This window comes from Populus nigra, chromosome 7, assembly GCF_951802175.1.
Source record: "Populus nigra chromosome 7, ddPopNigr1.1, whole genome shotgun sequence".
Taxonomy (NCBI): Eukaryota; Viridiplantae; Streptophyta; class Magnoliopsida; order Malpighiales; family Salicaceae; genus Populus; species Populus nigra.
In genome coordinates this window covers 3623151-3754881 of record NC_084858.1, presented here as the reverse complement: position 1 = coordinate 3754881, position 131731 = coordinate 3623151, and the positions used below count along the sequence as shown (strand labels likewise).

The window sequence follows — 131731 nt, the reverse complement described above, 5'->3', positions numbered from 1 at the left end:
ATCAGATTTATTGACTAATAACAAAATTAAAATATGATGGACCAAAGTAGAAAAGATTATCATAAATGAATGGTGGTTTAAAGCTCTCATAAAAAGTTTATTTTAGTCCTCAAACTTTGTATATTATACCTATTTGGTTCCTTAGTATTTATGCAATTCAATTTTAGTATAAAAATTTATTTTGATTATTTTTTAGTTCCTGATTTGAGAGAAGAAAAAGATTGTCATATTCTACTAGTAAAAAGAAAAAATTATCATTTGCACTAATTTTAGACATAAAAAATGATAATTTTGGTATCAATGAGTTCTTTTCGATTGAAAAAGTTTATACTAAGTTTTTTTTTTTCTTTAAACTTACCTTTCATAGTGGACTTAGCCCAAAAATAATTTTGGCTTAAGGTTTAGTGTGGGTTTTCGAGTCAATTTTTGGATTGTTTGAGGTCATAAATATATTTTACAATGTGTCTATAGTGTTTTTTTATGTTGAAAATATTTTTTTTTCATCTAAAACATCACAATATGATTTTCTAACTACCATAGGTCACTAGAATCTAGTAGGGCAAGCAACACGTCGCCTCCTTTTTTTCCAAAGGATTAAGGATCAATTATCCCATAATTTTTTCTTAAAAAAATTATAACATCTAGAAGCGTGGGTTGTTCCAGACTCGCGTACTTAAGCTTTTTTCTTACAGCCCATGCACTTTGGGTCATCTACGCCTAAGCGTTTGGACATTTTTTCTTTTTCTTTCCCTCAAATTTTACCTATCACAATTGATCTTTATTAATTTTTATTTCTTTTTTTTTAATTTTATCATTTAATATTTTGTTGATTATTAATTGGCCAACGTAAATTGTTTTGGTTTGGTTTTTTTTCAATTACCTCAATATTTGTTGGTTCTCAATTTTATAGGTGTTTATTTTAAATAAAAAAATATTTAGTCCAATTAAATGCATGATTCGAGTCACGAGTTTGGCTAACTAATTTTAATTGATTAGAAATCGATCTTTATAATTTTATTTTGATTGCATAAATAGTTTTTTATTAATTTAATTAAATGCATACATGAACTTTTTTATTTGCAATTGAATTTTTTTTATGTTAAAAAACACAAAAAATATTGTCATATTGAAAAGAAAAAATAAATCTAACTTGCGGTCAAATAACTAATTAAGTATAAATCTAAAAGGTGTGGGTTTTTCACTATGTAGGTGTGCAATGTTCATCCTCTCACATATTATTATGGATGGACTGTGCAAAAAATTTTATTATTTCAATTTGGTCCTTAAAGTTTTGTTTTTAGTTATTTAGTCTGATTGAGGATTAATTGATTTTGATTTCTTATGAAAATATATGATTGAAAGACGAGGGATCAAAATGAAAAGGACACCAAAAATAGGTGGCGTGCTATAAGTTTTGAAAAAAATACATTTGGGTCCTCCAACTTCAAAAATAATGCAAATTATACAATTTTAGTACCTCAATATTTTTCAAATTCATTTTAGTTATTTTTTAGTCGTTGAAAAAAAAGAAAGAAACATGTCGTTTACACCGATCTAGACTACCAAAATAGATGATATTTGTGTCAAATGATTTCATTTAATGGAAGGAGTTTATATTAAATGTTTTTTTACCTTTAAAGTTCGTGAAAAAACAGATCTGAGATTGGGTTAATTCTTGGTTTCGGGTTGATTTGGGTTTTTGGGATGGTTTTAGGGTTTCTTAAGGTCATGAAAAAGTTTATCATGGTTTCTAAGCTATTTTATAGGTGTTTTGGTTCAAAAATGGGTTTAAAAAGGAGTTTTTGAGTAAAAAAAACTAAATCCCTGATTTTTTAGGCACTAGTGGATGGAATTTGGGAATCAAACAACGTGTTATTTGATTATTTTTTTCAAAAATTTTTGAGGTGGACTCGTCAACACCAGTAACAGCAAAAAAAATAATAAGATTCCAGCCGCATGATAAAATAGGCCAAGTGAGCTAGCCAGACCCAATTACGCCTGGCCTTTGCTTTTTTTTTAATTATTTTTTTAAGTTAATGATATTTTTTTTAATTTTTTTAATTTATATTTAAATTAGTTTTCGTTATGTCTTTCATTTTGTTTAGAGTGTCTATTTTAAATGACAATTTTTTTTTGTTATGCATTTAAATTTGAAGAGTTTTTATGATTCATCTATAATTTTTTTTTTATCTTTTGTATGGATGAAATTTATTTTTTAAAATAAAATAAAAATTCAGATAATATTTCTAATATGTGCAGCCTTGCAGTTTTTTACCCTTTTATTTTATTGAATCAATTTAAGTTGTGTTTTTATTTCTATTATTGTTTTCTTAATTAAAAAATTATTTTAATAAATAAATTTAACAAATATAATTGGATAAATATCTTATCTTTTGAGATTAAATATTTTAATCTATGTTTATCTCATGATTTTTCAAGTTTTATTTTTAAATATTAATTGATGACTTTTTTTTAAAATTGATTTTTTACTGCATGGTGATTTTTTATACTCCAGCACTGCAAGGAAGTCAAAACCAGTAGAGAGACAATCACCATGACGTGCTTTCATTTAATTTTTTAAAATAACTTAAATATTTGAATTGAGGTGTTTCGTTAACAAAATATATAAATTTTAAAGTCTAAAATATTATAATTTTAAATCTCACTATTTCTATTATGATACTTATACAAGTTTTAAACTAAAAAAAACTTTAATTAAAGTGTATTAAAGAGTAAAATAAAATCGTTATTGGAACTGGCCTTAGCAACTTCTTTGTTTCAATGACCAAAATCTTCACCATTCTCCAACTATCAGCAGTTGCTGTGGTATGAACATCTCCTTTCTGTTCCTCAATTTGCAATACACGTTGCTTAAAATACATGGTATGCCACAGGTTTGCTTGCAGCCTACAAATGGAGTGCTCGAGAACACCCTTGCAGATCCGACGCAAAAAAGAATTTGCTGCTCGAAATGTAATCCTGAGGGCATTCTCAAGGTCATCGTCAGTCATCATAGCAACTACAATGACAGCAATGCCTCCATTTTTTGGAGATATCAATTCATTGATTGGAGCTTTTGGTTTCATCCCTCCAGAGTCCAGACTTTATCTTGCCTGTAGTGTTCTTCAAGCCATCGAAGAGGAGCATTATTTTCTGGTTAAATGTTACTATTGCAATGGTCTTCTCAGCAATAGGGATTATAGCAGCAGTTGCAGCAGTCAGACAAATAGTTCTTGATGCCAAAACATATAGGTTATTCGCTAATGTTTGACTAGATTAAATGGCATAATGGCTAATTGGCTCACAGTATCAGTAGCCAAATGTATACCCGTGTTTTACTCTTCTTTAGTGATTGAATATGTAGAGTGCTCAATTCCTAAAAGCATCAGAAACAACTGACAATTGACAGCAAGAGTAGTTTCTGTCTTAAGCTGATATAAAAAGGTACAAGATTTTGACGCCTTTGAGCTAGCAGAATAAAGGAAGAAATATCAAACTAACACCACGTTTTAATGTTATTTATGAAGAAATGCTGTCACGGATGCAAATCTAGAGATTTTCATAACCGGGGGACACCAACAGTATTTGCTTTTGGGACTGCAGGACATTTTGACCACTACTGTTTTGGGAATCAGTATTTGCTTGTTGGTTTGAAATGACTGTGTTACCTGCTTCTTCATTTCTTGGTTCTGAAAGTGCAGATGTTGGTGTAGTGCAATTATCTTCCCCATCTGTGGTTCCAGCGATTTTTACAGGAACCCTTCCTACATCAGAATTGGCAGGCAGACCGGGAGCAGCAGGAGGGTCAGCAGATTGCCTCCTTTTAATCCCCCTGCCGATATTTTGCTTGAAACTGGCAATAACAAGCTGGTAAATCAAAACAAACCTAGCGTGAGATTTGCAAACAAGCTGATAAGTCAGTTTAATTGACAGGAGACACGGCCATCTAGTGAACGCTTTCTAAGAAAAATGAGTAAGCAGAACATACTTGAATAGGGCCAGCTGCTATTAAAGAACCTGCAACACCACCACCAAAAACTCTTCCATCAGGTTTAGCCAGTGAAACACTTAGCATGCCATTTTTGCGATTTGAACCTCCTGTTTCGCCGAAAGTGAATGATCCAGATAAAGATAGAATTTCAAAGCGGCCCTAGATCAAATGGAAAATTAACCAGAAGCTACATCAGAAAAAGGAAAAGAAACAAGATAAAAGAGTTTCGTTTTTTTCAGGTACGATCATATCATACATCATATCTCAAAATTCCACCAGAAGGACCAGGCTGACGCATGATAACACTTGAGACAACACCAGTAGCAGAAAGAATGCAAACTGCTCGAGCACCCTTTTGAGATAATTCTACTATCTTACTAACAATATCCTGCAGGTCATAAAACAGAATTAGAACATCTTGACACAGGACAAGCAATGGGAAGCAGTGCAAAAATACAAATATACAAAAAGAACAATTAAGAAACCTTAATTAATTCTCACATATTTTACAGTACCTCTCCAGTATACACAGGCACTACATGAGGGGTGAAGCTCCCCCCTGCTGTTTCTGCTGCAAAACCACCTTTACAGAGAATTTCAACAAAAGTCAAAGGAGGGATGGAAAATAAAATGTAATACACAATATATCACACATTTTGATTTGAATCAGACTATATATATATCCCTTTTTAAAAAAATTAAAAAAAAGAAGAAGAAGAAGATAGTTTTAAGCTTCCTCTTTCAACAGGAAATTAAACTTGAATTTTTTTCATGTGTATTCAATTTCAAAATAATAATTTTCTTCGAAATTGGAATTGCAATCATGTTTTTGTTCATCCAACCAAATATTAATTGTTTAATCCACTTAACACCAAATCAAAATTTCCATTACAATTCTACCATGCATTGATACTAAACATCAATCAAGATTTAATAGAAAGAAACGAAACAAATACTAATAAAAATACAGAAATTTTGCATATAATAAATATGAAAAAAAATTCAAACAATTAATCCAACCAAACAGGAAAGGAAGGAAGGAAGCAATATAACGTTAACTACTGCTTATAAAAGCATTTGCAGATTTTGAGTACTCACCAAGGGAAGCCAAGAGTTGCAGTTTACCAGAACCACGGGGCCTCCCTCTACCCCGCTTCTCGTAACTCGAGAGAGAAGAAGAGAGGCCCTGTGGCGGAGGCGGTGATGATACTAGGTTTGCATCCACATCATACTTCCTAGGCCTTCCTCTCTTTCTTTTCACGGTGCTTTCAACAACACCTTCTGAGCCTGACCCTCCGGAGCCGCCCACTACACCACCACCTGGGTTGTTTGGCTCTAGGGAAGGATCACTACCACCTGTTGCCACCTGGCTCCCTGGCGGGGCATGATCCTTTGTTGTAACTATAGGAGTCTCATCAGAAACTATGATGTTCTTCTCTTCCATGTAATCCATAGCAACTAAAAAAGAACAAACTATACTAAACTCACGTGAGGAGAAAAAAGAATATATATTTTTTTTTTCTGCTGAAGAAATTAGGAGATTATGGAAGAAAAATGGTTTTGAAGGTGTGGAAAAGGCGCCATGAAAGAAACCTATATATTGGAGAAATTTCTTGCTTGTGAGCTTAGTGGGATTGCTATGCAATAATATAGGGAAGAAAAAAGAGAAGGGCCTTTTCTTCCTTTTCTTTTGAGAGAGAGAGAGAGAGAGAGAGAGAGAGAGAATTAATTCCTTAAAATATTTATTTTCTATAATAAAAGGACAAATATTGGAGTTACAATATTAATTACTGGTTTTTAACTCTTTAAGGGGAAGGGAATCTGCCTTAATTAATAATATAAAAAAGAAATATCTTTGATTTATTTAGCAATAAAATAATCATTTTGCTTAAGACTAAAACTGATTTTTTTATTATGTTTAAGAGATTTTATTTCCAGATATAGCTGGAAAATCTGTAATATTTATAACGCTGCTATTTATTTTTTGAAATTTGATTTTTTGAATTTCAAACAAATTGTTTTATTGGATCAAAACTCTTTATAATGCACCATATTAGACACTAAATACAATAAATTTGATGTTCTCAACTAGTGAAATAGGTATACATGAAAAAGATAGGGCAAATACATGAGATGAGGGAAATATTTTGCATTATTGTTTCTGTTAAATTAGCAATTATTTTATTTGTTTTGCAGTTTTAGCTTTTTTTTAAGGAAAAAAAAGAGTAATCATTTCTAAATATCAATATTAGTATTTGTTTGGGCTAAATTTTAATTTTTTTACTATAAATTAATTTTTTTATAGTTTTAGATTGTTTCAGTGTGATAATATCAAAATTAAATTTTAAAAATTAAAAAATTATATTATTTTAATATATTTTTAAATAAAGCATTTTAGTTGTAAGTTGTTTTCCATTATTTTAAACTTTTTTTCCCTTTTTCTAAATAAACCAAATATGGAAAATGAGGGAAATATTTTAAGTGCAGTAAACGTAACCTTTCTTTTTCTTTTTTCATATCAGAAGCTCTTTCTTTGAAAACACATTCTCTGAAAATACTAAAAAAAAAAAAAAAAAGACGTATCCTATAAATAATCCATGCACAGCTAGGCAACTAACAACAAAGAAAACATCAACAACAACAATAATGAATCAACACAAAACATTTTTGGTATCTAATAATTCGACCCTGCCTGCATGCATGCAAAAGTGGAGCAGTAAAATCTCTGCACCAACAATAAATGCTCACAGGATATGCCAGATTCAATATTAATAGGAGGCTCAGATGCTTTCTCTCCATCGGAATCAGCATTCATCAACACAACAAGTAACTGAAACCAGTCTTACATTAGGGGTTGCAGGGAGCACTCTACAAAGGTTATTGAATTGAACTGCCATGAAAGAGAATACCCGGTAGAGCAGCAGTCTGATCACTAGAGTTTCATCATGAACACCAGCAATTTAATTAAGTTCAGGCCGATGGAGAAGAAACAAACGGATCGGATTTAAGATAATATGGCTACCATTACTTCCAGGACCTAGCTAACTCAAACGGTTTAATTGGCCATTTCTATTAACTATAAAACAACATGAAATAAGCTCAAACAAAATCATGTTTCCCCTACCTGTATCGATCAATGGATTTGTTCTGCATACTCTGTCTCAGTAATTTCTATTCTATTATTTTGGTAACCATAGGGGACAGTGCAAACAAAGAAAAAAACAAAATACAGCCATCTGCTTCAGAAAGAAAGCTGTGATTTAGGGTTTTCATTCCACTTCATCATCCAAGTGTCCAAACAGCTGTCTCCAGTGCACTGATGCTTCTTCTGGTGTCCGCAGCTTCCAAAGGTGGGGCTTGGCTTTCTCACGAGCCTCTAGAATTTCCTGCATTTCAAAGTCCACTCTGGCAGGTTACTTTCAGGGGCAGAGTGAAAATAAACTAAGCAGAATGGTTGGAAGAAAAGGAGTAATCTGTGCACATAGTTGTTCCATGAATGACACCTGTGAATCAAAACTATGTTGCGAACTCATGAACTTTATTTCATCAATCAATGGTTAAGACTAACATTGTTGCACTGAGTCACTCAAACCTTCAGAAGATCTAAAATGCAAAGCTTATCCAGATTCCAAAAACACCATCTTGCAAGAGACTCAAACAGGAGTTTGAAAACCTAAAAAGTCTATTGAAACTCTTTCTCCCTCTCTATGTACAGTTACATTATCTAAGCTCTAGGCACTATATATGCAAACATCAGATCCATTGAAGCTCTCTCTCCCTCGCTGCACAGGTGTAGCTATCCTAAGCTCTATGTATCAAATATGCATATGCAAGCTCCAATAAAGTTTTCTGTCCCTCTCTGTACAGTCACAGCATCTATTCTAGGTGCTACATACCATAATAACTAACAAACGCTTCAGAACCATTTATTTTGCGATAACTAATGCCAACTCTGAACCATTATTTTTAACCCCTGATCCTGGAACAACAAAAAAGGTGTTTTACGTTCAAGAATGTTGAACAAATTCAGACACTACAAGCTTGAAACTTTCAAACTAAGACCTAAAGCACCATAGAAGGTAGTTGTGCTCTGCACATTGCAAGCTACTTGATCTAAATTCCACAGAAACAAAACCCCCTATTCACATCCAAGAGAGAGAACATTGGCAACAATAATCAGACAAAGGGGCTAAGTGTATAAACTAAAGTCAGAACTCAAGGAAGCACAGCAAAGATGTCTGCAAACAAAAAAATACTGAGCAAACATAATACAAATTAAAAAAAAAAAAAAGCTATTTGACCCAATCCTCATCAGCTGACACTTGACAGCACATGAGATGCAGACCCATTCACATCAATATCATACAACAAATGCACAAAATTACAGTCAAGACAGAAAACTTAAACACGGGAATGATCCAGAAAGATGACTATGGCTTCCAATATGAAAACAAAGTGATGAAGATTGACGCCTTCATGCATGAGTAATCATATTCAAACATTGGAATTTGGCGGTTGGAACCCATTTTTTGCAGTAAAAGGATCAAGAATGCTCAAAGGATATTTCCTCAGAATTATAGTAAGAACTTTGTAATGACTTCTACCATAGAGTTTTGATCCTTACAGTCAAATTTCTAAGCTTTTATGAGTAATAAAAGAAGAAATACATAGAAAAAAAGAACCCAATAATTATACTACCAGGACAAGAAATCATTAACAGAGAGTGATAAGAATAAATGCTAAAGAACCCTTAATTTTATGCGTATAAATATGCTTTAAAAAGGAAATAAAACAAAGCTTTGCAGTAATTGAAAGAGAGAGAGAGACCTGGACTTGAGAAGATCTTTTAGTCTTGAGAGTCAAACAGTCGACCAAATCACTCCATTTCTGAGAACAGTTATCAAAAAGTCCAAGCCTGTAATATTGCTGCATTTGATGCACTGGAGCTGCCCCAAAATTATTAATTAATGATGAATAATTCCCATGATTTTCGTTATTTAATCAAATATTTATTCAAGAAATAACTATACTGTGATTTTGCAGCAAGTACTTACAGTAGCAGAACCAGAGCGCGTCGAAGCAGGTAGTGCAAGATAAGCGCCGTTTGGCTGTTGAAGACAAGGAAGAGGCTGCTTCCCGCTCTGGATCCGTTTCCATCTCTAAATATATGGATCCGCCACCCAAAGTCCACAGCTTCTTTCCTGTATTTTGAGGGGAGAGAGTGATTCTGAATTTCTGATAATTTTTCTGGTCGGGTTCGGGTTGAGAAGCTCGTTAACAAGAACCCGCGCCGTTAATAATCCTGTCGGGTTTTATTTTATTTTTGGAACCAAAAGCCCATTTGTTTTAATTTTTTTTTGTTACAAAAGCCCACTAATGAGCATGCCTCACTCTATCAGGCCCAATTTCCTTTCTCTTGATGCCTAGGAAGATACAAATGTACCTTCCCCTTAATTCCTTTGCCCTAAAAATAGGAGGAATCAATCTTCTTTTATGATCTTAAAGTCTTTATCATAATTTTTAAATTTGAATAGGCAGGGTATAATTTTGGGATTTGCAAACTCACGAACACCTTCAAATCTAACAAGAGAGACGGCATGAAAAACAAACTTGCTTACCACCCAAACCAAATTGCCAAAGGCTTTACCATAATTCTAACATTAGAATACAATTTTTTGCATTTTCTAGGAGACATGATAATACAGTCGCTGATGCAGGATAGTGCAGAGTTAAACCTATCAACTAACAAGAAGTTACATTTGGGGGGGTGATCTTTTCCCTCTACATCCCACCTGTCCAAAATCGTCCTCCTATATACAACGGGCTGTGTTTGAGAATCTGCCCTTGAATGTAAATGGATTCCAAATCCACAAGTTCAGTTTTGGACTTTGATAAATAATTTAAAAAAAAATGATCAGAAATATTGGCCCTGTCTCCCTTCCATGTCCAGCAGCTCTATTTCATTTCAGCCTCGAAAGGACCACCCTTTTACTAGATGAGCAAGCTTCAAGTAAGACAAGATTGCAACCCATACGGAATTTTGCCTCAGAGATCAAATCTTGTTGCCTTAAGCAAAGGTATACCCGGCCCCCTTCAAAGTCCTGGTTGCTATATGAAAGGCATATAACTTTGTTGGGCTCTAATCATCTTGGTATTGGAAGCTCATGATCACCTGAGAGTAATGGTGCCAAGATAAGCGCAGAAGAGCTCCATATACATCACTAATCTATGTAAACAGCATCTTCAGCTCTTCAATACGCGCAGTTCGAACTTCTTGATCAGTTAAGGCACCTGAAATCATTAGCTGCTTGCGCGCTTGCACTGCTTCCATTCTTTCCTCAACTGTTCCCTGCCATCCAGATATATTCAAAAGAGTGCAAACAGTCATGTTATTGAAAGGTCAGAAACAGATCAGTGCCCCTGGGTGACTCAAATAGTGGAAAACAATGACGCTGATCAAGTGACCTTCAAACTTAAAATTCCCAGAACAGGTACAAAACAAGCTACTAGTGTCTGTCTTTATTTTCTTTCATGGAAAAAAAAAGTTAAGTGGTTGAGCCATTCAGGTACTTGAAAAGGCTTTACTGCCAGAGTCAATAACATAGCAGACAAAAAAATTGATAAGCTCCAATTGCATGGGTTACAAAACAAAGAAAAAATGTACCTTCACAATGAACCGCCTGATCATCACTCTTTTAGTTTGTCCAATGCGATGAATACGCATGACAGCTTGCTCCTCTACAGCTGGATTCCACCATGGATCCTATGAAAAAACTTGAACATTAATGTTTCTTGCATAACGTCCCAGTTACATAACCAAAAGCATAGTGAAGATGGAAGAGTAACAACCGGAGGGAAGTTCATGTGGTGCAGGTTGAACCAAATAAACAAACAGCCAGAAGAAAAAAGGTAGTCTGAACCTGAACAAAGAATTTTGGTGTGGCAAATAAAGAAATCTACCTAACAGAATACACCTTGTAAATGCAGTTATCCACAGCTACTAGTTAGCTTAGTTAACAAAGTCACTTCTCCTAATGCATAGACGAGTGGGATGACAGGATCTAATCCCCAGGAATCAAGGGAGAAGTGGGTTGACCCATTGTGTAAACCATTGGAACGAAAAAATACAGGTGGTTATATAAAATGTTCAGGTAAATAATCAGCAAAAGATCACTCAGCAAACCAACAAAACATAAAGTGTTGGGCAAATGTTTATCAAACAAACATTGCGCGCACCAAAAAAAAATCATATCACAAGTGACCTAGAGTCATTTTACAAGCCCCTAATCAAAATAAAAGCATTAATGTAACAATATGCTGCTTCTTTTAACTCTAATCCAAGACATAATGGTAAGGTTTTCAGTTATAAGTAAGGTTGTACATGGGCATATGAAAATGCAAATTTAAGGAAAAATCTTGCCACAATTTAGATAACAGGAAGTTCAACATTGTGCATACCATAACAAAGGCATTGGACGCTGCTGTTAAATTTATCCCTACCCCTCCAGCCTTCAGTGACATCAGCAATACCTAATTGCACAAATGCACAAAATAATCAAGTCCAAGCTGTCTACAAAACTACCAAATACAATACCCAGCTTCCATCACAAAAGGGAAAAGGAAAGAGAACAAAACAAAAGAAAGCTTCACAAACCAGGATGCTGTCATCTTCTGAAAACTGCTTTAGAACTCTTTCACGCTGCTGCTGGTTTAGAGTCCCATCAAGACGAACAAATGAAATGTTACTCCTGGCAAGAATTACAATGATAACTCCATTAGTACTGAATGCATGAAATACAGTGACTCAAGGCACCATTTCATAAAGAACAATATACACATGACAGGACAAAATTATTGAAATTTTCATGAGCATAATAAAATAGATGCACAAGATAAGAAGGTCCCTCTAAAATAGTGAAGCCAGTCCCAGCAGGATCCCATGTACACCATGTTAGTCTCTTTCCCCAGTGTAAACACCAACCGACACACACACAGTGGAAATGTCCATCACTGAAATGCTCACAACTAAAAACATCCTATGAGTTCTTCAAGCAGCTCAGAACTGGTACCTGGAAAGAGGGATTTGTAAAAGATCCAGAAATGCAGTCCACTGACTGAAGAGAATGCTTTTAGATCCTGACAAACGAAGAATTTCTAGTTCTTGCAAGAGAGCCACAATTTTGGAAGATTCAACCCAATTTTTCTCAATATCTATCTGGAATCTACTGTCAGTCGGAGCCGTAATAAGCTCTTGCCTTGTGATGGCTTTCCTGTAAAAGGACAAATGAACAACTCTTAAATTCTAGGACCAGCAAATATAGGACTTCAAGACCAGTAAATTTAAAACTTAAAAAACAACTGTGGTTGCAAAACAAAAATTGAAAAATACCTACAAACAGGACATAAACCGGAACTAGCATTTCGCCAACTTGCCAGGAGACACTCTCGACACAATCGATGAGCACAAGGAGTCAATACTGCATCTTCACATGCCTCGAGACAGATTGGACACTCTCCCTGCTCTCCCTTACTTAGCTCCTCCACAACCTCTTTAATGTATGCCCTTGAAGGCACATTTATTGCTTCTCCTTCAAGGACAATCTGGTCACCTTTAAGGAAACGTTTAGCTAGCTTGTTCAGATCAGAATATTCTTGCGTATCACCTCGACTGGACACACAAAGCCATCCATTACAAAGAATTTAACAAATTCTCTCACATCAAAAAAAAAGAGCAATATCAAAACTAATGTACAGAATATTCAGTGTAAGAAAAACTCTGCACCAGTTGGTTTCCAACCACGCAGTGGCAAGTCTACAAACATGCACAATACTTAATCTACAAGCCACCAATCTCCTTCGCGGAGAGTTTTTTCCACAATGTAATAACAACAGGGAAGTGATTGCAAAAGGAAAAAAAATCAAATTGATAATGGCATACATTTAAAAAAAAAACCATCAAGAGAAATGAGATAGGATTATGGAAGAAAATTATCAAGTTTCACTGATTACTAATTCATTTATGTGAAAACAATAAAATATTCATTCAGAGATAGCAGTACAACTGTGATCCTTTCTCTTAATACAAATAAAAAAATTGTGGAAAAGTTTTTTTTCCTGTATCAGATATGTTCAATGAACATTGATTGATGCATACGCCAATATATAAACCAGAACCCTCGAATTCTGTTGAACCACCATTCTATCATTCAAAATGAATTCATTAGTATGCAGGGAAGATAGTTGGGAGTAAGCTAAGGACAGTACAGTCCACACCTCATCACAAGAAACGGATGATCACAGCATTGACGAAGACGTAAAAGTAATTCCAAAATAGAAGCATAATTATGAAGAACCCGCCCTTGCTCAACAAATTGATCAAACTTAACCTGGAAAGATGCCCAACAGTATGTTATATAAAAGACATGAAAGAAAAGCTATAATCAAATAATCACATGAAACACAATAATCGAAATTCAGTAAAATATGTATACCTTGGATTTTTTAAACAAAGCCTCATAGAAATCTTTTTCAGCTTCTGTTAGTTGGCAGTAAATCACCTGAACATCAGCTGGAGGGAGAACTAGAATTGGCCTGTGACAGTCAAAAAGTTTAAGAGAAGAACTATAGAAGGCAGAGAAGGGACAAAGTAATATGCCATTAGCTGCACCTGCCCTCTCGATCTCGACTGGTCTTTGTTCTCCTTAACATAATAGGTTTTAAGATGGACTTGACCAACTTTAGCCCTCTCTCATCACCCTCCTCAAATGGTTTTTGGACAAGTTTATTCCACCTACATTACACATAGGAACAATTTAATGAACATAATTGTCCTGCCACAAAACTCTAAAAGATAATAACAGAAAGAATGCTACATCCCCAGAACTTTAACAAATGATTAACCTACCAAGAGAAGTGCATGTATAATCCATGCACATGTTTAACAATGATGAGATTAAACACATGCATGCATATGATCGGGGTGACATTTTCTAGAAATTAAATGCATAGACATCAAGTTCATAAGACATGAGTTTCCTATCTTCTTTATGCAAGAATGCTTCAAGCAACAAAAAAAATATATTCTTTCATATGCCTCAGCAGTTGTCTACATGAATATTATAAAACTGTAAAAGTGATGTTCCTAATGAAAGAAGCAAGTATTTCTGGAGAAGAAATTAGAATTTAAACCTCAACCAGTGATCTGGTTGAGATTCTCCTTAAGTTTTACGCCATAGCAGTACATGTCCATGGGACTATTTGGATAAAAAGTCACCTTTGAATTCAAAACTATTATCCAATTAACTGTAACCAATTCTATAGTTTTTGCAACCAAAAACAGATAAATGACCTACCATGCCCAATTTCCCCAAGGTTCCACCTTCAAAAACCGAAGAAGGCTGTAAATGTCCTCCACATTGTTCTGAGATGACAAAATTACATGTCAGGATGCATAAAAATTACAAGTTAAAGACCCTACCCAAAAAAAAGATGGAATGGAAATTAAATTTTTCATCTATAGGAAAAGAAAAGTCCTATCAGCTGCAGATAGCTGAAAAAATCAAACTACACAAATTTTCAAAGTGCATTGACATCATATTGATGCTTATGAGTCCAAAAACTGCTCCACGCACCAGCTCGAGGTATCGCCTATCTAACCAATTTAGTAAAGGAGCGTTCATATGTAACTCCAAATTAAAACAAAGTGATTGAGAGGGCATTGCTCATAGATAATGCATGACACGTGTCAAAAAGCTACACTCACAATATAACCTTGTGGCTCAAACATTAAAAACTGAACATATGCAATATCTAGCAGTTGGCACACCATCAAGTATTTGAGCTCATCCACCAATCCAGAATTCAGAACTTCAAAGACTCCAAATAAGAGAAGTTAACAAAGATATGCACCATCTAATAAAAAAATGTAACAAAGGCATTTTGACCCCGTAGTTACAGATACATCACAATAAAATAATCAGAATTAAGTTTATTGTACTTTGGCTGATTAACATGATGTCTATGGTAGTGGTTCATCCCATAGAATACCTTATGGATGAACTCAAGCAATCAAATTTCTCTATAATATAAAATGCTACTCCTATTAGAAAAGATCTAACATTTTATCATTTTTTTTATAATGAGACAAACACCCTTAACCTGCTGACTATTTGAAAAAGGGAGGGGATGTTGGGATCCATTAAATCAGGGTTGGGATTTACAAAATAAGAGCATACCTGAATGGGAGTCCCAGTAAGACACCAACGACGATCAGCAACCAGAGCAGCAGCAGCCATCGAAATTTGACTTTTTGAGGATTTTATGGTATGGGCCTCATCAAGAACCACTCTAAACCAATGGACTGAATAGAGTCCCCCATTCCCTACAGCATCCTGCAAAGCAAACAGTTAAGCAGAAGGTTCTCCACACAATATGTCAAGAAAAAAATCCCATTAACACAATGAGCCTTTAAAACTACCTCTGCTGAAAAATCTGAGGCTAACACTCCATATGTAGTTATTACAACATTACTCTGGGCAAGAAAATTTGCATCCTTCACTCTGCTTTGTCCGTAATGAACATAAACAGACAAAGAACCAGGTTGGGCATGAATTTCTAACTCCGCCTGACAAAGCACTCAAATGATCATTTTCATAAACAAAAGAGTGCATAACAAGATAACCCGGACATGTGAAAAGGAGTACCAAAATGCTACAATGCAAGTGAAAAAGGAAAAGGCTATGTACCAAAATGCAATACAAATACCTTCCACTGGCCCAGAAGAGTCACTGGACATATTATTAGATTGCCACCGTTTACAAGCATCTTCTTTTGCTTCAACTTATCAAAGCCTGAAAATTTTGTTGCCTTGTTCAATTGATTTGGATGTAGGTCTAAGTTATCACTTGAACCACCTCCAGTGCAAAGCTGATTCCCAGATTGACTATTTGATAACCCGTCCTTGTATGAATGAGTGAGTAGGAGGGATATGGTCATGATGGTCTTCCCAAGTCCCATAGCATCTGCCAGAATCTTCAAAATCATAATCTGGTCAAGACACTGCACACAGCAAAATAGGTACATATTCAAGTTTCAATAGAAGCTGATGTACAGATACATACTCCTCCTCTGGCCATTTGAAGTGTGCTTGGAAACTCTATTGTAGCATCACCTGAAAAAACATTCAGATAGACAACAAGCTCCCTCCTGTTTAAAACAGATACCTTATTAATACCCATCTCAGAGTGATTGTAACATATTGAATGCTACAAGAATCTGACGTACTTGTCTGCTAAATGATAAGCCTCCCAACATGGATGAAGAGTTGTTGCTGCCTCATTCATGCATTTTCCCTTCTCCAGCTGAATCATCCAATGTAGGGCCTGCTTTTGGTAGGGACGAAGCTCACATTGGAGTGTACTTGGAGGATCCATTTCCTAAATCAGAACCATTTTCAAGTAAGTCACCTGTTATGTGCATTCAGAAGCTCCACACACACAATATTCTCATGCACATGAGTACCTCTAACTCAGAGCTGTCTCCACCACCAACAATATTCTCAAGATCTGCATCTGAAATGGACTCCTCATTCTCAATTTCATTTCCATTTCCAGATTGATTCTTAGACTTGTTGGCGTTTAACAATGACACGGGAAGACCAGAACCATCCTGTTCATTTAAAAAGTGGTGACAAAAAAATCCAATGACAGGAGAAAGGTGTTTGGAAAGGACAAGTCCTTGCGTTTTTACCTTTGAGTTCAGAGGTCGCTTCCTTGTGTTCAAATCAGCAGGCGTAAATTCTGCCTAATTATGAAAAAAAATCATTATCATATTTGAGAGACAAAACCCTTATCTTATTTGTAAAAAGAAAAAACCATCCTGTAGCAAAATTCACAAGTTCCACATTCAGCTTTAAAGAAACAATAACAGAGCGGAGTCAAGTGACAGACTATCAACCTTCTTAAAAGGGGTCAGGCCAAGCAAGCAGAAAAGGATTGAAAGAGGATGACCGATTGTTTCTTCAGTGGAATTGGCAGCTGCTTTAAGTGAGGTCTGGTGGTGCTTGTGGAACATTACACTATTCAAGTATACACTGGGACAAGGTTCGGATTTATCAGAAACTGTAAGTGAACAAAGTATCATAGCATAAAAAAGCAACCAACCATCATTGATATTTTGTAATTTCACAAATATGATGAAGCAGACTATGAATTGTTAAATTTAACTTGCACACTCAGTGATAAAAGATGACAAAAACAAAAGGCACAACTTCGTGAAATAAATTAAACCCCGACATTTGCAAGTTTACCTCACCTTATTGATAATTGAATTGTATCCATTATGCCTAGCACGTTAGGAGCAGATTTACAACATCCCATAATCCTGACCTTTCCATCTCTAACAAGCGGCAAAAGACACCGTGCCCAATCATTAGGTATTCGACCAAGCTGCCAAAAAATCACAACACAGCACATAAAACTCACGTTTATGCATCATCTAAACACCACCCCCAGCATTACTCACATTTCTTTACAGTGCATTAAACAGTGTGAAGTATCACATAATTTTCATTCTAAAAGTAATTACTTTTGGATTAACCATAAATCACCCAATTGAGTCAAAACAAATGATGAACATACCTCTCCACTATCTTTCGTAGAAAACCTAACAATCTCTGAGCACGCTGTCGCAGTCTGCCTTCTCCTCCCAGAACCCTTACCCGGCGAAGGCGAAGGCGAAATCGAACTTTTACTCTTCAAAGGAAATGTGAAATCCACTTCATCACCAGCCTTCACTCTCCTCCCTTTACACGTCGACAACCCCGCCACTTCACCGCAACCAACAAACCACCATTCACTCCCGACCAAACCCGAAACACTCCCATTATCACCAACAGTGCTGTCACTCGCGTCGTTTTCAACGCAATTGACTTCTAAATTCTGGCTCGAGTTACGGTTTCCGTTATCTTTAACGACAAAATTTGGTGGCTTGTAGGGTACGGTTTTAGATTTTGGATTTGGGGTTTCGGGGGTTAGGTTTTTTTGTTTGGAAATAAAATTCGGGGTATCAAGGATGATGTTGATTGCAGCGGTGGGGTCGTTTTTTGCCAAGTGGAGAGCTCTGATTAAGTCCATATCGGAGAAATCACAGCCTACGATTGATCGGACGGTGGAGACTAGCTCTTCGGTTACCTTGGTTCCCATCTTCTGTTTCTTCTAATTATACTGACCCTGATTCTTGGAATTGAGCGTTTATGGAGGAATTGTGCGAAACCAGGAGAGAGATGAGTGTCCTGGCGCTAAAATGCGCTTGCGGTGCAAGTTAGGAGAAGTTTGAGAATAATGGAGTGATTGTCTGGGTAGAAAAGGCGGGGGCGGTGTGTGTATATTATTGGGGAGAAGGCGGACGAAAGACGCTTTACACGTCATGTTTCCCGCCCCGCCGCTTTTATAAGAACTAGTTTTCTTTAAGGGGGGGTGCGTGCTTTCCTCTTTCAGGGCTTAGGACCCATATTCGCCCCCTCGCTTCTACAAAATGTTCAATTAAGTCCCTTTACCAGATAAAAGGCCGATCCAATCCCTGTCTGAGATTATGTTAGTTTTTTGGTTGATGTTAACCGTCCTTCAAACCAAGTTCTGGCGACTCCAACTTCTTTTCGTTGACCAAGAAACTCGTAATTTTGACTTCTTGTATATTCAGCATTATTTTTGTATTTCCAAAAAAAAAACCATTACACGCATCATAACAAATAAAGTAAAAAAAACAAAAGTGAATTGATCGCATTGATCTCATTTTAACTTGAAATTAATAATTATTCTAAAAGTTACTGTAAACTAAAATTTTCTCAGCAAAAAAGTTTCCACCTCTCGCCGGCTTCTTGAGATTATAGTTTTCTCATTAAATTATGTGTTTTTCATTTTTTTTATATTATAAATTAGAGGTTTTAATGAGAGCTAGTCACCTTTGCATGGTACCTTTTTGAAAAAGGAAATTTAATCAAGTGAGAGCATCAAAATTGTTTTGATGTTGTAATGTATAATACTTTTTAAAAATATTTCACTTTAAAATATATTAAAATAATTTATATTTTATCATTACATCAACTTATTAAAATCATTAAAAAATACAAACAAAACACAGATTTAATATCTTTTAAGCCATGAACATTTTTAAAAATGCACTGCAAGTATAAAAACAAAAGGTGACTAGCTCTTGCTGAGCTAAAAATAGATTCAAAAACACTATCTTTTAGTAGATTTCAAACCACCTCGTGTTTCAAGTCAGACTTGTCGGTTAGGTCCATGCTGAAGGATTGGGTTTAAAGCTGGTGATGGGTTAGGTCTGGTAGTATCAAGGTCGGATCACTAACAGAGCTCCTGTAGCGGTAAGGAACCACAACTAGATTCTCTGTCTGCTGGACATTCTTCTTCAAGTTGAAATGAAAATGATTGCGCCGAGCTACAAGATATGTCAAAACTTTTATTGGTATGGTTGGATGATCCAGGCTTTAAAGTATCATCAGTTCATTATTTCACAAGCTTTCTCTCGAACTCCCCAGTGCTCCTTGAAATAGTAATATTAGGTTTTCAGCCGTATCATCGAAGAAAAATTAATTATCCTTGACATTATGTTATTATGATTCATAACACTATTCATTATAACAATATAATTATAAAATTGTCATTAAACAAAAAAATTATTAAATTTTTTTCACTGTAACATGATTGTCTTAAATAAATTATACAAAACTAGACTGGTCGTTTCCTTTTTATTGCATGGTAGAGTTCTATTTTAACCTCGGGGTAAGAAAAATACAATTCCTTTTACTTAATGGTAAATGCAATTACTTTGACGGTCTTTGAGATAAAATCAACATAACTTTCTTACAATGATTTTTTGGTAATTTTACGATAATTTTATTATAATTTTTTATGTTGCTTGAGGGCATTATTATAATTGATATATATTAAACATTATTGAAAAAACTTTCAAGCATGTGCGTAACATGCGCCAGTGCGTGGACAACCCTCACCCTGTTCGAGCAACGTGTGTGGAGTTGTCCAGCCTCTAGACACCACGTTTGAATGGTCTCTGTGCCCTTGACATGATGGGGTGACACATGCCCTCAACACTTTCGAGCATTGGGTTGATGGTCGTTTCAGTTTCCTTTTCTTTTTCTTTTTTTTTTCTCCACCTTAAATTTTTCACCCGTTCCTTAAAAAATTAGACCAACCCTTGCAATTTATTTCTCATTCATGTTCGGTCCCATTATTTTGATTATTATTTTTTAATTTTAAATTATCGATAACATAAAAAAAATTAATTTCACCCTTTACTACTATTTAAACCATAAACAATCTATCACATTGTAAATGTTTTTTCAATCCCACTCCTTGTAATTTTTATTCTTTTAAATTTGGTATTTGTTCTCTTGATTGCTATATTTTTGTTTAGGATCATTTTTTTTTAAATCGTCCTCTCTAGTTTTTTTATATTAAACTTTATCTTCATTCCTTTTTTTGCTATTTTTGTGCATTTGTAATTTTTTTATTAATATTCTTTCACGAGCTCACCTCTCAATGTTAAATTGATCAGGAGTTGAAGTTTTTTTTATTGAACCCGAGTCCAGGGCTTCACGAGTTGCGAGTTTTAGATGATAGATCATGTTTGGTAGGTTCGCTCCGGTTTGCTTGGAGCATTAAAAAAATTGTTGTTTTCTTGTTTTTTATCATTGTTTTTTTTTTAGTCTTGTTTTGTAATTTTTCACAGCTTGCCTTTTATGAGTTTAGCCTCATATTCATGATCAAGATCGTCGATTTCAAAAGTTAATACGGGTTCATTCTTTTTTGTTATTTTTTAAATTGGTTTATTTCAACTTTATCCTTCGAACTTTTTTGTTTTGTTTTTCTTTTTATGAGATTAAATCAATTTTATGCTCATAGTCGTGGGGTCTATAAGCTCACTTAGTTTAATAGGGTTTTTTTAATTGTTTTTTTTATAGTCTCACCCTTTAACACCGAGTTATTTGGTGAACCAGATTGACTAAGGTCTTGTTCTTTTTTTTATATTTTTTATCAGTTTATTTGTTGATGTTATACATATATATATATATATATATGTTCATATTTAGATTACTAATTGAACCAGTGACTCGAGTATTGGAATTTTTTTACCCTATCATTTTCTTTCATGTAAAAAAAAATTGTTTGGTCAGCGATTGAGTGTGTGCAACAAATTTAGTTAGAGTCTAAAGTCACGGTGATCCTGATTCAACCTTTATATTTAACATTTACTATTTATTAATGGTTGTTTGGTGGTACATTAAGATGCGATTGAAATTGCATTCTATTCAAAACATAATTTTAAAAGTGTTTGATTAATTAATACACGTCATGATTTTATATAAGCCCCGTTGAAAACTCTCTCTTTAAATATTGATAACTTTTTTTAAATCAACTTTTTGAAACTGCAATCATAACAATTATTACAATACCAAACAAACACCAAGTGCCAACTTGGAGTTGCAGTTCAACCTGATTTTTCATAAAAATTTAATTTTTTTGTTTTAAATTATTTTTTTAGTGTTTTTATATCTTTTTTGAAGTGTTGATGTCGAAAATAAATTAAAAAATATATAAAAATATTATTTGAATACATTTCTAAATAAAAAATAATTTTAAAAAATAATATCCATCACAATTCCAGCTCATAAATTTTTCATCCAACCGGTATATCCGACTTTCATAATTTTGTTTTTGCTGTGCCCATTACGTTAATTATCAAGGCAGGAGAAACGCAACTTGAAAAAAAAAATTTATGTTTTTGCTAGCTTGAATATTGGAAAGTTATTTATACTACACAAAAAACTTGTTCCGTAAAAGCTTGTGAACTATTAATCAATCTTTTAAATAATCAACTGGGAAAGGTCCACGAAATCTCTTAAACTTATTTCATGCTCAAGAAAATGGTAATTCTCATATCATACATTTCCTATCCTCAATTGGTATGATTCTTTTTATTATATGATAATTTGATTCTATTCTCCTAGTCTGAAAGGTCAAATCCAAAACCTAAGATAAGATTGTTCATCTACTAATTCTAATAATTTTATCAATTTTTTTTAATAAAATAGCTGATGAATAATATTTGATACTTGCAAAAAAAAAATTAAATCTAGAAATTCTCTAATTACAATATGAGAGAAAGAACAATCCCTTTTTAAAAAAAAGCCTTTTATACACATATTTATAATAGAGAAATAGAGAATTACCAAACCTCGCTCGCTAATAAAAGTTATATTAGTTCTTTTTATAGCTCATGAGATGACCCATACATGTCTTAGACTTAGTATTTTACATGATTTTTAAAAAAATGGGTTCGACATCCACTTATTTTCCAATTACACGCACATCCACTTATTTTCCAGTTATATTTGAAAATCTTGGCGGGTAATTCCGTTAAGTGGAAGTTGTTCCCGCCAATTCGCCCAATTTTATGTCCCGTTTGAGCCCTTTAAAGTGGTGAATAGAAACAAAAACGTGTCTACACCAACTTTTTGACTCGATTGGTGCGCACGTAACCGGAAACGGGCTAAACTCCGAGTCAACTCGTTGTCTGGCGGGTTTTAATTCTCCCATATTTGTAATTTACGAGAAAATATTTATAAAATGATGTAACAATTGTTTGAATTTTGACGGAGGCGCTGGCCCAGGGTAACTCGGAGGCGAGATTATGCTGTCTGCGGGCACGCATACGCATTTCTGTTCTTGCTATGTTGCAATGGGCCCCCACTCGTGGTGAGAAAGCTATTGCCTGGCAAGGATTGGGTCAAACGTGGAGTGGGTAGTTTAGATTTAACTGAGGTAATTTAAACTAATATTATTTTAATATTTTTTTAAAAATAATAATAAAATAATGTTATTTTGAATTTTTAAAAAAATTAAATTAAATTTTGATCGGATCTCGAATTGACTTGCTAAATCAGTTGATTATGATCAAGTCAACCCTCATCCATTTTAATTTGAAACTTGACTTGAGTTAGATCTTAATTCAATGAGTTACTTAATTAACTCGTTATATCGGTTTAATAATAATGATAAAGAGTTATTCAATATCAATAATCATTGATTGAGAAATAATCATTGATCGATAAATGATTATGAAGAGGATGAAAGAAATCAACACTTCATAAATAAGATCATGCCATGACAACAATGATTGTGTGGTAAAATGTTGTGCAATGTCTATATTGTTACTGGATACTTGACTCGTACTTCGTTGCGGGTTATATATTTTGTTCAACCAAAAAATTTATATGCAAGGTTTTTCATTATGTTTTCGTAATTAAAACAATTTCAAGTGAAAATTAAAAAATTTATGCATATATATAATCAAATAAATCGAGGATCGTGTGTGCTAATGTATGAAAAAAAGATAAATGATAACTAAAGATAAAAATAAAAAAATCAAGAGATACTGGATTAAGATATTTAATATCGCAAGACGAGATATTTATCCTGTTATGTTTGCTACATTTGTTTATTGAAATAATTTTTTTATTTAATCAAGTGGTAATAGAAACAGACACCTGTTAATTGATTGAATAAAATGAAATGCAAAAAAATATCATGCAAGCCTACACATATTATAAATATTATCTGCAAATAATTTTTTTTTCCTTTCCAAAACAAATTTCTTATGTACAAAAAATAAAAAAATATATATGAACAAGAAAAACCTTTTTTTAAATTAAATACATTAGCAAGAAATAATCATCATTTAGAAGAGGTTTCATGAACAAATTAAAAAAGAGAAAGGGTATTACTTTAAATACAAATAAAGTAAAAATTTGTTTAAAGTAAAAAAAAAAAAAAAGGTGATGTGCCACCGGACCTGGTCTGTTTGACCCATTTCTTTAAGGCCCGCGTGACCGAGTCTTTTTTTTTGTTGCATCTGGGGCATGTCACCCCAAATGTTTCGAGAAAAAAGTTTTAGAGAACGCCTCGTTTGATGCTGTTCAAATTCCAACCATAATCAATGACCTCAAAAAACCAAATAAAAACACCATGAAAATCAAAATCAAACTGAGCTCAAATTTGTTTTTTCAAAGACTTTCAAGGAAAAAAACACTTAATATTAACTCTTTTTGTCAAATAAAACAATTTTTCATTCCAGTCCCACTTCTTTAAACCTCATATTTTTCTAAGAAATCACAATCAATTGACTTACAATTACAACTAGAACACTAAAAAAGAAATCAAGGATTAAAATGAATTTTTGACAAATACACAATGCAATACAGTGGCATCCGCATTGATTTGTGTGCGCGTAAATAGCACTTGCCTCTGTAATAATAATAATAATAAAAACCCATGGGTTTTAAGTTACAGAATAATAATCTTCACGTAAGAAATGCGCCTCGTTAACCCAGTTGATGTTTATACTTCGTGACTGGTGTGTGTAAATAAAACATTTGGAAAACTTGAAAATAACGTATACTGGTAACCTGGATGGTGACAGTCAACTAAATTGAATGGTATTTTTTTTTTCCAGAGGGTCAATCAGACTTTCCATCAACGCCTGGATCCGAACATTTTTTTTAAAAAAACTCTCATCTGACATTTTTCTGGTATGATTTATTTTTATATTTTAAATATATTTTTACAAAGTTTTAATTTTTTAATTTTTTTGTTTTTAATTAATATTTTTTAGTGTTTTCAAATCATTTTAATACACTATTATTAAAAATAATTTTTAATAAATAAAAAATAAAAAATATATATTATTTTAATATATTTTCAAATAAAAAAACACTTTAAAAAATAATTATAACTATACTTTTAAATATGCCTGAAGTATCCAAACTCAAGGTGCGGCACTTCGAGAACCTGTTTGTCTGCGCGGGTAAAACTACATTTCAAGCTAAAAAGCATAAAAAGATAATTTTTTTTTACTTAAAACACAGCAAGATGCATGGACAAGCGAGCACTTGATGTTAACATTAATTCTCCTGGATGTTTTATTGTGCTCTGAGATACAGGTGATTATTCATTGTAACAGTGAGGGTACGAAATTAACCTTGCAATAAAAACCCATTGGCTTGGGCATTGGGGGCAAAAATATATTTTCACCTTGATACGGTTGTTTTTAACATATTATGTGGGGCTAAATTTGTCATTTTTCTTTTCTATGCATAATAAAATCACTACTATAGCCTTTGATTAGAAAATCCTTATACTTTAGGCTCAGAGGTGTTTAGGTACTTTCCTGTCTTGTGTATAATTATTGTAAATACTTTGACGCCCTCGAAGATAGAAAAAATAAAACTCTCTTGTAAGGGTGTTTTTATAATTTTTATATTAGTTAAATTTCTTGGTTGAACCAAAGTTCGGGATTTTATAAATTGGAGGTTTTAGAAATTATACCTGATTTGATAGGTTTGTTTGAGTTTACTTGGTTTTTTTAAAAAAAATTGATATTTTTTTATTTTTTTATTATTTTTTTTGTGTTGTTTGATTTTATTAAGTTGGTCATTTATAGTTTTTTTTTAAAATTTCATTTCTTGTCTTTTTTTAATCTATAAACAATATATCAAATTATAAATATTTTTTTAATTTCACCTCCTATAATTGTTTCATGTTATGAATTTTGTCACAATTTTTTAAATTGGTATTTTTTTTTTGTGAAATCATTTTAAAAATTGTTCATTTTTAAAATTTTTATCCTCATTGGGTTTTTTTCTCTCTCAAACTTTATCCTTATTCTTTTTTTCTGCTATTTGTTTTTGCTTTCTGAAGTTATTTTTTTAATATTTTCAATGATTTCATCGTTGGAGATTAAATTGATCAAGAGTTAAACCTCTTGATTAAAATCATGCATAGGATTTAACGAGTTATAAGTTTTTAAGATGACATCGGGTTTAAGAGGTTCATATGAGTTTGCTTGGTTGTTTTTCTTCTTTCTTTAAAAGTTTATGTTTTTTTTCTTTTTTAAATTTGCTTTGTTATTTTTTACGGTTGCCTTTTTATTGTACTAACATTAAGTTGTTTGATAATCCAAATAGACTCGGGTTTGTTACTTTCACCTTTTTTTTATTTGTTGTTATTTTATTTATTATTATTGTTGTTTTTTTTCACATTGTTTAGATTACCACTTAAACCAATGACTCTGAAATTGGTTTTTTTTTTGTAACATTTTTTTACGTTAAAAAATAAAACATGCTCCGTCTGCGGTGAAGCGGGGGTAACAAGTCTAGTTTCAAGCTAAAAAGCATTAGTTTTTTTTTCTTTTTTACTTAAAACACAACAAAATTGTATGGACAAGCGACCACTAAATGTTATTGATGTAATAAAATAATATAAATAATATATTATAATTTTATTTAGCAATTTAAATTTTTAAAAATGATATAATATTATAATCTTGTTGATCAAAATGTTACATGCTTGAATCACACCATTCACATTATATTTGATAAAATTAAGTATAAAGTAATAATAAACTCGTGTAAGTTTCAAGTTTAAAAAATTTTAATATAATAAAATATATGTTAAAAAATAAAATAAATCATATATTTAAATTTTACATAACAACTTAAATTTATAGATTAAGATAAGTTGGATCAAATTTGTCACCATTAGTACAAGAAGCATTAAAGTTCTTAAAATCAATCCTCGAATCCAAGATATATTTTGCTGGGAACATGCATATCGCATCGAGGTAAAATTATTAATTGTTATACACCCATCATTAGTTTATTTTGATTACAAACACGTCTTACCATTATTTTTCTTATTCTTGAAATTCTAAATTCATCCCTGGCGATAACATGAAAAGCAAGTGCTGTTGTCGTAAATTAGAGATATAGAATAAAATATAATATTTGCAAAGGTGTAACCTCGGAGGGGCCAAGGGAGACCTAATTTTACTCGCAATAAAATTGTCTGGCATGATAACCAACATTTCTTTATCATGTTCGATGCGGTGTTTGCCGAGTAAAATGTCTGTCAAGGCAAGTAAAAAATCACACAATACACGAAGCTCAATACCACCTCCCTCCGCATGCATGCAAGCATCTTACACGTCTTGTCTGGAAAACGAGACGAAAAAACATACAGTACAAGGAAATCGATCGAACACTCACTGGTTGCCCAGCAATTGCGACATATCCATTTGAACAATTTTCATACCACATCGATCCATGAGTTTCCATAAAAACACTCGAGGATAGAAATATAAACAGTAAACTGATCATGGAACACACATTCAGGAGTAATATGAGATAATACTCAGGTAACGAGTTAAGATGATCAGTTCCAAACTTTTTTAATAAATAAATCAAAATAATATTATTTTAAAATAAATTTAAAAAAATTCGAAGGGTTAGTTGATGAGGTTGATAATCATTCGAGTTTTTTTTTTTTTTAACTTGAATTCATCCAAATCTCAAGTTATGCAGAGCTGATACAAGTTTTATAAAAAAAATATTTTTACAAGAGAAAATTTATATCATTAACAATTTATGAAATAAAACCACGTTGTCAACCTCTAGAAATAGTTTAACTGGTCAGATTTTAAATTTGTTTGTTGATGACCATGAGTTTGAGTCCTCTTAAGACTATCAAAAGCTTATATAATCATTAATTTCAGGATTTATAGAATTAATTAAAGACGCACAAGCTCTTTTGAACACCCGAGTTAATCTAAAAAATACCACATTGTCATGGATGGTATACACACCCTGCTTTTTGGATGTTGATTGAAGATTATTTATTTATTTATTATTTTTAACAGTTAAATTTTAATTAATCGAGAGACCATGAAAACAAAAACTGTCACATAACATCTGCTCAGATGCATCTGACTTGCCTGGAATTCAATAAAAAAGGGGCTCAATTTAAATCCAAAAAATATGATTCAGTAATCCTTACCGATTACCATAAAAATTGTGTATTGGGCAGGTTAATTTAAATTTCATTGCTTGAATAATATTGCCAGTAACTTTAACACTACACTAACATAATCACATTTACTGTGTGTATAGCAAGTGATTAATACACTGTCAAATAAAAATTCTGACCATGTTCACGATTTTCATCATTAGCTATGACAATCAAAGTTTTCAAGTGTTTTGTGTTGTTAAAGGGTTTGAGATCTATATAATAAATTTTGAGTTCAAGTTCGAGTTAGGATGTATATTTTTTATAAGAATCTAGAACAACCAGGATTTTATTCACTCACCTGAACTTACAAAATATATTTTTCAGGGATGGTGTTTTCTAGAATCCAAAAAATAAATAAATATGACACTCAAAGTTATAAAACCTGGCAAGGTTAAATGGTCTATTAAATTTATTTTTTATTAAAATATTTTTTTTAATTATAATATCAATTTGTAAATCAATCTTATATGATTTATCATCTAAGAATTAGATCAGATTAATCTTCAATTGAGTATCATATATATATATATATATATGTTAAATAGTATGATAATACTTATTTTTTAAAGATTTTTTTATTTAAAAATATATCAAAATAATATATTTTTTATGTTTTTAAAATTTTTTATTACTAATATATTAAAATAATCTAAAAATATATATTTTTAAATTCAATTTGTTTTTTGAAAAATCGTTTGGATGGCATCCTCGGTACCACCATTTTTTCCAATCATATTTAAAAATCCTGGCGGTAGTGTCATTACGTGGAAGATGTTCCCGCCAACCCACGCAATTTTTATGTCTCGTTCGAGCCTTTTGAGGTAAGTGAATAAAAACACAAGTGCTTGTACCTTAATTTGATCTTTTAAGTAACTGAATCGGACAAAACTCCGCGTCAACTCATCTTAACGAGTGGATTCTAAAATTCTCGCTTGTTTTAAATTTACAATTCACAAGCAAATATTCAGATGGATGGTGGCTTGAGCATTTTAACTGGCAGGACAGTATTGTCTACAGGTGCGCGTACAAAGTTCTCGTGTGATTGTTTTGACCTTTGTTGCGAGTCATGGTATGATTCAACTAATGGGCCCGCTCAGTCATGATATACGAAAACCCATATGAAAATACCTTATAACATGAATTGCTAAAAAATCTTTTAAAGTTAAGAATAAATACTTGATATGATTATTTATTTATCATTTATTTTATTATAAAGGATAAGAAGTCATGGTTTTAATAAATATTTTATGATGGTTAATTGTAAAATAATAAAATTACTTATTTTATTCATATAAATTCAACAATAATATTTAAAAAATATATACAAAATTATTGAAGTTCTCAGACATGCAAGATTGCAATTTTACATGATTAGATATCTTATAAACATAAATACTAAATCACTAATTATTATTTTGTTAAATTTACACATCATTGAGTATCATTGATCCAATAATTTAAAGAAAATTAATTATATATCACCACTTACGTTTTCTTCGATATTATCCTTTAGTCAACTAGTAGAAATTCCCATGGTATCATTACAAAAAAAAGTCAAACTATAAAAACGTACCAGAAAAACAAGAGCGAGGGTGTACACTTTTTCCAGAAGGCCACCTACACCATACCAATCCCTTTCCCTCAAATTCTCTAATTTACAAAAAGGAAAACAAATCCACGTCAACACGTAAACAATATAAAAGGAAAACCCGAGTGCAAAACAACTCAGACGAGTTACACTCAGATTTGAGTCACACACGTAACCCGATATGGGCCTTTTTTATTAGTCACTATTTCGTAGCAGAGGGATGCCGTCCTTCTCTCTTATTAGGGCACCCCTCTCTCTCTCTCTCGAAAATTCCTCGGAATCGCCTTCAATGGTGACCACCAAAACCTAAAAAGGTAAACCTCACTCTCTCCGCAGATGCAAAGACACACACACGAGCATCAAATTTATCTTCTAATTCTTGATTTCTGATTTTTTTTGCAGGGATCTGGATGAAATTTAGATCCACGAGGAGACAGAGTCGAGTATTATATTGAAGGTTTTTCTTTTCTTTCAAATCTGTGATCCAGTGATATTTACTTTGAATTTTCAGGGATTTTGAAGTGGATTTAGGGTTTGGTTAGATCCGACTTTGATTCTATAATGGAGTCTATGGAGGTGAAGAAAAGGGGTAGAGGTAGACCGAGAAAGCGGAAGCCAAACGAGGAAGAAAGTGAAGAGATGAAATCAATAGCTAATGCTTTGAAAAAGCAAGCTTTGGATTTTAGATGGAAGCCATTAGTGGGTAGGTATGTGTTGAAAGAGTTTGACAGTGGGATTTTTTTGGGGAAGATAGTGAATTATGATACTGGGTTGTATAGGGTGGATTATGAGGATGGGGACTGTGAGGATTTGGAGAGTGGTGAGTTGCGTCAGATATTGTTAGGGGATGATGATTTTGATGATGAATTGTTTTTTAGGAGGGTCAAGCTAGATGAATTTGTTTTGCAAAAGAGTGAGAAGAGGAAGAAGGAAGCGGAGAAGGATGTGGTGGATTTGAAAACGGAGGTGATTAAGGTTGAACCATTGGTGAGTGTTGCGTTGATGGTTGAGAATGGTGGGGTTCAAGTTGAGGATGATGCAGACTCCTCGAGTGATTCATGTGAGTGTGTGCGGGATGGGGATTTGGGAATGGAAGTGGAGACTCCAGTTATTCCACCACCTCAGTTGCCTTCATCGTCAGGGAGTATAGGTGTGCCAGACGAGTATGTCTCACATCTCTTTTCAGTGTACACGTTTTTGAGGTCATTTAATATCCGTCTTTTCTTGAGCCCATTCACACTGGATGATTTAGTGGGGGCGGTAAATTGCCCTGCTCAGAACACGTTGTTGGATGCCATTCATGTTGCTTTGATGCGGGCATTGAGACGTCATCTTGAAGCACTCTCTTCAGATGGTTCTGAGCTTGCATCGAAATGCTTGAGGTATATATAGAAATATTGATACTTAATTTGCATATTAGAGAACTTAAATGACTGGGGATTTTATGGCAATTTTGTAATATTTCCTAGATTCCACAATCTCTGAAAGATTTTAATCACTCAGGGGGACAACTAAATTACTAGATAATAAATTTGGTATTCTTCCAGTGGAACGGGAGTTTGCTTTCTTTCTGTCATTAAAAGAGATGTTTTGATGGGGTATTGCTCTTGCATGTATTCTTAGGCAATTCTGTCATGTATTCTTAATTCCCCTTCCTGTGTATGACCGTTTTTGTAAGTGATGTCGTCTTTGGTTTTCTACTCAACATTGATTTATAGAATTATGTTTCACTTCTGGTATGCAGGAGCGTGGATTGGCGCTTTCTTGATTCACTTACTTGGACTGTTTATTTGGTCCATTACTTTACAATAATGGGATATGTGAAGGGATCTGAGTGGAAAGGATTTTATGATAATCTTTGGAAAAGGGAGTATTATTCCTTGCCAGTGGGTAGGAAGCTGATGATTCTGCAAATCCTATGTGATGATGTTTTGGACTCTGCAGATGTAAGAGCTGAAGTTGATGTACGTGAAGAGTCAGAATTTGGTATAGATCCAGATACTGTTACAACCAATCTTCCTGATAATGGACATGGACCAAGAAGGGTTCATCCCAGATATTCCAAGACTTCAGCTTGCAAGGATAGGGAGGCCATGAATATCATTGCTGAAAGCCAAGGCAGCAAGTCTTTCAGTAATTCAATGTACCTGGCCTCCAAAGGTGCTGAAAGGGATGGGAATGTATCTGATGCTGATGTAGATGGGAATGGGGATGAATGCCGCCTTTGTGGCTTGGATGGAACCTTACTTTGCTGTGATGGGTGCCCTTCATCATATCATTCAAGATGTATAGGCGTCGTCAAAATGTATATACCTGATGGCCCATGGTATTGTCCGGAGTGCACCATCAACAAGCTGGGACCTACTATTACAATGGGAACATCACTTAGAGGAGCAGAAGTATTTGGAATTGATTTGTATGAGCAAGTCTTCTTGGGTACTTGTGATCACTTACTTGTGTATGTATTAGCTGCCTCTGTTTATTTCTTTCCAATTATATGGAATGCACCATGAAGCTTCACTTTGTTTGCAAAACAAGTGTCTTTTAAGTGGTCGAAATTGTTCTTAGGTTCTGTTTTATTACTGTGAGTATCTGTCTTTTAAAATGCTTCTCAAGTTTATTGATTTCCTGTTCATATCTTTCCTCTTGTTTTTTTTTCCCCAGGCTGAAAGAGTCTACAAGTGGAGAACCGTGTTTCAGATACTACAATCAGATGGACATCCACAAGGTCCTGCAAGCACTTTCTGAATCCATGCAACATAGATCACTATACTTAGAGATTTGCAAGGCAATTGCACAACACTGGAACATGCCACAAAGTGCATTCTCACTGTTGGAAACAACAGGAAGAGGTTTCAATATTGCATCTGTTGAGGAAGATGCAAAACTTTCTGCTCTATCTCTTCCTCGTGAGGAAAGCTGTAAAGTTGTAGACAATGTTGTGGCTGAGAATGCAGTTAGTGTAAATGGAAGCAATACAGATATTGTAGCAATTCCAAGTCTTGAAACCTCTCTTGATGCAGCAATTCAAGCTGGTCCTCAGTACATTGTGAGCGATGGTGATGTGTCGAGAACAGGATATTTCCATCTTATGAGAATGAAGCCGCATGAGCAGATTAAACTGGAGTCTACTGAATCAGTTAACCAGTTAGCTGATCCATCTGATGTAACCCAGCAAAGCCTGGTTCACAGATCAAGTGCAATGGAACTTGCCACTTGCACATCAGCAAACAGTGTTGGCAGTCGTATTGAGAATGGAAATGGTACTTGTTTACCAGCTTCTGTGTTTTCTCAAAACAAGGAAGGGAATCATCAAGGCATTCAAAGGGTTCGAAATTCAACAAACAATTGTTCTTATGTGGGAACTTTTTTCAAACCACATGCATACATAAATCACTACATGCATGGAGATTTTGCAGCCTCCGCTGCTGTTAATCTCAATCTTCTTTCATCTGAGGAAAGCCGCACAGAGACTCATAAATCAGGCAATGGAAGGAAAGTTGTTACTGACATTTTATTGCAAGCAAAAGCTTTTTCAACAGCAGCCTCTCGTTTTTTCTGGCCAAGTTCTGAAAGAAAGCTTGTGGAAGTGCCAAGAGAGAGGTGTGGTTGGTGTTATTCTTGCAAGCTGCCCTCCAGCAATCGAAGGGGATGCATGTTAAACTCAGCTGCCTTGACTGCTACTAAAGGTGCCTTGAAGGTGATCAGTGGACTTCGCCCAATTTTGAATGGAGAGGGAAGTCTTTCTAGCATATCAACATACATTCTATACATGGGGGAGGTTTTATGTGGTCTTACAACTGGTCCCTTTCTGAGTGCAAGTCACCGAAAACTGTGGCGTAGACAAGTAGAAGATGCTTCAACTTATAGCGCAATAAAACAGCCTTTGCTTGAAGTAAGTCTTCAATTGATGTGTGGTCACTAAGCCGTCCCTGTTTTCAGCCTAGTTAAGCATGGGACAGCTGTTCATTTCTTGAGTCCCCCTTTATGTGTGCAAAATGCCTTTTTTATTTATCATAATGTATGTCAGACTCACCTTGGTTTATGTTATCCCCTGGTGTTTATTTTCAGCTTGAGGAAAACACCCGTCTTGTTGCTCTTTCTGGGGACTGGGTCAAGGCAATGGATGATTGGTTGGTTGAATCTCTGATGACCCAAAGTTCTGCAATCAGTATTGGAACTGCTCACCGACGAAGAGTGAATGGGAAACGACATAAGAAACATTCTGGGGTGACTGATGCTACAGCAGATGGTTGCCATGACAAAAGTTTTGTCTGGTGGCGAGGAGGGAAGCTATTAAAACTTGTTTTTAATAAAGCAATCTTGCCTCAGTCAATGGTTAGAAGGGCAGCTAGGCAAGGTATTCTTTTCATCATTATGTGTTCCCCTTTACTAATAAATAAATAAATAATTCAACCATACTTGTTTTCCTGTTTGCATATACATATTATTGAAATATCCAGCTGTACGCTAGTTGCATTTAGTAATTGTTTTAAACGGAGTTAATAGTAATTTTGTAATTTTTTTTGGTCATAGGTGGCTCGAGAAAGATTTCTGGGATCCATTACACTGATGATTTGGAGATTCCTAATAGAAGCAGACAGTTGGTTTGGAGAGCTGCAGTTGAAAGGAGTAATAATGCATCACAACTTGCACTTCAGGTTTGATATGATATTCTGTTTCTTGCTTCTTCTTTTGTTTGGTATGATCTGTCTATAAGCCTAACATCAATTTGTCTGTGATAGTTTGTGGTTGTCTAACTTGTGAAAATGCTATTGGAATTTTCATCAGGTCAGATACCTAGACTTTCATGTTAGATGGAGTGATCTTGTTCGTCCAGAGCAGAACCTCCAGGATGGAAAAGGTTCGGAGACCGAGTCATCTGTTTTTAGAAATGCTGTCATCTGTGATAAGAAAATTGAAGAAAAGAAGACTAGGTATGGAATTGCTTTTGGGAACCAAAAGCATCTTCCTTCCCGCATCATGAAGAATATAATTGAAATCGAGCAAAGTGAAAATGGAAAGGACAAGTACTGGTTTTCTGAAATGCACGTTCCTTTATATTTGATCAAAGAGTTTGAAGAAAGCTTAGATAAAGTCGTTCCACCTTCAGCCAAGAAGCCTTCAAATGAGTTATCTGTGTTGCAAAGAAGACAATTGAAAGATTCTCGCAGGAATATATTTTCATATCTTGCCTCTAAGAGAGATAAGTTGGACAGTTGCTCTTGTGCTTCATGTCAATATGATGTTTTAATTAGGTAATATTCTGTACTTAATTCTGATTTTGTTTTTAAATTCACTGCAATTGTCATACTGGGAGAAAAAGCTCACTGCTTATTATTCTTTTTGATGGTGTGATTTTCAGGGATACGGTCACATGCAGTTCTTGCCAAGGTATGATTATAACTAAGTTGATATTCTTAACTGACAAAACAAAACATGAACTTATTTTTTTTTTTGAAATTTTTCTTGTATAGTTTATAAACTGACAAACATGCTGTGCGTTGTTGGGGACTTTAAGCTGCCTTTTAGCTCTTTTGTTTTTCCTTTATATAAGCAGTTGAAAGAGTATGATTGTTTTGAATATCACACTAACGATTCCATTTTTGGGTTATATTGTGGTTAGGTTACTGTCATCAAGCCTGTACTGTAAGTTCAAGAATTTATACAAACGAGGAAGCTCAGTTTTCAATCATTTGCAAGCGATGCTACAGTGCCAGAGCTGTTATTTATGATGAAAAGAGGAATGAATCTCTAACCAGCCCCTTGCCCTTGCAATGGCAAGAACATCATAATGCAGTGACAGTCATGAAAAGCACCAGGATTAAAGTTCATAATCAACCATTTATGTCTGTCAGAACCCAGGAGAGTTGTTCTGAAGTGAAACAAGCTACCTCTACTTCTAGTAAGGCAACAAAAACCAAAAGTAGGACCCAGGTTAGTGGCTCTGAAGTGAAAGAAGCTATTTCCTCATCCAGGAAGGCAACAAAAACTGAAAGTAGATCACGTAATTGGGGCATCATATGGAGGAAGAAGAACAATGAGGATACAGGCATTGATTTCAGGTATAAAAACATTCTATCAAGGGGCAGTCCAAATGGAAAACGGTTAATGCCAGAGTGTAATCTATGCAGAAAGGAATATAACTGTGATCTGATGTATATCCACTGCGAGACTTGTGCAAGTAAGCCTTATGCTCATTATAGGTGCCATTCCTCTTAAGTAGAAAATGTAGCTCGTTTCTGTTATATGAAACATGTTTGTTTTGTTCTTTTGCAGATTGGTTTCATGCCGAAGCTGTTGAACTTGAAGAGTCAAAACTCTCTGATGTTATAGGCTTCAAGTGTTGCAAATGTCGGAGGATAAAATCACCAAATTGTCCTTACAGGGATGGTTATGGAGATGAGAAGCCAGAGGTTCTGAAGCTGCGAAAGAGAGCATGGGAGCAAGGAATAGGAGCTGACTCTGGAACTATTGTTGAATCCAGAGACTGTGAGCCAACTACTCCAATGTTTCCTGTGGAGAATGTTTACGTACAGGATGATGATCCTCTTCTTTTCTCTCTTTCAAGAGTTGAGCAAATTACAGAGCAGAATTCTAGAGTGGATTTTGAATGGAACATTGCTGGACAAGGGCCGCAGAAGCTTCCAGTCAGAAGACAAGGGAAGCGTCAAGGAGATGCTGAAGATATTTCTGTGTCTAATCTTTACCCTACTGATTCATCCATGTTTCTTGAAACAAACAACAATGTGAACAAAGAGATGTCTTGTGCTGAATGGGATGTTTCCGGCAATGGCCTTGACGGTGATATGGTGTTTGATTATGAAGATGTAAACTATGAGGATATGGCGTTTGAGCCACAGACATATTTCTCGTTTACAGAGTTGCTGGCAACTGATGATGGTGGCCAATTGGATGGGTTTGATGCCACTGGGAATGTTTTGGGAAACAATGAAAATCAGTTTCATGCAGCTTCAGAGGACGAGTTCCAGAAGCAACATACACCGGGTACTTCATGCGATGTGTCTTTGGAATCTGCTCCTAACACAAAGCCATGTAAGATGTGTTTGGACTCGGTACCATCTCCTGATCTTTCTTGTGATGTATGTGGCTTAATGTTACACCGCTATTGTTCTCCTTGGGTGGAGTCTTCACCTGTTGAAGGCAGCAGCAGCTGGAGGTGTGGCAATTGCCGAAAGTGGCGGTAGCTGGCTTTTGTTTCATGAAGTTTTGTTTTTTGTTATGCGGGGATTCTTCAGTGTTCTGTTGGATGGGGTTGTAAATTGAACCGCAGTTGAAAAATCTCCCATGAAGCAGGCTTGCCCTGAGGTTGTGCACTATTAAGTAAAGATGATGATGAACCAGTTTATGCTTCATCATTGTCAAAGCCAGGGAAGGTTTTGTAAAATGCCATGGTGATATCCCTTTCTAGCAATGGATGTTTTGGCACTTGGCACACATGATGCGTCATTGCAAGTTCCCTCCCATTTAATCATTCGGGTTCGGAAGCTTAGAAAATCACATATATATTTTTTTATTTTTCAAGAATTAGCTGGGTTAATTTGCTAATGTAGGGCTCTCCATTTGGCACTCTTAAAATCATACTTGCGGAGTGAATTACTTCACAAGCTTAAAATATTTTCCCTGATTAGAGGAGATAAGCAAGCCTTTTTTCTTGTGCTTATCCGATTGCATTGCTTGTATAAATCAAACTTCAACCACAAGTTTTCTTGAGATCGGTTTGGATTTGATAATTTTTACGTGTTTTCTTCTTGAAGATTCATCAAGAAGTGTGCCTTCCCAGCTTCCCGTAGGATGGAATTTTATTCTTTTTTATTATGGGTACAGAACTTTAACTCTCTGAGTCTAGTGTGATCCACACACTGAAAATTTCAAGCCTGTCTCAGCTCTTATAAAATTGTTGTACATCTTTTTTTTTTGTTAGGGTTTGGTCATGTACAGTACAATATATGGTGGTCTGCAAGCATAGTTTTACTGGAATACTTCACATGACATTACTGGGGGCGACAAGTTGACTGATGACTAGCAAACTTTTTCTACAGAAAACGAGCTGTAAATAACTACTTACTAATAATGAAGTGCATTCTATGATTCTGCCTCGTAACCCTATCACGCTAAAAAGTATCACTCATCATCTCCATAAAACATTGGCCTATTCAATAAGTTTTCCTTCAAGTGAGCTGCTCTTCGACATACCAGCTAGTGGCGGAGGAAATATTTCAGCCAGCGGAAGTCCATGATCAAACCATCCCGCCTCCTCATCAGCTATGCTCAAGAACTCTTCAAGTGAACCGAACCTGTTACAACCTCTTCTATCTCATGCATTAAATCAGAAAAACTCACCGATACCACTCTGTGATAGTGTTATTATTGCTATAACTTTGTCAATCACGTGCTGCTCCTTACAATTGATCCGCCGTCTGGTCTCCTCGCAGTCAGTACCTGGTACGACTGGCAGCAGTGACTGCTTACCTATTTTAAGCAGTCAGCAAACTCATCAACACCAGAGAAGTCATCACCTGCATAAGAGAGAATTCCATCCTTTTCAGTCATGGTTGCCTTGTTAGATCCCTCCAAGCACCCCAAAATCTCATCAGCCACATCATCTCTAGTCAATTTTATAATAGGAGGATCTGAAACTAGTAATTCAGAGTTGGCCCAATGAGATTTTGCAACCTCAAATTCAGGGGCGTCATCGGAACAAGGTTCAGGCTTCTTTAATCTTGAATTTTTTTCCACTAGCAATTGCTTCTGATTCTCTTCTCATTGTTCTGTTTTGTTAGAACAGCTACTGGCTCAGATTCTGACGATTTCTTATCCCTGTCCTTCACTCTTAATGTCTCAAAGCATAATCTGTTGAATGTCCAAGAAGACTAAACTCATACATCATCCACTTCCCACAGTGAGGGGATTTCTTGTTCTCCAACCCAATTGGCAATTCCGTATCAGCGCTTTTAATCAGGTCACCAGCCCCCTCTCCGTGTCAAGTTCCACCACCTAGAAATTCTACAATCCTTACCACTCCTCTTCTTCAGTCGTGTAAAGAAAACTTATCTAATTCAGAAACCACACTGTTTCCACCAAACTACATGGGCCAGATCTCCTAGGGATGTTTATTATAAAGATTAAAATCTTTGACAGCATAAGTGAAGTGAAGTGCAGGAGACTAGTTCATCCCTGACTTTCTTGTCAAGATAATGAATGGTGAGTTCCTGATCAGAGGAGAAAAACCCCTGTAACCCCGTAGAAAACTAACTACAAACATTCCAAATCCTCTTCATACAAAACAATCAACTTATTCATGGAAATACAGAGTACTATAATTATTATGAGAAAAACAAATCAAATAACCTTCACATTTTTATTAATTTTTTTTTTAAAAAAAACAGAGACAAACATTGCAAATTCCCATTATAGTATAAGCATTAGCATAACATCTCCCGCATCTCTTTTCGCTCATTGTTCCCGACGAAAATTATTGGCTTCCAGTTGAGTACCGTTCCTGAATGATTGAGCAAGATGCCAACTCTTTCGGCTCATTTTTTAAGAAACAGTATCCTGTTGCTCTTCTTGCATGACTTCTAAATGAGCCCTCCGAAATCCCAACCAATTTCTCAAATCTCGAAAACACTATTTATTAGAATTTAATTATGGTATTGAAATGTAAATTAGACCCACCCCATTTTGTGTATAGGTCTGGCAAATTTTGGATATTGTAGGGAGAAAGGGAGGGAGGTTTTTTTTCTTTTTCTTTTTTTACTAAAAGAACAAAGAGGTTACAAAAGGGCGGGAATACTGTTTTTTTTTTTCCTTCCAAAATGAATGATCCAATCAATACAGGCCCACGGACCATGGCCCACACTAGTTGAACTAAAAACTACAGGCCTAGATGGATGAAAGCCCATACCAAAGAAATGAATAGACCAATCCGAACATCTAATTTTGTGCTAGCAGGCTGCGGTTAAAATTTCGTGAAATCTCACATTTTCAGGAGCGCCGCCGCCGCCTTCTAGTTACATGTCCGTTGGTGAACGTAGAAAGAACCCTTAGAAGGTAAGATCAAGTAGTAAAGGTTACTATGTATGTATGCCATGGATGGATATATACAGCAGATTTATAATTTTCACGCAGGAGTTCAAGGAAATGGTGAACTTGGGTTCCAAATTCTTTAACCCATTTCAGCTTTCGAGGACAACAGTAAAAATACTCAAGTCTTGACATTAGTAATGTATTTGGTTCAGTGTTAAAGGGGTTAGCATTTAACCCTCTTTAATCTTGTTCGGAAGATTTTTTAGAACAGAGAAAAAGTTTAATACTTGTGGTATGATGGGAATCAAATCATGTGTTATTTGAATTTAATTGATGATCTATTATAATTTTTATATTTAAAATAAAATATTATGTCAAAAAACTGAATTCGTGTTTAGAATACCTATGAAATTAAAAGAAATTTTCCTTTTAATTCAGAATCCCACCCTCCAGTAAACCAAGAAGGGTTGGTTCTTGAATTACCTGGTTATTTAGATTCAAATTTTGTAGCAAAAATGTTTGAAGTTTTGTTCTTTAAATCCTGTGTGAAGCTGGATTCCAACTGCCATCATCATGGCATCAACAAGGAGCTTAGACAAATGGAGTGTTCATCGTCATCTTCAAAAAAGGGAATGACAATCCAGATTTATTTGCGGCAGACTAAACTGATATGTTTGTCTCTTGCTTGAGCATTAATTTTTATAAACAAATTTGAAGATTATTTTTTAATATAGCAAATTAGAAAGTCTTCCTATTTGCTTTTGCTTGTTTTTTTTTTTTTTTTTTATAATTTAAATTTCATTTAGAATTCAAATCAAAATTCCAACCACAAATTAATTTAACCATTAAAATTAAATTCAATTAGCCTGACAAGGGAGAGGGGGGAACACTAAATTTTAGGACAGAGAAATTTGAAGTTTGTGCTTTTTTTTTTTCAAATTCTATTATTTTTTATTATATTTATTTTAATATCATTATAAAAATTGTAAAATTGTCACTCCAAATAATTCTTACACGCCACTAAACAACATAATTAATCATTTTCTTACACCCTTAACCTCAACATTTAACCTTCAATAACCCCCAGCCAGACTATAAACAGTACAAGAACGAGTTTTCTTCAGAATGGAACGCAGCCATAAAAGCTCACAATCCGAATAATAATTTTTTTAAAAAAATGGTACGAACCAAAATATGAATAAATAACATTACTCCCAGTTTATAACTCTTGTTGAATAAATATAATTAGGCATTGACAATTAGATACAAACTATTACAACTGTTTCTACTTCATGTAAAATATCTTACAATGCTCTCAAATTTTTGTGCTCCAGAAACCAATCCAGTAAAACTGGGAAGAGAAAGGAGTGTAAAACTTTTTCAAGTGAAAAAAGAAATCAAAGAAACCCTCGCCCCAAAATATATTTAGAAATGAAAGGAAGAAAGAAAAACCTCACTAAGCACATTACAATAGTGCAAGAGAATCTCAAAATCCCGACCATCCCATGGAAATTCAATTTGAATACTTGAGCTGCTCGCAGATTGGCTCACCCTTGGTTCCGCCAGCCCCAGCTCCTGGAATTTCTGATCCGCCTCTTGAGAACAGATGGGTGGACCCACCGTATAAATCAAGTTTACAAGTGTATATTGAACAAGTCTTCACAAATCAATCGCCTCAATGTTACAGCAAACCAGCCAGCAGAGCCCCGGGATCTGTCAAAGCTGCCGGATTGGTTGGCTGAGCTGCTGGTGGTGCCGGTGCAGGTGGACGTGATGCTGTAGGAATACTAACTAATTGTTCTTTGATAAACTCCTTGAGCCTGCACAAGGAAAAGTTTGAGAAATGTAAACGGTTTCAAGTGTGGGTTGACAGACTTGTAGGCTTGGACATCAAATACATACTCAAATGTCAGTGTTGGGTCCCCTGAGGCAACCGTCATCCGCAACTGCGTTAGATCTGCCGGGTCTGTTTCGATTCTTATCTGAAATATTGCATACAAAGAGGCTGTCAAAGAGCAGTTCAAACTAACAAGAAGGAACCGATTGTGAAGAGGGAAAGAGTTAACAAATGTTTATATCAAGCAGCCTAGGAAAGCTTTCATTTGAATTTATTTTCAACTCTTAGGCCATGTTTGTTTCCCGGAATTCACTTTCCAGAAAACCTCTTTCCAAACTTTCCTGTGTTCGTTTGCCATTAAAAAAATTGACCAGCAGAAAATACTTTCTAGTCAAAGAAAAATTTGGCTTGGGAAAAATTTGAACGGAAAACATTTTCTGGAAGTTTTGAAAAATTTAGAAATGTCATATTATTTGCTGCTTATATCAAATTTGATCCTCAAACTTTTAATTGCTATATATATTTTGTTTTGAATATTTATTTTTCAATTTCATCTCGTAAAATTTAATTTTTATATTAACTTTGATCCTTATTTTTATAATTGTTATTTGCTTTTCCCTTATCATTTTTTTATTGAAATTTTTTATATATCAAATTTAGTTCTCATTCTTTTGATTGTTACTTATTTTATTTGAAATAATTTATGAAATATTAATTATTATTATTATTTTAATTTCTTCATCTTCTATTTTTTCTATTTAATCTCTATTATTTTGATTATTATTTATTTTATTTGAGATAATTTATGAAATTATATTTTTTTTCAATTTCTTTCTCATTCAACCTTTTAATTTGTAAGATTTGTTCCTTATTATTTTAATAAACTTGAAAAAAATAAAACATTAATAAGTTATTTTTCAGCTTATTTTACATGACATAACCAAACACTGGAAAGTGTTTTCCAACTTATTTTTCATTACACTGCCAAACATCAGAAAATAATTCACTTTCCTGGAATTCACTTTCCAAAAGAAAACTACTTTCCAGCAAACAAACGGGGTATTATGAATACATACTAGAACTATACACCAGGTAAGATAATGAGACCCACTAACAAATCCACCATACAAAATGCTCATTCTATGACAGCAAATAGAACTACAAAACCATTTATTAACCCAAATAAACAAAGACAATAAAAGATATACTCACCAAGCAAAGCATGGGCCGTGTACTCTCCGAGTAAAAAGTTGTACTTGCAACCAGGTTGTTGGGGTTTGGATCCTAAAACAGAAAACAGAGCAGTGAACAACTCTTTATATAACTCAAAATGACAATAGTGGACAGAAAAAAGAAGAAAGAATCACTTACAAGCCCCGGACAAACTGTCAACCTCAAACTGTTAAATAGATTTGTCATTTCAATGAGAGGCATTGGCCTAACGCCTCTAACCTGTACAATTAATAAGATAATAATACAAAATGATTATGTTAGTCAATGCAAGGGGATCAGAAATAGCAACATAATAAATGGCGATTGTGCTTGCAACTAACAATATTGACGAGTTTCAGCACCAAAGATTGGCTGTTTAGATTTTAAACATCCTTGAAACCATGACTGATAAGATCCCTACATCCTCTACAAGCAAGATCGACCATTTCATATTGATCAACCAAGAAGTATTTATAGATTATTTTAATTTAATTTTATATTTTGATATTTCTTGTAAACCCAGTTCATCTAGGAATTCATCTTACTTTGTAATGTGAACATTACACTATTTAGAAATCGCTTATTTAGGAAGTTACTATTGGCTAGGAGCTTCAGTCATTTATGGTTCTTCCTTTTCTTTTTCTGCTTCTTCTTCTTGAGAATGACACCTACTGATGTAATAGGTAGACTTGATTATTTTCAAGTACTCTAAGTTGTCAGTGGACTTGAAATTCATTCAGTAACTTCAGGTGCTTCTATTTCTTTCCTGTGAGACCCTTTCCACAGCTACAGTAAAAACCCTAATTTAGGCCTAAAATTATCGATTTTCAAAATCCAGCTCACTGTGAAATCTTTGTGGGCACACATCCAAAGTTCTCCTACATGACACATCCTTGCTAACGAATGAGAAAGCAAGATATACCACTCTAAAGGCAGCTGTAACAGTTAATGCTGGAACAGTGTAACAAACTTGTGCAAGAATACACACACACAAATCATTTGTGTGAAAGCCTATAATATTTATCAACTGGTGCCAAGACTTGATACATCACTCTACCAATCAGGTTGTATAAAGGCAGCGACACTCAGCAGCATGAATCAAATCAGAATCATAACATGGAACAAACAGGGAAAGAACTTTTCAGCCCAACAAAAAAAAACTGACGTGTTTTGAACAGGAGCAAAATATACATACTACTTCTTGAAGCTTCAGTGGTGGTCCTGAAAGTGATCTCCATTGTGGGAAAAACTCTTCAGCAGATACTGAAATAGGCTGTAGAAATTTGTTTAGAACAGCTGGAAGCCGAAGCTTGACATTGACCTACAAAAAGTCCAAAATTAGATAATTGTAAATGATAAACATAGCAGGCTATTTAACAAATTAGCAATGTGGAACACATTTCCTATATTATGTACCATGTTTGTACCAAACTTGTAAGAGAAGTCAAGAACACCAACATCCCTGCTTGGGTGGAGATTCATTAATTCAAGCGGGCATTGCACCTATACAACCAAGAGGAAACATTTAAGAATAATTGATGATTAAGGAACAATAATGATGAAACGGTGACACACGGTGATCAACAGTCAGTTATCAATTCCAAGCATTTTACCTGTGCCCGTGGAGGAATAGTTTCAGGTACTAAGGAGAGCTCTATTTTTAAATGGACAGGAGGTAGTATCAGAGCCTGAACAGAAACAAGTGGAGAAGTGTTTTTGTTTCCCAAGAAAAGGACAAGACGCCCTTGATGCGCTCGCCACTCTGCTTTAATACCAATCTGCAAGATATTTGATGCTAAAATCAGGGAAATTATTGTAGAAGCTTTGAAAGAACTGTGTGGCCAACTTTAAATGCTATGAAGGGAAGTGGCTTGGACATCTAACAAAGAGAAGTAATTGTTTGGAAACAACAACTCATACCTGAATGTTTGGATCCTCATATAAAACACCACTATCCTTCAAGCACAAAGCATAAAATCTTTCGTTGATATTTCCAATTGGCTGCAATCATCATGAACAAACTCAGCTTGTCAAATGCAAGAATCAAAATGGTATACAAGTCATGTTTGATCTGCCAATGCACTACAGCTGAGTTATGCTAAACCTGCTTGAATGGCATTGCATTATACATAAAAACATGCTCAAGCAAATCCATCAGCCTACACAATTAATGGCACAAACAAATCTGAAAGGGAAAAGACTTCCAAGTTTTTACATGTTATAAATTTCCTATAAACTAAACATGCCATAGCAGAACTACATACCTGAACAGTATTGGTTTGCTCTCCTACAGGAACAATGGCTGCATAGTCCGCTGAACTTGGAACCCCTTCCAGTCCAGAAACTGCATTTGGCTCAGATTGGACAGCTCCAGGAGGTCCTTCAATAGCCAGTGGACCCAGGAGATCACCTAGGAGATCTCCTGAAGCAGGTTGAGGATCTACTGTAGTCAAAGTCCCATTTTCCTGGGACAATCCTTGGTCTGCCGAAGTATGCTGCTATCAAGTTAAACAAAAAACAGATTCCCAAATGCAACTCAGAAATCATGTATACATTCTTCCAAGTAAAAACTAGGATTCATGAATAATAGACAAGAACCACCCACATCGTCACTCATGCTGGGAATTTTTACTAGACTAAGCTCGCCAACAATTTGAGGTGCCCCATTAGCAGGCTGTTGGTCTGTTACAACCAATGCATTAGACATTTGCTGCTGTGCTCGCAACTTAATAGCACTTTGATCTGCAGAATCTACTTCAGCATCCTCAGCTTTTTTTAACAATGCAGACTGAATTTCCAAGTGAAAAGACCAAAATTAGTTCCAATAGCACGCAATTGAATCCCTTAATCAGAGTCAGAGATGAGTTTGCACGTGGTAACCTAGAATAATTTCTTTATTTGGATCTATTATTGTAAGTAAATGCATATACCTGACGCTCAGGGAATTTAGGCATTTCAGCCAAAATGTCCATTAGAGCTGCACCCTTCCTACTTAATGCAAAATACTCAACTGCTCGTTGTTGTATCTCAACATCAATGCAACTCTCATATCTATGAAAACACACAAAATTATTGAGGTCCGCAGAATAACCAACACATAACAACCTAACAGAGGATGAGAGGAGCAAAGTAAAACTCACTTGCTAAATATTGCCCAGACAAATTTTTGTAGTTCTGGGTCCGCAGGTTGAGTGTGCATTAAGATCTTAGCATATGTGGAAAGAAGAATTGGAATGGTTGTAGTTCTGCAGACACATTCATTTGTCTAACATATCAATGACTAAGTGAAAATAAAATATAGATATGACAGAAAAGATAGGCAAAGGTTAGGTGTTCTTACGATACAGTAGGGAGCTTCTCGTGTATGACACTAAATATTTCCTTTGGACTACAACCAGGCCTTCTGGCCAAAAGGTGGCTGTATTCTCCAAGGAGATATGCACTGACCTGTTACACCCACATACCAATACCAAAACGAGTCAGACATCTATATCTAACACACACACACCCCTCTCTTTTCATATCAGAGTAATTTACAAACTAGTAACAGTGCCAAAAGGTATCAGTACAAAACAACACACCTTGACCATGGTCTCATGTATGGCAGGCTTGTCAAGATACTCTCTGGCTTTTGCTGCTGCATAAGGCTGATCAAATGTTTCAAGTTTCAGTAGAAAAGTCTCTAGATCGAGGTCTCTATTATCAACAAGATTTATTATGCTTAAACCAAGGATATTTTGATTACCTGTAGGTCTTCATTGTTTGTAACAAACTGCACAACACGAAACCATATATCATCACTGACAAAATCCCCTGCCTTGTCAATCAATTGAAGTATCACATCCACATACCTGTGCTCAAGATAAATAGTATACACAGATAAACAAGTGCAAGCAACAATTGGTATTTGGTTGCTTCTGATCAATAACAAACAACTTGGAATCTAGCAATGTTAAACTAGCAGTGAAAAATGGTTGAGTGATGAGCTCAAGCTACTGATTTCAGTTTCACAGGGATGGAAATCTTCTTTTACTAATATAAAGTAGAAAAGATAGTATATTGTCTTGCAGAAAGTAGATTATTAGTTCAGCACAGATATGGGGAGGAAATATGAGAAAAGCCATGCAAGAAGGATGGAAATTACTCAGCATTGCAAGAAATTTCAGATTTTTAAGACAGTTGCTTGCCAGGGAGACGTGTCTTTCCAAGTTTGAATTTTTAATGCCAGAATTCATATCAACATTTCATTTTAGAGCCAAAAGCCAATGATGTTTATGACTTAAAAATCAAAAGCCAGTCCATTCATGTTTCCTTCAATGTATATCCAAATGATAAGGAAATTTTGCTTTCACAACTACTATGCCCAGCATTTCCCTATAGCTTGTAATGGCAAAAGATCCTTACCAAGACAAATCAGGAGCAAACTTTTCGGCAAGAATGGCAGCTTTAAGAGACAGCTCCTCACGCATTGCAAAATCTGCTGAGCTAAGATACTGAACATCAGATAAAAATCAGTGCACTCTCATCTTTCTTGGTAGACCAATAACGAATGCCAATAGAATTGTGAACTACATTCATATCAAACCACATATTCAATGCATATATTTATACCTGCAACAGTTCTTCCACTATGTCCTTTGCATTTGAAACATCACACATACCATAGAGTAAATCAAGAGCACGCCGACGGATACTGTAGGGAAAACTTGAAGTCAGCTAAATAAATCTGAGAATATAATTGATCTAAAACCTCAAAAACTATCCATTGGCATTTAGGGGTATGCAATCAGTTTTATCCTCATAAACACGAGATATCCAAAACACTGCGCATACATCTGAGCCATGTTTAGTGGATAAGATGCCCTCTTTTTATAATCATATGAAAATCTCAAAAGGAAACAAAGTAAAAAACACAGAAGTCATATGCATCAGAAACCACATCAAGAAATATAAAATTTTCATAAAATGCAACACACTCAAAGTTAACCTGATGTCAGGATCTTTCAACGAGGTAATGATCTGTGCCTGATGTCTTTTAATGATATCTTGCACATCTGTAACCATCAACATCCGACTCATATTCTCCTGCAGCAAAGCAACATAAATATTGTAATGTTCAATCATGCAGTTATACAACAGCAAATAGATTCACCCATCAAAGTTTAGACATATATCCACTTTAGTAAGTTTACTGAGTTACTAAAATGATAAAACTACAACTCACCAAGCCAAGATATCGGATATTTGGTTCACGTACAGCAATAAACTTGCCAAGAAGGGCAACACACTGAGACATCATCTCCTTTTCAGCATCAAGATGCATTACCTGCAAAAAGGAAATTAAGATCTAGAAACCACAATCTGCAGGCTTCTAACACATTGGCACGCTTGCAAAGTAGGGGGGGACTTGAATTCAAGTCCCATCTTTGCCAGCATATCATTTGTCTCCATAAATAAAGCACAACACCAGGACCCTTAGAATGCTCATTAACTATAAATTTACTTCATTAAGCATTTATGTAGTTAAATTGTGAAAAAGAGGGCAGAAACCCTATCACATGCATTTCCAACCACAGTAGAGAAATTAAGAAGGATAGTCTCGTAATGCCACCAAAGGCTGAGAGCTCATATGGTAATGTAAAACCACAACTAATCAACTTGTTGGGGGGGGGGGGGATTCTGCTCCTTCAAAATCAAATCCTTTCTTTAATCACATGCACATGCTTGTCAATAACAACACAGTATATTATATCAACAAACAATACATAAGCTGTTATATATATAACATGTTGATGTACCAACATGCTTAGTTGAGCAGTCAACTTACAAGAGCAAGGGCTTCAAAGAGAACAGCATGTGATGCATTGTTCTTATTTACATTTTTTACAACATCAGTTCCCATTAGTATCCGCTGTAAGACCTGAGATCACAAATTAGGTTTTATTAGAAACACAAATCCTAACGAGGATGTCAAATTAAATTCTTTGAAAACAGTCAGACCTCAAACAAGGATCTTCTAACATTAGGATCTTCAATAGTTGGAAAGTACTGAAGCGCCCTCATTGCCTTAACCTGTACAATTGAATCAGCATGAACTTGTAAGCTATGAATGGAGAAACTTCTGACTGCTAACATTCACGAGATTTAGGAGGAAAACTGGGTAGATTGGATCATATGTAATCAACCTTGCTATGAATCCTTCTCCCTCCCTCTCTCTTCTTTTTTTCCAAAAGACAACAATAAAAAAAAATATATATATACTGACCTGAAGCCAAGGAGATGGGATACCATAATAAGTGTATTCTTGTGGGATATCTTGGTTCCTCGCAAGTCGCTCCAATATCTTAACACACTTTGGTAGACAACTCCAGTATGCCTCATGGTTATTTGACACTAAAGCAACAAGAAGGCTCGTAGAAGACGTCAGAACACCAAGATCACGTTCATCTAGCAGTTGTGCCATCCGATCCGCCCTAAGGCATTTGAAAAAAGAGACCATTAAAATCGACAAAGATAAAAGGTATTTTTGGATAATAGCCTAGAAGGTAACCTTCAAAAACATACCAGCCATCTATATTGACGACATCTGGATTTTTTCTGTACAAGCGCAGCAAACATAATGCAGCCTTCTTTCTCACAAGCGGCCTGCAGCTACTAGAAATCTAAAACCAAAAACGAGGGAGACGTTCACATCAATCATTTTCAAAATATGCCAGTGAAAAAAACTCAAAATTATTGCCATCTCTTACGAGTAACTTTTGAACATCTGGTGCCAAAGATTCAGCAAATTCTCTTCCACCAATATTCCCAACCTGCAATAATTAAAGCAAAATAGTCTCAAAGGTAAGATTTCAAATAAATGTTGTAGGGTGTGTCAGAGAAAGGAAAAGAGGAGAGACACTATAGAATAAAAAGGAACAGACAAAGGTACTTTTCTGAAACATCTTAACATCATCTGAAAATAAAAATACACAAGTCTAGAAACTAAAACACATCTTCTGTTACCATACCATAGTCAAAGCCAGGCACTGAAAAGTTTCATTCCGACCAATAATATCATTGCGCACTGTATTTATTGCTAATCTCAGAAAATCATGGTTCTCATTTAGCAAAGATGATGTCACTATGTACCCAACCTGCAGGCATTTGCAGAAAAGCAAAAGTTAATTGAACAGCAAAGTCAATTCTGAACATAAAGGAAACAGAAATGCATAAGTTCACATCATGGGAGGTGTAGCTTTTGAGGAACACATTATATTTATCTTAGGAAATACTACAAACACGTCGTTTCCAATGATCTTGAAGGCTTCCATTCCTATACAAAATTTAATTGGTATAGATATTGCTTTCCTTACCATTTTAATGGTTCCTATTGACCACATGTAGAAGAGCTCTTCAGGATTGTTAGTACATCCACTGACTATGGCAAACAAACCAGTATAACCAATGTTTTCAATGATTCACTTAGACAAGCCAATTACCAGCCAGCCACATGACTATCAATCATTAGAAATCATGAAAAGCATAGACAAAATTTACCTGCTTTTCAGGGTACTTCGGCGCAGATATTAAGGAAACAGCTTCCATGTGACCAAAATCTACATCATAGCCTAGCATGTGAATGTAAAGCATTTTCCAAACATATTTCTTCTTTTCATAATGAGTCAAACCCTGTCAAAGAAACAAAAAAATCCATATAACAGCTCTCTCGATTTAATAGAATATTGCAAGTGTTGTCTGATACATGGGAGAATTAACAATACATAAACTTTTACATAAGCTATTTAAAAGCATTTACATCATTCCCTGACGTTGTATTGTTCTGATTGAGCAGCAATTCAATAAATTGCATACAACTTTCAGGTAGATATTAAGGACGAACAACAAGGTGATGCAGACAGGAACAAGATGCAGCAGCAAACCAGTAATTAAGAATGTGAGAAACCAAACTTCAAAAACTGTTTTTAATGCCTAAGAGGTTCCCCTGCAATTCTAAATTTCTCCAACTGGGCCTTTTTTAAAGTTCTGAATCAAAACATGATCAGTCAAACTATATCACGAGATCGAATTATCACCACCTGAAAAAATCTTTGAACCTCAAAGACCCAGAGCAATCTTGAGCTTTTAACAAAACACAGATCTAACACAAGTATGGGATCTAATATATGTAAACTTAACTTGAGCAAATTCTTTCTTCCACTATAAGAAAAAATAAGCCTTTTCCCAAATACACAAAGCCTTTACGTGGGTTGAAAGCAACTCTTTAGCTTCCCACCGACAACAAACAAATTTAAAGGCATGAGTGCAATCTCCAAAACATTAACCCGCAGATTTGAACTGGGATTTCTGTTTCGAACTAAAGCACTTCCTCATCTTCAAATTATATGCAGTCAAATAATAGACGATAGCTACTAACTTGGAACAATACTGAAAACCAACACGATTCTTAAATATGAATAGGCAATAGCTACTAACTTATTTCCTTTACTCGATGTCACAACCATTCCATCCCAAAAGGCTACATCTTAGAAACTAAGATACATTTCCCTTCTTACATACCAAAGTTTTCCACACAAGCCTTTCCCATTCGAGGTCCAATCAAACTCAACATCATTCAGCCATATGTATTTCAATGCAGTGAAAAAGGAATGTCCACTCAGTGCCATCATCAGTTCACATCTGCAGCACAAGTAAATATCCAAACACACTAACTAAAAGGGCTCTAACCTGATTGCTATTCCTATTACTTCTTTCCTTTTTGTTCCATCGACATTTCAAACTCTTCGATCAAGTAAACCACAGTGAAAATATGTTCTATATGCCCAACCTGACCCTTCATCGAGCTGCTGAGAATTACTCATTCTGACCTAAATCAGCGTCAACGCACTTCTACTCCTAATCTTTAAACCATATATCTCCACGCCTGACAGTTCACTAAAAAGAACTAACACCAAGAAAAAAATTCCAAATTTACCGCCATTCACTGCCACGAGCTCGCACAACAAGAACTCTCCATTTCCACAGGCACTAAACATTTATGCTATAAGCTATGCTAATCTAAATGAAATTTTTTTCTCCGAATTCACTTCCCGAAAAATCCCAGCCATTGGATTTACCAGACCCACCGCTGTGGTCAACACAATCAACTGATACAGCTCTTCCAGAAGTGAGTAACTTTATGTAAGATTAACACTATTACTCTTATGCCATATATACTTGCATTAGCTCAGCTCCATTTCAAACTTCACTGAGAAATTTCTCGGTGATTAAAGTAATCAGATATAAATTAACGTTATCTAAATAGACAAAAAATGATTAAATTGTAAAAATAAAAAAGAATTGAAAAAATAAAAACCCTAACCTTTTCGCTTTTGAAACGAGTACGGATATTGCCAAGCTCTTTATCAACGCGAAGCCTTTCTTGCTCTTTGTTTTGACAATTTCGAATATCGCTTATAAAGACAGAGAGACCTCTCATGCCTGATAACGCCATTTCCCTCTCAGATCCAACAATTAGAGAGGGTTCCTCTTTTTAGTTGTCAGTTTTCTTCGAAATCGTCTCTCTTTGATAGAACGATGACGGTTAGATCTAAAAGAAAACGATGGAGATCTGAGTGTGAATTTGGAGCAGGAATGGCGAGGGAGGGAAACGGAGACTTGACGGGATGATCGAGAGAGAGATGGGAATTTATTTTGTTTTGCGTTTTCCTTTCTTTTTTTCTAGAGAGAGAAAGGGTGGACTGAGGAGAGGAGGGACGACTTTTATTTACCTTAATTTAATTTAGTTTAACCTAACCTCCTGCGAGTCCCGTCTGTAATTTAATTCTTCCTCTTTTTTCTAGAGAGAGAAAGGGTGGCCTGAGGAGAAGAGGAGGGACGTTGAAAATTTTTAAATTTTGTTTTTAGTTTAAATTAATTTTTTTAATATTTTATAATTTTGTATATATTAATATTAAAAATAAATTTAAAAAAATAAAAATTATTATTCTAATATATTCTAAAATAAAAATTATTTTAAAAAATAATCTTTCCCATGTTTTCAAACATACTCTTTCTTTAATTTAATTTAACCTAGTTCCATCCTTAATTTAATTCTTTTTATTTGCTTTTATTTTCCTCTCATCCGCCACATATTTCAATTTTTTTGTCAAAAATTAAGTATTTTTTAAGCATGGAAAATAATAATAATTTTTATTCAATATTTTTCAAGTTATCTCTAATCAAGCCTATATAATAATGGAAATCTTTTTTTATCTTGTGCTGTATCATTGATTATGATTCGTGCAAAACAAATTATTTTATGATATTGATCCTCAAGTTATGTACCTTAATTCATTTATTCTCTTACTTTCTTTATTTTTTTTTGATAAGGTCATGTTATTTTCTTGATTTATAGGCTTGAGGTGTATTTGTTTTTGGGGTTCATTTTATTTTAAAATTGTTTTTAAAATTATTTTTAATTAAAAACACTGAATTAATATTTTTAAAAGTTTTTTTTATGATTTTAATATATTAAAAATAAAAATAAAAAATCTAAAAAATATTATTTTAATATATTTTCAGTTAAAAATCTCTTTTAAAAAATATTATACACCAAATTATCAAATACACACTTGACATTTATCTAATTAAAAGGTTCATTTGATTTCAAATTATTAAGTATTAAGTATAAAGTTAGAAGGTGTGGAAAAAACATTATTTCCTCACTTTTTTTGTATTTTTGTATTTTTTTATTTGATTATTAACTTTTTTAAAATAATTTTTAATATGTTTACGGAGATTTAGAGTTTAAAATTTATTTTAATTTTTTATATATGGTTATAGTGATATCAAACAAATATCTTAGTATCGGGTTAATGTCAAAAAAATATCTCAGCATTGTGGTATGGTTAATTTTTTTTAAAAAAATAGTTAACTAAAAAATGATTTTTTAAAAAAATTAAGTTATTAAATTTTGTGGAGTTAATGACTTGATTTGCGAGTTTAACGAGATAATTATGGTTGTACCAGTTCGCGGGTTTAGCAAATTATTTTTTTTATTTTTTCTAGTTGAACTTAATTAATTATCATCTATTTTTCTTTTTTTTATTATATAGCTAAAAAAATAGTTAAAAAAAAACATGTTAATAAATTTTAGAAAATTTGTCTGTCTATTGACGGGTTTAACGAATTTAACTTTTTTAAAAAAAAATTAATTTTTTGATTTTATCATTTAATATTAAGTTGATTAAGAATTAAGTTCCATATATTTTTTTTCATTTTACTTTCTATAATGTTATTATAATCTTAAAAAAAATATCTCAGTATTTGCTTGACACTTGATTTTATAATTGTCTATTTTTTTATCATATAGTTAAATAAACAATATTAAAAAAACAAGTTATTAATCCTAATAGAGCTCATTATCCGGTTTGCAAGTTTATTGTATTGACTCGAGTTACCTGATTCATAGGTTTTGTGGGTTTGCTCGTAAAATATGATTTGTTTTTTTTTAAAAAAAAATTGTTCTTTAATTTTTTTAGTAGTTTTTTCTTTGCTTCACTCTTTTCTAATGTTAGACTGGTTGGGTAAAATTCGTTGTTTATTTTTATTTATTTTATATAGAGTTATTATAATATCAAAAAATAATTTTTTTTAAAGTTGATACTTGATTTTGCAAGTATATAATTTTATCATAAAATTAAATAAAAATAATTTTAAAAACAACAATGTTATCAAATTTATTGAAATCCATAACTCAGGTCACCGAGTAATCGAAGTCGATCTAATCTGGCATTATCTCAATATTAAAAAAATTATTATCTTAAAGTTATTTTAAAAACTATATTATATATTTACTGGCCATTAAAGTTGTCTTTAAACTTGATAAATTGAACAATTTATTTTTGATAAGCTCCCATATAATTTAATTAGAAAATCTAACTAGATAAAAACTCGAGTCATTCAATCTAATAATATTATTAAAAAATATTTATATTCTTAATATTTTTAAATTTTTTTAAAATATAGCTGGATATGCAACGAAGCACCCACGAATGTACTAGTTTAGTATCATAAACGAAAACAATTGCACTGGTCGAATAAATCAGTTACTTCACACTTATTCGGAGCCGTCCGTTTTTTTTTCTAGCTAGAGTACAATTATGCTGACGAGCTTAATTTAAGTTTTGTTTGGCTTTATGTTCAATTATGTTTTTAAAAGTTTTTGAAAATCTTATTTTTTTATATTTAAATTATTATTATTTTTTTTATATTTTTAAATCGTTTTGATGTAAGAATATTAAAAATATTTTTTTAAAAAAATATTTTTTAATATATTTTTAAATAAAAATCATTTTTAAAAACAATATCTATTACATGCCCTAAAAGAATTTTATCTAAATTCTAATGTACATTGAGTGTTTGTTTAGATATTTTTGGTGGTTTTAATTTAAAATGACATGTTTAGAAAATTATAAATTATAGTTTTTTTTACAATTAAAATTTTAAAAAGAGTTTTCATTAAAATCCATATAAAAGTATCGTGTATATTAATTAGTAGAATATTTTTAAAATTAATAATTATAATCAGGATAAAACTTAGTTTCATTCACACCTTATTATATTACTAAACAGACGCGAGTTGCATGACGAGTCCATAATTGCAGGTTCTATTTTATTTATTTATTTGTTTTAACCGCTGGGTTCTACTTGAACTTTCACCATTTTGGGTTTGAATTGAACTTTAAATGAAGTCATGGAGCCAATAATATTTGAGTTTTAATAAACATGACATGATACTGTGTCAAGAACCTGAAGCTGTCATTGACACACGAGTCAAAATACATGAAAAGGGAAAAGGTTTCTGCGGGTCTATGGGAGGCATCATTTCTTTGCTTAAAGTGATGAATGGAAGCATGGGGTCCGTTGATGAGCTGGGGACGGCAAAACCTGCAACAGGGAGTGCCTTTTTGGCTAGCAATAGAAAATCGACAATAATCAGATTCTTTTCATGCCTGTCATTCTGTCAAGGTGTGTCACCTTAAGGATTCGGGACCTTCCATGTTCGAGAAAGCCTATGGGTGATGATGGACTGGGTTTCTAAAGAAGCTCGCGAAATATCATCTGTCAGAGGCCATGGTTGAAGATATGACTGAGCTTTGGCACAGTTTCTTGAGCACCAAGGACACCTGACTCACCTTCAAATGTGCTCTCCCAGGTCCATCATTTTCGCCTTGTTTTCGTTTTACTGCTTAAAGATTTTATCACAGCAAATAGTCGAAAGCAAGAAAGGGAATCCACTCCAGATGTGGCTGTGTAGAACAATTAATATCAAACAGTCAATAATAATCAGGGCTGAAGAGGTTGTAGTGCTCGACGGAAGCAGATCATATCAGGATCTCAGATGAACTGGCTCCCAGAAAAAAACTAACCCTTGATCTGTACTTTCAACTGAATCTTTGAGCCAAGCAATTAGCTCGCAGTGATGAAGCCAGACAAAAAAAGAGAAGGCGTTTTCATAGGAAACTAAAGCCAGGTTTAATCACAAGTATAACCCTACCCTCTCTGTCCATGGAGGGAGGGAACAATATTCAGTAGCTAGGAAAACAATATCAGACATGACTCATGCTATCACAGTACCCCACTCAGTTTTGTCTACAAACTGCATGCCACCATAAATATTGTTGGCAAAGCGCACACCAGCAATTAATGAAAGCCACCGCAACAGGCGGACCTGTTTTGCTGGAGGTGATGCTTCAGCCAGACGCTCCATTGATAACTTGGTAATTAACTAGTACTGGAAGACACAACAAGAAACACGCCTGACCAACAAAGCATAATATCGGATGAGTATATTATTTAAAAATAAATTTAAATCAAATTTTATGGGTTGAAAATGAAAAAAAATTCAAAACATGATTAAAAGATTAAGGATTGAATTTGATATAATAAATTAAAAATAAGATATTTTTTTTATTTTGCTGGCTGCTTGGTTTCTGCCGAATAGAATGAAAGTAAAATGAAAATGTGATCTTCAATAAAGAATTTGGATGCTATTAATATATTAAACCTTTATTTTGTGAATCATGAAACTCGAATAAACAATGGATGATAGTAATTTATAAAGCATAGCTTTTTTATAGAAGGTAATTTTCTTTCGTTTTTTACTCTGTGACGTCTTGTTAAAGCACATAATGGAATATAATGTACTTTTAAGTGTTGTTTGGGACGGGGCTCAGGCAATATTTTATAAATTTTTTATTTATTTTTAATGTTTTTAAATGGTTTTAATGTCAAAAATATATTTTAAAATAAAAAAATCTTAGAAAACAACATAAAAATTTAATTAAATTTTTTTAAATATCTAATCGAAATAAAAAGATATCCGAAGTCAATCGAGACAGGATCCAAAGGTGCAGGAGTCTTTTGGGGCTGGCTCGAAAACATTGCTAAAATATAAACGTCGCCTGAGAGATTCGAACTCTCGCGGGGAAACCCCATGTACTTAGCAGGCACACGCCTTAACCACTCGGCCAAAGCGACTGTTGATGGAGACCCTATATATCAATATTTAAATAATTACTTTATTTTCTTCTTTGACTTTTGCAGACTACCCTACTTCGGACGTACAAAGTAATATCTCGAACACCACATTGGGACCCTGGAAGCAAATCCAGAGTGCTGCTTGATTTGCATTGTTATCACCTAATCTATTCCCAAGGAGGCAGAGGCTCTAAAACTGCCTTGGGTTGCAGGAAGAAAAATGCAGCCCGCTCATCGTCAAAACCTATTCAATGCGTGTACTTGAGAACATACAAATATGAACATCAAACCACAAAGAAAATAGAAACTAGGCAGGATCGAAGTTCGAACGTGCAACATGAATTTTCTGATATATTTCCAGTGCTTGACAATCTCACAAAACAATTCACAGAGCTGTACATGTATATGCCATAAAAGGGTGGCAAAAAAAACCACAAACGAAAAATGACTACACCTTTTCTCTATGATAAATACATGATGTATGACAGCTCCATTCTAAATCTGGTGTAACATTTCTCTACAAGTCCAGATTTGGATTGGAGCATATGGCTTTTTGAAGGCGCTGTAAGACTGTCCATAATGCACTGTAAGACTTTCCATAACCCTGCGGCTTGAGAATTCCAAAAGGTTCCTCCTTGAAATGGTCAAAACAACTTTCAAAAGATGAATACTTCCATAGGGCTGAGAAGACATTGCATTCTGTTTTCCATACGATTTGAAACCAATTATGTGACACAAAACTGTGATCCTCTTTGCACTGCCTTCTATGCATCAAATTACTATCAAAACATAGAGAAACTCTTCCAGTGTCTCGAATGGTGGGGGCGGTGTGCTTGTTCAACTGATGCTCTATGTGTTGGTCCAGTAATATCAACAGTATCAGGTTGTGCATCTGAGGATCGTGGAACAAGCTTGCACCCAATCTTCCTGGCAACCAAGCGAGGGGAACTAAGAGAGCTATGTGATTTAGTCACTCTCTTCATCTCTTGTTTTATTTTACTAAATTCTTCTTCAAGTTCCCCAACTCTAGACCTCATATTGTCCATATCTACCTTTAAAACCTGGTTCACTTGCACAACTGTTCTCCACCCATCCCTCTGTACAATCTGGCCCAGCATATCACTAGGAATGGGACCTGCAGGGGCACTTTCAGTGTCCATGACATGTAGACAGCCAGCAAGAGCAGTTCTCAATTGTATCTGCTCAAAGAACAACACTTGAAGAGCAACTCTAAGTGGTAACCTTGCATTCTGGGAAGCATGGGCACAGGCATCAATGGAGAGCTTCTGGTAGTCAATGGTGTTGCAAAGTTCTTCCTTCTCTTTCTCTGATAGCCAAGGGTGTGCCTGGAAAATGCCACAAGTGATCAGAAAAAATTTGAAACAAACAAGAAGGTTGTGTTACAGAAGAAAATCCAATAATTTCAGACCTTGAAATATATATCCAGTGCTCTGTATAGCCCGTCATGCAATGGTCTTGAAGATTCTGGAAGGGCCTCTGCAAGAGATCGTATCTTTCTAGGTTTCAAATGTATGTCTGAAGCAACCTCTGCAATGTAGTTATCTATCAGTTTTGCAACCTTTCTTAAAGGTTCAGATGATGGAGATGTTTCTGGGTCCAATGATGATGGAGAAAATAACGTAATCCTTGATTCTGAAGCCATGAAATGATGAATGATCCTTTCCACACAGTCAACATTGTACAAAGTATCAGAATCTGAATAGGCAGGAATAAGAAGACTATCTAGGGTCGCCACTTCCAGCTGCATCCCTACTCTCCTCTCTAAAGAGTCCTTGCACATTTGATTGACACCCAGTATTAGAGCAACTCGAAGAAGTCCCAATAAAAAACGGCAAAAGGATTTCCCCTTTTTTTCTGGGATAAGTTTTTCAATGGTTTCTATCAAAACCTTTTGATCAACAACAGCAGGTGTCAAGCTAAAACTGGCAAATGTTCTTGTTTTCCGACTTTGTCCACTCTGCCACCTGCCCAGGCCCGGTAGGTACTTCCTGGCATAATACATAATTGCACCCACAAGAATTTCAGGCCTTAGGCCTCTGGTTTCCATTGTATTTATCAATCTTTCAAACAAACCTACACTAAGGTATGATATATCCTCAAACCACCAGTCAGATTCTACGCTTTGGATTCTAGCCCCAGTGTTTATACCATTCCACAGGATGCTTCCACCAGGGCTCTGTAAGCTACCATACATCATCATGGGCCATCCAAACAAACCAGGATCTGTGCATACCATCATGGATAGAGCACTCAGACATTTGCTTATAATCTGGAGCTTTTCAGCCCTTGCAATAACAGGATTGGAACTTTGAAGAGCCAATATACAGTCTTTCCAGTTGTGAAGTACATTGTTGTGGAAGAAATTTTCAGACTTGGAAAGCAAGTTATCTTCTCCGTACTCATCTGTCATCTGAAGATAGTCTGCTGCACAATACACGATTACTATGTTTCTTGGTGTCAGTTCCACCCTTAATCCATAGCAAAACTTTACTGCAATCAAGAAAGTGTCTGGGCCACCAGGGAATTCCTCAAATGCTGCGATGAATGCCTTTTCAGAGGATTCTTCACATATTCGTGCTATCTTCCCACATTTTGACACCAGTGGAAACTGGACAAAAATATATTGTTACCAATATTTCTAAAATCCAACTTGACTAATATCATAAGCTCAACATTAAGAAAATCTTTGCACAAATAGGAAATACAGTGCAATATGATCACATCAAGCATAGATGGCACTGGATGATTTGATAAGATATTAAAATTCATACCAGACATGGTGATTTTTTAATTTTTTTTTATTTAGAAATCTAACCAGATGGTTAAAAAGACGTAAACTAAAACTCCCAAGTTTTTTTTGTGCCACAATAGGCACTCTGTTCACAGGCTAAAGCATTATCTACCACATTTTATCCATCCTGTGGCAATATAAATGGTTAGGGATTTTTATGATAGGTATTTTGTGTCATGAACATAAAGCATATTGGAGTAAGGTCTCAAGGAAAAAGAAGGCCCCACTAAAAGCAAATGATCCTAAGAGCAAGCTATTTACAATATCAAGTAATACCAAAAAACTGCATTGCACTCCTGACCAAACACAATAATTCATTCCAAGCACTCTAATCATGATGACAATAAAAACTCACTCTTGCAAGCAATTACAATCTCCTCATGCTGCAGATGTGTCAAGTCCATATCAAGAACAAGATAACCAGACAAAAATAAAATTAATAATAGCAGAGGATAGAGAGACGTTTGACACTAAGAGCTCATCCGACTCGTATCCATCTTTATGTTATATTCTTATCTGCCATTTACTCTCCTGGATACACTCGGTATATTCTCTTCTCTTGAAAGAATCTCAGTCTCTGTTTTCTACACAGGTGGTTCTAAGATAGATTTTAGCTTCAAATCAAAATTGAGTTAAATCGATTTTAGGAAAAATGTTACTAAAGGAGGAATGATGGCAGAGCAGGAAGATAGGCAAAGGGGGAGCGGCAAGAACTTCTCCTCCAAAGTGGCTGGAACTATTGAGAAAGCTAGTGTAATACGTTATCTTATTGAACAACACCGTGCTCCTTCTTGCCCTACTCTAATCTTAGAGCTAGGAACTGGAATGCATTTCCTGGCCAATGCCTACCCTTCACTAGTTGGTGCTCATCAAAGAATGTGATATATTTAGTCTTATGATTGCTGACTTACAGAACAGACCATTCTGTCAAACAAAACCCCTTAAACATCTTGATCACCGACCAACCTATAATAGAAGCAATTTTGCTGAATTCAAAGAAAGAGAGGCCAAAAATTTGCTAACTGCAGCTGGTTAATTTGAAAGGCATCTAGGAAAGGGCCAGAGATTGACTACTTCTAAAATAGTTCCCCAGAAGTCCTGCCATTTTTCTTCCCTGGACTAATTGTAGGAATACATTTTAAGTCTACTATCTTCCATTAAAAAAAAATTACAGATACAACTACTTCAATGCACTCCATACTCATTACAGAACGCCCCAGAGACCACTTAAAGAGTTTTTAAACCAACGGAAAATGTGAAAAGTTGAAAACTTTAGGATTTACTATCAAAACTCCAAGTATATAGGAGATGTGCAAAGAAATGGGACTTCGGTGAAGGATTCGATACACACATTGCACACGACACATAAAACTGAATTTACTACAGCATTTCATTACAAGAAAAAAAATCTCTCAGCACTAGGAATCTACCAGCATTAAGTTTCATAGTTAAAAGAGTAAGTACAATTAAGTGATCAGCATCAAACATATTTAGGTCAAAAACTCTAGCAGGAAAAGAGTAGACTACCACAATTTTACATAAAACATATATTAAGAATTTAAAATTATTAAAAGACGGGTTCGCAAAACAACAAAACGAAGATGAATCAGTTACGGGTGTTCTTAAACCCTACAAGAAGGTAAATATCAGCCTACCTTATGAAGATGGAACTTTATATCATCCACAACAACAGTGATATCACTTGGCAACCCTGCATTGCAGAACCTGCCAGACCCACCAAGAAATCATATTATCGGGCAACCACACACACACTTGACACTCTTCTCTAACTCTGGAAATCAACCAACCATCACCACCACGATCATTTTTTTTTTAAAAAAACTTCTTTTTTCTTCAAAAGCCCATGAATTACAATAGAAGGCATGATTAAAACAAAGAAAAAGAACCCATAATTCAAATTTCAATGCAGAATTCTGGCAGCTACACACCATAACAGCTTTAAAACAAAACAGGTGACAAATGAACTAAAGACTGAACACAACCAACAAAGAAAACTGTAAAATCTCAAACCACCCCCCCTCCCCTCCCAAAAAAAAAAATTAAAATCTGGGTTTGAGAGATTATAAGAAATATAGTGAAGAAACATACCAGTCACTACCCTCTTTGTGAAAACCAGTAACTTTCCCTGCAGGGGCCATAACCAAGATAAAAGTGAAACAGCACGCCTCCTTTTTTTCCCTCTGTTCTTCCTTTTCAAACAAGCAAAAATCTCAATAGGGTAAAAAAGGAAAGGAATTTAAGGCAAAAAACCACAAAAACAGAAACATGCTTAATTACTTCACCTTCACGGTGTTAAAAAGGGAAAGAAAAAGAAAAGGGCAAAACAAAAACACAAGGGGGGGCATGGAGGGCAAGAGAGGTCTAAGGTTAGTCAAATGTGGTCGTGTTGGCAACATGAAAAACACTGGGCCTCTTTACAGCTAAGAAAAACACATGCAAGTTGAAGTTTCAAGAGATTAAAGTAGGTGTTGATGTGTTTTAAAAGGTGGAGAATTTTGCATGCCAAGTTAACAAGAAAACCACTAACAGCATGGACCATATAATAGAAAAAAAATGGAATTTTCAAGTTATGCGGTATTATTTGGGTGATAAATGAGTTTGTTTTCAAGTTGCTATCTGCATGTCAAATAGCAGAAGAAACCAAGGGAGATTTTTTTTTTTAAGAGGTTCATTGAACTTACTTGTAGTATTTCTTAAGATTGTGTTTGATTATAAAGTAGTTAAAATATAAAATAAATTTGTTTTACAAATTAATTTTATTATTTGGATAAAAATGTATTCAATTAAAGAAACATAAATAAAAATATAAAAATAAATAGATTTCCTTAACAATTTTGATCAAAACAATATTATTTTAATTTTTTTTAATTCGGGGTTAACTCATTTTGATTTTTGATACATTGGGTTGACTTTTATATCAAGTTTTAAAATTAAAATAATAATTATTTTTATTATTATACATTTCAATTAAATAGATTTGAAATTGAGAATATTTTATAAATAAAAATAATACATATTATTTTTGAAAATATATTCCCTCTATACCTTCAGTTTTAAAAATGCAAATATTTACTCATAAATTATATCAGTGATGGATTTATTTACCTAATATTTTTAATTAAATATATTTTTACTTTTATTATCTTTATATCTTTTCTTCTAAAACAATAACTAAATATTATCTAAAAATAAAAATAAAAAACGTGTGAAACGTATCTTTTCTATCTTCTCAAACTCTATTTTTTCTTTCTAGATACAGTAATGAAATGTTTAACTTGAAGAATCACAACGAAAGAAAATGAAATCACCAGAATTAGAATCTTGATTTACACGTTTGTTAGACTAAATCTATATGTAATTGTGCATGAAGAGAAGTTTTTTTTAAAATACATTATATATAACATGTATAGTTTATCTAAAATGTAAGTTGTGAAAATCTTGAGGTGGGACTAGGAGGAGGGATGCTAGAAAGATAGTCTGACCGTGAAAAGGGCAAAAATAAATGGCATGTGGCGACATATTAAAGGAATGCACAGATCACGACATGGTATAAAGAGTGGCAAGGTGAAAATGAAAACTTTTGTGATGGAAAATGTTCGAGTAAGATTTGATGTGGGCAAAGGAAATAAAACAAGGCACGAGATTCTTGGGGTAAGGGGGCAAGGACCGGGAGAGAAACAGAGAGACAAGCGTAATGATAAGAGGGAATTTATGGTAAAACAAAAAGATGATGATTGTCTCGCGCTTTTTGTCGAACATTTTGCCTGCAATCATCTAATTTACATATAATTTGATTAAATTATTGATACCACAATCTTCAATCTTTTCACTTGATCATGATGATGATTAATTCTTGACTCTACACTTAGCTCTATAATTAAGGATTTAAAACCCCGTATAGCACTATAATCTACACACAAGGGAGTACTTAAACATGAAATGCTATATCACATGCACGCGTGACACAACTGGATCTCAAATTCTCACCCTGGAGAGGAAGTACGTAGATGGCTTCCTGTGCTTTGCAAGGTTTGGTGAAGGGAATAAGTGAGGTAAACATGGATCATTCGTCGACCAATGTAGTGGTTAGGCTATTATTGCTAGCCAGGTTGTCCGAGACCAAACATGCACTACAGGATAAGGAAGCTTTTTGCTGTGAACATAATCATAATCTCATGGAGTTGCGCACAGGCAAGGCACCTAATTCACCCAGTCATGCCTTCCTCCCCTATCGAAGTATCGACTGCTTAGCCCCGAGCATTATAATTAACTCCATGTGGAGACTAATTGGTTCGCATTTTCGTGTTTTATTTTCTTTTTCTCTCGAAGAAAGAAAAAAGGAGAATTTCACACGCTAATACTGCCCATTTGAAGAAAAATAATTATATTTCGGATAAAAATAATGATTTTGTTTATTAACAATCATCTTCAGATTGGACCCACATCAATAAAAAAACATTATTTTGTTTTTTAAAATAACAATTAAATTCAATTTTGATTATGCTGAATCGGATCATGAGCATAAGTTAATTCATTAGGTCTTAGTTAAATCAATTAACTCTAAGTTGACTTTTCTTTGATACTGCCCTGTGTTTTTAGAAATGATTTTTCTAATAACTAGTTATTTCACATAAAGTCATAATTTTATTAATGCAAACAAAAGGAACAACAATTGATTGTTTTGACCATATATTATGTACATGTCTCGGATTACCCTACTAGTACTCCATTATTCGAGATTGTTTATGTCACAGGCCCGATCCTAACTTTCGTCCCAAGCAACCTTCAACATGCCAGGAGGAGTGATTATTTCAAGAGCAGGAGTTGATCATACGATCTCGAGTGCCACGGCCTTTTGAATTACCATCTCACCTATACTATTCTCAAGTTACACTCTGAGTTAACTTTGTTTGCGCATAGGCGTCTTGCCCGAATTCAGATTTTCAGTGCATGTGAGAAAAAGGACAAGGGATTAATTCCTTAACGAAATTTCGGCCCAGTTAGCAATCGATTTTTGTCGAGTAGGCAGTCAAAGTTATATATATTCGGAATGGTTCCTGTGCCTCGAAACTTCCAAAAACATGCAGAATTGTCACGATGTTGATGTCTTCAGAAAAAAATGTTCACGATATTGAGCTATCCTGAGACCGGATCGACTTGAAATAGTTTTCTAATTACTTGCCTTCTTGGTGTCCTTATCTTCGTCGGAGCAAAAAGATTCCGTGGCAACACTTTCCAGCTCTTGAAAGTTCTGTATACTCATCTCCTTTTCTTGGACTGGGCTATCATATGCTTGCCTGTCTTTTTCACGCCAACTAGGTATACAAGGTACTCAAATTTACTGGTGGTGGAACCCCACTAATTTGATTCTTAGGTCTTGGCAAACCAAACCGAAGAGGGTGCATGAAGATACAAAGTTGTTACAAGTCATTTTTCAGAAGGCAAAAATAAGAAAATGTGCTTCAGACTCGCCCAGTGGTTTTTCAGGGGACATGCCGACAGAGAGAACCTGCACAAAAGGTTATCAGATGCTTGGCAAAAGCGTGCCGATAAAAGGAATCTTCGAGCAGTCTCACCTGTGTGGCAGGAAAGGAAGTGCTTTATACGACGTTTTTGTTTCCTTTTGGACAAGTGACTAAATAAAGCCAAACCCCTCCGTCTCTAATAATGGTAAAACCATCAAATCAGTCAAATTAAGGACCCTAATCCTCCCTTTAGAAATTGAAAAGAGAAGGAAGGGAGAGAGAGACCCTAATGTTAATAATACCGCAGACACCAGAAGTGGCCAGGATAGAGACCACTGGTGAATGTATCGAAGACCTAATAATTAGATTATACTATATTATATTATGTTGCTTTTCTTTTAAAAGATAAAATTGACAGGTGATAGGACGTAGGAAAAAGCAGGAAACCGCCTTCACAAGTCAATCCAACAGCTCGAAAGGCTTGGCCAGTCCGTGGAGCAGGTTCAAGCCCGAGTCCTGTAAGTCAACATTTTTAAGATTATTTTTTTAAAATATATTTGGGTAGAAAAGACATTAAATTACTCTCTCTCTCTCTCTCTCTCTCTCTCTCTCTCTAATAATTATGAGCGGTAGTAATATGTAACAGTTTTTGAATCAGAATAAAACTGGCCCATAGAAACACAAACTAGCCAATATACCGAACTGGTGCTACACAAGCCTATCAACACTCACGGATAAGAATAGTATCCGTGGGCTTGCCAAAGAACTAACAAGTCTTAAGCCTACATTAACAGGCTTCAGATCTCTGGTCTCCCCAAAGGCATACCACCTCCACCCATATTACAGCCCGTTTGTAACCAATTCCATGCTGAAATTGAATTCCTTCTTAAATTTTTGATTTTTTTATTGAATTTGTCTATCCTCTACTTGGAATTAGAGGTGAGAAAAAAACATAAACAACCGATTAAATTGAAATAACTAAAAAAAATAATAAAAAATCAAACCGAATTAACCAATTAAACAATCATAAAAAAATTCTAGTTCGGTTCGATTTTGGTTTTCAAAATTTAAAACCAATTAAACCGAACTAAACTGGTTCAACCAAGTCAGCACTTAAAAAAACAAGTATAAATAGGATGTTTTTCTAACTCTAAACCTAAATTAGCTTTTCTCTAAAAACAAAACTAGCCACCCCCTCCCTTACTCTCTACATCTCTCCTCTCCTTTTGATCTCTCCATCTTTATTTTTTGATTCTCCTTCATACTCTTGTTATTTGTTAAGCTCCTGCTCCCCTTATCAAAGGCACGCTGCCCCTTTCACTTTTGCAGTTTTATTTTTAATAGTTTTATTACTCCTATAAAAGATATACTCTCTTTTATTTTTGTTTTTAATTTTTTTATCCTTCTTCTTTTTATTTCTCACATAATCATGTAATTATTGTGTAATTTTCAATGCACATGTAACCAAAAAAAATTATTATGTTAAACTAGTAAAAAGCTTTTATATGCTCTCTTTGATGTTGGTATTGCAAGGACAACAATTCAGAATCAAATTTGACACTCGATGGATGATGGATGATGGATGATGAGCAGATGAAAATGCATGAAAACTATCTTTTGATCTTCCCTTTGTTTTTTGTTTCAAAACAAATGATCTCTGTACTTTTGTTTTATCATGCATGCTCAACCATTTTAAGAAAAAGTTATGTTGAAAAAGCCAAGATTTTTCAAAAAATAAGCATAAATTTGTAAAATTAAAAACAAGTGAAAAAACTCAAAATACAAACTTAATTGAAATAATTTCGGTTTAAATTGGTTTTGAAGGAAAAAAATTGAACCAAACATGATTGGTTCAAACCGGTTTTTGATTTAATTTGGTTCAAAAACTTGAAAAAATAAAATTAGTTTGATTAATTATTTTGATTCAAAACCAGGCCGAACCGGAAATGCTCAATCATACTTGGAACAAGCCAATTTCCCTCGTAAATACACAATAGAATAAATAAAACAGATTGCTCTCGAAGACATCCCATCTCATGTAAAGAAACAGAGGGAAACATGATTCGGATGGAAGCTTCTTTTACTAGTTTGCTCATCTTCTACAACACCACATGCTCTCTCTCCTGTCAACAAGATATTTTGCGTAGACATATCCATGTCTAGAGTTGTGGGCAGCTTCCATGAATCCATTTTCTTACTCTCTTTTATTCAACAAGATATTTGCATCGAAAATAAGCATGTCATCGAATCATTCTACAGACGCAAAGCTCTGACAGGTCAGGATTTTGCAAACACGAAGGTAAAGAAGCTTACAAGATTGAATTAATAAATAATAATTTAAGAAACATAAGCTTGATCGGGTCAACAAATTAACACAACACTTCCCTAGACCATGCTCAAAGTGACAAATTATAATGACACGGGCATAATTGCCCATCAGAATCTTCTCGAGGTTTGACATTTTTAAAACACATTCCTGAGCTACACTGAGCCACCGACTACCGACACCAGAAAGACAAAAATTGTAATGTATATCGAACCAACCATTATGATATACTTAAGATTGCCTTAAAAAGAATTGGAACACTTCGCTAATTACCAGCCCATCCAGGAATATCCTCTTCATCGTGTCTCATTTACTTCTTCAGCTGGTTGTGGGTTGTGACATGACCTTCTTGATTGCCTCGGCATACGTCTTGTGTTGATAAGTGAGGGTTGAATCGAGCAAGTCCCACAGAGACGTCTTGGGGTTCCAACCTGGTGTCCACCAAACAAATGTCAAGATGACATTAAACATCAGAAAGTAGAGTTAACGAAAAATGAAAATGCAGCTAAGAAAGAAGGCAATACCAAGTTGTCTATTGATTATGGTCATGTCTGGAATTCTCTTGTCACTATCGTCATATCCCTCACCGTAGAACTCTTTGGAGCTGACATCAACTGTCGGTTCCTCAAGAGCAGGTTCTCCACTTACATTTGCGTAGACCTGTTGCAAGAAAAGTTTGAGCATCAATTTCAGGATGCAGAGAATAGATTAATAATGTAGTCGCCTAACATAAGCCAAAAGGTATCATCGGAAAAATTCCACACCGCTGTCATCATTTCAGCAAGCTGCCTCACAGTGACTTCATTGTTAGGGTTGCCAACGTTAAAAATATGACCATTGGCCCTGGAAGGATTTTCCTATATGAAATATAACACTATTAGATACTCCTTTACCATTAAAATATAAATAAAAAAAGGAAAGAAAGAGGATATAGCTTAGCACGTACAATCATCAAGAGAACAGCCTCGATGGCATCCTTAATATAAACAAATGTTCTCTGGGATTCACCACCATCCACAAGCTTGAGCGGCTCCCGGCGAAGAAGAGCCTGGGGCAATGAAAGATGGAGACATCACAATCAAAGAACCCAAAGAAAACAAATGAGCTCAAGACCCATGCAGGAAAAATTAGACTAACATTGCTAAAGCAAGCAAGAACCCGGGGAACGCCCTCACTTGGGCCATCAACACCGGGAATAAAATCCATTCTGGGTCCAATCCAGTTGAAAGGCCTCACGATGGTGAACTCAAGTCCATTCTCTGCACCCTCAGCTGTCATCATTATGAAAAGAAATCAGAACCAAAGGTCCTAAATAGCTCAAAATTGCCAGATCATAGGTCCAGATTGATTACCATAAACCAGCCTCTCAATCAATTGCTTTGCACACGCATAAGACCATCTCTGCTTCTCAATGGAACCGAAAATGCAGGGAGAGGCATCTTCTTTAAGCACATAATATGCAGGATCCTATCACATCGTGCCAAGTAAAATCACTCATCTCTAACTACAACCATATCATAAAAAATTAAATCACAGAACAAATCAAAAGGTCAAAGCAACTCAAAATAACAACTTCCGCAACTCCCAACAGTCAATAATAGAATGACAATAAAACAAGTTCACAATTATATCAGTTTCTAACCTTCAACACTCTCCAGCCAAAAAAAAAGAAGACTGATGACACCTGACACCATTATACAAGTTTGACACGAACAAACTTATGAAACAGAAACTTCTAATCCTCAATCACACCTTCCATTAAGCTAAATATGATCATATTACCTATATAAAACATTGACACAGAACCAAACCCCTCTACCTACAAATGCAAGCATGTCACTAATGCAGCTTGATCCAAAAGGATCTGCTAATTCAAACATTAAAATGTTAATGCATTTCAAAGACTTTTCAAAATCAACCCACCGACAAATGCTTCTTCGATTACGCATTTCAAGAAAGCACGGAGACATCAATATAATTCGCGAAAACGAAAACGGAAGCGAAATTTTACCTGACGAAGAGGACTGTCTTTAGGAAGAAAACTCCCAATAGTTTTCCCATACACTTCACAAGTCGAGAAGTGAATCAGACGCTTCCCATTCTCTGAACAGTACTTCACCTAAAATAATTCAAAATAAAAAAAAAGAAATAAAAGAACACATCACACATCAACTTCAAAAAGAAAAAAAAAACAGCAACAATAGAATCTTTAACAATTTCAACCGATCTTGAAAACTACAATAACAAATTCAACCGAAAACGAAACACGAAACTTAACAAAACGCAGAAGCATTACCACAGGCAGCGCGTCTATAAAGTTGCTATAAATCGTATCCAAAGGACGCGTATTATAATCAGCCGGAGTACAGATCGCAGCCAGATTTATCGTCTGAACCACACATTACCACAAAACAACACAAATCAACACAATGATTAGATACTAGCGCTTGATTACAGCTTAATGATTAGAGAGGTGAAAACGAATACCAGATCTGACATCTTGATGAGGCCTTCGAGGCGAGAGTCGTGTTTGATATTGATACGGTGGAACTGGATCCGGCCAGCCCAAGGGAGGCTGTCCGGTTCGAGAAGGTGCTTGATCTTGTCATTGTAAACATCAAGGGCTAAGATCTTGTGTTGAGTTTCGTTCAAGATCTTCTCACACAGGTGGGACCCAATGAAACCACCAGCACCGATCATGCAAATTGTAAGCGGATTTATTGGTTTTCCATCAAGATCAACCCTCACCACTGATGATGCCATTGCTAAAAATCAGAGAGAGAGACAGAGGGAGAGGGAGTTCAGAGGAGGTGAAATGAGTGTTTTTCGGAAGACGAAAGGGAAGGGGTGTGGTTTATATGGGAAGGAGGGAATTTGTTGGTGTGTTTTGTATACGCGAATCTGGATGAGGACTGTACTCGCTGTGGATATGATGCGGGACGCGGTGAAATAGTGGATTTTAGGAGATAACCGCTGTTTTGTCGTTTGTACCGGTGCGGTAATCTGATTTTTTGTTTTTTATTTTTGTTAATTTCCTACACGGTTGAGGGATTGGAGAACAAGGTGGCGTTTGGCGCCCCCGTTTCAACTTGAATTTAAAAGAATAATTGTTCAAAATTATTATTTTTTATTTTTATAATGTGCTAATAATATAAATAAATTTTTAAAAATAAAAAATATATATTATTTTAATATATTTACAAGTCAAAATATTTTAAAAAACAATTATTATAATATCTCAAGCACCCGTATAAGATAAATCAGTAATTAATCTTTTGTTGAACTTTTGTCGTGCACTTTGGGTGTTATTTTCATGCTGAGAATGTGGTTGAAAAGATGATTTTTTAAAATAAATTTATTTTTTTAATATTTTTATATCATTTTGATGTATTGATGTTAAAAATAATTTTTAAAAATAAAAAAATATTATTTTAATATACTTTTAAATAAAAAATATTTTAAACTATTACTAAATTCTCACACATCTACAATAAATATTAGCAATTTAACACGTATTAATTTTTTGTAATCATGGGAAGATTGTTTAAAAATAAAGCACGAGTGAGTTTTAATAAACAGGCTAGGATAAATTACACGTATGAAGCTGTGAGATTTTAAAGTGCATTGGGAAAACAAAATTTTCAACTATTAATTATCATCAACTATGTATCCAATTGTTTACTTAGTAGTTTCTTATTAGGCATATATTTGATAACACAGTGTAAGGTGTTTTTGTAAAAATATTTTTTAACTTAAAATATATTAAAGTAAATTTTTTAGTTTTTTAACCTCCAGCATTAACTTAAAAATATTAATTTTATATTTCCTCATATAAAAAATAATTACAAATTATTTTTTAAAACAAGTTAAACCAATTTGAGTCCATGTTCTTCCCCCCTCCAACCACAGAATGAGAGGAGAACCATAGTTTTAAAATCCGTTCTGGAATTGGAGTCAAGCCGAATTGAAAAAAAAATAGAGGAAGGAAACCTAGTATGACCCCGCGGGTTAACCTGGCCAAAAACTCGTTGACTTGGTTTTTACTAAAACGACGTCGTTTTGATTTTAAAAAAATTGACTTCGCGACCTAATCAAAACTCGGTGACCTATCAGAACTTAAATTTCGAACCTTGAATTAGGCTGGTCTAAAAATCATGAGGAAAACTACCATTAATTTTTTTTTTTTTTTTTTTTGAGGATGACAATGATAGCAAGCTTAAAAAGAACAACGAAAAAAAATTGAAGAGAATGATAAATAATCAACCGTTATGAATAATAAATCATGGAATAACGCGGCATCACTTCTAATCTAGAGAAAAAACATCATCGTGCAATTTAATCAGTTGGATTATGGGGAGAATCATTAGAAAAAGACACTAAACACTAAAATTTGTAGCATTAAATATCTTTCTTATAGTTAATGCGAGAATTAATTAAAGCGAGTAAATCATCCTCCGAGTGATCACAATCCTTGTGTCACAGATCATAGTAATAGCTGATTGGATAGTTGATGACATCAACACCTGGCACAAACCGTGGCACTAAATTCTACCAATCCATTCACCTCTAAGGTTATATTTGCTATTGTGCTTGTTATATAGATGGGATTGAAAAAAAATTATTTTATAAAAATATTTTTAGTTGGAGTTGATTTAATATTTATATATATTTGATTAAAATTATGATTAAAATTGAGTTGAATAAAAAGTATTTTAATGTGTTTAGTTAAGAATGCTTTTGAAAATTGAGGTTATAAAATAATTTTAAAAAATATATATTAATATTGATAGTTTTTAATTTAAATTTTGAAGATTTAATTATTGCTATTACATAATGAAATAAATAATACTCTATATAAAATATTTTTTATTGTTCCATTAAATCATCTACAATTCCATCACCTATGAAATACATCCGACAAGGACTACAATTTTTTTTATTTTTTAAGCGCGCAACAACATCAAGTAAAATATAATCAGGAACAAAATTGAGATTGCGATCAAATTCTGCAAATGTTACGTCGTCAAGCGATCTCCGTCTAATTTATGTAGTGTCATTAAATAATATTAAACACTAGTTTTTCAAATAAAACATAATTAAAAAAATAAAAAATGTTTTTTATTTTTTATTGTACTGGGTCAAACCCGGTTCAATATATTTTGAGCTTTCGATTGAACCCGATTCTACCGGAACAGTGTAGTATAGCCACACTGTTCAATGAACTGTCCGCGCAAGAAGCAACAATAACTTGCTTTCCTCCCCCTGCATTTCAAGCACAAAACACTGTAGGACCCATGAATATTGAACTATGTTTTCTTTTTTTATCAAAGCTTAAAACACAGATGCAACCTACTAAATAAACGCTACCTAAAAAAGAAAGAAATAAAAAAGAATTAAAATGTATGTGATTTATCTAGTAATTGATGAATCAAGATAACATCTATTTTTTCATGATATTTGAAAGTCTATTTTTTCAAAATATATTTTTATTTAAAAATAAAAAAAATTAAAATAATATTTTTTTAAATTGTTTTATTTTAAAAAAATAATTTTTGACAATAATATATTAAAATGATTTAAATATATATATCTAAAAATAAAATTTTAAAAAAATGATTTTAAATACGTTTCCTAAAAGCTGTTAATGAATAGTTTAATAATTAATATTAATACCGACAGCAGAAGACATACTCGTGAACAGCCAGAAGTTATGACATTAACTGTGATTATTTATTTAAACAATGATTGGAATTATAAAAATAGGGAGACGTGGGATAGAAGTTTCGAAACACGAGAAACGAGTAAAAATGCTGGCATCAGCGGGAGAGTATCGAATGGCAAGCAAGCCATGTGAGTGGCTTCTTCCCAATGAGCTGTCCATCTATTATGCTCACGTGGGTTTCCGATTTTTGCATATTCGGTGTCAGTCGAAACCACAAGCCCCACCCCCGACTCCCATGCATCCTCACCACGCTCCAATCCCCGTGGAATCTTATTTCCCAGGAGTACCTTTACATGATTTTATTCTTTCCTTTATCCACTCGGAGAAATAAATTACGCCAAGATAACAGCGAAAAGGGAAAGAAGGGGTGTATCTGTAATATTTCATATATTTTAGGACTAAACGTAAATTTTATTCAAAGTTCGGGTTGCCATGGTGCTATAGCAAGAGCGCCTCTTCTGCGGAATGTTAAAGGTGTGTTTGAATATGTAATAATATTTATATTTTAAAGTATTTTTTTATTAAAAATATATAAAAATAATATTTTTTTTATTTAATATCAATGTATCAAAACAATCTTAAAACATAAGGAAAAATAAATTTTAAACAAAAAAAATTTAAATTTTAAAGGAATACAGTTTGAACCGCGTTTTCAAATAGGCTTCAAAACCAATTAAAATTGCATTCTAAACAGTATTTGTAGAGTTGATTAAGTATAAGAGCAACCTGGACAGTCGCTCAAAACCTCCAATTCATAAAAAAAAACCTCTAAGAATAAGCAAGGTATGTTTTTCAATTATATTTATGGCATGAGAATTGCTAAAGAGATCGCATGTTAGACAATAGTCATACATAAAAAATAATAAATAAATATTTTTTGAATATTTTAAAAAGCCTCATTTATAATTTTACTTAATAATTTTTAAAGTTTTAAGTCGACTTAAGACTTTTTAAAGTCTTGAGTCGACTCTGGTTGTTTTAACAAATTAATTTTTTATTTTTTAAAATTATTTTTTATATATTTTTATTATTTTGATATAATGATATTAAAAATAATTTTTAAAAAATAAAAAATATTATTTTAATATACTTACAATAAAAATTTTTTAAAAAATAAACTAAGCGGTTTAAACTTGTTACAAATCCATCGTCATAACACATGAAATATTTACTGCCTCTCCTTATAAGAAGGTGTTTAGGAACGCGATGTAAATCACGTTTCTAAAAATTAATTTTTTTTTTATTAAAATTTAATATAATTTGTACGTTTTGAATCGTTTTGAAGTGTTAATATTAAAAATATTTTTTAAAAAATAAAAAAAATATTATTACTATATATTTTAATATAAAAAATTATTTAAAAAATAATAGTTATACAGACACATTCTATGACCTGAATGGAAGCTCGGGGAGTGATGGTGACAGTTTGATAAAATATTTATTGCCTTTCCTTATGATTAAGACCTAAAGGGCTAAAAACCATACTTGTCAGTTCGACACAGTGTTGATTTGGAAAGGAAAAAAAAATCACGAGTTATCGGGTAAGATATTTTATTAAAACGAAATCTTCAAGATGAATTGATATTTATCAGTTTAATATATTGTTTGAGACTGACGTGAGGTGACAGGAACCCAGCATGGTTATGCGTGTGACAGTGAAATTCCCCAGTATAAAAACGTTTCTTGTCACATGAACATCATCCTCGATGGTTTTTTTTAACGAAAGAGTTGTTTTTTATTTTTTTTTAAGTTTTTTTAATTTAAAAATATATTAAGAATTTATTTTTTAATATCAAGAAATTAAAACAATTTAAAAACATAAAAAATCAAACAATTTACAATACTTAATAAAAAAATTAAATTACATAAAAAATACGGTGATGCCACGAGAAATATTCTCTTAAAAATAATAAAAGATAGGATCAATATTCAAGAAAATGTCTTAAAAATTTACGTTCCGCTGTGATAAAAAAATAAAAAATATATTTCAAGATTGAATCAAATGATGAACACCCATACAGTTTTTCAAGCCACTAATGTAAAATCAACCCGCACTTCATTTTCTTCCCTATTAATTTTAGCAAGAACTTAGATTCGACATTGTCACAGTTATTTATGTCCACACAACACTTGCACATAAGGCTCCACACGAGAAAACACACATCTTGGACATGTCTGATCAACTTTTTCATGACTCGGACTCTTCGATCGAACTCCATGTTTTTTAATTGATAAATTGTATTTATATAACATGATATTTATTTATTATGCTTTTGTTCCCTTAATTTAGCAAATTTCACCATTAATTTTTTAATTTATTATTTTAACCATATGTTAAGATAAATTATCAAAATTAATCATGTTATTTATGTCAAAAAACCAATTCAACCCAAAAACTTAAGTTATTAGGTGGAGTCTTAGGATATATTATTTTCTAACACACCTCCTGGACTTGAAACTTGTACAGACTCATATTAACCTGTGTTTAATTTTTATTAAATAAATGAGAATGGTGAGATTTGAACTCGTGACCGCTTGATCATCAAAACTTTGATACCACGACAATGAACTATCTCAACCCAATAACTTAAGCGGTTAGGTAAGGTATATTATTATCTAACAATTTATACGTGAAAAACACATATAAATTTAACATGTATTAAATTAAAAAAAAACTATTATCACATACAAATTGCGTAATTGATTTCAGTGTTGGGTTGTAAATTCACCATATTAAAAATACAGGCAAAGATAAAATCTACTTAATTAAAAATAAAATTAAAAATTTCCTACAATGTAAAGACAAATTCAACCATTAATTCAAAAGAAATATCTAGTTTTATTTATCATGGTCGGCCATCACATAACCATTTATAAAAAAATGGAAAGTAGTTTCATATCACTATATGCATAAGAATCACAGGTCTTAAATCTCATGTGTACCCAATCGTACGTACAATGGCCCACACTGAATTCTGCACCAAAGCACCGACACGGAAAATCTAGCGTCGCTAAGACCACGCGGTGTTTCTGGCGCGTGTTCTGAGGGTTCCGACAGAAAGGACGCCAGTGGTGTTATAGTAACGACAAAAATTTCTCATGGCTGGATTGGCTGCTGAGGAGTGACCTGCTACAGTGTCCGCTGCTATATTTTTGCTTAAAAGGGGAAAAACTTGACTGGGCCATGACGGGCTTTGGAAGAAAACAGCTTGATCCATTACTTGCAAAAGCTTACTGGGTTAGACCCATCTATTTTCCTATTTTAGAGTCGGTGAGGAAAAGCGTGCTGATTCTTGCACCGACGATATTTGTGCGAGTACGTGGGTTTAAATAATTTTTTATTTGAATTTTATTTTTTAAAAATTATTTACAATATCACTGCATCAAAAAAAAATATAAAAAATTTAATTTTAAATAAATTTTTTAAAATATTTTTTGAGAAACGCGATTGTTCCTCAATACTGCCTATGTATTTCACGAAAGTAGACTTTTGCACCAGGCCGTGGCTGCAGCTGGATTAGTTTTTTCTGTTTAAAAACGAAGTAAATATTATTATTTTTTTTAAATTTTTTTTATTTAAATACATTAAAACAATTTAAAAACACTAAAAACAATATTATTACAAGAGAGAAAAGTGAAAAGATAAAAGGGATATTATTACCATATTGGACGTTTCAACAGTTTAATAGTGCAATGTGAGTGTTTCTTATATATAAAAGTATCTTATCAAGACTTTTTTTTTTTCATGTTTCTGATAAAAAAAGAGTCAAAATCATCATAAAAAAGCCAGGCTTGTTTATCAACTGTACTAATCTGAAAAGAAAGCCTGAATTGATTCTTTTTTATGCGAAGAACATCATCATAAACAATGATGAACCCTATACAGTCCATAACTTAAGTCTAAAATCTTGGGTTAGAGACGGAGTTTTAGCTCGTAACCACGTCAAGATGTATATATTTTTTGTTCGTTTTAAGATTTATTGGTTACAAAAGAAAGATGGGCATCGAGCAACTCAAGATTTTCACTCTCGAGACACCGAGATCCACATTTTCGGTTAATTTGTTTGCAAATATCTCTTACCGATGCCCGTTCATAATATAAATTAGCTGTGTTTTGCTGTGGTTTAGATATTTTTTCTATAAAAATAAATTATATATGTAAGTTTTTTGATGTGTTTTTATATATATTTTATATATAAATAAAAAAAATACAAATACTTGTAAACAAATAAATCGAGAACTATATATATTAATAAAATGATAATAAAATAAACACATATAAAATTAATTAAAAAAACAAATATTATGTAAAGTTATAAATATTGCAAAAACCAAGTTAGACAACGTGTCGTCTGATTTTACCTAAACAGTGGTAAAAAAAATTAGGGCTTGAGTTTTTTTAATATAAAAACTCATTTTCAACTTTTTTTTTTACCTCAAAACATATAGAAAACATTCTAAATATCTTGATAAACTCATTAATAGTTGAACTATTTGACACAAAATTTGACTGTTTTGGTGGTCGGAATCGATATCAACAATATTTTTTCTCTTTACAATTAAAATTAATCGACTTTTTTTTTTTTTCAAATTAGAAATTAAAAATTAAGAAAATAAACTTTTGAACAAGAATTGATTTTTGTGAAGACTTCAAAAACTAGAGGTATCCAATTGTTATAATTAGTAAAAAATAATGAGTAAGTTGGACATTTCTTCCCTGCCAAAGCATAGTTATAACTTTCAACACCACAAATGAACTTGGAGATTCATCAAACTAGAATATAACTTGTGTTAGATTTCATTTCAAAATAATATATTTATTTTATGAAAATAATATTAATTTTTTTTATAAAGAAACGACATGATTTCATTGCTTGAATTGACTTGTGAAATCGCTGTTACCATATCAATTCTTAAACCTGGTGTTACAACTTTGTCTAAATTCAAGTGAAGGAAACAGGAAGAAAGCCTCGATTCATCAACAGAATTGATTTCGCTCATGATTGTTCTCTGCTTTTTGATATTCCTTTTTCTCTCCTCTCCTGCCACCGAAGATTTAACTTTATAAAAAGGGAAACCTTAAACGAGGGCACAATTTATATAACAAGAGAGGTCACGAAACTTCCAGCAACGTTTAGAAGATCCAAGAACAGCAGTTAAATCACCATTCGGCTGTGAGAAAGTAGTTCTATCAAGAGTTATTACGAGGATGCTCTAAATCTTAAAATCATCAAAATTAGCATTATCATATCGAGAAGTTATAAAGAAACTGATTTTGCTTTCGTGTTATAGTAAAATGAATAATTGGGTGACGTTACTGGCCAAGGTTAATATTCAGGTCAATCTTAGTCTGTTATTTCTATTTAAAATTATATAAGTAGAGTTTGACTTGATGTATCGAGTTGCAAAACAACCTATATGTCACTTGGGTTTGGTTATTTAATGTGAAAATTTGTTTAAATTAAAACTTGATTTAAATTATGCTTTAGGTTATGAACTTATCTGGTCAACTCATCAAATCAGGTTGTATAATTATTTGTATAACTATGACTCAAACATAGAAGACACTATTTTTTTTAACTATCAAATGTTACTAGCTATTTAACTCGCGCTTTGTTGCGGCGGGTTATATAGTTTTTTTTTAAATATCAGACATGCAGATTGCTTTAATGTGTTTTTTAACATAAAAAAATTAAAGTGTAAATTGAAAAGCTTATGCAAGTATCTAGTTAAATAAATCAATAACTATTTATGTAAATAAATAAATAAAATCATTAACAGTAACCAAAAGAAAAATAAAAAATTTAAGAGATGAATATAGATTAAGATATTTAATCATACAAAATAAGACATTTACCTGATTGTGTTTACTAAACTTGTTTACTTAAATCAATAAAAGATAAATTTACACCCTAAAAAACTCATAACCTAAAAAATAAACACAATGCCTAAAAAACAATTATTATTTAAACCCAAGCCCTAAAAACAATTGCGCAAGGCCGAACACATCAATAATATTATTTAAAAATGAATGTTTTTTATTTTGAAAGATAAACAGAAGGCCAAATCGGTTTCTTCACCAATGTCCTTTTCTCATAAATTATCTTTGTTCTCAGGTGCAACTTACTCAGATCCTTCCACTTACAACAGTGTAGCGGGGGTATTACAATATTTGTCACTAACTCAACCAAATATCTCTTTTGCAGTTAACAAAGTCTATCAATTCATGCACAAACCCACCGATAAACACTGAACAACATTCAAAAGGATTCTTCGGTATCTAAAATTTTTGATTCACTTTGGACTACTTATTAAGCCAAACAAGTCAACACAACTTTCTATCTACTTTGATGTCGGCTGGGCAGGCTACCCAGCTGATCGAAAGTCCACCTCAGGTTTCTGCATGTATTTTGGTGACAACTTAGTCTCATGGAGCTCTAAGAAACAACAAACTGTGGCATGTTTAAACACTGAAGTTGAGTACCATGCAGTTGCACATGCCACAATTGAGTCACTTTGGGTACAATTCTTGTTGCGTGAAATCAGTATTGTTTTAGCCCAATGTCCAATACTGTGGTGTGAAAACATTAGCGCCACAAATCTCACGGCCAATGCAATCTTCCAAGCACGCACTAAGCACGTGGAGACAGACTATCATTTTGTCAAGGAAAATGTTCAGCAAAAAACTCTGGATGCATTATGGAAATGCATTATGCAGAAAACTCAGCAGAAAACCAATTGTGTCTGCCAGATTTGCCTTCCTCAGAGACAAGTTCAACGTGTATTCATCCTCGTTGACCTTGAAGGGGCATATTATGGAAATGCATTATGCAGATCATGACAAATCAGTAAGTGTAATTGCAACTTGATCCCAGGAGTTAATTATTTGCTTTCCATGTATATTTCATAAACTACACAGCTGTAATTGATTCCTCAATAATTTATACAGTTACCAATATAAATATACATCATCTCTCGCTGAACAGAACACACGAGAGTTTCCAGCATTTTCTCCTTTGTTTTAACTCTTGGTATTGTTATTGGCCAAAGAATCAATCTTTAATTGAGTAGACACAAACTTTACGCAAGTCCGAACACATCAACAATATTATTTAAAAATAAATGTTTTTAATTTTTAAAAATAAACTTTATTTGTATAAAAACAAAAAAAAACAATATAAATGAATTAGAATAATATCTTGAAAAATCAAACACAAACAGAACAATTCTAAAAGAACTTATATTAAAAAATAACATGCAAAACCCATGACTTGGATAATGAGATTGTGACAAACCCATAAAAAATAAATTGAAGATAATCACAAAACTAATATTTTTTTAAACCAGGAATTCCTACTATTTCAATTCTCAAGTCATACGGACCGTATCTTCTTCTTTTTTGAGCCCGCCTTGAGCGAGCATGGAAGACCCTCTTCTTATCAAGTAGGAAAGCCTGCGTATTCTTATTAGAATGTCCTTTGAAGCTTGACCTCTGGTGAGGCTTCTTTCCTTTCATAAGGGAGGCAGGGCTCTTTCCATGCTCGACTAATTGAACCAAAAACAAGTTTCGTGACAAACCCATAGAATATAAATTGAAGATAATCATAAAATTAATAGTTTTTTTAAAAAAACAAATGTATAATGATAAGATCGTACAAAGCCGAATCCCCAACAACTTAAATTTCAAAATATAAAATTAAATATTTAGGGATGAAATTGAAAAAAAAAACAAAACAATTAAAAAAAATAATAAAAAATAGCAATTATAAGAGTTATTAGGGATGTGATTGGAAGAAAAAAACAAACCAATCAAGAAAATGACTCAAAACAAATATAAAATAAAAGAATGAAGACTAAATTTGATAAAAAAATTTACAGAAATTAAATGACCATGGATGAAATTGAAATAAAATCTAATTAGAACTAATTAATGTTATTAAAACAATTACAATTAAAAAAAAAAGAGTCTAAATCAAAAGCAAAAGAAAATTGCAGGGCTAGTTTAATTTTTTACATGACCAGCATACCTTTTGAGAATAAAAAAAAAAACGAATTGATATCAAGCCTCACCAAACCATTATTTACTGGGCTACCCAGAAAAAAAAATATATCAAAACGAGTCAGCCCGCGAACATTGCAGCGGCAACCGTAGATTATGTAGCCAGAGACAAGAAAATAATTCAGCAGCCCTTAAAATCCCAAAGAAAATGCATGAATACCTTGCTATCAAATCGAAGGTACATAAAATATCCATGGATTTGAGCTCATAGCATCAGCTAGACGGAACAGATCAACTTTGTACTTCATTCAGTATCTCCTAGCCTGGTACTACCTCTTGAGCATAGAAAGCTTGACTGCTGTCCTGTCAAAACAGGAACAGATTCTAAGCTCACCTGCAATGCTACAACCAGCAGCAAGCGTGCTTGTTCGTGGAAATTTGTCCACTCCTGGTATTGTTATCGGCCAAAGAATCAACTTTAACTGAGTAGACACCAAGTAAAGATAAGAAATCAGAATATAGCTAGGTATAGAAGCAGGATTTTATAGCATAGAAACTATATTGTGCATGGTGGGAGATTTTTTTATTTCTGCCAAAGTTGAGGTCAAAGACCGTAATCCTGATGCTCGGACAAGCTATAAATGCCTGCAGACTTGCATCCTTAACTGGCATGTTATACACGGACGCCATGAATGGATATGCCATGTGGCAGCTGCCAGGACAAACGGGAGAAAAAATGTCGACAACTTCTAAAGTAACAATCTATGAGATATTTTACTGCGGGGTAATAATTATTTTTTAAAATATTTTTTTATTAAAAATATATTAAATTAATATTATAATTTTTTTAAAAAATTATTTTAAACATTAATATATCAAAATAATACCGAAACAATAAAAACAACCAACCCAGCACAGCGATCATGACGTAACTATGGCGCAAAAAAGCCTGTTGCACGTACAGCCGCAGTGAAGCTTAGTGGAACAATTACATGTGGAATAAAGAAAAGTAAATTTTAACCATTTAAGATGTGCTGCAATAAAAACTTGAAATTAAAGAGTTCTAAAATTTTATATTTAAATTATTTGATTATTGATATAATAACTATTATAGATTTATATAATTATTAATTTTAAAACGTGTGAAATTAGTTGAGATACATGCAAGCTGGTCCAAACACTTATATTAATAATAATAATAAAAAAGTAAATTTTATCTATGATGGGTGTAACTTAACTGGTCAGGTTCTGTATTTGTTTTTTAAAATTTATTAGTTTGAATCTCATAAATTTCAGGACTATTAAAAACTTATATGATTATTAATTTTAAAATCTATAAAATTAATTAAAATATATATAAACTGGTCCGAAAAACTACCTTAACTAAACTAAAGAAGAAGGAGAAGTCAATTTTGTCTTTACACGGAGAAAAATAAAGGGGAAAGCCATCCCTTCAATCACTTGGACATCGAAAAAGGCAAAAGAAAGCTGTCCAAGAAATATCAATCTCTGAGAGCATCATCAGCTGCAAGAAAGCTGAAGAGAATACAGAAGAAGAATTTCCTACCATACCTTTACAGACACTGTGCTCATACTATATTTAAAGTTTAAGATACTTTTTATAAATGAGATCAAACAGCTGCAAATATATTATACTCTCAAGAAATCAAATTTGAAATGAAGACTCCAGAATGAGTCCTTTTCAGACCATTTGATCCACCGTTTGCGAGCTTACATTTATGCTTTGTTGATGGCCGACACAACTGATTATTTTTAGCACTTAAATTTGTGCAATGATCATTACCATTTTGTTGCGATTAAAAAAGATTAGGTCTAGATTAGGTCTCTAAATTCAAAAAACAATACAACTAATTTCTAAGATTTTATTTTATTTCTAAAATTACTGTAATTTTAAGTAGTGTTTATTTTTTGAAGTGTTTTTCATTTGAAAATGTATTAAAATAATAATAATTTATTATTTTTTAAAATTTATTTTTGATATAAAAACACTAGAAAGATAGAAAAAAATTATTATTTTTAAATAAAATAAAAAATCAATTTTTTTTAAAATTAGTTTTTAATCGCAAATATAAACACGTTATTAATTTGATCTCTCTTTAAATAATAAATAAATGCATCTAAATCAGCTGTCCCAACAAACCCTATTAATATATCAACAGGCACATCTCTCTTTAATTAATAAATAAATGCATCAAAATCACTTGGCCCGGCAAACCCTACTAAGATATTATTAATAGGCACGGATTAGAAAGAACTCCGTCGTATGTTCTTGGGCACAGCTCTAGTACTACCAGAGTGCTTCTTCTTGCAAGTTCTAGTGCAATAATCAGGGTCCACAGGCACCACCATTCCAATGGAGTCATATTGACAATTTGGGTATCTGTGTTTTTCCCATGATCGGGGCTGCAAGACGTTGTCCCCTTTGGATTCTCTCTTCTTCGCTCAACAGCAAGCACAAGCAGCATCTCTCTCTCTCTCAAACCTAACACTACCCTTCTCGAGACTTGCCATTTTAGACGAACTACAGAAAGGTTTCCCGTCCTTTTTCTCTCTGCCTTTCCTTCCCCGTCCCTGACACCTCTTTTGATCCCATACAGAGAGGTGTGGTAATGGTGTAAATGACTATAAGGAGAGACAGCCACGTGATAAACCAGAAAGAACCCCAAAATGCTTACTATTTAAGGAACGGCTCTGTTGCGCGTGAAGGCCACAAGACAAATGCCCTATTGGTTTGGCACGTAAACAAACCTGTTCACACACATACACTTGAGTTTTACACTCCCCTGGTATATATCATCTCTCACAACTGGCTAGCTCCAAAAACTCCCTTCTTTTTCACCCATCATGCCTGAAGAGTACTGGGAGAGATGCTAAAATTTCTCTCTATTGTCTTTGTTTTTATCGGATTGCTAGGTAGCCCAGTGTTCATCGCTAGTGCTTCCACTGACACAATCATATCTTCTCCTTCACCACGTGCTCTTGCCTTTCCTTAACGGGTATCTAAAGCCCATAGCCTTCTTTGCTCTATAATTCACTACATTTGCATTCCTGTCTATTAATCTAACCAATCGTTCTTACAGTTTTCCTTAAAGGGTTGTTCATTGTTTCTGTTATGCAAGGCGAATCCTCAGTAGCTAACCAATCTGTCTTACATTTTTGTACTACCAATGACTAGAAAGCTGGCCCAGTCTTTCATTTCTAAAAATGGGTTGTTTTGGTTCTTTCTTTTGGTGGTGAATAATTAGTTTGAAGTGATTTTAGTCTTCAATGGCTTCAATTCTTCGGTTCAGAAAGCTATGTTATGTAGAGCCTGTGAAATTTGAGTCCTTTCAACCCCAAAAAATTGACAAGAAAGAAGAAACTGTTGCCACCGAGGCCAAAACTGCCTTAGAAAAAAACGAGAACAGGAATAAAAGGCAGCCAAAGGAATGGAGCTGTATAAACTCATGTTGTTGGGCAATTGGGTACTTGTGCACTACCTGGTGGCTTCTTTTGGTCTTGTTTAACTGCTTGCCAGCTACATTTCCAGGCTTTCAGGTCCTTGAATCACCTGGAACAAGACTTAAACTTGAAGGCTTGACAGCTCTTCATCCAGTTGTTTTGGTGCCTGGCATTGTCACTGGAGGGCTAGAGCTGTGGGAGGGCAAGCCTTGTGCAGAAGGTCTTTTCCGAAAGCGACTCTGGGGTGGTAGCTTTACTGAGGTTTTAAAAAGGTTCGTATTGTAATTGAGAATCACATGTTGTTCCATTTCATGCCTTAATTCTGATAACATCTGTGAGTTTATAGTGTAATTTGTGTTGATTGTGTTAGTTTAAGCACCTACTTCTTAATGCAGAACCAAATTTGGTTCACTTTGTCAAACCCCCTCAGAATTGTGCAAGTACCTCTTTTTTTGGGTCATTTTGTGTTTCAATTGGATTGTAATTGTGAACTTATGTCGGAATGGTATCAAATGTTTTAGACCACTGTGCTCTGGTTGAATAACCTGTTTCTTGACAGGCGAGGTTATCTTGACATAGTCAAATTACATCGTATTTTTTTGCTAAATTTAATGACAAAGTTGAATACTCATTGTTGAGAGTTTTGGACCACTACGTTTAGTTGGAGCCTATCCTTGCTTTGTGAGATTGTTCTTGCAAGATTAAATCATTCATTGCTCCATCAGTTCGGTTATCCGATTACTGAATTTATATGTGAACTGTGTTGGAAATTTAGGCCATTGTGTTTGCTGGAGCATCTGGCTTTGCACAATGAGACTGGTCTTGACCCTCCAGGCATTCGACTACGTGCAGTGCCAGGGCTGGTTGCAGCTGACTATTTTGCTCCAGGGTACTTTGTTTGGGCTGTACTCATTGAGAATTTAGCAAAAATTGGTTATGAAGGGAAGAATATGCACATGGCAGCGTATGATTGGAGACTTTCTTTTCAAAATACAGAGGTATCGAGGTTCTTCCCCTGCCTTCAGTTATTCACTAAATTGGGAGGATTAGCACATTATACTAGTCGTGACTCCGATAGCGAGCTTTTATTGTACATATGCGCCACTTCATCAAGTGAAGTAAAATAGCCAGCAGTATTCATTGTGTAAATGGTTATAATTTTTCTAGAACATGGTTTTAATTTGTCGTTTCAATCGTGGTAAAGTAGATCATCATGGATATTACGTAACAGTCATGATTTTATCATATATATTTAAAACTTAATACCTACAGTTATATATTATTTAATAATATGTCCAATATACCTAAATTAACTCCAAACTTACTTGAGCAATGTGGAAAAATGCTTTGAAGATGCTTCAAATCTTTTTCTCATAACACTCAGTTCTTTTTAATCGCAAATTGTCACAATGTTTATGTTAGATTCCTTGAAAAGAGTATTTTCTAAAGAATCTAACATAAAATATCTTCGTTGCAAGCATGCTTATGTGTCCCATTACAAGTTTTCAATATTATGAAAACAATGCGGAACCATTCTGGTGGTATTCAAAATCCTTTTGATGTTTCAGTTTCCCTCCCTGTTCATGTTCCTAAGATCCTGATCAGCAATTTTGTTTTAAGATTAATTTGAATCGAGTCTCCACTAATACATTTCTAATTGAGGATGAGCAGATTCGGGACCAGACACTAAGTAGATTGAAGAGTCAAATAGAGCTTATGTATGTAACAAATGGCTATATGAAAGTGGTAGTGGTGCCCCATTCCATGGGGGTTATCTATTTTCTTCACTTCCTTAAGTGGGTTGAAACACCTCCTCCTATGGGAGGCGGTGGTGGTCCAGGTTGGTGTGCAAAGCACATAAAGGCAATCATGAATATTGGTCCAGTATTCCTTGGTGTACCAAAGGCAGTCAGTAATCTGTTCTCTGCCGAAGCCAAAGACGTGGCATCTATAAGGTTAGTATTTGCAACCTGTCTCTCATTAGATGACATATATCTAGTGACTATATGCCTGGATAGAGCAAGCTAGTACAATTTGTTCAACAGACAACGCACCTAATGGTCCATCTCAGAGTCGGTTATGTAGTTTTTTTCGCATGAAGTTCACAATATTGTAGAATTATAAAATAAGAAAATGTATTTATCTGGAATGCGCTTTTGTGCGGACAATGCAGAGCTATGGATCCTGGTGTTTTGGATTCTGAGATTCTCAGACTTCAAGCCTTGGAGCATGTCATGCGGGTGACTCGAACATGGGATTCAATAGCATCATTGTTACCTAAAGGAGGAGAGACTATCTGGGGTAATTTGGATTGGTCTCCTGAAGAGGGGCATGCTTGTGATTTATCAAAGAAAAGATACTCGCAAGCTTCTGCAGGTGACAAGGATACAAATGACAGTGATGTGAAGATGGGTTTTCACGTGAAAGAATCAAAGTACGGCAGGATCATTTCTTTCGGGAAGGAAACATTGCAGTTATCATCCTCACAGCTTCCCTCTGTTGATACAAAGGTATTCTTTTACTGATCTTGTTACTTATAACTGTGAGAGTTTGCTAGGTTATGAGATAAATATCTGAGAAATCCTTCATCTGATCGATGTTACATCTTCTTAACCATCCCTGATACAATATCACTCATTTTCACAAGAGGCCTATAGCCTTGCAGTAAGGCTCCCACCTATGCGGAACATATTCTTCATTTTCTCGAGAGAGAATTGATGATCACTTAGTGGCATATGCACTTTAACACAAAACAAGATCTTCATACGTTGAACAGAGAGAGCCTTTACTTCCGGCCAAAATTTTGGACTTCAAAGAAAAGAGGCTGCATTTCATGAATAGGTTGCTTCTTTAAAGTTTATTAAAGTGAACAATCAAAGATTGTATCAATTCGCAGATTGGAATTCGTTTCCATTCGCGCTCAATCTTATTAAACCCTGTTTAATTACAGTGGAGATCAAGCGATCCTTTAATTTGATTTTGAAGAAATGTTTTTTTCATTTGCATAAATAGATGTTGATAAAGATGCTTCAACAGGAATTTTTGGGCACGAGAACCAACAAGAACACTAACTCAGCATGTGGAGGAGAGGTTTGGACTGAATATGATGAGATGTGCAGGGAAACCATCCGAAAAATTGCAGAAAATAAACCTTATACAGCTAGAACTGTTCTTGATTTACTCCGCTTTGTGGCTCCGAAAATGATGCAACGTGTTGAGAGTCATTTATCTTATGGGATAGCCGACAATCTTGATGATCCTAAATATACTCGTTACGAGTACTGGTCTAACCCACTAGAGACCAAGTGAGTATAACTATCCTTCTGTTTTGTCTCTCTTCATTTAACCATCCATGCAGAGCTTTTTTTCACGTTTCGAAATCTTCCGTATACATTCTTAAATAGAAGACACTTTTTTTTTTGATAAACTGGTAGGGTTTTTTATTTAAATTTTTCTAAAATTCTTTTATCATTGTTTTCCTACAATTGCTTTTTTAAAAGCTAGTGTCTTGATGTCCGTTTTTCCATTTAGTGAACGTCCAATCTTATGAGTTGAGATTTTTCTCTAAGTGTAGCCTAAATCTTAATGGTGTAAACGTTGGGATTCTGTTTCAGGTTACCTGATGCACCAGATATTGAGATATACTGCTCGTATGGTGTTGGAATCCCCACCGAAAGATCATATATCTACAAGCTATCACCAAATGATAAGTGCAAGAGCATTCCATTCCGGATTGATAGCTCAGTTGATGGAGATGAAGACAGTTGCTTGAGAGGTGGAGTATACTTAACTGATGGTGATGAGACTGTGCCAGTACTAAGTGCTGGTTTCATGTGTGCAAAGGGGTGGAGAGGAAGAACCCGGTTCAATCCATCTGGCATCGCCACACACATAAGGGAATATCAGCACAAGCCACCAGCTAGCCTCCTGGAGGGAAGGGGTCAGGAGAGTGGAGCACATGTGGACATTTTGGGAAATTTTGCTCTAATTGAAGATGTCCTTAGAGTTGCTGCTGGGGCCACTGGTGCCGAGATTGGAGGCGATCGAGTTTATTCCGACATCTTCAGGATGTCTGACAGAATAAATCTTCGGCTATGATCATGTTGCACGTATTGACACCGCCAAAATTCACCGTAACGCAGAGAGTTTGCCACAAGGCTCGGAGAGAGAACTCACCAGAATGGAGTTGCAGCATCGAGCCTTGTCGTAAAAGTGATTAGTAGTAATCATAGAGTTAAAGGCTGTGGAGTTCTAGTGATTCCTGGATCAAGGAAAGCAGGTCCTTTAGAGGCGTAGGAAAGGTACACAAGATAGCAGAGAAGCATTATCTTTAGCAGCCTGCAGGGGTTTCCAGCCGAGGTTTGGACAACCTAGGCTGTGCGATCTTGTCCTTGTTTTCCTTCTATCCTGTTAATAAACAACATTGAACGATAGGTGTCAATGTCATGATTAGTACTCCTAAGAAAAGGTGGATTGGTTTCTCTCTGCAATGGGTTTCTCTGTGTTGGATTATTTTTTTAAAATTATTTTAGATATTAGTGTATTAAAATAATTTAAAAATATTAATTTAAATAAAATAATAAAATAAAATTTATAAAATTATTTTTTTTATTTTTTATATCAGCATATAAAAATATAAAAAATATTAATTTAATATAAAAAAATAAAAAAATAATTCATTTTTTTAAAAAGTATTTTTCAAACATAAAAATAACCATACTCTAATTTATTACTTCCTTATTTATGTCCCTCTCACTTCTATTTACTTAAAAGTGTTTTACTTTACTTTTCTTTCATTGAAAAAACGAAGCCTACGGAAGAATATATTACTAATAATTATTACAAATAGCCTTCATCGCAAACCCTTCAAAACAAATTATTTGTTTGTTGACTAAATTATGACCTTGACTTTTCATAAAAAAAAAAGTATATAAAAATATTAACGATATTAAGTTGCCTCCAAGTTGATTGTAGAAGTCTTCAAACCTAATTATTTGTGCATTGACTGGATTATTTGTAAGATCATGATGGATGGATATTTTATTTAATGTGAATTATTACAATCAATAGCTGGTGAAGAACCCTAAGAAAAGGTGGATTGGTTTTTGTTTTTAGAGTAGTTTGGAATTGTGGTAATAGTTGTTTTTTAAAGTGTTTTTTTTAAAAAATACATTAAAATAATATATTTTTTTAATTTTTAAAAAATATTTTTGAGATTAAAATATCAAAATAATTTGAAAAAACTAAAAAAATATTAATTTAAAGAAAAAAATAAATAAAAATTTAAAATTTTTTAAAAATATTATTGAAACGCAAAAACAACAAGTTTTAATTTATTACTTATTTATTTATTTCTCTTATTTTTTATATCAGTATATTAAAATAATCTAAAAACATTACAAAATATTACTCTTAAACAAAAAAGAATAAAAAAAAATTAATTTTTTTTAAAAATATTTTTAAAATGTAAAAACAACCCTACTCTAATTTATTACTTAATTATTTATCTCTCTCTCTCTCTCTCACTTCTATTTATTGAAAGTGTTCTACTTTACTTTTTTTCACTGAAAAAACGAAGCCTACGGAAGAATATATTACTAATAATTATTACAAATAGCCTTCATCGCAAACCCTTCAAACCAAATTATTTGTTTTTTTTAGTAGTATAATTTTTTTAATTTTTTTTTAATATATTTTTAAGTAAAACATATTTTAAAAAATAAATTTTATTATATTTTCAAATAAATCCTTCAAACTTAAATCATAATATCACAAGTTTTTATTTAACCGTTGAGCTATTTTTATAGATTTTAAAATATGTTTTTGTTTAAAAATATATTAAAATAAAATTTATTTTTATATAGTACATAAAAATAAACTAAAAATATAAAAAAATTAATAAAAAATTTTAAAAACATTTCTGCACCTCATAAACAAATGGTGATTTTAAGAAAGAAAGATTGGTACAGTTTAAGAGAAAACGGTCAGCTTGAAAATGTGACTGGTCCAGTTTGAAGAACAATTACAGGTAATGGGACCAAAGTAGTAAGGAGGAACAACTACAGGTACGAAACGCACCTTACCCCACATCTTTATTTGTCCTTCGAGTAAAATAACATTTGAATAGCTCCCCACCACGGTAGAGTAGAGAAGAGAGGGAAGAGGAGGAATCGGTGGAGACCAGGAGATGGATTACAGTCTAGCAGCGCTTAAGCTACTCTGTGTCCAATTGAAAGACGCCAGCGAGACTCCTTCTCAAAACGCCTTGACTCTCGGCGGCATTCTCTTTCAACGTGCCTGGTTACAGGTTCCTCCTCCTCTTTTTATCGGTTCCCCATTTACCCCTCTTCCACTTCCCTTATGTAATTCCTTTCTGCTGTTGTTCTCAGGGGATTTTGGTCTCCAACGACGGCGACGGCCGTCTCCTTCTCGATGACGGCACTGGTGTCATCGAGCTTTGCCTTTCTCCCGACTTCCGTCTCCGTCACTGGGACTCGGGTATCACTTTTCCCTTTCTATTAATTTTTTCTTTTGGCGCATTTTAGCATATATTGGTGCATTTTAGCATTGACCGCTGTGTTTTTCTTGGGTCTGTTTCTGAATTTTGGATTGTACAGGGATGTATGTGATGGTAGTTGGAGGGTACTTTGTCCGTCATGGCGAGACCCCTATGATTAAGGTAAATTTACGAATTGATCCCCCGAGTTTTAATCAAATACTTGCGAACAATTCGTTTTTACATTGTTCAATAGAACTTACTACTTGATCCACCTATTTTCTATCAAATACCTGCAAAGAATACATTTTGTTCAGACGTTGATCATGTGGATAACAGTTTATTGTCAAATTTCAGGTTCATAAGATGGTTGATCTTTCAGCATTTCCGGATCGAGAAGCAATGTGGTATCTTGAAGTTATGGAGGCATATAAGCTCTTCTACCAGCCCTTAATTGAAGAGTTTATGTGATTGCTTAGATTGTTTGTTCAGACAAAGGAACTGCAGTTCTAGAACTGCGAAATTTTTGCAGATGTATTCATGTTCATAGTCTTGAAATATCCTGCAAATCTGAGTCATGGTTTATGTGCCTGTGCTAACAATCTCTTCTAAACCACCATGAAAATTGGGGAAACTAGAATACATGGAGGATAAAATGTGCAAACCTGATTTCCCAGACTGTAGCATAAATTTGCATGACCTAAACTGCACCAGAGATGCTATAGTTTTACCATTTGATCGTTTCCACTTTTAAGCATGGTTGCATCAGGCAGGATAGAGATTTAGGGGAAGGGCATCCCATCACCACAACACCTCCAGGAATTGGATTGTTATTTTAACAAATTCCAGCAAAACTCCTGGGAGGGTACGAATTCTTGCATCAAGACTGGCAACAGCCAACTTTATAGAGCTGGGATCAATTATTTCACCACACCTGATCGCGGGATTCTATGTTTCCTCACGGTCCAGAGAGATTTCATCTTAGCTGCAGCATGTAGCCATGCACCGAGGGACCTGTGTTGTGTTCCTACGGCATGAGATTCCCTGAGATATTGGGGCATTAATGGAAGTGTTGCACACACAAACAATATGGAAGATGGACCACTGATTAAGAATACTGACTATTCTCATGAGCTGCATCAGAGTTAAGGAGAAAAGAATAGAAGAACGTAGAGTATGATGTGCATGAGATTTTCAAAATCAAATTGATGTGTCTCTAATACAAGTTCAAGAAAAATAAGAGAACAGGATATTGCTGTGCTTCTAGTATTTTGTATTGAGCTAGAACTGGTAAAGTCCTTGGTTTCTTCACAGGAATTATCTAATTGTCGGTTGAGAAGATCATCTCCAATAATCTCAGATTTGCTTGCTAGAACCAACACAAACTGATACAGGCTAGACGGGCTTGCACCATTCTCTCTAACTCGAACGAGTAACCTTGCCGGAGAACACTCCTTGCTTCCACATCATCTGAAGCCAACGGGAATACCTCAAGCAATCGCTGTAAGAAGGGCAACTCTGGGAAGATCCAACGTGTCTTGTCTAGTTCAATTAGGGGCTAAATATTTGCAGAAGATTGCGATTCAGGAAGAATTTTTCTGATAAGAGACAAGTAAAGCTCACCTGTGACATCTCCGAAGCTATACTGAGCACATCAGACAGAATGCTTGCTGCTAAACAGCAACAGTAACACAGGAGCTGGCAACCGGCCAAAAAAGAGATCAGCACGGAATTCACTATTTAGTCAAGCAGCAATAGATGAATAAGCATGGACTAGAACATCCAACACAATTGCAAATTATCACTGAAAGATTTAACTCTTCCCACAACTTGCTTCTTCTTGTGGAAAACTTTATCAACAGGAGGTAGAGTCAATGCACATTCTCGTAAACTTTTAAATAGGCCTTCCACAAAACAGTTCTGCTAAATTTTGTTATTTAACATACTAGCAAATAGCTTAAGCAATAGTGAGAGAAATAAAATTAATGATTTCATTTCAACTTCATTTATTTTAGAATCCTTTGATATTAACAAAAAAAAAATCTATTTTTTTAAGAAATTATTTTGCAGCTACACACATAACACTGTTTCGTTACTTAACCCTATTAAGAAATTGTTCTTTAATCATAGAATCTTTGAACTATGCATCAGAAACAATGTAGTCTTTTCACCATGATTGAATTGTTATTTTGAAATTATACGAGGACATAGTAGTTTTTTCACCATTTCCTGTATACTAAAATGATTTTTTTGCCCTTGGAATAAAAACATTAAACTTACATCTAGGGAAATTTTAGTCTTTTTAATTTTTTAGCACAATAGAATAACTTAACTACCCTTGAATACAAAATCTACTAAACAATTTATAGCTGGTCTTGCAGATTCCTTTTTTTGATGGCATACTCAAAGTATGGATACATGATTGCCCCTGGATGGTCCTCACTGCGACCAAGTCTGAGTAGGTTACCTATTTCATGCACAGCGTCGGATTGCAGGTCTAGCTCTACAGGTCCGGGATTGCTGCTCCAACTTTCATCAGCATCAAAATGTTGCATTCCAATAGTTGGTCTAAAACCATCGGCATAGATTCCTCCAGGGCATCAAATGGGTAATCATCTCCGTGGTCTAGATGGTAAAAGGAAATATTAAAATCAGCATTGGTAGAATTAGGCTCCTTATGCCCGTTTTTGAAAGGATTGTTTGCAGACAGACCTTATGTTTTCTGCACCAGCGACTTGGACTGTTGCGCCAAACTTCTACTTCTAATGCTGTTTGGACCCTTTTGGTGCTACAGGGAAGAACGAATAGTCAGCATTAGCTACCCGGCACACCCCATCTGCAGAAAGTGGTGGTGGCCACAATCAACGATCCTAAAGGACCAAACCAAACCAAACCATTGTTGCATAATATGAAAGATTTTCTTCAGTGATCAATATACCAGGAAGAGTACTTCACCAATGATTTCCAAACATATCCTCAAGACGTGGCAAAATATGAAAGATATTTTTCAGTGATCAATATACCAGGAAGAGTACTTCAAATTTTATTAAAAAATTATCTTGTGATAGCTAAAAGCACTTGCTAAAAACCAATTTCCCTCGATGATTATTATCAAGTTATCAAACCCTTGCTTTTCTTTTCTTTTCTTTTCTTTTGTTTTGTTTTTCCTTCATCATATCAAGAAGAGTAATGAAAACACACCGAAAAAAAAAAAAAATGTGATGGCAAGCTACACTTCCGGAAAACCAATTTCCCTTCAATGATTAATATCGAGTTATCAGACTTCTGCTTTCTTTTTCCTTGGTTAGCTTAGCTTTGGAGCTCCTGCTTCAATAAAAGCGAAGGTGACTCTTCGATTCTCTTGGGCAGCTTTGTCCTGTTCTCTTATTTTTCTCGTTCTTGTTCAAAATAAAGTAGGGTGGCACCTTACTTGAGACCAACCCTAGTTGTGCTGAGGGAGCAGGAAAAAAAGCACCAAACCTTAACCATTATGTCAACATGAACCCTGTGACATGCTATTAGAAAAGATAACATATAATTCATGGAGGACAAGCACGCAGCAGTATCTCTTAGTTTGAACAAGTGCAATCCAATAAAATGTACATTTGAAACCTCGACATGTCATGTCTCCAAATACCACGGCTAATCTAGAAGCCTGATACATGAACCCTCGGAACAATGCTTGTACATTGTACAAAAAGAAAAATCAAAGCAGAGTCAAATAGAGGGAGGTGTATTTCTTAGTTTGAGCACCTGTGAGAGCCTACTTTCAAAAACTGCAACATTCGCCTGACAAATCAACCACACTACGACTTGATGATTCCTACATCACATTCCACAACACCACATGGATGGATCTCAAATGAAATTGGGAAGCTGATGTTCCTCGGATGATTGCAAGCCGCTTTTGGAAAAGATACAAGTGAAAAGTTTGGTATTAAACACCACTTGGGAATTGTATCATGTCACTTTAGAAGGGTTTTCCATAGGTTGTGATTCTTTGGATTTTTTTGAAGCGCCATCAATAACTATATTTCCTACTCCAGCTTCCATAGCCTCCCTCTCAGCCTTCTCCTTGATTTCAGATGTATTCCTATTTTTGGCCTCGTGCTTAACACTTGGCATGGAAGGTTCAAGCAGACGAGGACCAGCAGTGATCCATGGATGACTAAGGCATTGAGCTGCTGTCGGTCTCTTTTCAGGCACAAAATCAAGTATTGGAACAAGGAAGTCAGTCATGTCATTAGCATCTTGCTCACTGAAATCATACTTCTCCATAAGCACCTTAGTAAGAGGCCAGAAACGCAACCTACGAATATGCCTTAAATCTCCATATCTATTGAAGAAATCCCGAGAATAGCGACCACCTAATGCAATCTGAGGAAAGTATGCACAGAGTAAATGTTCACAGCAAGTACATAAAACCTAATACTGCATTACTAATTTTGGTCTCATTCAGTTTATCCAGAAAAGAGATGATCTTGCAAATAAGCATGCAATCGACATCAGTAAAACACATGACACTCCTACCTTGCGCGGCATCATGCCTAGAAGCTCCATCATCAATGCCAAGTGATCCTGCAAGTATAATCTAGATGAGTTAGAACAAAGCAAAAATCAAGCAAACGAGGAAAGCTAAGCTTGGACCATAATGCAGGAAGCCACCCCCACCACCCCCCCCCCCAAAAAAAAAAAAAAAAAAAAACCCACCACCATCCCAAAAAACCTTGTAAATGAAGCTAGAACCCTTGCACACAGTTTTATATGTTTGGCATTCAGCAAAAAGAAAAGGTAACCCAAATTTGCAAGAAGCATGAAGTCTCAAGAAATCATCTAATGGGTGATTAATAAATCAGAGCCCAAAAGCAAAAGCTATTCTCAACAACCATGCTTATATTTTTTTTCCCCTTTCTTTTTAATGTATGTGTGAAGCCAAATATCTGGTTAAATTTAGTCTGATAAGGCAAAAGCTACCCTCTAAGTTCTAACATCCACAACAGTTTGAGAATATTATATAGAAATGTAAATCCAATGAATTAGACACCACAAGAAGAAGAAAAATTCTGTTCACTGAAAAAAAAAAGGCGTTATTGATTAATTAAACAGATGCATGGCAGCAAAGAATGAAAAGGGTAAGGCGGGAAAATATTGCAGCATCTGCACATACCTCATCTCTATCATAGTTGTCACCACTGTGAGGATCAAAAAGGACATCACCAGTGACAAGCTCAAAACAAATGCAAGCAAAGGACCATAGATCTGCTGGAGTAGAGTATTTAGATCCAAGAAGAACCTCTGGACACCTATACTGTCTTGTCTGAATATCACTTGTAAACTGTTTGTAAGTCCAACAAGCATTTCCAAAATCGACCAATTTGCACTTTAGATCAGCAGCTGCCAAGAGATTTTGCCTCGTGGAGCGACTCCCCCTTCTACTGCGTTTTGCTTGACAAGCATCCTTCTGTCCATCACTGTTTGCTGAATCATCCTTAATCACAGAACCATTTGATTGTTCCTCAAAAGAATCTTCATTTGATTTCACATCAGCATTAGAATCTTCAGGACTAGATGGTTTGGGATCAGCATCATTTTCCAAAGACGCTTCTTTCTGTGTACAACTCTGAGCTGCCTTCTTAGCCTTCTTTCGGATTTTCTTCTTTTGATTCCTTGTCAAATCCCCATTCAAACTCTTAATTTCTTTCGAAGAACTAGATTCAGCCACAATTTTGTTCTTGTTGGTTGGAAGGATAAGAGGAGCACCTGATTTTCTCGGATCTTTTGATGGATCAATCATTGAGAAAAGCAGGACATTCTCTGGCTTCAAATCGGTGTGTATAATTGAAAGCTGGCGATGCAAGTAATCCAAACCCACCAGCATATGAAAGCATATCTCTTTGACCATGTGCAGAGGCACCCCGCGGTAACCACTATACTTAATAAGGCTCAAAAGGTTATCTCCTAAGTACTCAAAAACCATACATACGTGCTGTCCATTAGGCCCTGAATGCTTAAAATGATCCAAAAGCTTGACGACACACTTTTTATCATCAGGATCTCCCTCAGCAATCTGTTTGAGGATCTTTATCTCATCCATCGCTGCCTCAGTGTAGTGCTGAGCACTCTTTTGAACTTTCAAAGCTACGTAACGCTACAAACAATGAATTTCTCATGTTGTTAACAAAGTCAAACAATAAAAACTAATGACAACTTCCTCAATCATGAAATTATCTAATAAAGCACCTTATAACCTAAATCTTGAAGAGAAAAAAAATTACCAGAAAAAAAAAACTTCATTGAATGTTGTGTGCCTACAACCTCCATTAAATCCACAATCCATACCCTCAGTAGTTTATGATAACTCCAACACTGTCATCTTACTATCGTTTCTCTTTTTTTCCCCTCGTTTAAGACTAAACAAGCCCTATTATTTTATCCGATTAAAAATCTAGCATTTCTTTTCATAATCTTCCTTAGCAACAAAAGGAGTCTTTGGAACAACAAAATAAAGGAAATCCAAACATAAGAAACGGGAATTTCGATTCCAAAACACACTAATTCCCCATTATTGATTAAAGAAGAAAAAAGAAAAGAAAAGGCCATAAAACATACCGATCCTTGAATGTCCCAAGCGAGCCAAACAGTAGAGAAATGACCCCAGCCAAGCTTGCTTTGCACCACGTACCTCCCATTCTTGAATGTATCACCAATTCTCACAGCATGATACCCTCCTCTCCTATAATCCTCCGTTCCCTCATCTTCTGAAGTGTAATCACTCTCTTCGCTTCGATCCCCATTCCTATCCTCTGCCATTGAAGCAACAACAGAAAAATCCAACTAATATAGAGTAGGTTGAAAAAATCTTCCAGGCTGCTACTTCTCTCTGAGATTGCAAAACGGGTTTTCTGGTTAGAGAACGAAAACAAGAAATAAAGGGATGGTTTTGGAGGTCAAAATCGACTAAGTAGTTTTGAGAGATTGGTTTTGATTGAATTTGACGAAGAAGTAGAAAACTGAGAAGACTGGAAGAGAAAAGCAGCAAACTTTTGTCAAAGGGGTTACTTTCAAGAGATGGGTGTTGAGTGAATTTGACAAGGAAGTGAATTTGCGAAGCAAAATAAGGAAATTTTACAGATGGGTAATTCAGAAATTGAATTTTGTTCAATTTTAGAGACAGAGGGAAAGGGAAGGAGGGAGAGGGTAAGTGTGGGTTGTGGTGGTGGTTGCTGCTGCTGAGGTAAAAAGTGAATTAGGGTTTTTGAGAGAGTTTTATAATACTTTGTACTTACAGCTATTCTTGCCGGGAAATTAAAGCAACGAACATTTACGATGTGGGTTCAAGTAATCAAGTGGCGTATGATGATTCTGGGCCGGCCTCCGGGTTCCACTAGAGAACATAAATCTGGACTGGCTTCACAGGAATTTAATAAATCTAGGTGGCTGAACCGATTTAGATAAAGAAAAAATCAGAATAAGCAAAAATTTAACGAAACTGGATTGATTTTTCAAGTTGATTCATGACATGACATGACATGAATAATCTGACAAAATCTTAGCTAAGATATTTTTTTTAATATTTTTTTTAATTAAGAATTTTTTTTAAAATATCGTTTAGTTGGTTATTAACTCTTTCAAAAATTTTACTATATAAATACTAGAATAATATTTTATTTTTTCAATGTAGGATTTGAAATCCTTTAATATATATACTTTATATTTATAAGAAAAAAATGTAGGATTTTTTTCTTTCAATTGAACCTTTTTTTGCTTTTCTTTTTATTAATTGCATCCTATAACTTTTGGTTGATTTTAAACTGGTATTCATAATTTATTTTGATTTATTTTTTATAAAGTTATTACAGTTTCAAACAAACATCTTAATATTTGGTGTGTTCTTGAATTTTGTTTAAAGTTAAATCATATTTATTACCGGTTATTAGGGTTGTCTTTGGACTCATTAAGTCGACTGGTGACTTTCATATGATTTAATTTGAAACTTATATCAGAAGTTAAATCATGAGTTTTTAAAGTTCACCTATTATGTTGGGTTTAATAACAATATCAAAAATATATCTGCAATCTAAATATTTTTGTTAGACTAAAAAAAAATATTGATTTTGATTCAACCTGCAGTATAGCGCAGCAAGAAACTAATCTTTGATAAAAAAAATTCCAAGTAATCTAGGGGATAAATTTATTAAACAAGACTTGGTTCAAGATGTTTGAAGTTTAACCAGGTTTACTTGAGTGAATCTATTTTAATTTTTTATCTTAGAAAAGTTTAAACAAAATGTTTTTAAAAAGAAAAAAATCAAAATAAATTTTGATCGAATCATGAGAATCATAAGTTGACTTTGACATGAGCTTCTCCTTGATTTTTTTTAAAACCAACTCAAATAAGATATTGGGTCAACCCAATTCCACAACGGGAAAACCAGATTCAATAGCTCCATTAAAGGAGCGTTGTTTAGTCGTGAAATACGAGAAAAAACAAACCATAAAGATGAAACAATTACACGTAGAGTGCGGGTTGGTTTATCTCCATATAATCACACACATATTTAAAGATATATTCATAAAAAAACGAGCATATATTTGTCATTTTATCAAACAAGTATTAACGAGTCTCAAACTCCAACACTTGAATCAAGTGAGTTTTTCTCGTCTTTTACACATTAATCAATCCCAAGAACATTCAAAATTTTATTTAATCACTTTATTAAGATGCTTTATATTAAAAATTATAATTTTTCAAACTACAAGGATTAATTAAAATTAGCTCTGGTTTTTTTTTTTATCTTGGTCCTCGCTCATTTAATTTCTTAGCTATAAATTAAAATTCTATTTTTTAGTAGTAACTTTTAATTTAACATAGAAATAATCTCTAAATACAAAGCGAAATAAATCTAAACACTTAAGAATATGCCACCAAAACTTAAGATAACAGTACAAAAAATAGGAAAAGTCATGACTTGATGTGACTCGGCCAACCCGGAAAAACCCGGTCAAAAACCATATTGCAACTCGTTAATTTTTAATTTTTTTTTTACTAAAATAATACTGTTTTAAATTTTTAAAAAAAATGAAAATTGACCTGATCAAAACTCAAAATCCAAACTGGGTTTAAAAATTCTGCATCCACTCCTGTCTCATTGCATTTCTTTTCAAATGCAGAAGAAATTATTTCCCTTCTCTCAACACTCAATGCCCTTACCCTGCCCTCCAACTCTCCTGACTCAAAATACTCCACGAGATTCCTTTCTCATCATTACAGATTTCTTCAACATTTCTCTAAATTCCTCTCTACACAGATTCATCTGAAATACCCTTGTTGGATGCTCAATATTTTAGCATGCTCGTGATGCTCGAGTGCTTCAAATCATCAATCCAACATGTTTAGAGAAGGGATTTAGCTCTAATAACACATAAACTAATTGGAATATGTACTGGCGATCCAGAACAATAAAAAATAATTTAGTTATAGACGAATTAAATGTCATGTTGAAATTATTGGGGCTTCTGTGTTATGGTATTTCTCAAGAAAAATGATATATTTTGAATTCAGGGTATGTTTGGTATTGCTTTTTTAAAATACTTTTGAAAAAAATTAAATTTTTTTATTTTTTCTTTACTTTAAATTAATATTTTTTTAATATGTTAATATCAAAAATAACTTTTAAAATATAAAAAATTATTATTTTTATATATTTTAAAATAAAAAATACTTTAAAATACAACCGTTAAAATCCTCCAAAACACGTTCTAAGAAGAAGATATAACAAAGGCACGGCAATATGTTCAATGCCTGAAGGAGGTTGGTCGGTATAATAATAATAATAAAAAAACCGAGGTAGAAAATGGCCTTGAATCTGCCTGAAAAGAAAAGGGCTATCTACAAGCCCATTAAAGTCTAGATTAAAAGCAATCAAGCCCGTAAAAGCCCATTTTCGAGGTCCAAATTTGACTTAGGCAATGTGGCCTTATAGGCAGATTGAGTATGTTACAAATTACGGCTGTTTCGTTCTCTTTTCAACTCTTTGTTCGGCCTTGCAAAAAATCACAAGTCAATGGGCTTTGAAAATTAACCTGCCCAGTTTATTATCAATGGACTTTAAAAATTAAAAATTAAGAATTAACTTGCTTGATTTATTAATTATATTTGACTGGGTACACACAGCAAATATGCTTAAAACGCATAGAGATTTTAATATTATATTTACAATAGGAATTAAATTTATGACACTGACTAAATATTAAAATTTTAAAAAATATCGTAGTGTTTTATTTAATTGAAAAAAAGGTGAAGTGATATGAAAAACTCTTAAATTGTGTTTTACAAACCAGCATTTAGACGCTGCTTGGTAATATTTGACCTGGCAAGATATAGAGACAGCTAGGAAAGAAAGGAAGATTGACTCAGCAAACTGGGGCTGAATAATTATTATAGTCAATTGGGATGCTCCACCACTATCATTTCTCTAAAAATTCATAGACCTAGTTGCATTAAATTAAAATTAAAATGTGGGTTAAATTAAACAGATAATAATCATAATAATAAAGAAAGTGATTGTATAGCTAAAAGAAAGGTAAGACTTTTTATTTCTGACGTTTTCCGGTGGCTTGTGTGTTTGGGGGTAAAACAATCACCAAGACAAGATAAGATGTTTGGTAATAAATCAAATTGTATTTTAGATTACAGAGCCCATTAAAAAATTAAGCTTGAGACTTTGTTTTTATACAGTAATTTTTATATATTTTTTTAATCAAGTTTTATAAAAATTTCTAAAATTATGTTTTAAAAATACTTTTAAAAAAAATTAAAATTTTTTATTTTTTTTTACTTCAAATTAATACTTTTTATGTTTTCAGATCATTTTTATGTGCTGATATCAAAAATAAATTTTTAAAAATAAAAAAATATTATTTTAATACATTTTTAAATAAAAAATAATTTAAAAAACAACCACAACCATACATGTTTTTTTACTATATATAAATTTCAACCATAATTAATTTTTACCAAACAAACATCTAAATTCAACTAGTTAATTATATTTTTCAAAATCTTTTTTTTTTTCACACTATAATTACAAAAAACTACTTCAAAAACTAACGATTATTCGTTTAAAGCAATCCCATCAGTCCGGCAGAAATCATGAAACTATCGAGTCACGTGTCTGAAAACTCAGTGCTATTATTCCCGGCCACAACTTGAAGGCTTGTCCTTCTTTTTCAGACCAAAGAAAGTACTGAAAGATTAGTTTCAGCCATCAATTTCTCCTATCCAAGATAGAGTTACTGGGCTACATTCAGCACAGAAACAAGCAAAACCCAGAAACAAAATGAACATAAAAGGGCAAAAACAAGTGAAGAACACCAAGAATAAAACTGGGAAGCTAAGAGGTCTATTGATGGTGGAATTGGATTTCATAACATACAAGAATCTCTTATAATCAAATGTCAAATAACATTCGACATTTGATTATCCAACCCATTAATGAACCCAAGACAATCGAGCAAATGTCAATTATCCAGCAGAAAAAAAAAACACGGGGCCATCTCCACATTGCATTCAATAGACTTCTTCATGGTCAAAAGAACTCAGAAGCCAGAACTCATGTTCTTCCACATAAGTTCGTAATCTCCATGAACCCACAGTGGACCACAAACAAAACCTAGTTTGAATTTGTACCCTTCCTGTCAAAGTACAAATCCGATCCCATAATCTATCACTATCAAGTTCAATGCCCCCAGAATTTTTACCCCTTAACCACCGTCATAGTACAATCCCACAGCAAATCACTTTATACCATACACCAATGATGCATCATCCATCATGTACCTATTTGAGATGGACTCCTCCAAAACCCAGTATTGTAAAACTGGTCCCACATTTCCTTCTCCAAATCAACGGCACCAGTTTCACCATTAGGATCATGATTATGCTGATCACAACATTTCCCTTTCTCCATAATCTCTCTAGCCTCCTTCTCCCATCCCTCATCCCTGGACAGACCACTGCTCGCGCGAGACAGCAGGGACCTTTCTTTCTGCTTTCTTCTCAAACGCTGTCGTTTCTTGGCTTTCTTACATAAGGAAACCGGCACCTTGTAGACGGCTAAAACAAGAAGGTTTATCACCGTGCATGGACAGCAGCAACACACCGCCGCACACCCCGCAGCCGTGCCACCTGCCACCTCACCAAAACTCTGCGTTTTCGCCCTTGCCAGATTCCTCTCCCTCCTCTCTCCTCCCTGCACCATCTTTGACCCTGTCTTTTCCTTCAACAAAGGCTGCAACCTTTGGCTCGAAGAAGGTGATCGCAGAAGAAGTCCCTGTCGAATCATACCTGGTCAACTCAGCCAGTCCAGAAATTTAAAAAAAAAATCCAAGACTCTCTTTTTCCTGGGTTATTGAGGTGGGAAATTCCTGGGCATTAATGGGTCTCAGGAGTTATTTAAACAAAGTTTCAAGAAAGGGCACAACTTTCTTGAAAAAAAGCCATTTTTTGATAGCCAAGAAAAGGAAAGAAAGTAGGGGTTTTCTTTCTTTCTCCCTCTGTTTGGAGTCTTGAGAGAGTTTAAACAGATCAAAGACGAGGTACTAATAAGGGAATGATCAGGTTTAAATGGCTGAAGAAGCGGTGATAGGAAACGAGAGGCAAGGCGAGTAAAGGGGTGGGTTTTTTCCTTTTAAACGCGGACATGAAGTGTTTTCTTTGTAGAGCTTTGATTAGGTATTTATGTTAATTTGTTATCTGTTATTGATAAATGATTGGTCTCTTTTTGACCCCATAGAATTAAGAGGAAAAAAAAAAAAGCCCGTTGAAAGGAATCCGCAATATTCATCTATTAACTTTGACGGTCTGATATATGATGTTCTCGAACTTTTTTTTATATGAAAATTTACTGTAATATATTTTTATGTCTATAATATTTTTTTTATAAAATTTTAGTTTTTTTCAACATATAATAGAAAGAAATGTTCAATTTCATAAAATTTATCAGTAAATATTTTAATATTAAATTTAAACTTGATTTATATTATCAATTTATTAAATACTAATTTTATACAAATTAAATCTAATTTTACTGATTTTTGAGTTTTAATTTATTTTTACATATTAAATATATGTTAACTAATAAAAACATGTAATTTTATAAGTTAACTTACGATTTTAACAACAATAAAAATAATTAATTACGTGATTAATACCTCACAACAGATATCTATGAATTATTAAATTATTTTTAATATATCAAGCTTGTACGGCGTTAATTTAAGGTATGATAAAAATTAATTGAATAAAAAAATTATCATTTTATATATTAGAAATAGGAAGGTCTTTCTTGCATTGTTCGTGGTGAATTTAAAAGAATAAATTATGATTTTAATTTATGTATTAAAAATAATTGGTTATTACTACCACCTTTGGTTTCGAATTTGTGGAGGTGATGATGATCCTGGGCACTTTATGAATAATCATGCTCAAATTTGGGAGTTTTTAGAAAGAATTCTTCGAATTATTGTAAATCTATAGGGTTAATTTTAGAATAAAAAAGTTTTACTATTAAAGTTAATCTCAATTTACATTGAATAAATTGGCATGAAGGGATTGTGAAGAGGTCACCTAAATTAATTTCAAATAAAAATGAAAGAAAATTAATTAATTAAAAGCATTTTCTTTCTTTTGAAGTTTAAAGTTTGAACCCAATGCATCTTGGAAATATATCAGGAAAATATTTTTAAATCACTTGTGGTGGGTGTAAATCTTTGATTACATAGGCTAGCCATAAATTACTTGAGGTATGCAATGCTTATTCTAACAATAAATTATATATTTCTTTTATTATTTTATTATGATCTAGAATTTGTTTCATGATCAAAGAGCAATTCTTATTTTATATATTTTAAAATCATATATGCATGCATGGATGGTATTCTCGCATAAATAAAATTATTAAATCCAGTTCAAATTAAAATTCAAATCATGGACTGGAAAAGTTAATCTAAATTGATAAAAAATAATATTTTAAGATTTTTTTAAGTTAAAAGAAAATCATTTTAAAATTATATTTTTAAAAATCAAATAAGATTGTAATCGGTTCCATTAAATTAAATCTCACCTATTTAATTTGAAATTTAATCTAAGTTAAAAGTTATTATTAAATCACTGAAATAATTAACCACACTGTTTAATAACAATTGCTCTCACAAGTTTTAAGTAATGATCGCTATCCTGAAAAAACAAAATGAAGAGAACATAACCTAGCACAAAAAGGATTAACTTTGAGGGTGTAGTTTAACTGGTCGGTTCTAAATTTATTTTTTAAAAATTATTAGTTTGGGTCTCATAAATTTTAAGATTATTAAAGGTTTATATAGTCGTTAATTTTAAAATTTATAAGATCAGTCGAGATATATACAAACTTGTCCAAATACTTACATTAACAAATAATAAAAAAAAAATTGACTATTGGAGAATGTATGCACCAAGTTAGCGAAAACTGAAATTAGAAGTGTGAAGGGAGGGTTAATAATTATTTTTTAAAATGTATTTTATTTGAAAATATATTAAAATAATATTTTTAATTTTTTAAAAATTATTTTTAATATTAACATATTAAAACAATTAAAAATATAAAAAAATTAAATTAAATTAATTTTTTTCAGGAAACTTTCAAAAAGCGACGAAGAAGACAAACAAAACTGAGATGGGGAAAAAAGCATCACAATTATAAAATCAAGTGATGATGCCCAAAAAAATAGTGAATGAACGGTAGCGATTTTGCCATCTCCCAAATAAAAAATTGCAAGTTAAAATGATTTGTTTATTTTATTTTGCCGGCAAATGAGGATGAATTTTCGGACCCAAATAGAGTAGTTATGGTGCCCTGGCAGAGGTTGGCTGGCAATGATAATGCGGTAAGTGGTAATATTAATATTATAATTTATAGTCAAATTAATAATTACTATTTTTCCATTAATTTTTTTTATCAAACACTTCATTTACATCATTTGAACGCAACATTTAGCATATAAATCAAACATAGCATAATGAATATCTAATGTGAATGAGAATGATGTAAACAAATAGTAAAAAAAATAATATTTGGTAACAATAAACTAAAATAAATTAGCCACCTAAAAAAGAAAAAAAATCAATGGCAATTTATTGTCACTCTATTATGAACATTACCTATCATAACAAAAAAAGCTTACTGAAACGGTTAAAATTTGACCGTAAAATCCTGGATAATGACATATGAAAAGGTTACATAAGTCGCTAAAGCAATATTCTGGAAAAGCAAACCAAACAAAACAAATGAAGCAAGCATCCATCTATATTTAATAAATTAATTTTATTAAATAAATATTAAAGGATAAAAAAAAAAAAAAACATTAGCTTGAAAAAAAACTAAAACAATACTAGGCAAACCTCATGAAATTAGGTTAATTTTCAAAGTTTGCAACATGTGAAATCTTAAACACGGGTTTAACTAAGCTCAAATTCAAACTAATTAAATATTGAAGAATTAAATTGAGTAAAAAAAACCACTCTTAAAATTTTACAAAAAAAAATCAAAATAATGAAAATAAAATCTATTAGGAAAAAAATACAGAGAGTGGAATAAAAAAAAACGCAACTCTAAAAATTATCTTAGACTACGAAAAAAAATTGCATAAGAATTCAAAAGCAATTAGTTTTTAATTACGATCAAATCATCCAAAATAAAATTTTAAAAACTAAAATAAATTATTAAAAAATAAACAGTATGTCCACTATTTTTTGTGAGCACGTGAATAATGTCAGCTCAACAATATTTAGCCCAGGCAATTTAGTTTTTTTAGTTAATAATGGAAGGTAGAATTAGAAAGTTTGTTGCTTTATTTTGGGTAATTTGTTAGATTTTATTTATTTATTTTTGGTGCTATTTTGCTTTTATAAAAAACGGTCAAGAAGAAATTATAGAAATTGGTGGCGAGGGTGGCAATGGATGGTCAGATCATTATATTTTGGGTATACCTTTTCTTTTAACATAATATATATATATATATATATATATATATATATATATATATATATATATATATATATATATGTTAATTCATAAGAAGAAATGTCAAGAATATGATAAATAGAAACAAAAGAATCATAAACCATTAGAACGGTGAAAGGCTGAAAGCCATCAATTCCAATAAAAAGAAAAGAGAAAGAACAAGAACCATCAATAACTCCCCACATTAACCACCTGACTGAATGATTCGTTGTGATCCATTCTTGGTTTTTTTTTTTTTGTTCTGTTCTTGCAAAATACAGATATTTGTTTAAATCATTATAAATTGTTTTTTAATTTTCATCTCAAATTGTTTCAACTACGTAGATATAATGGTTCAATCTTGCCAAAATCTCAAAATGATTGAAACTAAGAATAATAATTATCAAGTCATTCAATCAGGTTAGATATGGAGATCGGTTAGGGTTTACCCGACCCACCTCACTAGATTTTCTTAAACTTTTTGTTTTTAATTTTGTGAAATTATAAATTTATTTTTTAATATAATATATGGATTTTTACCTTATATACTAAGAAAGTACGGATTTTATGTAAAGATTTAAAATTTAGGTTATTTGTTGATTTTATAATTCATAAAATACTTTTTTAAAAAAAAGGCAGGGAACACGGGTAAAGAAAGTCCTCGGCCGATTAAATATAACTAAATTAAAAATATATCTGAGATTATAATAACAGTAACGATTTAAAATATTTTTTGTTTAGAAATACATTAAAATATATATATTTTTTAAATTATTTTTAATATCAACCCATCAAAATAATTTAAAAACATAACAAAATTTTATTTTTTTAAAATTTAAAAAAACATGGTGCCCAAACACACCCTAAATGCGAAGACATGATGAGTTTTGATATTCTGGCTCGGATGCGAGTAAAACAGCCCTAATTGAAACCAAGTTTTTTTTCAAGTCAACAAGTCTTCTTCAGTGGATTGCTGACAACAAAGTTCATATCCTTGGGAATGAAATCTTGCACGTCTCGTTGTGCATATCACGCCATGCAAAGACACCAGTTCAATTACTTTGGATCTTCTCTTCCTACTAATGTAAATGCCAACAGCTCCGAGAAATCAAGTAACGAAAGCATCAATGCAGAATGACATGCAGAGCAAGTTATGGGTATCTGTCTTTCTTTACCCAATGAATACATGCACCCCTCGTTCTCTCTCCATCCCTAGGGTTTTCCTTTTCATCTATATCTTCATAATACTTTCCTGTCCTCGCATCAAACACGCACATAATGTTTTGATGACACTACCCCCTATAAGTTGAGCATGTAGGGCATAGCAATGATGAATCAAAATTATTATTCCTGCTCTACCTCCCGATGAAGCCTAGCCGGTGGAGGATGATGGCTAAGATCAACATGCAAATGGCAAGGATCATACCAGGTCTTCCCAGTAACCAGTTCTTTGCCTTCTTTGCACCTTCTGCTCCTCTTTGGATCCTATCAGCCCATCGCATCTGCAGCAATTAATGGGAAAAATCATTATATATTCATAATGAAGCGGGGCAGTCATAAAAAAGAAGAAGTCATAACTATGAAACTTATAAACGTTATTTCAGAACAAACGTGTGATAAAAATAAAAGTTTACGTACAGAAGTAATACACGAGAGAGAGAATTCTTGTAGTAATATTTGACCCCACTTAATTTTATAGATAAAAGCTGGACCCAGGTTGGGGTATCTTGAAAGAAAAGCACACAATTTCATTGGAAGTAAGCATGGCAAAGAAGGTACCATTTTATCCAAGTCCTCTGGTGATAAAGATGCCATGGCCTGTTGAGCTTTAGCTGCATCTTCTTGAGAAAGTTTTATTCCAAACTGCTCACTCATGTTAGCCATCATCTCTGGGCTCATATTCTTCATCATTGACGTGAACATCTGCCAATTTGCAAGCAACCAGACATTACAACACAAACACAAACAGCCGTGCATTTATATAGTATTCTTATATTGTTAATAAAATTTTTAAGCAAGAAGACAATAGTGTGATGTATATTACAAAAGTTCAAATTATCTCTAAGCCCTTCTTTACTGTAGCATGGAAATTTTCTGCAGGAAATTTACAAGAGTCAGAACAATCTCTAAAAGAGATAGTTTGAATTGCAAACAATACATGTTTTGAAAACCTGAAAGTACATCCATGCACGGATCGGATCATTTCAAAATGACCAAAATAAATAAAGAGATTTTATGGCGTGCAAAGGGAAATCTTATTGGGGTAAGAATTCAATTACTCAGAAACACAAAGGAAAGAAAAGCCCATACCTGCTGCATAGCTGGATCTTTCATTTGGTTTCTCATCTGTTCTTGCATATCAGAAGTTGAGGCAGGAAAGCTTGATGGAGGAGCATTTCTCGAACTTGAAAAGAAATCACGTGAGGAACTAGTTTCACTGATGCCATTATTACCATTAACTGCAAATTTTTCTCGAGTTTCTGTTGGTTTTGACCTAGCACCCAAACTTGACCTGTCAGTGTTTAAAGCTGAAGCAACAGCTGGAACTGAGCCATTTCCTCTTAAAGAAGATGTCATTTCAAACATTTTCTGAATATCTTCTGGTGACATCTTATTCATCGTATCACTTGCTGTTTTGAGCATGTCTGGTGTCACATTTGGAGGAACCACACCAGATTTGAAGCCATTAAAACTGCTATCTGAAGATCCACCTGCAGTAAAAGGAGTCGCCCCTTGGAATGAGGAAGCCAATTGAAGCATTCTTTGAAGCTCTTCGGGTGACATCTTGCCAATCATTTTTGAGGCAGCCTTAACCATGTCAGGAGACACCTCTCCAGCTTTTGCCCCATTTAAAGCAGCCAAAGTTTCAGGATTAGCATTAGATATGAAATTTTGGAATGACCTACAATCAGACAGAAGGGAAAAACAGAAAATCAAAACAAATTGAAAACCAAGCTTCATATCTAATTTTATGGTTGATTGACAGCAAAAGAAGGCTACACTAATGCAAGAAAACAACCTCCAGCCTCAAAATGTTAGACAGAAAAATATTAGACATGCTGACCTTGTTTTGTTATTTCATTAATCAAAACAAATTGGGCATGTTTTCATAAGTTTTCCCTGACTCAATGTCAAACTTGCAAATAATTGCCATTACAGTAACACCACCAAAATCAGAGATATTTTGTGACAAACACAACCAAATATGGCAGCAATTATTTTGCAGGAGAGACTGCAATTAACATTCCATGTAATGCTTCATTGCAGAAATAAAATTCCGGTAACTTACACTAATGAAAAAGAAGGATCGATTAACATAAATTGATCCCTAGGGGGAATAAAAACTTAACATTCCATCTAATATCTCTGCTGTACAATCTCTAGAAAGGAGACAGGAGGATAGTTGAAAACATAATACCAGTGACAACATATAAATACATAAAATCAAGCAATTTTTAGATATATTAAAAATAACCTCATAGCTTCAGGGTCATCTTTCAAAGCCTCCAAGGGCTCTGAATTAGTTGCTGAACTCCCATTGCAACCTCCCTTTCCACTTTTAGATATATCAGCACTTTCCTGTGGTTGCTTCACTTGATACTCTGTTGATGTACTCTTGAGGTTTTCAGAGGAGACAGTCTCAGCTTCATCAGTTATTTCTTCAATTATCACTCCTATCATACAAATAGAAATCAATTGTCAATTGAGAATTTGAAAGTGGAACCTGTAACTTTTAGGTGTGTTTGAAGAAAGTCAAGCATCAAGAAAAAATAAAGGAAAATAACATACCCCTTGGTGCATGATGGCCACCTTCTCGAGCCAATGTTTCCTCAGCATTCCTGTATTAGCAATTAACGTTACAATCAACATGTTGTATAAAATACTAGCACCATTATTTACTTTTTGTTGGAAATTCTAACACCTTACATACAACACAGAGGAAGGTCAGAAGATTTGGAAATTCCTAAACATCAATCAGAGGACAAGAAACTTAAAAGTGAACTACCGACGACATGGCATCGAGAATACAAAAGCTAAAGCTAAAAACTCCACCAAAAAGACTCCATACTCTTTAACAGTACATATACCATATGGGAAGTAAATATCAAACTGTACAACTTCCAGCCCAGCCAATGGTCTAAGAATTCCAGATGAAATAATACCTTAGAATGTCTGCAATAGTTTCCTCATCCGGGGAAACTTCATGTGCTTTTCTAAGATCAGATACAGCATCCTAACATGTACCAGGGAGTCATTAGATATCTTATCAAACAATAAACAGCGAAATCCTACAACCACTACTACCATTTGCAAGCTATGCACAAACAAACTTACTTCCAGTTGTCCTAGTTCCCTGTAAGCTTGACCCCTTCTATAAAGAGCTTTAACATTATTGGCATCATATCCCAAAACCTGAAGTGATACAGTAATCCAATCAGAAAGAAGAAAGACTCACACAAAAACAAAATGATTTGCAAGCAAAGGAGCAAACCCCATTCATATCAACATTGTATATTAAAAGTATAATTATTACTATCTGTTCTCTATGTAAACTGAATTTGTTTGTGGATTGTTGTACCTCTGAGCCCTCTTTTATGCATTCATTGTACTGCTTTGTTTTCAAGTAGCAAGACATTAAATTAAGAGAGCATGCTAACCAAAGTGCTCTGCCTTTGGAGGATGTAATTCCTTTTAGATTTTGCTTTGCCTAAGAAATAGGGGAGGAAAAGAATTTCATCAGTTCAAAATCCAAAAGACATGCCAACTAGAAGAGCTGATACTTATAAAATAAGAAAGATAAAGATGCAGCACTTACAAGCAAATATTTCTGCAAAGCATCATTGAACTTTCCCTGGCCATGCAGCTCATTACCCTGCCAAAGGAGATTCAATTACATCAGTAAAATAACCACAAAAACAGCGACATCTTCAATAGCAAAAATCAGCACTAGTTACCCTTCTGCATTTACACTAGCAAGTACATTAACCACTACATAAAACACAATATGCACACAAACAGCAAATCATCTGATTTATGATTTAAATTTACCTGTTTCTTCAACATCTGCGCCGCGTTTATTTCATATGTTGTCTGTGCATCAGCTCGAGCACGCATAGCAGCAATCTCTTCAGGTGATGCATTCATCATTTTCTCACCAATCTCCGCCATCTCTTCAGGGCGCGTGTGCTTCAACTGTTCTGCTGCCTGTTTCAAGTCATCAGGCTTCATATTCTTCATACTTTCAGATGCCATTCTCACCAACTCAGGATTAGACATTACCTGCAATCAAAACCAATACGACCAGAGATGTAAACAACACCAGATAAACTGGCAACCAGTTTCTAGTGATCTATTACACAAACTCAGTTCAGGTTATATGTTTAAACAGAACCACAGCACTACAATCTATTCATCTTGAGTGCTTAATGACCCATTAATGAACAGTTATTTCCATCTAAGTCAACGCCCCGAATCAAAGAATTAAACTTGTAGTATCCAAAGACTAAAATCTTCACTGATTCAAACAAAGCAAAGAAAAACAAATAAAACACATAATTTAAAATGAACAAAAAATCACAAACACAACTAAATATAACTAAACAAACACAAAATTAACAGCCAAGATTCATGCTTTCCATGCTAAAACAATCACCAAAACAAAATTCATAAAGAAAAAGCAGTTCCCCTCAAAATTGAACTAAACTACACGTCAATCCATTCAAATAAAAACAAACCCACATCAAAATTATCCTTAGAACAACAAAACAAACGAACCTGTTGTTGGATCTTGGCGAAATCCGCGGGCGTCATTCGACTCATCTGTTCCTGAGCAATTTTTATCAGCTCGGGATCCATCATTCCATTAAACATCTTCAACTCTCTTTCTCTCTGTCAATTTATGCTTAAACAGATCAAAAAGAATCGGAGAACAAAAACTAGAAGAACAAGAATATAGGCAAGGAAAAGAAGCTTTTTAAGAGAGCTGTTAATTAGGGAGAGAGAAAGGAATTTTCCAAAATTTAAAGTAGTGTTTAACATTATGTTTCGGAAATATTTTAAAAATATTTCAAAGCCTTTTCATTTTTTTATTTTAAATTAATATTTTTTTAATATTTTAATATTATTTTGATATATTAATATTAAAAATAATTTTTTTTAAAAAAGTATTATTTTAATATATTTTAAAATAAAAAAAACTTTAAAAAATAATATCCTAAAATTTCCCCACACTTTTTATGTAAATTTGTTATTGGATTCAGGTTTTTTTTTATTATTTTTTTTATGTTTTGGATTTTGGAATGGCAAAACCTCTTCGGTAGCCGACCAAAGCAGAATTGAATTCGAATCGTGAACCCTAATATATATAGTTCCTTGATCTTTATGATCTTTCTAATTGTCCCCTTTCCAGGTTTTCCCTTGTTTAATTAGGTCATCTATATGCTAGATATATGTTAGTATTGCATCAATCATTAAAAAATCATTGTTATACTATATTATAATATTTTATTTCAGGTTGGGGATTAAAAATAAGCATAGATTAAATTTCTCTTTGTTAATGCACGGAATAAATTGTATTTACTATTTTTTTTAGTTTGATTTTTGTATAAATAAACACATTTACTATGATTGACTTGATAAATATAATTTTTTTTATTTCATTTGAATTATTTTTCAAGTGAAATAAATAATAAAAAATCTCATATGTGTGCACTAACAAATTGTCTTTTAATAAACTTTATCTTATAATAGTTTTTACACACATATACAGATATACTTATACAGTCACAAAAAAAAGGGTTCTATTTACACCTTCTGTGCATCATGTACTCTAAAATGCAATAGTATAATATTTCAAATTTATAAAAGTAAGTTTAATAAACTGAATTTTCTAGCAAGGAATGAACTTGTTGGACCATAAAAAGTAAAGGAGTAATTAGTAAGATTCTATAGGTTAAGGATAATTAAACAATACATGGTTGTATAAGTCATAAATTATAATAATCTTTACCTCGATAAATATCCATCCCTAAAAAAAAAAGTAAAATAACCATAACTTGAAACTTCATATGAGACATTAAGTTCAAGTAATGCTTGAACTTATTTGTTGTAATAAGCTTTATCAACATGTCTACTGTATTCTTAAAAGTGTGAACTTTCTCAAGCAATAGTTTACTAAAAAAACCAATTCCTCGATCCTATAAAACCTCATATCTATGTGTTTGGTCCTTGCATGATACATCTGGTTCTTTGTCAAGTAAATAACATTTTGATTGTCACAATGCAACTGAACTTCACCTTGCGGAATATCCAGTTCTTTGATCAAACCTATGAGCCATAAGGCTTTTTTAGTAGCTTTAGCCACTGTCATATATTCCGACTCAGTAGTAGATAGTGCAAGTAGAGACTAAACCATAAACCTCCAACAAATAGCTCCTCATATGGTAAACCTTTGCTTTAAGCTTCGACCTTTCCTCACTAAACACATGTATAAAGGCTGAAAATCCAAACACTCTGGAAATAGAGTAATCTATTGGACTGCATATCCATACCTCTTATGTTACTTTCTCATCTAGTAATAATGCCCTAGGTGATTTGTTAATCAAGAAACATGTCATATTCATTAAGACAAATTTTTTTTAGTTATAGTTTTGTTCATCCTTCCTGCTACACAATTATGTTGTGGTGTCTTACATGCTGTGAAGTGTCTTTTTATCCCATGTTGCTCACACAACTCCATGAACTTTGAATATGTGTACGTAATATCATTGTTTGATCTGAGACAGTTGATCTTACTCCTTGTTTGGTTTCTACTCCAGCTTCTCACACATTGAACTTGGCAAACATTTCTGATTTGTATCTCATGAAGTACACTCAAACCTTTCGTGAATAGTTATCAATGAAAATCATAAAATACATGTATCATCACTGTGATGCTACCTTTACTAAACCCCAAACATCTACACGAACATACAAAAAAATCCCCTATGTCTTGTGTGTGGTTGTCTTGAAATGCATTTTATTATGTTTTTCAAGAATAAAATATCTGCAAAAATCAAGTTTGCATGTTCTGACACCCTTCAATACATTCTTCTTATGAAGCTCCATTATCCCACGCTCACCCACATGACCTTATCACATATGTCATAAAATTGTGTTATCTGACTCAAAGACTAGCTATATTTCACCTACAACTATGGTACCTAGTAGTCTATAAATATTTCCTAGCAATATGTGTCCCTTTATCACTATCATAACACCTTTACTCACCTTCAATACTTCACCTTCAGACTTCAAATTGAACCCATTATAGTTTAAAGTGTCTAATAAAATCAATTTTTTTCTCAAATTCGATATATATTTAACTTCACACGATATTCTAACAACATCATCAAATATTATAATTTTCATATTCCTTATTCCAACAACTTTGCATGGATCATTGTTACCTATTAGAATAGAACTATAATTAACTAACTTGTAGGTGTCTAACCAATTCTTATTGGGTGTTATGTGATAATAGCATGTCGAATCCAATATCCAAGAATTTGTGAGATGATCTAAACTATATGAAATATAAAATATATCTCTGTCATTGCTTTCTAAGTCTTCTTCCATTACATTTGCAGACTTTGACGGATCGTTTTTGTACTTTATATCCTTTCTCTTTTTGGATTTTGACTAAGCTTTATTGTTTCTCGATTCGCTTCGGGACTTATTTCTACCATGCTTCTGATTACTTTTCTTCACCAATCCTTCACCTTGTGAATTTTCAGTACTGACTTTCTTCCTCAAATTAAAGCCTAATAGGGCACTTATGATCTCTTCCAATTGAAATGTTTCTTTTCGCCACATTAGAGTTGTAACCAAATTTTCATACATGAGAGAAATAGGTAGGGAATTTAGTAATATCAATGCCTTGTGTTCATCATCAATTTTTTTATATCACTAATGATCTGATTGAACCATAGTTATCAAACCCGGTCTGGGGGTCGGGTCCCGGGTTTCATAGGTCAACTTGGGTCAACCCGGGAAATTTTTTTAAAAAATATTTAAAGTTTTAATATTTCATGTGAAAAAATTAAGAAAAAAATCCATATGAATATATACTATACATGTTGTAAATAATGAAGTTTCAAAGAATATTTTTTTAAAAAAATTATCCTACATTGAAAAGATACTATGTTATGCTTTTAAGTTGAAGTATTTAAATCAAAAATTTTTTTATCCCACATTGAAAAAACATAACTTTTTTCTTATGAACATAAAGTATATATATTAAAGGGCTTTAAATCCCACATTGCAAAGATATTATGTTAGCTTTTAAGTTGAAGTATTTAAACCAAAATTTTTTTTATCCCACATTGAAAAAACATAACTTTTTTCTTGTGAACATAGAGTATATTTACGAAAGAGCTTCAAATCTCACTTTGAAAAATATAACTTTTTTCTTGGAAACATAGAGTATATATACTAAAGGGTTTCGAATTCCACATTGAAAAAACATAACTTTTTTCTTGTGAACATAGAGTATATATACGAAAGGGTTTCAAATCTCACTTTGAAAAAATAATTTTTTTCTTGGAAACATAGAGTATATATACTAAAGGATTTCAAATCTCACATTGAAAAAATAAAACACTTTTCTAATATTTATATAGTGAACTTTAAAAAGTGTTAATAACCAACTAAAAAAATATGAAAAAAGAGGGGTATAAGAGAAAAATCACCTTTAAAAAAAAACTCGAGTCTTAGTCGGGTTCGCCCGAGTCATGGGTCGACCAAGTTTGGCTGGGTCGTTGCATCGACCGGTCTTTTGACAAACCCGGACCGATCTAGCCACTAGGTCGACCCGTCGGGCCGGTCCAGGTTTAATAACTATGGATTGGACACATTGATACTCTGATTCAAATATATGCCCTCTGACATCTTAAGACTAGATTGTTTCTTGTTAAGATAAAGTTTATTTGTCAACGACTTAAACATATACTGACTTTCAAGTTTTGCTCAAAAATCATCGCTGATGATTCTTTATCCATGACGTGATACATAACATCATTATCTAGACAAAGCCTAATAGTTGTCATAACCTTCGCTTCCAATTCCTACCAATCTATGTCATTAATACATTTCAACTACTTAGGTATAACGCCTTCACCATGGCCTGTTATACCAACAGATCCTTCACCCTCCTCTGTTAGGCTTTGATACCAATTATTGTGAAATTTGCAATAATAATGATGAATATTACATAAGAGAGAAAACAAGAAAAACACACTGATTTAACGTGGTTTTACAATGGACCTATATTCATAAGAGTAATGAGCTTTATTTCACATTTTGTCAAGTTAGGATTACATAATGTGTATTTATAATAGACCTTAGCCATCCTAGGTGTATTAGTAATTTTCAATAATACCTATAACTTATCAATTATACGTGACAATAAAATAATACTTTACATCTAAGAAAAGGTAGATGTTGTCGTCCCACTTCAACATCTATTTATGAGCCATACATTACAACAGAAGTACTTTTTGATATTCTTTTGTAGAGTTTTAGATAAGTGTATAAATTGGAGAAAAAACCCATTTCCTTGCAAAAACAAGTTGTGTGTGTTAGAGATTAGAATGTTCTAATGTTCTGCTCAAAAAATTGTCATTATTGTCACGTGTACAGTGTCGAACGATGAAGATGCCTCCTGGAATTGAAAGGGTTTTGGGTTCAATTATAAAGTCATGATTTGAGAGAGTTGTCACCTAGTATCATGGTCACTAGAAAACCTATTGTTTGCGAGAGCTTGGGTAAGGGGACTAGTTATGAAAAAGAAAGACGCATCACCTTAGTGCACCCTACCTAAGGTAAGCTGCATTGTTGATTAACTGTTTTTCTAGGCCATGTTTCTATTAGTTGATTTCATTTAAGGTTCAAGGCAGATCTCTTTTTATGAAAAAGTCTCTATATTATTGGATTAAATCCTAATTGTTCTAAGAACCAAATTTAACATCACATTTATTTTCTATTTCGTATCTTTAATGCATGAGGGTATACTTTACAATGTAATTTTATACCTTTAAATATTAAAATCTATAGCAAAATCCTAACACTCTGAATACTAATTAAACAAATTAATTGTTGTGAGATTTTTGGTATTTTAGCCAAATTCTAATGGATAATTATAAACTCATAACGATATCTATTTTGTATTTTTTAAACATGATAAAAATGTGATTTTATCCTTTAGAAAATATGCATGAAAACAAAAAGAAATAGTATTTTTAAAATGATGAATTGTTTTGAAATGTTTTGGATTTTCTAGAAAATTCGAAGAAAAATCAGGTATTTTTAATACCGAGTTCGTATCTTACATTGTAAGTCTACAACTCAATATTAAATGAAATTCTTGAATAAAAACGTATTTTTATGTCTTCTGAAATAAGAGATTTGTTTTTGAATTTTTAGAAAAAAATAAGATATTTTTAATATCAGGTATGTATCTTATAATGTATGTATACAACCCGATATTAGGTAAAATTACTGGAAAAGCATATAAGTGACCCAAAAATATTTTTAAGATGGTCCCTAAACTCCATTTTTTTTAAAATTTATAAGACTTGTTTGGCTAAACATTAAAATAAAAACAAACTAAAACTAAAGAAATGACATCAGGGTGTGTTAGACAAACGAACCTGTAACTTAGAAGTTGGGTTGGGTTGGGCTCGAGGCTCAATCTTAATATAGCTAATTGAGATGAAATAAAGACTAATCATTTTTTTATAAGGATGGGTTGGACCAACCCAGTTGTGGGGCTGGGCTGAGGGTCTAGCCTATCTTACCCTTTGCTAGCAAAAGTTAGCGGCTATTGGACGTTAATTATTCACGTCTTGCATGCAACAAAAGATAGAGTGTAGGAGGGGAGGAGCGAAGGACATGTCTGGCCTAGGGGTGGTGGTCAATGGTGGAGACTGGCGATGCTGATGGCGCAAGTTTGAAGAGAGTGCACATTAGAGCTTCTTTTTAAAACTATTGTCGCTGCTCAAGTTTTACACTACTGCTGGTAGGGGTGATCATTTTTTGTTCAGTTTGGTTTTTACCTAAAAAATAATCAAACCAAATTTTAAAAAAATCGAAACCAGTTCAAACAGATCGATTTTGGTTCGGTTATTTTAGGATAAAACAAAAACCCAACCAACTCATGTTCGGTTTGATTCGATTATTTTATATTAAAAACCAAAAACTATTTTGTTTTTTGAGTTTTATTTTTGTAATTTCCAAGGGGTTTGGTTTTATTTTTCAGTTTGACTCGATTTTTTCGGTTTGGCTCGACTTGGTTTTTTCAGTTTCAGGCTTATTAAACCGATACCGAACCGGTAAGTTTTTTAAATATTATAATCGGTTTAATTAGTTTTTTTTCACGATTTAATTTTTTCAGTTATTTTTTTTTCGGTTTAATTAATTTTTCAGTTTTTTTATTCATCCTTAATTTCTGGAGGAGATGGTTCACAATGTTGTCACTATTGATAAGGAAGGAAGCTGCTGGATGAGATGTTGTTGAACTGGTGGTTTGGACTTGCTGACAATGTGAATGGTTTACTTGAAATTTTTAGATTTTTTTTAAAATTTTTTAAAAAAAATCAGGTATTTTTAATACTGATTTTATATTTTATAGTGTAAATCTACTACTCAATATTAAATGAAATTCTAAAAAGAAAAACATAATTTGTTTCTTTTAAAATAAATGATTTTTTAAAAATTTTTGAAATTTTTTTTGAGATCAAATAATGCATTTTTAATATTAAATATGTATCTTATAATATAAATATATAACTTGATAATAGATAAAATTATTGAAAAAAATATGGAAGTGACCCAAATAAATTTATTAACATTTTATAAAATCACATCATGTCCTTGTTGATTGTTAAATGATTTTATATTATATATTTCAAGAAGAATATATCAACTAAAACCTGATAAAATCAGATACCCAATAAATCAAGTGAAATTGACATCCCAATTCTCTAAAAGTATGTCAATAATCACGAACTAGCTGCTAATTGTAATTGCAAATCTTGAATCCATCTCTTCTTTATAATTACCAGTTATTTGATAAATTGTTTTGATTTAAAAATAGGCTATGAAAACCCCATGGAACACGTCTAGGAAGTTTAACATTTGCAACAATGTCTAGATTTAGAGACTTGGCATCCATGGCAATAAAATTCGATTCTCCAGAGGTCTCATCATGCGACAAGTCACGACAAAGCCACCATCCTCTTCTGACACCGTATCATTTGCATCTCAAGAAACAAACAATGGCTCCCCTCCATGTAACCTGGCCCATAAAGCCTTCTCGAGACTTCACATTCTTTTTCCAAATCAATCTTTACTAAACTTCACATCTTCGGAATCTTTTCAGCAATTCCCAGATAGGCATAGCGATTGTTCTTCCCAACATAGGAGGCATTGATGGATCCCAATTCCAAGCTTCTCTTGGACAAAATCTTTTTTAAAGCTTTCCCTGTTCTCATGTTGATAGTTAACTTCTCCAATGAGAAATGGACCTTCTCTATTTTCTGGAAAACATTTTCAATGTTTAATACATTTAGTGCCACCAAAACTACCTCATCATCCCCATTTTCCCAAGCATTGGTGACATGATGGCATTAAACCCTGGAACTGGAAACCACCTCGTATCTTTGTCACTCCTAGCATATCTTGGTAAGATCCCAATTCTTGGCACTTTCTTTGGCTCAAAAAACCACAGGCATGCCTCTTCCTAGCATGACATTTGTTGGTGCAACCACCAACTGTGTCTCTGGGAAAATTGCAAATTGTTTAGTTATTGCAAAATCATGAATAGGAGTAAGCTGATTTATAGACAAAAGGTGGACATCTTTTTGCTTAACACCATCTTCATTGAAGTAAAAATAAGTGATATAAGGAAAAATTAAAGGCTTGCAATGTAAAGCAAAAGTCTCCTTTGAATCCTTGTCAACTTTGGGGTGTCCAGTCATGCTTGCAAACAGCTTTCTATCAAAATCCATCTGCCTAATGTCTCGACGTTGCCTTCTTGTGTCAAATCAATGACATATGGTAGATCAGACTCGCCAAGAGCGGGGAGCTTATGTGAAAAGAATGAAAGACTTGTGTTGGCCAAACCAAATCCTCTCATGAGATTAATTAATATGGCCACACAGAACTCTCCCGTCAGACATAACACAAGGATATGAGCAAGACTATAAAAGCCAGATAACATGTTCGAAAAGATGGGAAAACCTGCTTCTTTCTCAAGCATGTATTTGTAAGTCTTGACATAGCGACGACTACAGTACGCTGCCTCGCCTCCAGATAATTTTAAGGAATGAAACGTGCCATCCCCTTCGACGAAATGGAGAGGACAGTGCAGTGCATGGTCTGATAAGTAATGGAAATGATTGTTTTGGAGAGAAATGATGAAGGTGGTGCAGCTCAAGGGATATTTTGACTTCTTATATATATATATAGCTTTATTAGTAGGGCATCAGCTGCTGCCGACAGTAGGGAAAAAATTCACACACGCATCTGCTAGCTACAGTTCTATCTATCAATTTTCATGTATCAGACCAAATTATTGAAAAGCCACAGGAAATTAATTAAACATTTGAATGCATGCATGTAAACTACAGACAGTATCCCCATTTCCAACAACATCCAATTACAATTAAATTTTAAGATTTTTACTAGTGTCAAGTCCAAATTTTGAGGCCAAATTTCTGAAGATGAGGATTTAGAATTGAGGAATTAAGGGTTAAAATCATTAAAATTAGGAGCTAAAATTTTCTATGCACATTAATTAGCTGTGGTGTGTAAGCTGAACTTTACGTGGCTTATAAAATCCTTGCACGTCTTTCTTTGCATGATCATATATATGATCCAAGCTGAACTAATAGCCTGATCCCTTACCAAATTCTGCCACCACCGTCATCTCTTAGCATCTACAGATCCTTACAAAAATCACATCCCTTAACTCAATTTCCTTCCTAAGATAATAAGTGATTCCATCAATGGACAATACCCGTGTCTATTACCTATTTTCTAGCACTTTTCTTCTGTGTTTCATTAATTTCTCTAGAGAGACTGTTCTAAGTTTCTTGAGTTCTCTTCAAATGGTACCAGAATTCATTCCCTAGCTTTTCATTAAAGAAAGCAAAGAACATATTAACACATACAACACCCCCTAACATAGATCAAAACAAGACAATGCCACAAAAATTTCACTCCATTTCTTGATTTGAAGATAACAATCATCAGATTAACACAAATCCCAAACCAGGAACCAGAAAAACTAATTGATCAAAAACATTTAATGCCCACTAACATATTATTAACATCAAGCTCAAAATTTCTACAACAACCACATTTCAAAAACTACATAATGAACCAATACGAAAACACCCCATCGATTCACATTCCCACTAATCATCACTGCTAAAATATAACAAGCAGTGAAAACAGAGTGTAAATCAAGAAACAGGCGTACGCAATCAATCCACGATGCTCCTCTCCACCATCAGCAACAGCGACCATCAAATTCGTGCAAGCCCTCGTGGCCCAAATCACGAAAACCCCAGCAATCCCAAACCTAAGAGCCCCATTTTGCGGCACGAACAGCGAAACCGCCGATAAAATCACCACCGGCAACAAACAGTAACCAATCACACTCGTACATGTGTGCAGATTTAAATTCCCATGTCTACCAGCCAACATATTGAACACAACGTACAAGAAAATCGAGGAAACGACAATCCACCCCAATATCACGCCAAATTGGATTTTCCCGGCAAGTAATTGAAACAAACAGAACGATAGGTACAAAAATATTGGGCCGGATAGATCCGAATCCTTGTGGAATGTAGGGTTGACCCGGAATGGATTTAAAATAGATTTCGTTTTCTTCCAGATTTGGTCTGGGTGGATCCCGAGTTCGTCAAGAAGTGGTTCTTCGTCGTCGAAGTTGGCTACACCACCGATAGGACCGGTTCCTCCGCCGATTGGACCGGCGGTGGTCGCGGCAGCGGAACCGATATCGAAGGACATGAAAGGGATTCCAGAGTTTGATGGACGTGGAGGTTGGAATGGAGCTATTGGTACTCGGCGTTGCTGGATGTTTCCGCCAGTGGCGACCGTCGGGTTCCCGACGGATGGAAAAACTACTGGTGGAACAGCGAATTCCTTCGTCATGGTTGTTGATGTTGAAAGGAAAGGTACTGAAATTAAGGTTTCAAGATCAGTGAATTGGGGATTTTGTTTTTGTCTATTTACTTGGATGTTTGGATTATTTTTTTCCGGGTGAAATAAGAAAGGAGAGGGACTTTACTTTTTTGGAAAACCTCAAGAAAGTCCCCAACTTATAGGGTTAATTTTAATTAGGTCCCCAAATTAATTTTAATATCGTTTAGATTCTTAAAATGTCAATAAATCCTCAATCAGATCCTTCTATTAGTTTAGGTTAATATAATATTTAAGCATTCATATGATAATCACATAATCTATCTTTACCTCATTAAAAACTTATTAATTTGCTGAAATATCACATGAAAATCACATAAATTCTCTTTACCTCGTTAAAAAGTCATTAATTAATTTACTAAAATATTTTACATTACATGATAAAACAGACTAGAAAAAAAGTAAATGCTTCGTGTTTTATATAATTTGGTTAGAATCATGTGTTTCGTATAATTTAAAATCAAAATTTTAGAAATTCATTGATTTTTTATTAAAAAATAAAAATCACGTAAATTTTACTTTAGTAGTGAATAATTTATACAATTCTTGTAACTTTTACTAGGTTTATCTTTTCTTTTTTTTAATTGATGGTATATATAGAATGGTAACTTTTACCGCGGATCATTTTTTTGCCTACACTACACTGCATATCATATTTTTTTTTAATATATAAAATATCTAGGTATTGCTTATTTCATTGCATTAGACCTCAATTGTATAGGTGTAAACTCCAAGATAAATTAAAAATAAAAATATAATAAAAATTGAGGTCTAATGCAATGAAATAAGGAAAGGAAAGGAAAAGGAGATAAAAAGATAAAAAAAAAGAGTTTTTGGTTGAAAGTGCATTTTTTTTCATTATAAAAAACAGTTTAGCCATTTTGAAAAACAACTAGAACAATTTACATAAAGCAGTTAGACAGCTTTGACTATTATCTCTTATATAACTCGATGGTTTGCAGCAAGAGGAAAAATAGCAAATTCATTTTCTCTTCTTTTGTTCCACCTTAAATGACTGGAAAGTGATGGTTGTGAGTAAAAAGAGAGTATTTTGAGAGAGAAATATAATTTTCATAGAAATTTAGAGAGATCAAGGGAAAAAAAGCTAAGTTAGAGTAAAAAAAATGTATATGAAAAAGGAAAAGAGAGAAGTTTGGGAAAAAATTTGACGGATCGACTTTCAAAATAGATTTAGCAACCGGATAAGGTGTTTAAAACCTTTTCATATCAATTTGAACAAGTGTTTAATAATCTGATGTAAAATTAGTAATATTTGAATAAAGGGTCTTGAGATGAAATTTTTAGGATATTAAAATTAGCTATTAATTATTGTTAATGATGATTAAATGATTAGAGATAGTAAGAAATTTGTTAAATTGAATAAAAAAATTGGATGGATGATGGAGCTTAAGAGCTGGCCATGTAGAGTAAAAAAATAAGGTTTGATGAATTTGTGTTATTCTTGTAAATTGTGTTGAAATTGTGATAACCAAACATGTGGGAAGTAGTTTAAATGATTAGTCCTATTTCTCCATGATAAATGTGAATTTTGATGTTTTAAGAATTCAATATTTTTTTAGAAATTGATGAAATTAGAGTGAATTATACTTGTTTAATACTTGTAATGATGTGATGAAGAGTTAATTGTTGATTTGATGAGTAAATTATGGTTAATTGAAAAGAAAACATGCACCACCTAAAAAGAAACATTTAGTCAATTGAAGAAATTAGAAGTGGGTTGTTTAAATAAATTGATATTTGAAAATGGTAGAACTTGTAATGAATTAATCATGAGATGATTAATGGGTAACTAGGTTTTGAGAATTTTAAGTAGAATACATATCTCTCTTTTTGGTATTGTCGACCAAAGATAAATGAATGGTATTTTAGTAATAATTGTTTATGTATTAAGCTAATATAAGAATATGAGACGTTTAACATTAAGCTGTTAAAATTGTAAGAGAAATTACAGAGAGGGTACTAAGACAGGATCCTATATATAGAGCTCAAACATCAAATAAGTGCTCAATACCTTATTAATTCGGCTCTATTTAAAATTGTTATAAATATTGAAGTAAATTCCTTACTATTTAATTGTATTAATATCTGATATGAGATTATAGCCATGTTTTAGGCTGGATAATTAGTTCTTGGTTTAAGAAACAGTGACTTATTATAGGCTGAATAATTGGTTTTTTGGTTTAAGGATTAATGCCTTGTTCTGAGCTGGATGAATAGTTCTTGATTTAAGAACTAGTGCCTTGTTCTGGGCTTGATTATTGGTTTCTTGATTTAAGGATTAATACTTTGTTTTGGGTTGGATGACTAATTTTTGGTTTAAGAACTAGTGTCCTATTTTAGGTTGGATAATTAGTTCATTGGTTTAAGGATTAGTGTCATGTTCAGGACTGTAAAATTAGATACCCTGGATCGGGTTTATTACTCAAATTCTGGTTAAAAAGCAAATCTTTTAGATGTTCAAGGAATTGATGAAATTATTAAGAAGAGAAATTGAGTTATTTATTACTTTAATTCTTAATGGTAGTGTATACCTTAGTTACTTGGTAAATTCATTAGATTGTGTATAAAAATGTTATGTTATGTCAATTAATTAATTAATTAATCATGGTATAAAATGATTTCAAGGTCCTCGCAGTTTTGTCGGGATTAGTAGATTATGAAGCTCTTGTATTTTGTATTTTATAAGAATATAATTGATATTGCATATTTTATGTAATTTTACGATGATAACATATATATTAAATATTAAATATTTAATGTAATTATTATTATACTAGGAATTTTATGAGATGTTGTACTTAAATATTAGTTAAATTCATGATTATTAGAATTTTTTCCTTTGTAACATTTGTATTAACTATGAACATAATAGTTAAATGACACTTAGTTTAAATTATATATTGTCATATTCCTATTATTTTTGTGGATGAATCATAATTTAATTCATGTAGTAGTTAAATGTATGATACAAAATATGATTGATGTGATGAGATGAATTGTGATGTGATAAGTTCAAGATGATTGGATAATGATTGGAATATGAATTAAATATTAATGGAAGTATAACATATTTAATCAATAACTTGAAATCTTTTAATATAGGAGAAACTATGTCGAAATTTTAATAGATTCTCAAATCATAAAAAAATACTATTTAATTGATCGAATATGTTTAGTATCGAGAAACCAAAAAGAGGTTCTTATTTATGCTTGAGTAATTGATTGAATATGTTTAGTATCAAGAAACTATTTAAATTCAAAAGCTTATACTTTATAATTTTTCAAGTGAAAATCTTAAAACGTGAATTTTACATAGATACACGCCATCTTTTGCTATTAATTTTATCAAATAAAATTAAATAGTAAGATTCAAACTCATGACCGGTCAACAAAAATATAATATTATGACTCTTAAACTATTAAATAAGATTTTAATATATAATTTATATTATTTTTCAACAATAAATTTACGTGTGAGGTTTCCTGGAGAATCATCTTATCAAATTCGGACTGTGTACATGAAATTGATATTTAGAAGGTAAAGATTGAATCAAATCAAGTGCCACAGAATCCTAGATTGTCCAGCAGGTGGCGACATTAAGAAACAAAACAGAGTGAAGAAGGCTGAAAAGTGAACCAGAGTCAAAATCATGACACCTTTTTCGCAAGGAAATCTAGCAAACTTTAACGGTGAGGGCATGCAGATTGGAGCTTTCCTGCATAGGGGATGTGACAGAAGTCCACAGTCTTGAACCAACCCTCGTGCCTTTCCTGTGAATAGACACTGAAAATTCTTTCGAAGTTGAATTTAGTTGAAAATCATTAATGGCTAGATAGATCCTGGAGGATGAACAAGAGATGAACATTTCTGATGCAAATTAATTTACTCTGATGTTCCTTCATTACAGCATTGAGGGAATTCTTGTTTGCTTTATTGCTGGAAGAGAAGTTACAGATTGGATGCAACAAAGCACAGAATCATGACAAAACAAAAGGTCATAGGTACTTTGTGACGATAAGTACTTGTTGTCAGTCTGCCCGATCTTGATCAAAATTAAGCTCGACAATTTTGATCGTTGGCATTTACTTTTAGCCAATTTCCTGACAGAACCACCACAACAAAAAAGTGAAAAAAAGAACTCCAAATTTTGGGCTATGTGGGACACTCTCAGGCTTTTTGCTTGATCCGAGTCTTGAAGCTACGAATGATGGGAGGATCTGAAGAGATGGACCTTGTCCAGGAAGGTTTCGTACCTGGACAGAGATTAGACGACGAGAGAAAGAAACCTGAGGAAAGTAGCAGGTGTCGCAGCAGCTAGCTAAGATCCTTGTAGGAAATTATCCTCTCGTGTGTGCTGCAAAATACCCAGTGGAGAGCATATGATCCTCCATGCGCCTAGGAAAAGAAAATTGGCATGATGCATTGCTATCTATTCTTAAAAAATAAATTAGTGGGGATAATGTCAATAAATGTTATTTGAAGTAATTAGTGTAATTTTTCTTTATCGACTAGCCATATTTCACAAATAAGTGGGGAAAAATATTGAAGAGATTTGCTTCTTTTATTAACCTTTTTCAATCCAAACCTTCAACTTCAAATCATATTAATATATTAGTATGATAAATGGTGTCGTTAAAATCATTTAAAGGTATAATACCAGCATACAAACTAAGATTGAAGAAATTCGCTTGAGACAAATTTATTTCAATGTTTTTATATTTTCTTTATAGATTTTTTTTATATGAGAAATTTGCTAGTTTAATATGATATGTAGCCAACTGGTTGGTTATACATGACATCATTATATTCATGTAAATATATGTTTATTATTAATAAAGGCTTAATTTATCTTTAATATTAAATTAATATTACATTAATTAATTTAATATTTGATTTATGAATCTAGAGTAAAGATAAAGTCAACATGATAATAATATTTTGCAAAGAAAAATATAAAATTGTTATAATTATGAGATTCATATTGTTTCAAAGCATTATTCCTACTCAATGTTCTTTTAAATACTGGACATTTATTAGAACTGTAGAGACTAATATATATTATGTTCTTTTATATATAAAATGAAACATCTATTCTTATGAGCTGGGATATAAATAATACATAGAACTCATATATAGGTGCTTATCATAAGACATGTAAACTGAATTGGCCTATATTAGAATTACGTATGGAGAGATCATCTATGTCTATAGAAAATCTCACGTGATGGTTGTGTAAATGATCTTTAAACTTGAGATCACTAAGTTATTTTATATAAATAGTGTTATACTTTGATCATATCACATGATATCTTAATCGAGGTAATGGAAGGACATACATTGGATATAACGTGAACTATATGAAGTTATTTGAGTCATCAAGAGAGGATTCATCACCCTGGGTAAATTAGAAAAAATATCACATATTTTCTCAAGTACTATTGACTGAGAAATTCTTTGTCAAGGTGGAATGAGATTTACAAAGGGTTTCAATTTTTATTCAAACAATCAATGACTAATGTGTAGAGAATAAACATGATTTAATATGGTAGACATATTCCATAATTTAATGTTAAATCAGAACATTATTGATGAAAAAAATAATAATTACACTGAGAAACAGGTCACTAAAAGGTTAAGTCAAACCACTAATGACTTTTATAATATTTAGGGGATCATGACACTTGCTAGGTAATGCACTTGATCTTTAAATATAAATTAATCAATTATTTAATTGATAATAAATTAAATTACTTAATTTATTTAATTCTATTTAACTATAATTATGATTTATATTTGGGTCAACATATTAAGAACCTAATGGGTCACACACACATAGAACCATTAATCAAAAAGTAAACTGGAATGATTTAATTAAGTATGACTTGATTAAAATATATTTTAGAAATTAAAGACTAGAATATAATTAATACAATGATTATATTTCTAGACCTAAAAAAAATCAAGCAAAACTCGATTGAGTTACTTTCTAAAATTATTCTGAATTAATATATGGATATTATTCATGGGACAAATTTATTTTTGCCAATTTATAAGGTTTTGCAAAAAAAATTTATAAATAATAAGATATGCCTCTTATTTAGAGAGGTTGTCTGTTAGACAAAAAAACTATTAAAATACTGAATTAGAGCTAGCACTCTAGGCATAGCAATCACTCTCTCTTAGATAGGGGTTTAAGAGATTTCTCACGGGTGGTTCGTGTGGATTATCATTAGAGGTCGAAAAATTAGACGACTTGCGGTTTGCGATAACCCAACCTTTAAAAAAATATTCAAAATCGAAAAAGATCAGATCTTCAGAAAATAAATCTCTAGACAACTCTATATCTGTCTAACAGGATCCTAAGGACTCTTGAATAACTTCTGTTTTATTGTTTTCAATGTGTATGATATTCAAGAACCCAAGAAAATTAATCAAATGTACTTTTAAAACAAGATCTGATTCCAGGGGCCTGTTTGAGAGTATAGTTGGGGTTATTGTTCAAAATACTTTTCGTTTGAAAATATATTAAAATAATATTTTTTATTTTTTAAATTTTATTTTTAACATTAGTATATTAAAACGATAAAAAAACACTAAAAAATTTAATTTAAGGTTCTTTGTTTATTTATTTTTATTGGATGATAAGAAGTATTTTTAGAATAATTACCATCTCGAGAAATTATTTATTTCATTGTGTATGGCTCCTGTCAATTCCCCGGGTGCCATGAGGTCGACATTTGCAAATTAGATAGCAAATGCAGGTTTTTTTTTTCATGGTTTATAAGTATTTTTTTTAAAAAATATTTTTTTATTTTAAATTCATAATTTTTTAGTTTTTAGATATTTTGATATGTTAATTTTAAAAATAAGTTTTTAAAAATAAAAAAATATTATTTTAATATATTTAAAAATAAAATTTAAAAGTTAACTGACACCCTATTCTTAAATATCCTATAAAAAGAGACTTTAACTTTACAACAAATGAATAAATAAATAAATAAATGTAGTGGCTGTTAATTATGTCATCTTGACCAATAAAGCACGCCTGTTGGTCCAATCATTGCTGTAACAAATTGCAGAATACGTGCTTTTTTTTTTAAAGCAATCATTTGTCTATATCAAGCATGAGCACCAAACTTCACCCGAGTTATATCCATTGTTAGGATTAATGTTGTTGAATTTTAAAATAATATTATTTTTGTAAAATTAAAATAAAATCATAAAATTAATCTTGTAAAATCTCGTTTTAATTTCTCATATCAATCTTAACTTGTAAATTCACTTGAATTTAATTAAATCAGTCCTTAATTTAATTAAAAATATAAACCCAACTCACTCCAAATTAATATCAATAACTCATTCGGTTAATATATTTTTATAAAAAATAATATATTTTTATTTTAAACTATTTATTTTATATTTTTATATATTTGATTTGTTGATTTTAAAAATAAATTTTAAAAAATAAAAAAATATTTTTAAATAATTTTTTTAAAAAAAGACCTGCTAGCACGGTAAGAAACAGGAATTTAATGACCATGGCACCGACATAAATTAATAATTAAATTAAATTTTAAGAGCACGGAGGCTTCCATGTGAATACTGAAGAACGGTCCCATCTCACCGACTCACATCACCAATATAATAATATTGTATGACTATGGAAATTAGTGTGGTCCTTTTTATTTGATAATTCTCTCTCTCTCTCTCTCTCTCTCTCTCTCTCTCTCTCTCTCTCTTATTGTCCTAATCGCGAGTTGGTAAACTTCATTTTTTTTGCTCCTGCAAATTCACCCATCTCCCACCTCCATTCATATAGTTTAAAAATTCTCGTTTTTATCCTTGTAGTTCTCTAAAAGTTTTAATTTTATCCATAATTTTCAGACCCGGCCTGGTGACCGACCCGATCCAAGGCTCAGGTTCTGGGTTTTGACCGGGTAGTCCAAGTCAATTTTTTAAA

The 131731-nt window shown here is 33.4% G+C and overlaps 13 protein-coding genes, 1 non-coding gene and 1 pseudogene across 21 annotated transcripts; 3 read left to right on the top strand and 12 right to left on the bottom strand.

The window, feature by feature from the left end:
• Positions 1 to 3402: 3402 nt before the first annotated feature.
• LOC133699388 (AT-hook motif nuclear-localized protein 10-like) lies at positions 3403 to 5444 on the bottom strand. Its single transcript, XM_062122619.1, has 4 exons — positions 5090 to 5444; positions 4248 to 4408; positions 3989 to 4150; positions 3403 to 3867 (listed from the first exon to the last, which is right to left on the bottom strand). Exons 1-4 carry the CDS (start codon positions 5442 to 5444, stop codon positions 3550 to 3552), a joined length of 996 nt encoding a protein of 331 aa, XP_061978603.1. The 3' UTR covers positions 3403 to 3549.
• Positions 5445 to 6994: 1550 nt separating this feature from the next.
• Positions 6995 to 9265, bottom strand: LOC133698927 (uncharacterized protein C227.17c). Its single transcript, XM_062122038.1, has 3 exons — positions 9046 to 9265; positions 8819 to 8937; positions 6995 to 7377 (listed from the first exon to the last, which is right to left on the bottom strand). Exons 1-3 carry the CDS (start codon positions 9146 to 9148, stop codon positions 7261 to 7263), a joined length of 339 nt encoding a protein of 112 aa, XP_061978022.1. The 5' UTR covers positions 9149 to 9265; the 3' UTR covers positions 6995 to 7260.
• Positions 9266 to 9589: 324 nt separating this feature from the next.
• Positions 9590 to 18412, bottom strand: LOC133698362 (DNA repair protein RAD5A). 2 transcript variants are annotated; one of them, XM_062121257.1, is made up of 20 exons: positions 17629 to 18411; positions 17303 to 17436; positions 16946 to 17081; positions 16739 to 16792; positions 16511 to 16657; positions 16274 to 16425; positions 16111 to 16195; positions 15755 to 16021; positions 15468 to 15614; positions 15226 to 15381; positions 14344 to 14411; positions 13659 to 13781; positions 13483 to 13582; positions 13265 to 13377; positions 12381 to 12659; positions 12061 to 12261; positions 11646 to 11739; positions 11450 to 11521; positions 10656 to 10754; positions 9590 to 10340 (listed from the first exon to the last, which is right to left on the bottom strand). In XM_062121257.1, exons 1-20 carry the CDS (start codon positions 18190 to 18192, stop codon positions 10218 to 10220), a joined length of 3114 nt encoding a protein of 1037 aa, XP_061977241.1. In that variant the 5' UTR covers positions 18193 to 18411; the 3' UTR covers positions 9590 to 10217. The 2 variants fall into 2 exon arrangements, with proteins under 2 accessions (XP_061977241.1, XP_061977242.1); XM_062121258.1 differs by lacking the exons at positions 9590 to 10340; positions 10656 to 10754; positions 11450 to 11521; positions 11646 to 11739 and having other exon boundaries at positions 12126 to 12261; positions 12385 to 12659; positions 17629 to 18412.
• An 11263-nt stretch (positions 18413 to 29675) lies between these two features.
• LOC133699760 (DDT domain-containing protein PTM) lies at positions 29676 to 37272 on the top strand. Of its 3 annotated transcripts, XM_062123193.1 has the most exons (10): positions 29676 to 29832; positions 29921 to 30900; positions 31263 to 31976; positions 32183 to 33413; positions 33590 to 33878; positions 34055 to 34179; positions 34310 to 34776; positions 34884 to 34912; positions 35145 to 35702; positions 35798 to 37272. In XM_062123193.1, exons 2-10 carry the CDS (start codon positions 30080 to 30082, stop codon positions 36724 to 36726), a joined length of 5163 nt encoding a protein of 1720 aa, XP_061979177.1. In that variant the 5' UTR covers positions 29676 to 29832; positions 29921 to 30079; the 3' UTR covers positions 36727 to 37272. The 3 variants fall into 3 exon arrangements, with proteins under 3 accessions (XP_061979177.1, XP_061979178.1, XP_061979179.1); XM_062123194.1 differs by lacking the exons at positions 34884 to 34912; positions 35145 to 35702; positions 35798 to 37272 and having other exon boundaries at positions 34310 to 34780; XM_062123195.1 differs by lacking the exons at positions 34884 to 34912; positions 35145 to 35702; positions 35798 to 37272 and having other exon boundaries at positions 34315 to 34536.
• Positions 37273 to 40763: 3491 nt separating this feature from the next.
• LOC133699323 (AP-2 complex subunit alpha-1-like) lies at positions 40764 to 52419 on the bottom strand. Of its 2 annotated transcripts, none has more exons than XM_062122540.1 (27): positions 51979 to 52419; positions 50157 to 50288; positions 49628 to 49753; positions 49367 to 49429; positions 49182 to 49279; positions 48883 to 49090; positions 48618 to 48689; positions 48445 to 48537; positions 47842 to 47943; positions 47605 to 47702; positions 47229 to 47310; positions 47022 to 47110; positions 46363 to 46468; positions 46199 to 46264; positions 45958 to 46064; positions 45758 to 45862; positions 45548 to 45668; positions 45223 to 45405; positions 44882 to 45115; positions 44538 to 44618; positions 44231 to 44395; positions 44034 to 44120; positions 43813 to 43938; positions 42777 to 42857; positions 42618 to 42689; positions 41471 to 41550; positions 40764 to 41388 (listed from the first exon to the last, which is right to left on the bottom strand). In XM_062122540.1, exons 1-27 carry the CDS (start codon positions 52108 to 52110, stop codon positions 41250 to 41252), a joined length of 3048 nt encoding a protein of 1015 aa, XP_061978524.1. In that variant the 5' UTR covers positions 52111 to 52419; the 3' UTR covers positions 40764 to 41249. The 2 variants fall into 2 exon arrangements, with proteins under 2 accessions (XP_061978524.1, XP_061978525.1); XM_062122541.1 differs by having other exon boundaries at positions 44882 to 45112.
• Positions 52420 to 57058: 4639 nt separating this feature from the next.
• Positions 57059 to 57140, bottom strand: TRNAS-GCU (transfer RNA serine (anticodon GCU)). The gene has a single exon. It is a non-coding gene; the product is annotated as a tRNA-Ser (tRNA).
• Positions 57141 to 57463: 323 nt separating this feature from the next.
• Positions 57464 to 62554, bottom strand: LOC133698698 (BTB/POZ domain-containing protein At3g44820-like). Of its 2 annotated transcripts, XM_062121722.1 has the most exons (5): positions 62256 to 62554; positions 62062 to 62162; positions 61608 to 61677; positions 58570 to 59769; positions 57464 to 58486 (listed from the first exon to the last, which is right to left on the bottom strand). In XM_062121722.1, exons 1-5 carry the CDS (start codon positions 62367 to 62369, stop codon positions 57923 to 57925), a joined length of 2049 nt encoding a protein of 682 aa, XP_061977706.1. In that variant the 5' UTR covers positions 62370 to 62554; the 3' UTR covers positions 57464 to 57922. The 2 variants fall into 2 exon arrangements, with proteins under 2 accessions (XP_061977706.1, XP_061977707.1); XM_062121723.1 differs by having other exon boundaries at positions 62062 to 62553.
• A 5184-nt stretch (positions 62555 to 67738) lies between these two features.
• On the bottom strand, positions 67739 to 70656 carry LOC133699703 (UDP-D-apiose/UDP-D-xylose synthase 2). Its single transcript, XM_062123087.1, has 9 exons — positions 70252 to 70656; positions 70061 to 70153; positions 69776 to 69883; positions 69117 to 69231; positions 68902 to 69035; positions 68711 to 68812; positions 68529 to 68621; positions 68289 to 68424; positions 67739 to 68195 (listed from the first exon to the last, which is right to left on the bottom strand). The coding sequence occupies exons 1-9, from the start codon at positions 70525 to 70527 to the stop codon at positions 68083 to 68085; spliced, it is 1170 nt and encodes a 389-aa protein (XP_061979071.1). The 5' UTR covers positions 70528 to 70656; the 3' UTR covers positions 67739 to 68082.
• Positions 70657 to 83740: 13084 nt separating this feature from the next.
• Positions 83741 to 89556, top strand: LOC133698931 (putative phospholipid:diacylglycerol acyltransferase 2). 2 transcript variants are annotated; one of them, XM_062122043.1, is made up of 7 exons: positions 83741 to 84292; positions 84420 to 85219; positions 85723 to 85945; positions 86619 to 86902; positions 87121 to 87457; positions 87984 to 88252; positions 88562 to 89556. In XM_062122043.1, the coding sequence occupies exons 2-7, from the start codon at positions 84774 to 84776 to the stop codon at positions 89043 to 89045; spliced, it is 2043 nt and encodes a 680-aa protein (XP_061978027.1). In that variant the 5' UTR covers positions 83741 to 84292; positions 84420 to 84773; the 3' UTR covers positions 89046 to 89556. The 2 variants fall into 2 exon arrangements, with proteins under 2 accessions (XP_061978027.1, XP_061978026.1); XM_062122042.1 differs by having other exon boundaries at positions 83741 to 85219.
• A 1447-nt stretch (positions 89557 to 91003) lies between these two features.
• LOC133699150 (uncharacterized) lies at positions 91004 to 92021 on the top strand. Its single transcript, XM_062122304.1, has 4 exons — positions 91004 to 91254; positions 91337 to 91445; positions 91565 to 91626; positions 91801 to 92021. The coding sequence occupies exons 1-4, from the start codon at positions 91135 to 91137 to the stop codon at positions 91912 to 91914; spliced, it is 405 nt and encodes a 134-aa protein (XP_061978288.1). The 5' UTR covers positions 91004 to 91134; the 3' UTR covers positions 91915 to 92021.
• A 2995-nt stretch (positions 92022 to 95016) lies between these two features.
• On the bottom strand, positions 95017 to 98813 carry LOC133699661 (uncharacterized). Its single transcript, XM_062123009.1, has 4 exons — positions 98053 to 98813; positions 96611 to 97591; positions 95974 to 96021; positions 95017 to 95820 (listed from the first exon to the last, which is right to left on the bottom strand). The coding sequence occupies exons 1-4, from the start codon at positions 98251 to 98253 to the stop codon at positions 95404 to 95406; spliced, it is 1647 nt and encodes a 548-aa protein (XP_061978993.1). The 5' UTR covers positions 98254 to 98813; the 3' UTR covers positions 95017 to 95403.
• Positions 98814 to 102823: 4010 nt separating this feature from the next.
• LOC133698160 (uncharacterized) lies at positions 102824 to 104184 on the bottom strand. Its single transcript, XM_062121004.1, has one exon. It carries the CDS (start codon positions 103785 to 103787, stop codon positions 103275 to 103277), a length of 513 nt encoding a protein of 170 aa, XP_061976988.1. The 5' UTR covers positions 103788 to 104184; the 3' UTR covers positions 102824 to 103274.
• Positions 104185 to 108588: 4404 nt separating this feature from the next.
• LOC133699960 (outer envelope protein 61-like) lies at positions 108589 to 113513 on the bottom strand. 2 transcript variants are annotated; one of them, XM_062123502.1, is made up of 11 exons: positions 113256 to 113509; positions 112530 to 112760; positions 112297 to 112353; positions 112060 to 112188; positions 111816 to 111893; positions 111644 to 111714; positions 111270 to 111319; positions 110956 to 111154; positions 109791 to 110382; positions 109260 to 109403; positions 108589 to 108982 (listed from the first exon to the last, which is right to left on the bottom strand). In XM_062123502.1, the coding sequence occupies exons 1-11, from the start codon at positions 113349 to 113351 to the stop codon at positions 108836 to 108838; spliced, it is 1794 nt and encodes a 597-aa protein (XP_061979486.1). In that variant the 5' UTR covers positions 113352 to 113509; the 3' UTR covers positions 108589 to 108835. The 2 variants fall into 2 exon arrangements, with proteins under 2 accessions (XP_061979486.1, XP_061979487.1); XM_062123503.1 differs by lacking the exon at positions 108589 to 108982 and adding an exon at positions 109525 to 109574 and having other exon boundaries at positions 109265 to 109403; positions 113256 to 113513.
• A 7053-nt stretch (positions 113514 to 120566) lies between these two features.
• Positions 120567 to 122001, bottom strand: LOC133699387 (probable carotenoid cleavage dioxygenase 4, chloroplastic; annotated as a pseudogene).
• An 808-nt stretch (positions 122002 to 122809) lies between these two features.
• On the bottom strand, positions 122810 to 123805 carry LOC133698464 (uncharacterized). Its single transcript, XM_062121385.1, has one exon. It carries the CDS (start codon positions 123699 to 123701, stop codon positions 122949 to 122951), a length of 753 nt encoding a protein of 250 aa, XP_061977369.1. The 5' UTR covers positions 123702 to 123805; the 3' UTR covers positions 122810 to 122948.
• Between the last annotated feature and the right edge of the window lie 7926 nt (positions 123806 to 131731).

Bases quoted from the DNA above. Each gene is read 5' to 3' on its own strand.
- LOC133699661 (XM_062123009.1), bottom strand. From the start codon at position 98,253: ATGGCAGAGGATAGGAATGGGGATCGAAGCGAAGAGAGTGATTACACT. The intron at 96,022-96,610 runs GTATGTGCAGAT...TTATACTTGCAG, and splicing joins ACAACTATGATAGAGATGAG to GATCACTTGGCATTGATGAT. The intron at 95,821-95,973 runs GTAGGAGTGTCA...TACTTTCCTCAG, and splicing joins TAGGCATGATGCCGCGCAAG to ATTGCATTAGGTGGTCGCTA.
- LOC133698931 (XM_062122043.1), top strand. From the start codon at position 84,774: ATGGCTTCAATTCTTCGGTTCAGAAAGCTATGTTATGTAGAGCCTGTG. The intron at 86,903-87,120 runs GTTAGTATTTGC...CGGACAATGCAG, and splicing joins AAAGACGTGGCATCTATAAG to AGCTATGGATCCTGGTGTTT. The intron at 88,253-88,561 runs GTGAGTATAACT...ATTCTGTTTCAG, and splicing joins TCTAACCCACTAGAGACCAA to GTTACCTGATGCACCAGATA.
- LOC133699703 (XM_062123087.1), bottom strand. From the start codon at position 70,527: ATGGCATCATCAGTGGTGAGGGTTGATCTTGATGGAAAACCAATAAAT. The intron at 69,884-70,060 runs GTAATGCTTCTG...GAATTATTTTAG, and splicing joins TTATAGACGCGCTGCCTGTG to GTGAAGTACTGTTCAGAGAA. The intron at 69,036-69,116 runs GTAATCAATCTG...TAATGATGACAG, and splicing joins GATTGAGAGGCTGGTTTATG to CTGAGGGTGCAGAGAATGGA.
- LOC133698464 (XM_062121385.1), bottom strand. From the start codon at position 123,701: ATGACGAAGGAATTCGCTGTTCCACCAGTAGTTTTTCCATCCGTCGGG.
- LOC133699760 (XM_062123193.1), top strand. From the start codon at position 30,080: ATGGAGTCTATGGAGGTGAAGAAAAGGGGTAGAGGTAGACCGAGAAAG. The intron at 33,414-33,589 runs GTAAGTCTTCAA...GTTTATTTTCAG, and splicing joins TAAAACAGCCTTTGCTTGAA to CTTGAGGAAAACACCCGTCT. The intron at 34,913-35,144 runs GTATGATTATAA...TATTGTGGTTAG, and splicing joins CACATGCAGTTCTTGCCAAG to GTTACTGTCATCAAGCCTGT.
- LOC133699150 (XM_062122304.1), top strand. From the start codon at position 91,135: ATGGATTACAGTCTAGCAGCGCTTAAGCTACTCTGTGTCCAATTGAAA. The intron at 91,255-91,336 runs GTTCCTCCTCCT...TGTTGTTCTCAG, and splicing joins TTCAACGTGCCTGGTTACAG to GGGATTTTGGTCTCCAACGA. The intron at 91,627-91,800 runs GTAAATTTACGA...GTCAAATTTCAG, and splicing joins GCGAGACCCCTATGATTAAG to GTTCATAAGATGGTTGATCT.
- LOC133698362 (XM_062121257.1), bottom strand. From the start codon at position 18,192: ATGGGAACCAAGGTAACCGAAGAGCTAGTCTCCACCGTCCGATCAATC. The intron at 13,583-13,658 runs GTGCAGCTAATG...TGACTGTCACAG, and splicing joins AGTCGAGATCGAGAGGGCAG to GCCAATTCTAGTTCTCCCTC. The intron at 12,660-13,264 runs GTGTGGACTGTA...TTGTGTGTCCAG, and splicing joins CATCCGTTTCTTGTGATGAG to TCGAGGTGATACGCAAGAAT.
- LOC133698698 (XM_062121722.1), bottom strand. From the start codon at position 62,369: ATGTTGCCAACACGACCACATTTGACTAACCTTAGACCTCTCTTGCCC. The intron at 61,678-62,061 runs GTATGTTTCTTC...TGGGTCTGGCAG, and splicing joins CACAAAGAGGGTAGTGACTG to GTTCTGCAATGCAGGGTTGC. The intron at 59,770-61,607 runs GTAGGCTGATAT...ATTTTTGTCCAG, and splicing joins TAAAGTTCCATCTTCATAAG to TTTCCACTGGTGTCAAAATG.
- LOC133699960 (XM_062123502.1), bottom strand. From the start codon at position 113,351: ATGTTTAATGGAATGATGGATCCCGAGCTGATAAAAATTGCTCAGGAA. The intron at 112,354-112,529 runs GTAAATTTAAAT...CTCCTTTGGCAG, and splicing joins CGCAGATGTTGAAGAAACAG to GGTAATGAGCTGCATGGCCA. The intron at 111,155-111,269 runs GTATGTTATTTT...TTTGTATGATAG, and splicing joins TGGCCATCATGCACCAAGGG to GAGTGATAATTGAAGAAATA.
- LOC133698160 (XM_062121004.1), bottom strand. From the start codon at position 103,787: ATGATTCGACAGGGACTTCTTCTGCGATCACCTTCTTCGAGCCAAAGG.
- LOC133698927 (XM_062122038.1), bottom strand. From the start codon at position 9,148: ATGGAAACGGATCCAGAGCGGGAAGCAGCCTCTTCCTTGTCTTCAACA. The intron at 8,938-9,045 runs GTAAGTACTTGC...ATTTTGGGGCAG, and splicing joins CGCGCTCTGGTTCTGCTACT to CTCCAGTGCATCAAATGCAG. The intron at 7,378-8,818 runs GTCTCTCTCTCT...TTTGAAATGCAG, and splicing joins AAAGATCTTCTCAAGTCCAG to GAAATTCTAGAGGCTCGTGA.
- LOC133699323 (XM_062122540.1), bottom strand. From the start codon at position 52,110: ATGGCGTTATCAGGCATGAGAGGTCTCTCTGTCTTTATAAGCGATATT. The intron at 43,939-44,033 runs GTACATAATATA...GACTTTTTGTAG, and splicing joins ACAAGTTTGGTACAAACATG to GTCAATGTCAAGCTTCGGCT. The intron at 42,690-42,776 runs GTAAGTGATTCT...TTTCTGTTTTAG, and splicing joins TGACAGTTTGTCCGGGGCTT to GATCCAAACCCCAACAACCT.
- LOC133699388 (XM_062122619.1), bottom strand. From the start codon at position 5,444: ATGGATTACATGGAAGAGAAGAACATCATAGTTTCTGATGAGACTCCT. The intron at 4,409-5,089 runs GTGAGTACTCAA...TCCTGTGTCAAG, and splicing joins GCAACTCTTGGCTTCCCTTG to ATGTTCTAATTCTGTTTTAT. The intron at 4,151-4,247 runs GTATGATATGAT...CATTTGATCTAG, and splicing joins GTGGAATTTTGAGATATGAT to GGCCGCTTTGAAATTCTATC.